This window comes from Scleropages formosus, chromosome 1 (assembly GCF_900964775.1).
Source record: "Scleropages formosus chromosome 1, fSclFor1.1, whole genome shotgun sequence".
NCBI lineage: Eukaryota > Metazoa > Chordata > Actinopteri > Osteoglossiformes > Osteoglossidae > Scleropages > Scleropages formosus.
Window position 1 is genome coordinate 38,195,851 of NC_041806.1, and position 143,528 is coordinate 38,339,378.

The 143,528-nt window shown below is 43.2% G+C and overlaps 7 protein-coding genes across 13 annotated transcripts; 3 read left to right on the forward strand and 4 right to left on the reverse strand.

Annotated features, from left to right (window-relative positions):
- Nucleotides 1-13,862: 13,862 nt before the first annotated feature.
- On the forward strand, nt 13,863-15,222 carry pou3f2a (POU class 3 homeobox 2a). Its single transcript, XM_018743634.2, has one exon. The coding sequence runs from the start codon at nt 13,931-13,933 to the stop codon at nt 15,068-15,070; it is 1,140 nt and encodes a 379-aa protein (XP_018599150.1). The 5' UTR covers nt 13,863-13,930; the 3' UTR covers nt 15,071-15,222.
- Nucleotides 15,223-33,250: 18,028 nt separating this feature from the next.
- On the reverse strand, nt 33,251-42,760 carry faxca (failed axon connections homolog, metaxin like GST domain containing a). Its single transcript, XM_018743630.2, has 6 exons — nt 42,280-42,760; nt 40,165-40,300; nt 38,196-38,392; nt 35,388-35,605; nt 34,743-34,859; nt 33,251-34,549 (listed from the first exon to the last, which is right to left on the reverse strand). The coding sequence occupies exons 1-6, from the start codon at nt 42,540-42,542 to the stop codon at nt 34,260-34,262; spliced, it is 1,221 nt and encodes a 406-aa protein (XP_018599146.1). The 5' UTR covers nt 42,543-42,760; the 3' UTR covers nt 33,251-34,259.
- A 1,875-nt stretch (nt 42,761-44,635) lies between these two features.
- Nucleotides 44,636-52,562, reverse strand: ccnc (cyclin C). The gene is made up of 12 exons (XM_018743490.1): nt 52,411-52,562; nt 51,059-51,165; nt 50,857-50,941; nt 50,681-50,750; nt 50,541-50,592; nt 50,325-50,380; nt 48,816-48,851; nt 48,142-48,233; nt 47,965-48,032; nt 47,050-47,129; nt 46,815-46,933; nt 44,636-46,319 (listed from the first exon to the last, which is right to left on the reverse strand). The coding sequence occupies exons 1-12, from the start codon at nt 52,440-52,442 to the stop codon at nt 46,265-46,267; spliced, it is 852 nt and encodes a 283-aa protein (XP_018599006.1). The 5' UTR covers nt 52,443-52,562; the 3' UTR covers nt 44,636-46,264.
- A 1,825-nt stretch (nt 52,563-54,387) lies between these two features.
- ngs (notochord granular surface) lies at nt 54,388-58,056 on the forward strand. Its single transcript, XM_018743570.2, has 11 exons — nt 54,388-54,596; nt 55,016-55,172; nt 55,426-55,575; nt 55,981-56,100; nt 56,235-56,330; nt 56,420-56,554; nt 56,719-56,829; nt 56,956-57,066; nt 57,234-57,358; nt 57,499-57,693; nt 57,867-58,056. Exons 1-11 carry the CDS (start codon nt 54,388-54,390, stop codon nt 57,955-57,957), a joined length of 1,500 nt encoding a protein of 499 aa, XP_018599086.2. The 3' UTR covers nt 57,958-58,056.
- A 2,627-nt stretch (nt 58,057-60,683) lies between these two features.
- On the reverse strand, nt 60,684-69,856 carry pgm3 (phosphoglucomutase 3). Of its 2 annotated transcripts, none has more exons than XM_018743729.2 (13): nt 69,761-69,856; nt 67,923-68,131; nt 67,355-67,539; nt 66,175-66,242; nt 65,665-65,798; nt 65,114-65,309; nt 64,621-64,778; nt 64,430-64,513; nt 64,214-64,312; nt 63,805-63,927; nt 61,984-62,106; nt 61,597-61,770; nt 60,684-61,282 (listed from the first exon to the last, which is right to left on the reverse strand). In XM_018743729.2, the coding sequence occupies exons 2-13, from the start codon at nt 68,127-68,129 to the stop codon at nt 61,193-61,195; spliced, it is 1,641 nt and encodes a 546-aa protein (XP_018599245.2). In that variant the 5' UTR covers nt 68,130-68,131; nt 69,761-69,856; the 3' UTR covers nt 60,684-61,192. The 2 variants fall into 2 exon arrangements, with proteins under 2 accessions (XP_018599245.2, XP_018599246.2); XM_018743730.2 differs by having other exon boundaries at nt 69,771-69,832.
- A 1,190-nt stretch (nt 69,857-71,046) lies between these two features.
- LOC108929314 (clathrin coat assembly protein AP180-like) lies at nt 71,047-97,083 on the forward strand. Of its 6 annotated transcripts, none has more exons than XM_029251302.1 (28): nt 71,052-71,919; nt 77,010-77,152; nt 77,600-77,675; nt 77,855-77,957; nt 78,451-78,544; nt 78,710-78,821; nt 79,070-79,176; nt 79,348-79,389; nt 82,511-82,572; nt 82,914-82,919; nt 83,177-83,189; nt 83,332-83,435; nt 83,759-83,862; nt 84,301-84,315; nt 84,556-84,753; nt 85,639-85,737; nt 86,682-86,864; nt 87,664-87,732; nt 90,112-90,195; nt 91,616-91,684; nt 91,999-92,067; nt 93,481-93,630; nt 94,041-94,065; nt 94,525-94,615; nt 95,348-95,434; nt 95,535-95,633; nt 95,739-95,830; nt 96,010-97,082. In XM_029251302.1, exons 1-27 carry the CDS (start codon nt 71,790-71,792, stop codon nt 95,823-95,825), a joined length of 2,421 nt encoding a protein of 806 aa, XP_029107135.1. In that variant the 5' UTR covers nt 71,052-71,789; the 3' UTR covers nt 95,826-95,830; nt 96,010-97,082. The 6 variants fall into 6 exon arrangements, with proteins under 6 accessions (XP_029107147.1, XP_029107135.1, XP_029107138.1 ...); XM_029251305.1 differs by having other exon boundaries at nt 71,053-71,919; nt 93,496-93,630; nt 96,010-97,081; XM_029251314.1 differs by lacking the exon at nt 84,556-84,753 and having other exon boundaries at nt 71,047-71,919; nt 96,010-97,083.
- Nucleotides 97,084-98,539: 1,456 nt separating this feature from the next.
- On the reverse strand, nt 98,540-102,728 carry LOC108929249 (inactive serine protease 35-like). Its single transcript, XM_018743626.1, has 2 exons — nt 102,516-102,728; nt 98,540-100,381 (listed from the first exon to the last, which is right to left on the reverse strand). The coding sequence occupies exon 2, from the start codon at nt 100,360-100,362 to the stop codon at nt 99,127-99,129; it is 1,236 nt and encodes a 411-aa protein (XP_018599142.1). The 5' UTR covers nt 100,363-100,381; nt 102,516-102,728; the 3' UTR covers nt 98,540-99,126.
- Between the last annotated feature and the right edge of the window lie 40,800 nt (nt 102,729-143,528).

Consider the following 143,528-nt stretch of genomic DNA (forward strand, 5'->3'; position numbering starts at 1 on the left):
ACCTGACGGCGGAAATCTCAGCTGATCTCAGCTGCCCCATTGAGATATAGTGAAAAAAGCTCACATGGCAGTCGTGCTACCATAGAAACAAAACCAACAGCATCTTACACACTAATGTCGAAACCAGAGAGACATCACAAGGAGAACCAGTGCTCATCTATCACTCTTCATCTCTCTGGTAGTCCATTTTATTCCTTTTTCCCTTTTTCTCCTTATTTCACTCCCCAATTTGTACTCCCTCCTTCCCAAGTCTCAGACAGAGAAAAGAGAAGCTGAGCTGTGAAAGCTTTTTGAACCCATCCCCTCCCAGTGCTGTAAAATGATTTAACAGCTGAGGAAATCTGAGACATAGTAAAACAGTGTGTGTAGAACATGGTGATGCACTACAAGATAATATATTAACTGCTGCATGGAAACTGTGTTCGAGGTACGATGTGTTATTTCATTTCGTGCAAAACACATTTATGTCTGGCTGCGTCATTTCATTCAACATATCCCTGTGTTTGAATCTGACCATTTTTTTGTTGATCAGATCAGAAGCTCAGATAAAGTAGTTTCGTACTAGAAGATAACCGCTCATGGTCTTCAAAGTGGCATGCTGCCCTGTCCTAGTGCATTCGGCCTCCTTCACCACTCATAATATTCATTCTAATGAAAAGAACACTCCGTTGAAGAAATATTAGACTCCAGTGTTCTGGATAGCGTTATTTGCGTGTATACAGGTTGGTATTCGTAAAAGAATAAGGAATATTGTCCGAAAGCTACATTGTTCAGAACGCTTCAGTGAGCAAACATGGTCTTTGTGAGTTTCTATGGATGAAAATGCAGTAAACTTGTTATTATGACACTGTGTGGTAAAAACACAATTTAATGTGAGGGAGACAGTTTTAAATTTGCCACACAGCTGCTGAAATTGATTGTCTTGTTAGTGACTATGTTTTAAACCTATTTTATGGTCAGGCTCTATTGAAAGCCGTATATTCTGGTGCAGATTTACCCAGCGGTAATTTGTCTTCACCTCGCTCTCTCTTTGGGCCTGAATCCATTTCATTAGGAGTTAAGGTGCTTTAATTACAAACAGAACAGGAACACAATCAGGAATGCCACCACAGAGGGGCTTTGACTGATGTCCCGCGCATTTCCATTGCATCCGCTGGACAGCTTCCAAGAAGCCCAGGTCTGGAGTAGAGCCAGGATGGAGCCTGAAACGGAGCCAGAATGGAGTCCGAAACGGAGCCAGCATGGGCCTTGAAACAGCAAACGCGAGCAAGGCGTCTGATGCTTAAACGCTGCTGTTTGAACAGGAAACTGGGATTGCTCCCTCTGCCACTGTGGAGATTACGCCCGGCCGCAGCAGAGCAGGAACAGTGGTGGGCAGGGACAGATAATAAAAACCAAACAGAGGAAGGCCTTCCAAGCATTATATTGCTTCACATTTGCACTAGCAGAGATTTCCCATTCTAGTCCGGTTCACGGCTTTCAGACTCAAAGAGGTCCGGTGTCAACGTAGCTCAATGGTTCGATGCCACAGCTGTTAAGATCGCTAGGCTCGCCACGGAATTTAAAAAAACTCAGTCGCGGGAAGTGTTTATTGTGCTCTTCTGCAATTAAAGACAACAAACATTACAGACTCACGTGGAATGTCCAGTGCCTCGATTTCTGTTTTTTATTTCATCGTTTTCACGTGCGGTTATGACGATAAAGTGTGCATTCCCATTTCTTTCACACCGTACGCGGTAAGTGCTGTATTTCCTCAGCAGCATCACTTGTGCCTTCTGGAGTTAATCAGAGACACAGAGAATTTCATTAAGCAGTTACAACTCCAATTACTTTGGGTCTCTGGACTATATGTAGTTACAGCAGAATGGGCTAATTAAAGAGTGGATTCGTGTTAAATACTCAGGGCTGTGAATGACGGAACGAAAATCCATTACCAAATGTTGCATAATGTTCATTTTCGAGAAAAGGCACGGGGTTATGCTATACCTCCTGACAGACTGCAAGGCTGTGCTCCAGTTTTATTATGCGTATTTATTTTGTCTCAGTGACGACACTCTAAACGTGCTTTATTGGCTGAAACAACTTTCACAATGGATGCGTTTGTCTTTGCATCGATAGCCATTTTCAGTTATATTTCTATACCAGCATCATGTTGGATAAATTGTTACTGTGGATAAACTAAACAGAGCCATAATGCAATTTATATAGAACAGTTGTACAATATTTAGATAAAACTGAATCTATACATCGTATCTCATATAAAACGATAAATATGGGCATTTCCTAAGCAACAACTTACATACGTATATGCTCTTTTTGCAACATGTTTCGCGTTACAGTTTTTTTTTACACTTCGTCATCATAACAAGACGGTAACAAAGCCGTAAAATGACTCGAGCTGGCTGTTTTTGTTCACCTGTTACAAGGCGCATGCATACAACCACAAGACATCACATTTTACACTAGAATCTACGATCATAATTACAGGGGAAAGTCGTAAAGAGTGAGGAGAGCTTCGTGTAAGGGACCGATCGGAGCTGTCAAGTCCCGCTGTATCCATTTCCTGGCATACTGTGCACATGATAGATCCTTGCAGCAGGATGCATCCAGTGCCGCCATAACCGCCTTTTGAGAAGCGCGGCGAAACAAGTCTACACCACGTTGGTTCATGGGATCACCAGCGGAACTCGTGGCGAAACCTTGCGGCTGGACACACTTAGCTGCCGTCACGAGCAATGCGGCGGCGGAAGATCAATCCCGCAGCGGTCTCAGGGACCCTGTGGCTCCCACTGCTCATCGCATGGCTTTCACGGATCGCTTCGCAAGCGCTCCGTCGGACCCCACGCCATTGCCCACTTAGGCAAGCACGATGTTCGCTTAAAAAGGCCTTGCAAGTTGTTCTTATCATTATCGATGTTATTAAGCTTAGTGGACCAGGGAGTAAGACCAAGCGGCGTTTATGCGTTGCAAGAGGGGGAAAGAAGCCGTGACATCCGCAGGTTTCCGAGCCACTGATCTGGTTTTGCGGGCCTCTCGGATAATTAGCGTCTGTTTTTCTGTCGGCTGCTAAAATGGCGCTGCCGTTTCTGATCATAAGCGTGTGTGTGTGTGTGTGTGTGTGTGTGTGTGTGTGTGGCAGATAAACAGGGCAGTCAGTCAGAGGGGACAGAGGAAGTGGGACACCGTGGGTCCTGCTGGGAGACAGGACGCCGATGTGGAACACAATGTTGTTACAGCAGGCACAGAGACGGACGACTGACTAAAGCTTTTCTAGCCTCTAGGCCTCGAGGGAGAGAACACCATGTTCTCAGCCCCTACTAATAAATAATTTATGCAAAGTAGCAATTTGGATGTTTTGCTTGAGGGAAAGAAATCCAAGAAATCCATAAATAAAGTTTCATTTTTTTTTTTTTTCCTTTTTATTCAAGTTGAAACAAACCCAGAACATGAAACTTGAGGAAAAGTTGCTTGGGTTACAGTTTTTCTCATATCAAAAGCAATGACCCAGTACAGACAAATATGTGGAGTTTAGTAACAGAAAATGTATGAATAAAATAACAACCACAACATACAATATTAGAGGTTTTGTGGGCAGCGCTTTAAATACATATGTTAAAAAATGTATTGAAATTACGTTTCTCATTTTCCGTGTTTGTCAGCTCTCCCATCTCTACTTCTAAACCTAAATTCATTGTAGCCCTACTCAACACGAAGTTCAGCAATAGATTAAGGTTCATTATTTATCTATACACCACCAAACCTTAAAGAGCATCAGAGCAAAGGAATGCAGTAAAGCAATCTGGTTGTAATTTTATGACCCTAAGTATTACTGTATTGTAGTATTAACTACAATCACATTTTAACTTGATTTCTGGAGTGAATAAACATATTCATTAACTTAATTCAGAAATTTATTTATTTTACTAACATTTTCATTTACCCTGAATTAACTGAGAAGAAACTAATGAACCCCAAAGTATCTGACCCTTGGACAGTGATTTTTGTCCGTAGCTTACATACCTATCTACAAAATAATTTTTAAGAGACTGTTTCGTGGTTAAGGATGAGTGAAAAAATCGTACTTGTGTTAAGATGCGATTGTCACAAATGTAATTAACAGAGAAAGAGAGCAAAATGTTAATCAAAACCAAAGCATTACAAGGACATAACAAAACAAAAAGGAAACTGTTAGTTCTGATGGGACATTTTTCAGCTGCCCGAGCTATTAACATCATTCTGGTGAGCCATGGACGTACCATATTCTGTTTAAACTGAGACAGATGTTTAGCGAGCAAAAATACATATTGACCCAAACGCATCTCGGAAACAGTGGGGTGCCTTGCGGCGGACTGGCGTCCCGTCCTGGGTGCGTCCCCTCTCCCTCCAGCCTTACGCCCTGTGTTGCCAGGTTAGGCTCTGGCTCCCCGCGACCCCGTGTGGGACAAGCGGTTCAGACAATGACATGACACATCTCAGCAGTAGCTGGCAGGAAAATATTGTATATGAACTTCTTCAGCGGTGAGTATCCTGAAATATGAAAGTCTTCTTGGCCTGGGAGAGGTAAGAAAGCTCACAGACACCCAAATGAGTGGCTGAAAAAATGTCTGCTCACAACTGACAACTGGACTCTTTGCTGCATGTTTGCTGCAGTGCCATGAGGGAGAAGAAAGAGCGCTAACTGCCAGCTAACTTTTCCATGCCAGGAATTGGATTGTAAAGTATGAAAAATTAAAATGTTCAAAAAAACGTGCTTATAAAAAAGGGATTGTCTTGATTGCAGCCCTCGACCCGACAGCCTGCCTTATCTACCGATAGGTGAATTACTGACAAATGCCGCTTTGCTGTGCATTCTTGGCGCACAAATGAATTGTTTCTGGACAATGTCCTCTTGCCGAAGAAGGCCACCCGAGTAACCTTTTCCGACTAACAGGTGCGGAAGAGGTCAAACCCCCTGTCCTCGTGTGCTCACATCTGCGGGAAATAAAACAGGCTCAGCGTGATCTCCGGGGCGAGCCACCAATCAGCTCGCGCACTGCTCCGACATTCCTTTCAGCTTAATTAGGGATTGTTGGTTCCACAGAACGTGTCACCAACCTTTCTGGTCGGGGACAGATGGTGTCCTTTTCGCGGTCCCACCAGTGCCCACTTTTTCGTCGAGGGGAGCTCCTGGGAAAATGACCTAACTCGCAGCTGCTTAGAGGAAATCTTTTCAAGTGTTTCTCTCAGGAATTAGCAGGACGTACCAATGTCAGGGGTAGGGGAGCCCGCACCCTGCTCGTGTCCTTAAAGACACTTTAAAACTGGTCTGATGCCCACGTGCAAATTGGTCCCAGCCTTGTCTGGAGAGCAGGCGTGGGATGCCAGCTCTAGACCTGTCCGGTAAGGTCCAGGAAAGTGCATTTCTTTTGGGAAGGGAGGGCTCACCGCAGCCACGAAACCAGATGGTGTGAATAGGAGTGCAGAATGAGGTCCCCAGGAGGTCATGGGGTCACCAGGGGACAAGAAGTGAAAGGGTCCTCAGATAGTTACAAGAATGGCTTCCCGAGGAGCAGGGAGGGGCTCCTGGAGGGACACGAGAGACAAGGGACAAGGGAAGGATCTGGATTCCATTGGTCAGCGGCGGATGAATGGAGGCGGAGATTCCCGGGCACGGATGCAGCATGCGGGAAGTCAGGGGCTTCAACTTTACAAGTTCCACACTTTGCTGGCAACACATCATGTGTCCGTCTTCCATGGGATCAGCCCAGTAGCTGTCCTGTATTCCGCACGGTCTTTTTTTTTCTTCTATTTTTGTGAAAATGGGTCCATTTTCAGCCGTTCTGTCCGATTTTTGGGTTTTCGATGTTCATGCCTTTATTTCACTTGGCTGATGACGTCAAAGTACAATTTATACGCAGGAAAAATTTTGTGCACAAATTTGTTTTTAGTTTCTAGAATCTCACAACGTAAACAAACAGCGTTAACACAAACAAGAACGTGAATTCAGCGCAATGTTTTTATACATCCTAAGCCTTGAGTTCATTTTGGAGGAAATCATTTGTGTTGGAAAAGGGTTGGAACATGGTCATCAGCTGCTGCTTTCCCTTTTCTGCCATTAGACCAAATTCTGCCCCAACGTCTGCCACTTATCTTTCTCATACACTGCCATATTCCGCTGCTTTCCTTTCAGGTCTTTCTGTGGATTTATGAGTGTTTTAACCCGTGGTGGTGCCTCCTGTATCGATCTGCGCCAGCTCTCACGGCTTTAATGGCCGTACTCTCCGGGTCTCTGTAAGGGATGCGAGGGGAATATATCACGGCTAACAGACAAAGGTGACAAGGTCTCGGGTCACAGAAATGTTTACAGCTTTATTACGAGGGGAACACACAGCATAACTCTGCGCTGCTGTCAGGTGTCTTGTGCGCGAAACAAATGATGCAAGTCGTGACAACAGCTGCATCATAAAAGTGTGCCACTAAAATATAATTGATCACCCTGAGGTGTGAAATATTCCATGGTTGTCCATACAGTCCGTTTTAATGTGGGCTGTAAAACTGCACACACTGGGATTTATTGGGGAGAGTTACCAGTCTGTCCCCTGAAGCAGTCATTTATGGACATGAAGCATCCAGCTCACATACCATCTCTGTCCTCATACATTGTCCCGGAAATATAAAAAACCTGGGCGCCTGGCTTCGTAAGAATAAGATGCACCAAAGAGCTGAGCTGTTTAACAGAAGTCACACCATTGTATGTAGTCACAAGATTGCTTTATTTAAGAGTGAATAATGGGGCTTGATTACAGCCTGTAAGACAGTGCAGAGCTTAAAATCAATTCTCAATGCAATTTGGCTGAGCGATTACAGGAGCGCAAACACCACCCTTTCGGCTGGACATAATAGGAAGTGATTGTGTCAGAGGACAACATCATCTCTGCAAATTGCTTGTTACCTTTTCACATAAACACTTTTGTGGTGGTGTGGCTCTTTCTTAGAGAGCTGTTTCCTAATTATCTGCAATCCTCTGGCTGGCCGGCAAACGTGGCAATAAATTCTCTCACTGGCACAAAGCGGTCAGTTCTTTTTTTTTTTTTTTTTTTTTTTTTTTGGTTCTGGTTTTGTCCTGGCAAAGAGTTCAGATTTCTCTAGGATACCCATTCAGAAAGTGCTGGCATTCCATTTCCCAGATCTGTTAAATACACACACACACACACACACACACACACGCACACACACACACGCATACCTTCAAACCCATACACTGTCAGACAAAGAGCGCTCATGGCTGGTCTCCAAGTTTGATTGAGGCACCTTTTTCTTTCAAGCAGCTGTTACTCCATAGTTTTGAACTTTGTGGGTTTAAATCTGTTGCCTTGACCATTGCTACCCACTGCTACCAGTATGAACACGCAGGCTATTTTTACTGAGGAAATCTGCACCCTGCTCACAGCCAGGAAGGCGATTATGGTTGTTCTTCAGTGCTTCCAGCTTTTCCCATCTGCTTTTGTAAAAGCTGTGAAATTCCCCTCCTTCCACAGCACTGCATAAAGCCTTATTTTCAGCATTATTAGTAGAAGTTATTTAAAGAAGTGTAAGTGCTGGGTATTTAGAAGGCAAATCCCAATATGTTTTCCATCACACCTCTCTCTAGTCAGCTGAGGCACAGTTCAACATGTTCCTCCAACAGTTGTCACCTCCTCTCCAGCTGTTAACTCATAAAGACTGAATTGGAAAATGAGCTCTTCTTCAGCTTGGGACACTTGGACCTTGTCATCGTCGGATCTAACCGAATGGTCCAAGGTTTTAAAGCATCTCTCACTGTTCGGGCCAAGGTCCCAAGCACAGCTTTCATGCAGTGTTTGGGTGTCTCGTAGCACTGAAAATGCTCTTCAATCCAATCAGCAGAGGGGCTACTAGCCTTCAGTAGGACCAGCTTGACGGTCACTTGATGGAAAAAAAAAAAATTCCTGAAAGGGTAGAGGCCATTCTTTCTCTTGTTTTTTAAATGTGTTGGTTACAATTGCCAGTCTCACGTAGAACTGATGGTTTACAGTGAAATACACTCCTGCGATAAGAATGCTGTACACAGTGTTTAACCACATCTTCAGCACCGTTAACTGGAAGCCATAAGCAAATGGGGTCGGAGATGTGCAGGGCAGCGTTAGTACCACAGCATGGGGAAGAGAGGACATGTACTTAATCTAGGCCTCAAAAGAGTTTCCTTGGGTTCTTTCACGTTTAGTAAAAATATGTCAGGGGTCAATGTGGAGGAACGGGAGACGTGTAGCCGTTTGTTTTTGTAAGTCTCCTAAAAATGGAACCTGAGCACAAAATAAAATTAATATCTTCTCTCTACGCAGTCAAGTAATCGCACACATTAGGATCAACAGCACTTGTCAAATGCGTTGTCAAGCCTCGTTTCCTCCAATGCAAAGTTGAGCTCCTGACGCCTTTTTAAAGCAAATCTCATTCACTCATGCGTCACTGATGTCTTCCACCACTCAGAAGCGATTCCACATTTTTTGTATTCTTTGGAAGACAGTACAGATGTTTCTTTACAATATCGAGCTTCACGAGACGCCAGCTTCCAGAGTCCATCTTCAGAAATACACGTTCGCTAATCAGCGTGCTGTGATGGTCATTCTGTGTCTTGATCCAACGTTTATCTGCTGCGTTGGGCTTTGTAATTAAATCCTTTAAAAAGAAGCGTGGGTTTTTTTTCACAGAGATCCTGATGAATCTGTCCTCTGTGGGAATTCCGAGCCCTTTATTGCTGTTATAAAAGGGTAGATAATACACATTTCACCACCACTGGTGTAAACAATCTAAGAAGAGCTTTCTAAGGATTACGGATTTAACAAGGCCTTTGTGCTGCCTAATTGCATTAGAATGCAGGACCCTGAGCACTGGCCCTGATGAACCCGGAGACCATGGCTGATTGTGCAGGGGGTTATCCCCACTGAATCTGAGCGGAGCCACACACAGAATGCCATCCATACACACGTAGACCCATGCGCACCCGGACATGCATGCATACATGCACACTATGCCTACCAGTGCAGTTCTAAGGTCATGGAAACAGTAACAGCACTACTGTCAATGACATTTAATTGGGGTAGAGTAGCTTCAACAGTAATTTGTTCGTTGTGCGGTTTGACTGAATCGGTAGACCCCACAGCACTTGTGAAGGACTTGCAGTCTAAACGGGACTCAGACAATTGGCTTCATGCACATTCTGTGATCCGCACAAAGGCTGGAGTGTCGCAAGGGTGGGCGCTGATTTGTCTGCTTTGGGAAGCATGCCCGACTTGGCTGTTAGAAAGGCAAAAAAAAAAAAAAAAAAAGTGTGCGCAGTTGGGCGAAGAAATGTTTACTTTTTAGTCATTCTGGCCTCATTTGAACTTATTAAAGCACAGCAGGAACGTGTTGCAGGGCTAATTCTGAAAACATCATCAAATCAATTACTATCGTTGTTTGAAAATGGCAACAATAATGCAAAACGGTAATTCTCATATCCGGTCATTCCGCACGTAACAGCCAGAAAAAAGGATATATGTTATAAACTATTTAAAATCTCTTGCTTATCAAGATTAAACAAGATCAGACTGCCATCCGTTTCAGGAGGTGTTAAGACAAGCTGAATTTTAAGGCCTCAAAGTGCTCTAAGTTTTGATTATCCATGATTTAAACCGTGTCGGGCCCTCATAATGTGCAATTAATTCTTTTTTTCATGTTTGAATACAACCATGTTTTGTATGAAAATTCACAGAGGGGAAGCAGGGGCTGATGTTTGGGGCGACAGTTACCTAATTAGACCATAAGAAATTGAATCGTTAAATCATGCGGGTCATATAATTGCTGTTAATTTAACGCTCAGATTCTCCGTCATTAATTTCTATTCTTTTAAAATGTAGTTTGGCAACGGCTCCTGAACCAGAAAGTACGTCTGACTGTATGCGGAAGGCGGCTGGCCCTCTGAATGAATTACCACAGACCTTGCTGTCCAAATAACAAGGCTCACATCATTTATGCATTATTAAGCCATGTAATTAAACGACCCAGAGTTTGCATATTACACTGTTAAGATAATGTGGTTTGCTTCTTTTCCTACACGACTGTTTAAGCCTCTGCGGCGATTTGGTAATTCTTCAAATTACAAGCTAATTGCCACAAATGTTCTTTTGATTGGGGAGATTCCACAAAGCAATGTTTGGGCCATTACTATGTCGTAACAAATCTCTTTCAACTTTTTTGTTTACTTTAATGAAGACTCACAGTTATGTTTAGCAAAAAAAGGCATATTTATAGAATAACTATATTTTTACAACAGTCGTAATTTGTTTTCTGTAAAAACTTGTTGGCTGCATCCTTAGTGATACATTCGTAATGCGCCATATATTATCATAAATAATGTGTCTGTAGTCACTGTTATGAAGCAGTTGTACTTTATGCTTTGATATTTAATGCTTGAGAGCTATGTCTCGACAATGTAAACACGTACCTCCAGTGTAGGAAATCCAGAAAAGAGCTTACTTTAACCTACCTTCTCAAGTTTCTATTAAGTCAGACTGTAGATGGACCCTGCAAAAGTTTTTTTTTTTTTTTCCCCTGTATCCCATAATGCCCTCTGCTTATGGCTTTGTCCTGTGCCTGAAGTTGTTGTAAATGGCCCTTTTAAAATAAAGAGTGGACGAAAGCTGCTGTGACATGCCCTCTGTTGTTTCCTTTTCTCTTCTCTATAGCAACCGGCAACGACCCGACAAAAATGTCCCTTCTGTGGACGATGTCGCATCCCTGAGAGCCACATGGAGACCTGCAGCTGTGGCCTCTGTGACAGACACATCCCAAAGACCGCAGCCACCCCCTCCTAGCAATAAATTTGTTAAAAAACAAATCAATGTACAGCCGAAATAAACTTATTATATATAATAAATGATTGTGTAAAGAAAACTTTTTTATTCAGAATTAACTGTTTTAATTTATTACATTTACATCAACATTTATATTTACAAATTATCCTAAACATATCTGAATTCCATAATTTGGAAAAGTTTCATAAAAATGGAATAAAAGGAAATTACTGCAATTTATTTAAAAGAATCTGTTTCATTTAAAATATTGTTGTGTATAACACTTTTTGAAGTACATTTAAACTACCCCACATTTGACTTTGTCAAAAAACTCTGTGAATGTACGCTGGGCCCGAATCCATTATGCAGTCTTTAGCTGGAGCAAACCCTTCTGGAAAAAAAATCAATAACAAATTCTAGGCTGCATTAACTTCTCTTCTATCTTGAAAACCTTCTCTGTTGTGCTCGTTTGACAAAAAAAATTAGAAGATTGCGTAGAGCCTGAATTGTATTAGAAAACCTCCATGTTTTTCCCTAAAACTGTCAAGTTTAACCGGGCTTTTTGCTATGGATTATTTAAGTTAAACAAACATCAGCTGTTTCATTTGGATTATACATTATTGGCTAATGCGGTTACCTTAAATCTGTTATCAGTGCAATTTAGATACTGTGAAAAAAATGCTATGGAAGATATAATCAACAGTATGAAACAATATGACCCATCACTTATCACCAGTGTCTCGGTAATATCATATAAATGGTGTATTTGACCTCAAAACCTGCAGGTTTAAAGTACTGTAATCTGCAAAGAATGCACAGAAAATAGTGTGAAAGAAAATATGCACGACTGCTGTTTTAAAAGAATTAGTTTTTTTAAGAACCTTGATCACAGTATAACACTGCCAAAAACATTTTACCAATTCAGTTTTAAGCCATCAGGGCAATCCTGCTAATGTAAAGTGAACACAGCTTTAGGAATGAGAACTCAAAGACTTTGCAATGGATTTACACCTCAGCTGGCAAATACCAACTCGTCAAACAAAAGCAAGAGCATCTCAAGCAGACTTCTTAACAACTGCAACACAACAGTGTCACATAGTTACTATGACCACGTTCTTTTTAGCTGGTGTAGTAAGCATTAATAGCTGGTCCATAATTTGTGCAAAGTAAGTCTAGGGTATTTAAAAACTAAGAATGTCAACGTTCATCACTGCTCAAGGCCCTCTGCCTGACAGTTCGCTTTCCTACACGAAATACTCTGAGAACAAAATATAAGAACATGCATACACATAAGTGATTTCTCAGCTGATTTTGGTATTCGTGCACACTTTGTCCATTTTATGACACAAACATGCTGCAGAGAGAAGCAAACACGTGATATTTTCCACCTGACATGTCTCAACAGCTGGATATGTAAACATTACAGCTTAGTGATCTTAACTCCGAGGCATCTGACCGCATGCATAATACAGTTACACAGCTTTACGGGAACTTGCCAAGGGTCTCACAAAGGAATTATTGAATTGTTGTAAAACACAGGGTATCTATTCAAATAAAATGAGGCAAGCTGTGTGAGTAGACTTATTACACCTACAAAGGACAGCTTTAGGAAAATGCTTGTCCTACCGAATACATTGACGCTGAGCCTCAAGGCAACATATACAAATGACATAAACTGGCTTTCTCTTTGCTTTAAGACGATGTCCCATATCAGTAAAGCCAAAGATGATTTCAGTGGAAAAAAAATCAATGCTTTTACACACAAAGCACTTGCTCACTGATAATGTGAATTTAACTTATTTTGAAGCTAGGAACATGTACAAAAGAGAGAGTGCTGTCACTTAAACCTAAAAGTATACATTCTCCGTGCAGTTCAAGATGTTTGCCTATAGCCGATAAATGTCTGTGGTAAAGTCCATCCCCTCCCCCTGGCAATGACATCATCTCTAATCTGGTCTGGGGCTGTGGAGAGCATGTTTTTACCTCCGATGACAGCAGTAGCAAGGTGTCCAGCTAACAATGCATTACATACATGAAATAATAGGGAGTCCTGGTTCAATAAATGGAAGGAATCACCATTGAAAGGTACTTCTGAACTCTGCGCAGATGAAAACACTAAAAAAACTACAGACATTAAAATTCAATATCCTATAAATTAGTAAAATCTATAAATGTATAATAATCTATGAATTCTATAAGGTATAAATTAGTAAAATCTTTGGAGGTCACATGTAGAAATGCAAGTTTAGATCAAAATACTGCATTTGAGTGTGGAAACTGCAATAAAGGAGTCTGGTATTTTCCTTCTGAAGTTCTGAGGAACCTGTCGCTGTGGTCCACTTGTTTCACCGGGTTAACGGCTGATCATGTGTTTCATTCTTTTGTGCGGCACGTCCAATTTATGCATCAGATTCCATACTTATCTGGGGAAATCAGCTCACACACTTGACGTATAAACTATTAACCCTTTACAAGCCACGGTACCTGCTCGTCAACGATTAGATTCCGTGTTTCGAAATTCATAAAAACTGGAAAATAATAATCGCGCTCTGTCATGGTATACTCGTGCATCCAAAATGCTTTCAGCCTGGTATTATATCCTTATACTGCACATAGAAATTCGTCATTAACTCTTTTTTTCCCGCCCTGCACTGCTCTCGTTCGTCGGCATATAAACTTTTCCATTACTTCGGAACGGAGGCGTTTCAGTTCACAGCGACCGCGTCTGGGGGTATTCAGTTCCCAGAGGAAGGACATCCTCAGCACGCTTCTCGGACCCCTTCTGGCCTCTCCTGTTGAAGGGGATGAAGCGCAAGTCTCTGTACTCTCGGAGAACGCTGAGGTGTCCAATCAGGGGCTTCCGTGCTATGGGTGACTGCATATATTAACCGTTTCTAGCCAATAAGAAGCGGAGCGAGGCGGAACTCAGGTGCGCGGCGCCGCGTCCTCTTGGCTGCGAGCCTGGGAAACGCCTGTGGCAAAAAAAAAAAAGAAAAAAAATTAAAAAAAAAAAAAAATAAAATAAATAAATAAATAAATAAAAAGTAACTGTCAAATGCGCGCCTCATTTAATAAGAGCAATCAGTCCGGCTCCGGGAGTCATGGCGACCACAGCGTCCAATCATTACAATATCCTCACATCCAGCTCGTCCATCGCGCACTCGGAGCCCGGGAGCATGCAGCAGGCGACCGCGTACAGGGACGCGCAGAGCCTGTTGCAGAGCGACTACGCGGTGCACGGCAACGGTCACCCGCTCAGCCACGCGCACCAGTGGATAAGCGCGCTGTCACACGGGGACGCGGCGCCGTGGTCCTCCAGCCCACTGAGCGAGCAGGACGTAAAGCCCGCGGTGCAGAGCGCCAGAGACGAGCTGCACGGCTCGAGCGGACTGCAGCATCAGTCGCGCCTGTCTCATCCCGTGCACCAGCCGCATGGGAACCATCATGACGCAAGGGCATGGAGAACGAGCACGACGGCTCACACGCCCAGCATGGCCACCACGAACGCGCAGACCCTCGTCTACTCTCAGCCCGGATTTAGCGTGAACGGCCTGATCCCGGCCAGCGGACAGGGGATGCACCATCACGCCCTCCGGGACGCCCACGAAGACCACCACAGCCCGCACCTGAGCGACCACGGCCACCAGCCCTCGCAGCAGCACCAGCAGCAGCAGCAGCAGAGCCACCACGACCACTCGGACGAGGACACGCCGACCTCGGACGACCTGGAGCAGTTCGCCAAGCAGTTCAAGCAGAGGCGCATCAAGCTGGGCTTCACGCAGGCGGACGTGGGGCTGGCCTTGGGGACCCTCTATGGGAATGTGTTCTCTCAGACCACCATCTGCAGGTTCGAGGCTCTGCAGCTCAGCTTTAAAAACATGTGCAAACTCAAGCCTTTGTTGAACAAGTGGTTGGAGGAGGCGGACTCCACCTCCGGGAGCCCCACGAGCCTGGACAAGATCGCAGCGCAGGGCAGGAAGAGGAAAAAGCGGACCTCCATAGAGGTAAGCGTGAAAGGGGCTCTGGAGAGCCATTTCCTCAAGTGCCCCAAGCCGGGGGCGTCGGAGATTACTTCGCTGGCGGACAGTCTTCAGCTGGAGAAGGAGGTTGTCAGGGTTTGGTTTTGTAACAGGCGGCAGAAGGAGAAACGCATGACGCCGCCCGGAGGAGCGCTCCCTGGAAGCGAGGATGTGTTTGGGGACACACCGCCACATGGTGGGGTCCAGACCCCGGTGCCGTGAACAAACACCCACACACACACATACACACACACACACACACACACACACACACACGCAGACACAGAGAGAAAGACCCGCAGAGAAACACAAGACGCACCACTCGGCGCTGATTGTCTCGTTTCGTCTCTGCTGCGCCAAGCGGCGGACTTCCCGGTGCCACATCAGATGTTGTGATCGTGTGTGTCCAAGAAAAAGGAGGGGGGGGGGGTGCGGGTGGGAGTGGGGGGTGCACGGGTTTTTAGCGGGAGGAGAACACGAATAACACCGGAGCCCGAAGAGGAGCACTTTGCGGGAACACCTCAGAGAAGACGTGACCTGCGCATCACTGTGACACAATGCGGGTTTCGGCGCTTTCTTTTTTTTTTTTTTTTTTTTCTTTTTTTTGGCCACTGGCTCACCAGCCCTGTGCTCCGGCCTGCCTGTCGGGGTTTTGCCTCATTTCATTTCTGCTGCATTCTCGAAGATGCTCGTGGTAGCCCGCGGTAGGCCTGCGAGTGCGGGAATGGGAGGTGTGCGCGGCGTAAAGGACGGCAGCGTCCCGCGCGTAAACGCCATCTTAACGCTTCTCAGAAATGTGCGACTGAGGTTGAGCATCCAGGGTTTGGACTGACTGCACCTGCCAGTCATCTCTTCCCGCTTTTTTATTATTATTATTATTATTATTATTATTATTATTCATCTAACCTCAAAGCTTTATCTGTAGAGTCATCTCAGTATTTTTGAAACTGTTCAGGTATGTCAAAGGTACCCTGCCTATTTTTCGAACACCCCCCTGCACCGTGCGGCCACACAAACTAAGCGTACCCACAACGAGCTCCGTGGCACGCGCCAGCACTTCCCGCGGCGGGTCGCGGCGCGCCTCGCGGCTCGTGTCTCGTGGCTCGTGGCGACGGGATCCTGGCAGCCGGTTCCCTCAGAGAAACCCAAAATCTCCCTGGCGCAGCGTGGCCCATAATTGGAAGCAGTCCTGTAAATATTGTATATTGAATATTCCCAAACAAATTTGGTGGCTTCGTTTTCTTCCCACTGGGGCACTTTTTCCTTTTAACATGTTTTTACAATACTTAAGACGTATTTTAGTCATGACTATTTTTTATCCAAAAACGTTTGGCATCATTTTTTTTGTATTACGTTTAAATTCATTATATTTTTATTTACTTTGAGCCTATATTATGCTTGCTACGTGTATCTCAATACATTTTGCCGCTGCTGTTGTGATTTAGCACATTGTTTTTTTTTTTTTTTCTTTGTTTCACCTAGACACACAAAACGGGGTCGAAATTAATGGCCTGTTGACGACATTGATATTTAATTTCTGACTGTAAAGCAAAGTCAGAAATGAAAAAAAAAAAAAAAGATTCCGAGGGAAAGTTTATGGAGGGAAACCGCAGAAAGATTGCAGAGAATGTCCCAACACAACAATGACTATAGACTCACATAGAAGGGCGTTGTAGCCTGTTCTGTTATTTGAATAATGTGTACATTTAATACAATTCCTTTAATAAAGGAAAGTGACTCTCAAATACATTTATTTGGGTTCAAATCAGTTAAACACAATTTTAACTTGTATGGAAACCTGGCGTACTATTATTATTATTAATATTATTATTATTATTATTATTGACTGTCTTTTACAAAACCAAAATATCATGAATATTTTCATGCTGTGTAACACACGTTTTTGTTGTTTTTTTTAATAATAATGTATTTTATTTAAATTAGCTTTGACAAACCAGGGGATTTTTTTTTCTTTTTTTTGCGGGAATGTACTGTCAACGGTAGGAATGTAGAGGGTTAAGGAAAGTGGTAAATCATATATGCTGTTTTCCCAGTCTTGGATTTTTATGGCAGTCTTTTTACATGTACGCAGATCAATTTTTTTTAGTTCTGTTACGGGTTGTGTAAATGCCAGGACATATGCCAGGACATAAATATAAACCCACTTTTCACTGTGGCAAGAGTTCCTCGTTGGTTTTAGTGAATTTATTCATCCATAATTTAATTACCATTAAAAAACTGTGATGTATTATTATTATTAATTATTATTATTTCATTTTCTTTATAATGCTTCTCTGTCTGGTAAATGTCTTGTATTTAGACTTTAGACACGGATGGATGATCCACAGTCGCAGAGATCGTGGTGGGTTTCTGTTAAAATATTATTACATACACAAAAGGAGAGTTGCACAATTTTTAAAAAGAATCTCTTCTCATTAAAAGGCTTTCCTTTTATTTAACCACACCGATTAAATGATTTTTTTTTTCCCTCCCGGGCTTTAGTTGAAGGTTCTGGTGAGGTGTTCTTGGTTGTGGACCATTTGAGATGAACCCTGTGCAATATGACCAAGAATTTCATCAAATGACTGAATGAATGTGACAATATTAATGCTGTGGTTTGCTAAAGTATTTGTAATAATGTAAATAGGAATAATGTAATAACAAGCTTTGCCTTCAAATTATTTTTAATAATACAGTTTTGATTTTTCTGGATGGAATTTAATGACCGTGCGACTGGGTTTGGAATGAATTTGAATTCATATTTTCCTAGATAATGTCGCTCTCACTGTTCCTTTGAAACTGGTTCACCCCCGTAGGTAAAACACGGTGCGACTGATCTGAATAGACAATAGGAAAAGGCAGTTTTAACGTTTCGCTGGTTCCGATGAAGATCGGGTTTAGACTGCAGCTTCCACTCGGGAACGGAGCCGTGGATCGACGGGCCCTTCGAGTGACCCGTTCCGCTGCCTTTCAAGGACAGGAGCCGCCAGAGCAATAAAGCGAAGCTTCTCCGAGAATAGATTTCTGAACAAATGTAAATGAATAAATGAATACATGAATAAATGAATAAATGTGAATGTAAGATCCACCCTGGGAGCGCGCTTCGTGTTTCAGTGAGAGACCTACAGAGGTCTGTCCGAAGGGAACCGCAGCAGCGCAAAAAAGCCTCTGGAGGGCAAATCTCAGCGTTTCACTGCGTTTCCCCTCTAGGGCTTGCGCGCAGAAGCACGCTGCTCACAAACGGGTGCCGTCCACGGCCACTGCACAAAACGAGTCAATATTTCCACAGTGAGCACACAGCGAGTGAGAAAGGAGCCTTGAACTATATGAGCTGTGAGGGAAACGACACTCCTTTACTGTACCGTAGGCCTGCGTACAGTGCATTTGGTGCTGGATGAAAGAGTGAACCAGAAAATGTGGCCTGTTCGGGGTGAGACAGTGCAGGCGTGAACTCGGGTAACTTTTAATAGCACTAAATTCATTTTACCAATAGGCAGATCCGCAAGAGTGATGCCCGGTTTTTGTTGGCAAATTCTCTTTACACGACGTTTGTAGACCTAAGTAAAGGGCAATTTAAGTGAATATTATAAAGGACTACAGCTGCCTGTCGGGGGGTTTTGTGATATTTACTTTTATTTTTTTTTTTCCAGTGAAGCTGACACTCAGAGCCACTGTAGGATGAAGGAGCAGCAGTTTAATGCATGTTAACAAATGTAGGCAGACAAGGAGAAACGCATAGACTCGGGTGAGAATAAAATCTATCCTAATGCACGCAGTAATAATTCATAGCGCATTCAGGCGGCACCTTGCATTTCAATACATTTGAATAACCTGAATGAAAGTGAACTCTTGGAAACACATAAAAGCACGACTGCACTCTAGTATATATTATACTTAAGGCCACTTTGCTTCGTGTTTGGAACCGAGAACGAAATACAAAACTGACACGTAAAACAGCAGTGCGACGTTGAGCGAACTGTAAAATGCGTACAGAGTCAGACCACGGTAAAAAGCTCTAAGAGTCTGAATTCTTGTTTACACTTACTTTAGCCTATGGAGAGTATTGCACCATCTTTTAGTTTTAGGAGAAATATCATCGCATAGCCCGTGGCTATAGGGCGCCTTTTTTGTACCGAAATAAACGACATTTATTTTGGTTTGACAGGACGGGAGTTCCTCATCACTGTCCGACAGAATACAGATTTACTTCTGAACTGTGCCCCTTTCTGTACCATTACCAAAATATGGCATGTTCTCTCTAGATGGTATCGATTGCCTTATTATTTCTTATGAGACTGATTACATTTAAAAAAGAGACCATTCAAAAGAGACCATTATATTCAATATCGACAGAGGCCGAATATTATAAGGGAAGTTGTTTTTGAGAAAAATAATAAATTCATTTTACAAATCCCAGTACACGAGCTTTCCACGTACTTTCTATCATGAGAGATGCAGCTTTAACTAAATATTCAGCCATATTAATAAGTATTCCGTCTTTATAATTAATCTCATTTGTGTCTCTCTGTGACTGATGTGCGCGGGACAAGTTTCTTCACTGTCAGTATGTGTTGTAGGCCGCCCTGGAGAACATTTACTTTATCAACTGTATATTGCACAAACAGTTTGCGTCATTTACAAAAGCAATACTGTTTACACTACAGATTAACACGCAGTTAACTAACTGAAATGACCGATCTTGTCTAAGGAATCAGATGCGCTACCTTTGCAAACAATTACAAAAAAAAAATTGCGAAATCAGTAGACTAAACAGGCATCTACATCACCAGAACCAACATAATAATTAAGTGTAGCTTAAATATTGTGCGCAATTATGTAAACTTACAATTTATTATTTGTCTACTTTTTAACCCTAACAAAATTACGTTTGACAGTGGAAAGTACTGAAGCTGCAGCAGAAACAGAAAACGTGAAATAGTGAATAAATATCAAATACGATAATCATAAAGTGTTGGGGTTCAATTTAGCTTCGTTTTATTTTATTTGTAGCTTTTCCTGTTCTGAAGTTGTAATTCATGGTGACAAAGACGATTTCAAACGCGCGTTCCCCCCCCTCCCCCGTAAATAGTCCCTGAAACACCACGGTGGTCACGGCTACGCGCGTTCACGCGACGCGTTAATAGCGAGCAACCGGAAGAGTTGATGAGCGCGCGCAGCGCGCGGCCGGCGCACGCCTGTCATCCGCGCAACCGCGCACCTCCCGCGAGACAAACGCTGTCTCATCAAACAGGAAAAATAGTGAGGAAAAAAAAAAAAAAAAAGGTTCCTGCGCATCATTTGTTTACACGCGGACGCAGACGATATTTTGGAAGAATAATGGCTAGTTGTTTTATTTCGGAGGGTCCCGGTTCCCCTTCAGTGTGACACTGGGCGCACCAGCCTTTGAAACGAGAGCGCTGCACTACTCTAGCGCCACCTAGCGGCCGCCCAAAACGTTACCTTAACTTGTCTATTTTTTTTTCTTCTTTCTTGAATTCTCTAATGGGTCCGTTTGCTGTGCTATGGCGTGGCGTCCCGTCCAGGGTTCACTTTGCCTCGCGCCCTATGATTGTGGGAAAGGCTCCGGACCACCGCAACCCTCACTTAGGACAAATGGTTAAAAACAATAGATGAATGCATTCCTCTTAGTCTAACTGCTCCCTGGTCATTCTTAAAGTTTAAAGTGTAACATTTCACATGGTAGCTGACAATAATTCACACACGCGTGTCATTGCAAAGGTGAAACACTGAATGAAAAGTTTAAGATATTTCTATAGCATTTTTTTTTTTTCATGAGAGGAGGAGATGTGTCTTGGTGTAACACCTGTCCAGACTTCAGTGGTTCACTATGAAAAAAGGCCGAGTTGCATGTGAGAGGTTCATGTCTGCTGTTTGAAGTGTCATCCGTGGTTGGATCAGAAGAATCGAGCTCCTTCGATCGCTCTTTCAGGTGACAGGATCTTACTGGGCTTAATGGCCTCTTTTTTCCCAGCACGCTCCAGAAACTGCAGAAGCAATGGAATAAAGCAAGCAGAGGTAAGAAATAAAAATGATTTGTCACCTTATTGCCAACACTGTAATGGTTATTGACTGACACTGAAATGATAAACATGTGAAACAGATGAGTGTATACTTACCTAATTTTCACCCAAAATACACATGGGTCTCTTCACATTTGGATTGTCTATCCATCATGTATAAACTGCAGAAGTAATTTGCAGGAAAAAAAAAAAAAAAGATTGTGCAGTACACCTAATAAATCATTAAATGTTTCTGTTTCTTGAAAAAAGCGTTTTGAAGAAAAGATGATTAAATTTACCGTATCCTACAAGGTTACCACAATCACCATTATCATTGAATTTATGCACTTTTTTTTTTTTTTAAAAAAAAAAAAAACAAGACAAAACTTTAAAATGGTTCCTGGTAAAGTTTCAAAGCAATTTCAGGCCCTTCGAATGAAGTTTCTGAAGTTCTGAGACATCTGGAGCATCAGAAACACCTAAGACATAGGTGACGATACGTTCAGTGATGGCCTTTCAGTGATTATAGGTGAGATTTTTTTCTTTTTCCTGCTCAGTGTATGTGAGCAACATTAACAGACACTGACTGTCTTTGCAAGCAGTAGGGCAGCGGAGAATGTGATTTTTACATTCATGCATTTACTTGCGCGTATTATGAATACTCGTGAATGAGTTACTCTATTTTGATACACGTAACAGATCATGTCTGTCTCAGTACTGTTTTGCATTTACATTTATTCATTTAGCTGATGCTTTTCTCCAAAGCGACATACAATGTTAAGGTACCTACAGGTTTTGACCCTTTTATACAGCTGGGTAACTATATTAGTCTTTTTTACAGTAGTCTGCAGTACTCGCTTCCAGGAACTGAGTCCATCTCAATGAAATGTGTGAACAGCACAGATGTAATTCTGCATTTTATATCATTGTTTGCAAGTCTCACTAAGGAACCAGCAGACTAATTAAACAGCGAACAACAAACAACATCAAAGTCCAGGCCTCTCCAGCTGTTAATGAGTTGTTGTTGATTATACCTTTAGCTGAATTGGTTGAAATAACACGTTGCCAGTTTTTAAATTGCGTTGTTTTATTTAATTGAGCATAATTTATTTTCAGAAACAAGATTTAACCCACAGGGATGTTGCTACTCAACAGAATTGTTATCTGTGTGTGTGTGTGTGTGTGTGTGTGTGTGTGTGTGTGTTTAGCGTGGGACAGGATGCTGTGGAGTGCACGCATGTACGCATTAATTAATGCAATGTGGTTTCAGAAGAGAGCAGTACGCTGTGTTTTTTTCAATGAAATAATTTGGTTAGATCCTCTGCTCCAGCGTGCTGTGCGGTTTTGCACCATCGTGCAAAATTAACCAATGACTTGTTCGTCAGTACAATTCAAGGGGTCACAAGTACTATTGCTGTTATTGCTGGCATCCCCAATACCTGGCAAATCGCTACACCATTGTTGACGAGTTATATTTCAAATTACTGTTCTAGCTGAACAACACTTTACAGCGTGAGACCCCCCACAATGCATTGTATTGTGGACACAAGAATACCATTGCTGGTATGAAAAAAAAACAGAACTAAGTACATATTTAAAAAGGAAAAATATAACAACAGTCAGAAATGGAACTTCGCTGCAAGCCCAGATTTTGGAGGCGGAACATGAGGTCAGTGTGTCAACTGACCGGGGAGCTGGGGGCTATGAAGTGCAGTACTTTATCTGCAAGTCAACTGGTTATTAAAGAGCAGTGTTACTGGCTGTCAGGTGTTATTGCCGCTGCCAGATTCCCAGATACCTGATATAACTGATATGTGTGAGTCGACCTTCCTCCTTAGCAAAACACTTTTGATTTTAAGTGCCTGATATAAGATTCAATAAGAGCTAAGTGCCGCGGCCTCCCTTGGTGGGTTATTAGCAATTTCAATTAAGGTTTATAGTTGCCACTTTTTTTTTTCTCTAAAACTGCTTTGCATTTAATTCACTGATAGCTTCTTAAAATTCGGTTAATGTTAAAACAAATGAGTGCAACTCACTCCGGTCTAAACCAATAACAGTTATTTAAGCATTTATTTGAACATTTATTTAATTAGGCTATAATTACTTGAAGTACTCTGGCATTAAGAGAAATGTTTATTGAAAGGATTGCGTTGATGTTAGGTTATATTACTATGACAGAACGGATACTAAGCAGCAGGGTTAGAAGGAAATAACATCAGTCTCGTGTTGCCGGTGACTAGCTGCTGAGATGCTTGGGATTTTTTATTTGTCACTGGCGCTAGCTGCTTCAACTTTAAAGACGCAGTTTAACAATATGAAGAATTCATATTTCATTTAAACAGGATAAAACCAACAAGGTAATGCAAGTATGGCAATGCTAGCAATATGTCAAGTGGGAGCCAAAGGAATTGGTTCTGCAGTTGACAAAAAAGGACATGTAAGAAACAAAGAGAAATTCCAGTGGGGAAAAAGGATGAGGAGCAGGCAGCTTAAGGCAAATCTTCTTTCACAAGACTAGACCATAAGTGTCAAAACTATAAACACACAGCATTTACTCTACTCTAATCTGCATATCAAATCTAATGAAAAATACAGTAACAGCATCACACTTACTGTCCAGTTACACAGAATGAATTCTTTTCCCAGCATGAGCATCACCCTGCATCCATTCTCTGCAATGCTACATTTTACTTTATTGTGTAATTATTTTAATTTTTGTCTTCTAAGATTCTCCTGGAGCCTGACTGCCTTTTTATGAGTGGTCAGGGAATAATTTTCATTTGTTCCCACCTTAGCAAATTAGATTTTCTATTTTTCAATTCCCACACCTATACAGCGCTTTGTAACAATGGTTTGTTTAAAAAAAAAAAAAAAAAAAATTGTTATACCGAATGAAATGGCTGATTGATGTACAACATGACCAGTACACTAATTATGAGAACTAAGACACGCTGATTAACACAAGTGAAGCTGCAGTAACGTCTATCATTACGGACTACTGCAAGACACTTAAAATGGACCTGACTAACATCATCTTAAATACATTTTAACACAAAGCATTTTATCCAGAAGCTTAGAAACCAACAATATTTAGAAGAGCGCAACTGGGATTAATTATTCAGGTTAATGGAAAGAAATTGACCGATGTCTCATCACATTTTAATGCTGATGTTTAATGAACTAATGTTGTTTAAGGTCATGCATGGCAGTTGCTCCGGAAAACAAGATGGTTAGCGGTACATTGATGCTAACGGTAATATCAACAATCTTTCAGATTCTGTGGTTAGTCTTAATTGACCAAAAATTGGTCTGGTGGCATGTAACGGGGAATGTTCAGTTTAATTCACTTTCATATAGCTCTCTGTCTAAAAAGTTAGAATATTTCTCTTAAAATAGTGTACATGCCATACATAAACAGCACATTGTGTTGTTGAGAGGGAGCATATCATTATGGTGCAGAGACTCTCTCCCAACACACTCGCGAACATGGTCACCCCATCATTTCCCCCAGAAGTGCCCCCAATGGTTGTACACCTACACTCTACATTTTTCCCATAATGCAACTATTTACACCAAACACATCTTCCTGCCTAAACACAGTAATGCAGGTCATTACATTATTATCATCATCATCATCAGATTTCAGGAAAGTCTTATTCGTTTGAAATTTTTGTATGAAAAGCTTTTCTCACTTCAGTGTAACAGTGCGAGGTAATCAAAGGCGTTCAGCAATATTTCCACATACAGTGGGTCATCGATTTCTAAACTTTCAAATAACAAAGCATTATTTATTTTTTCATCAAGGGGGCTGGCATTCTGTAAGCTTACTCCTCATTTTTAAAAGCATTTGTGGTTGTTCTAATTGGTTCCGGAGGTACTCCTGATCTGGTTTTTGAGAATTTCTCACAGTCTTTCTGTCGTGGTTGAGGTCAAGGTGCTCAGCCAGTTCATCTGTGCCCAGAGCATGTGGAGCGCAGGTGAGATGAGGAGAACGTGACATACGCTCAGGGTCACACCCTGTCTCCACATGCTCCCCTTAACAAGAGGAAGCATGTAAACCAGAGGCCCCGGCAGCTCGGCAACACAATGTGAGCACTGTGTGTCCTGAGCTGGTATCCCAACCATCCCTGCGACCACAGCGAACCACAGAAAGCCTACACCACTGCAACAGGCTGCGAGTGCCCAAAGCGCCCCGCTGAGGGGAGGCCCGGCGTAGATCACAGGGAACAGCGAAATATGCGGGAGATGAAACTTTTGACAGAGTTCTGACAGGCCTGAGCAGGAACAACTATGCGCCACAAGAGCCTCGCTGGCTCACAACAAAGCTGTCACCAGGGACGGTTCCAAGAATCCCTAATCTGACGCAGGTCCCGTCCGTGACTTGGACCGGTACGAACTGCTTATCCGACCCTCTCCGCATTTCCAGCGACAGGCTGCGAACACGAGATTAGCGTGGAACAATTAACACTGGATCTCAGAAGTTCGGCAAACAGATGGCAACAGTTGATGCGAGAAATTCAAGGGTGGCCGCAGCGTATGTCTGTCTCTCGCCGATCCGGACGATGATCGTCAGGAGCAGCGTAGTCCAGGCGGGGCCGCTGGAGGCCGGCGCTCGGGGCGAGAGCCATTCGGCGCAGTTCGGACCCGTCCGGCCTTCTCGGAGACCACCTTTGCTTGGAAGTGACGTACGAGTGACAGCCGCTCACGTGTGCGTGCGTGTGCATGTGTGCGTTGTTTATGCCTGCGCACCTACACATTGCGCCACGAGGTATCAGTTGACGGTTAATATTGCAGTGTCACAGACCACAGCCCCTCATACACACATTTAATTACACAACCTGCGTGTCAGCGGTTTTGGGGCTAATCAGACGCGTAACAGTAGAAGAGGTGCGGGCTGGGAGTCGACGGCAGCGCGTCTAACCGCACCTTCGCCCAGCTATGCGACGCTCTGCGCTCGCCTTCTGCTCCTCGCCGAGCTGTCGGTCAGGCTGCTGATGCACGTTTACATCTGTTCCTTCAGCTCGTGCCGTTTGCCAGACGGAAACTCGCCGTTTCAAGGCAGACGGGGTATGTGTGTAATAAAAAGCAGGCATGCCGGAGCACGACATGTTACGCGTATTAAGAAAACATGTGCGTTGTGGTGGATGATCGGTTGCTTTTGGTCACCTCTCCTGTAGATCGAGCTCCGGTTGTCAACGCTAAGGCCGTCCCGTCTTCATTCATCGATTCTTCATCGGCGAGAAGCCTGTCCTCCACAGTCACCTCGGAACCACCCTTTCTGTCCGATTCTAAACAACCGAGTCGTTCCGTGATTCAGTCCAGCTCAAAAACGACATCTCGACCTCAGCGATGGCCAAATAGGGCGACTTATTTGCACATTAACTATTGGTGCGACTACGTGTCCTAGAGGCCTTCAGAGGAGAACGTATTTCAGCCTGTAAAAGACCTTAAATAGTTTTAATATTGTATTCTGGTCAGTTTAAACATGTGTGATTAAATATTAATTGAAATACAAGATTCTGTCAGTGAAACAAATGACTCACTTTCTACACTATAAATTGCTGCTCAGGGAATACGGTGATTTCATAGTACACCGAGCAGTGTAACTGAGTACATCATTGGAGGTGGCTTAGTGTACGCTGCATAGCTTTCTAAACCGCTCTGGAGAAAGGTGCCAGCTAAGTGAATAAATAATGATAATATAGTAAAATCTCGTATATGAAGCAGTCTGTAATTATCGAGGGTTCAAAGACTGGTCTAACTTTTGTGTCACCATGGGTGTCAGTTGTCTCAACAGTGGAAATCGCAGTACATTCCTGTACTGGGTTATCACTTCTTGGGACGTTCTTACTTGGTAAGGATGAATCCTACCATGACGTGTTAAAGTCATTCTCAAGTACACCAGCACGTCTCGCCCGATGGACATGGACATTGGAACACCACTGAATGCACGGGTGGCGTTTAAGGATGGATTGAGGTAGCCTGTTCGGTCTTTATCCTCACCTTTATCAGTAGGTCATGTTCCCTCTGCAGCCCAACCGTCAGCCGCTGGAGATGTTTCAAACAAGAGGTGAGCATGTGAAGACCCGTTCGGTCAGGGGCCACGAGTCTGGCTCGACTCCAGTACCGCCCTGGCAGGGGTCACTGCCTCCGCAGGTGAGGAAGCGACACCTTGGATGGAATGCTGATGACACTTTGGCCTCACGTTCAGTTCTGAGGCGTGACCTTCTTGTGTCAGGCGCACCTATGAGTGACATTATTTGCGCAGCACATGGAAACATCTGGTGTTATGGCAACACAAGGAAGATCATCTGCTCGTATATTTCTTTTCCAGACACGCCCACGCACACACACACCTACACCGAAGGTGGTGAGATGGTGACTTACCAGCTCACCTCAAACACACGTCCTTGGATTGTGGGAGAAAACCCACATGAATAAGGGGAGAAGTCTGCAGAAGCTGAGCCAGATTTGATCCAAAGTTCAAATGCACAACCAGGTGCTGTGAGGCACCAGCACTACCCGCTGCTCCACCGTGGCCCCTTCAAATGAACATATATATGGAAATATACAGATACATACAATACGTGCAGGTTGCCCGGGTTATCAGACGTGTCTTGTGCAGCATGTACTGGGGTGAATCCTTCAGACGCCCTTGAGTGTATCAGTTAGCCAACACCTGAAGAACTTTGCCTGGTCTGTCTGCTTCACATTTCCATGTTCCTGCTACACAGCTGCTTCCTATTACCTCTGTTCTCTGCTGAAGAGTGCTACTGGGCAGGTCTGCATCGTGTTTGTGCTAATGAATATTAATGAGCAGACTGCTTCGCAGCACATTTTGATTTGAAATGACAGGCAGTCTTGATTGGCTCACTTCGCCCACACTGACAGGGATCAGAATCAAAAACAACCAAGTAACTTTATATCTCTATATAAATATGCATGTATCCCTGCTTCACCGCAGAGCTCTGGGTTCCACGGTGCGGAGTGCCAGGTCCTTGACGCGGTGATGTCTTTAGCTCTGCCTAAGATAACTGAGCATCGTGCAACCCTGGAAAATAAGTCGTAAGGCACACCAAGACCCCACAGTGCCGGGATGTCTTCAAAACTAGTGTTAGTACTCTTCAAAAGCACGATAAGTTTCACTGGGCTGGTCTAAGCACACAGTAATTAAGGGTAATTAAGAGTAATTAAGAGTTTAATGAGCCCTGGAACTGATAGCCTGTGTGTGGTCCTGCTGGGACTCGGCACTATGTGTCCTTAGGGCATCTGGTTTGGCCAAGGCCTGGTATTTGGTATGTGGTGTGTGTGTGCGTTTGTCTCTCCACCAAGAGCAAGGTTGACCCCTCACAAAAACAGGTCCACCATGCGACTGTTTAGTTGGCACTCAGCCTCTGGAACATTCCTTTGTCTCCCTTCAATAAGAGAGATGGGTTAAGTCATCATCCTTACTTTAATTCACATTCATTTCCACTGGAGGACAGTAGGGTTCACAACCGATAGCTGCATTCTTGGATGTGGGTTCGTATCCCTAACTGATAATCCATCCCCTCTTTTCCTGTACAAGTGTACAGACTCTATGGAAATACTTGTTTGGATTGAGGAGTGTTTTCTTGTTTATGTCTTTTAAATTACTGGATACATTAATACATAATTACTGTAACTGTAATACACAGCATTGTAAATGTACTTTGTATTAAAACTGGCCGGAAAAGGAATGTCAGAAATCACAAAATTGTGCTGTGCAACACTGCTCTCTGTTGGTCAGCAGTCTACCGTTTAAATATTCTATATGATTACTTATTTTCGCAAACCGCTTTTGTGGAAAATGAGACTTTGTGGTCCAGGGGGTAACCACATATCAGGCAGAGATGGCTCAAGTTGAGTGAAACCTTACTGTGTTGTTTAAAATAAGGGTAAATATTTTCTTAAACCACTGCAATGCAGTCTCATTACATTCATTTAGCAGACACTTTTCTCCAAAGCAACTTCCAATGAACTTTCTGCAGTGTTATCAGCTCACGCACCTTATTTACCACAGTGACTCACACTGTTAGATACACTACTTACAATGAGTCACTCATCCATACATCAGTGGAACACACTCTCTCTCTCTCTGTCACTCACACACTATGGGGAAACCTGAACAGCATGTCTTTGGACTGTGGGAGGAAACCAGAGTACCCCAAAGAAACCCACGCAGACACAGGAGAACATGCCAACTCCACACAGACTGAGCAGGGATCGAACCCACGTTCTCTCGCACCACCCAGGTGCTGTGAGACAACAGTGCTACTCGCTGTGCCATCGTACCACCCGTTCTAATTTTATAGATCCCCATTATACGAAGGTAGAGTGCAGGCTGATGCCAGGTCAGAAACACTAGTTAAAGGAATACAGATTTTCTTGGACCTTCTCCCAAGAATGGGCCCTCACGTCATAACTGACTATACTCACGAAAAGATGTAGGTATCCATGGGCCATGTAGCAGTCAAGAGTCTGTCCAGCAGGATCCATGTCCACTATAGGCTGTTGCAACACTTAACAGAGATGCCAAACCAAAATTGCAGTGACTTAAACATGATGTCAGCTGATTAGCAAATGTTTCCTGATAGTCAGCTCACTCTTTTTTTTTTTTAATTAAATTAGAGGGTCCACAAAACTGATGTTTATATGATTCTGGGGATTTTCATTATTCTTCTTGGGCCGTGCGGAAAGTGATCAGTAAATGGGATAATAGTAATAGACGGCTGCTCTTTAAGTATCGCCGGTGGACAAACACTCCCCGGCCCATGCCGTCTTTCACGGAGATGGTTGCCAGCCTTGTCGACAATTTTCCTCCGCGGTGCAAAGAGGTTACTGCTGTATTGTACGGCGCGGAATGACCCACAGAATCTCCCTTTCATCCGGAGGGGCGTCCTTCAATGCGACGCTTTCCGGCCCCCTCCCGAATCCAGCACGCAGTAGCCGTCAAAAGTTTGAGCACGCTTGCTGGAAAGCAGCTTTTCATCTGAAAGCGTTCACTTAACCGCTTTGAGCAGGAGACCAGTTGATGTGTCTTCCTAACGCTTCTGGAGCAGTTCCCAGAGATGTAGGACACCTGTGGGTCGCTTTGCTTTCGCTCCTCTGTCCGCTTCGTCCCGTACAAATATCGCCCCGGTGCACTCGCACTTTTGATTGAAGTCGCACGTGTCGGAGGGAGAAAAACAAGGGACAACAGAGGCTGATTAACATCGGATTCTGGAGGGAACAGCAGACAGGAGGGGAGATGGATGAAGGCAGACAGATGTAGCTGTGTGCTCAGCGCCCTGGCTGCGAGCGTACCATTGTTACTTGCCAGAGCAGACTCCGCGTTATGCGGCATGTGACCATCCCGTAATGAGCTTATACCCCAATGTCCCTGGCCCTGCTGGCTCCTTCCCATATCTCCTATCACTAAAGGCAACCGATTGTGACATGAAATATTTATCCTCGGTGTGACTGTGTCTTTCTGTCTGCTCCAGGCAGGGCAAAACAGGCCGGATCACGACACAGGAATTCACCGCAGCTATATTGGGTTTCGTGCCGCTTTGCCAGCATCCCATTGCCGTCCAAAAGGAAAGAAGAGAATCGCACCGAAAAGTGTTTAAGCCGTCAAGTCTTGTTGGGATCGCTAATTATTGTTGGACAGCGCAACAGTAGGGCTATTAAGGAATTAGAGAGCAGAGATAACATCCCGTAGAAATGCAGCAGAAGCGTGCCGACAGGACAGCGATACTGGGGAGAGGAGCAGGAGAACAGAGCCCCGTTCATACCAACGGGCAGGATGGAGGCATACGGACACAAACGCATATTGACTCGCTCTCGTACGCAGATACTCGCAGTCACACGCATTCATTCAACACAAAAGCGCATTCATAGAGACGGAGCGCTCTCGTCCCGAGTCCCTTCGGTTTAGCGACCGCCTCATACGTGGCCCTCTTTACCGTGATTGACAGACCCTCGCCGCACTGCACATTAAGATGTACATAAGGTGTACCTTTCGCTGATTTTGCGTCAGCCGTTGGTTTTCTCGCGCTGTTCAAAGGGGGGGCGCGGCGTCACTTTTCGTCTGGAAGGCTCACCTTTTATCAAGAGTATTTAATACCGTCTTCTTGTGCAAGAACGTCTCCTGTTGTCGATCACTTGCGAACACACACTGCATTATTTATTTTTTTAGCCGATGCCTTTGTTCATGGCAGTTTATCCATAGGAATATCACACGCACGGCCAAAAAGATTGTGAGGGCTGCTACTAATATTGTAACGACCCGCGTTACTGTGTTTAGGCGGGAAGATTTGCTTAATGTAAATAGTTGCATTGTGGGTAACTTGTAAATAACGTGTGCAACCATTGGGGGCATTTCTGGGGGAAATGATAGGGTGGCTGTGTTTGGGAGTGGGTGGGGCCTGGGGGCACTAAGCGAGCTGGGAAGGTTGGCTGGAAGTGCGGATCCTGGAAGAAGTGGGGTCCTCGGACAGAGAGCACCATTTCCCTGTGTGCCGGTGCTCAAATAAACCCCCTCGAGATGAACTCTGCCTGTGTGTCCTCCTTTGCCCCATCCAAACCCATGGCGCTGCATGCCATAATATGCTATGTTCCGATGGACCTTTCTTAAATGTGTTTAGAATAATACCTCTTTACCCAACATTGAAAAACAGCTAAATAAAATAATTAAAAAAAAAAAAAAAAAAAAGTAGTGCATATGTTCTCTTAACAGCCCTTATCTCGGTAACAGCGTCTGGACTGCATTCAGTTAAAAGTACATTAAAGTTGCACTACAACTTTGTGTTATTGTCAATGATGAAAGTGATTCTGAAATACTGCTGTGATTGTTATAAAATTGTGAGTTTTCACAGGATCTACCTGTAAATACCGTTCATACTGTTGAAAAGTGAAATATCGATGGATGGATAAATAGCGGCAGCTATAACTTCAAACATTCGCGATGACACAAAATGGTAAAGGACCGAAAACACCGGATTCTGGGTAAAATTGTCACAGCTAGATTTAATTAAATAATTCTTATGAGTACTCAGTTTCATAAAGTTACTGATCTCTGGTTATGATACATTCATAGGAAGTCATTAGTACATCATCTTTTACACGGTTTGTACATCTGTGTCCATCACACAGTATAATTCGGAGACCACAAGTGAGAGTCACTGTATACAACATTAATTCAATATGGCTTAAAAAAACAGGAGCACTGATATGTACAGAGAAATGACCCAGCTGAACTCCACTCTGACCTCTGACCCTTGATGGCTGCAGTTTGCTTTTTCAGCAAGAGGAGCCACTCCCGTGTTTTCAGTAATGGAGCAGGGCATAGAGGGAAGCATGTGATAGGAGGCGTGTCTTGATAACAGGCACTGTGTTTGAGAAAGGGCAAAAGCCAAACATCAGCTAAAACCTTCACCTCAGCGCTTTATTTCACATGAGCTACTGCTCCAGCATCGCCCCCCCCCCCCCCCCCCCCCCCCCCCCCCAACCACTGTACCCCTAACAGTAGGCCTGCCCCAAGCCCCTATAACCCATCATCAATTGACACGCCTCCTACGGCATGCAGCATCCGCAGATGCCATAGTAGTACCGAGGGTCTACTCATTCCAAATCTCTACTATGAGGTATTATTACCCAGGACCCCTCAGTCTGCCATGTGGTTCCAACCTTAAAGCGTTGTGGCGTTGTGGTTGCAGGTAGTCAATTATCCAAGAAAATAATCAGGATGGCAACAGCCACTTTATACAGCGCACACAGGAGTCTCTCGATGTCACCTACACATCGCCAGTTTAATGGCCAGGTGCCGTTGGGCTACCCGCACGGGAGGTGGCGGCGGAGACAGACGCGTCCATTTCGCACAGTAATTACCTTTTTTCCTCTCGGCTCTGCATTTCACACCTGCGCCTCACTTAGTCTCTCGCCGCCTTCAAATAAAGCCCAGCTGACACGAGAAATGTGATTTCATGTAGCTGAAAGCAGAGTCAGGCGCGCGGAGCCCCGATGAAAGGGCACGGGTCAGCCCTGGGGAGCGAGCCCGGGAGCTGCCCTTGAGCGTGCCGTCGGAAACACACCTGCGAGCTTGCTGCTTTTGTGCGCGCGTGCGTCTGCGCGTTTGCAGGCGCGGCACACCACCGCTCCAGCGAAAATCCCCCGACAGCGGACCGCGCGAGTACGAGGTGGTTAAACGCTCCCGCCCGTCCTGGAGAGATACAGTGACCCAGCAACACCTAACAGCAAGCACCCCAAACGCAAATATAAATATAAGTTCATTTGTGCAAAAATATTTAATCAGTTACGTTTTTTCCTCTCCCAGAGATCAAACAACAAATAAAAATAAGATTTAAAAAAAAAAAAAAAAAGCTACTGGCTCAGACTGTAAATAAAGACCAGGCATAAAAGCATAAGGCTGTCAGTGTGACAGATGCACGGGTGTCTAATCCAAGACAAGAACATGCACTAAACATGCAGAGTGATACCGCTCACGCGCTAACGCGTAGGAGGAGATCGAGAACCGAGGGAGGCCGAGGGAGCCGCTGCAGGGACGTGACCTCAAGACTGGACTCGACAGAACGGCGACATCGACGCGCTCCTCGGAACACCGAACGGATGACCTTCACGTGCGTTTCACATGCCAGGCTGTGCATAAGAAGAGCGTGAGGGTGTGGCCGCTCCGCGCGCGCACTGTGCTCCCCCGAATCTTCCCGCATTAGCTCACACCCACGCTGTCGATACCGAGATCCGAGATCCCTAGCAAAGCGGTCGGAGGTAAACAAACGGGGAGAACGCCTTCAGCGAGCACATTCATGACAAACGTGAAGTCCAGCCAGCATGCAGCAAAAATCATGAAACGAAAGGAAGTACGTGACACCAACGCGTGTTCTAGGGGTGTGAGCGCTTTCTGCTCCGTTTCACCTTTGCGCGATCGGGCTCCCGAACGCACGTCATGCAGAAGATCCTCTGCGATGGAGCGACTGCAGTCTCTTATTGATCGGTGCACAGTCACACAGTGGACTAAGACAGTCCCACCTACACGCTTCATACTATATCTATTGATATATTTGCCATATTTCGAGTCTGGTTCTATCTAAGGGGTATATGTACACGTCCTGTTCAGTTCCGCGCTATTGAGATGTTCCTAACTGCCAGGACACATGCAGCACCCGGGACGCGCCGTGTGGTTGCAGCTCGACCGAGAGGAGAGTTCGCGCTCGGGGCCGTAGCCTCGTCACAGGGATGAGGTCACTCGTGGGGGGAGCAAAACGATGTAATGTCATTTTCGGGAAGGAGACGCCATACGGAGGTCGTTCGCTCCTATCGGGGTCTCCTCTGAGAACTTCCACGCTTTGCGGGGACCTACGGTCGGCCGGCGGTTAGCGCTTGGGCTGATCTTGGTCGGAGGCCTCCGAGTCCAGCTCAGAGTCGAAGAGCGAACAACCGGTGGCGTCCGTGTCGGGCGTGCGCGAGCACGAAAGGCTGTTCCCGGTCACCTCCTCCTCAAAGGTCTCAGTCCGCGAGTACAAGCTGAAGTCCAGCAGTCTGGAGGGTGAGCCGCTGGACTCGCTGGAGCCGTCGTAATAGAAGTCATCGACGTCCACGTACCATTCGGGCCAGAACTTCCTGCGAATCCGCTCACAGTACATGGCTAGGTTGATAAGCTCCCCTGCGGACAAGAGATGGCGTCTTATAACATTTGTACGAGATACGCGTTACAACGAGCGTGTTCCATTATGTATCAAGCCAAACAAAAGCAGCCTTGTGCAATTCCTTATTACGAGCGTTCTTTCCATCGAGCTGTCAAACAGCGCCACCGAGTGTAGGACTTGAGTAACACAGCAACCGAAAGTGACAGAAACCTTTAATTAGCTTTTCGGGTCGAGTGCCAGGCAACGTCCACATGGCTTGGGCAAGATGACCAAAGACTGTGGCATCCAGTGTTGACAGCTTTGGTCCCATTATGTACTTCTTATCGCCTGCAAAACATGTAAAAACAGCTGGTAAGGTAGCGTTTAGAGCTGTTGCCTTTGGACCCAAAGGTGGCAGGTTCAAATCCCACCTCCAGCTGTAGTAGCCTCGAGTACTTACCCTAAAATTGCTCCAATAAAATTACCCTGCTCTGTAAATGGCTAAATAATTGTAGGTAGACTAACACTAAGTCACTTTGAAAAAAAAAAATGAATACATTTAATAACTCGATTTTCCCGGATCTCTGCACCACTTAACCTTCAAGACATTTCCAGAAGTGTGAGCAATCTATGATCAGTCTAGGTAGGTCTACCTACTGCTAGACCCACTCATTAGTGTGGTCACCACCCTGAGCTCTGCTTCCCAAAACACAGACCCATGAGGTCTGTCTGAGCACCCCCTCCAGACAAATCCAGTGGTGCGGTCAATCGGAGCCACACGCTCGTCTGTTTAGTAACACGCAGTAGCACGGTCTCTCTGAGTCTTGTCCAAAGACACACCCAGCACAGGTTTCAATCAGAGCCCCACCCCGATACCTAGCAACGTAGCCAGTGTGCGCATGTCCTTCTCCATGAGGGCGTACACCTCCTCCTTTGAGAATCGGCCAATGCCGTGGCCATACATCTCCCGCCTGACGATGCCGCCGGTCAGGTGACTCAGGATCCACTTGAGCAGGTCGCTCAGGGGCCCGCTCACTGCCAACATCTTCTGAGTCTCCTCCAGGTTGTCCACCCACTGGCAGTATGCGATGGTCCTGTCACACACACACACACACAGTTTAGTATTCATGCATTCTATACAGGCCCCACCTGAGTCCTACACCTCAGGGATCCCCTAATTCTGTTCTGGGACCTGCAGAGTGCAACAGTAAACAGATAATTCCTCTGTGTAATGGCCAAATTGGAATACAAAAACTGAGAACAAAAAGAGCAATGAGCAGAGGGGGAAATGCGTCGCACTGAAATGAAACGTTTAATTAAAGACACTATCTCCCATGAATGGGGACATAATTACGCATTCTGCTTCTATCGTCTTCCATGGAAGCGACAGACATGACTAAACCTTTAAAGGTCTCACGCAAACTCCTTCCTGACATTGTAACTTAGGGACGTCGAGATCTCCAGCCCGCATCGCGCCGCTCGTGCGGCAATTCCCGGGATCCACTTACCCCGACGCTCTCATTTAACTCGCGGCCCCGTTTACTCTCTCTCGCTCCCGCTCCCTCGCCGTGGCGGCTCAAGTATACGTCGACGCCACGCGCAGACGCTCATCGCAATCAAATTAAAGTGCTCTTGCTCAAGCTGCTCTTGGGATCCTTTTAGACAAACCATTTTCATTCCTGATCTGCTGTTTGATATGCTGGTACAGTTTATTGAATATGCTGTCACTTATTAGATTTCCCCCCATCCCATATATTACCGTTTCTCGTTCGTTATTCTTCTGTCGAGCTGAAGACCCGTTTTTCGGTACGTATACTTTTATTGAATTCTGACGAATCTTATTCCGAGTCATTGATTTCTTTAAAAAAAACTGCTGTGTGTCCATAGGTACTTTGCAGTCTTCCCCTGCTTACAGAAGGAATACAGTCCTGAAAAACCCTTTATAAGGTGAATTCTGCAGACATGGACAAAATAATGGAAAAACCACAAAAAAAAAAAAAAAGTTAAACCTGAAGTAACTCAATCACAAATCGCAACAGCCACAGCCGCAAAGGTGGTTATATTGGGCTGACTGTCAATTAGCAGCGTGTGTCTAGTATAAACAGGTCTGAGAATAAGGACTTTGATATGCGGGTTTTCAAAGCGACATGAGGCACCTTCCAAATAAGCCAATAAGTCGGCGACATCTGGTCAGGTCTACCTCTGGAGAAAGCCGAAGGGTGCCTTCATCTTGCGATATCTGTTGCCAACTGTAGGGGATCAACGATGGCGCGGGCAGCCTTCTCGTGGAGGTCATTCGATATTTAACTTTGTTTCCCCTCATCAATTACTCCAGCCATCTGCATGTCCTCTCATCTCTTTAACTACTATAAACAGAACACCCAACAAAGTGTGGATTTCCTCTAGGTGCTCCAGTTTCCTCCCACACCCTAAAGACACATGTTTTAAGTGAACTGGTGGCTCTAAACTGTCCCACGTGCAAAAGGTCCAAAAAGAAAAGCACAAGCATTCTTGGTTCTGGCTCGTATGTGGTGGAACGACCTCCCCCTCTCACTCAGAACTGCTGAATCTGTCTACATTAAAGGAGGGTCTTAAAACTCACCTCTTCTGGATTCACTTCTCTCATGAACTCTAAAATACATGTAATGTGTACATGTTCACGCTCTACAACTTTGAGATCATAACCGTCTAATAACGTATGAACTTCCACATGGCCACTTGTGCAACGTAATTGTTTAATTCAAAAAAAATGTCTAAAAATTAGGAATGTGATTAGCAATTGTCCATTATTCGGTTAAACCTTTTATGCAGCCACTCATATGATGTACATCGGTTCATGTGGTGGAAAGTAACAAATTAACTGTGTTTTAGAATCACGCGTCTGCATCTAAGTCTCTCTGTTGATGTAACAAACCCATTGCATTTCCAGCGAGATGTACGTCGCTTTGGAGGAAAACGTCTGCTAAATGAATAAGTGTAAATCGCCTATTATATGTGAATGTGAGTGAGTGAGTGCTTTATATTGCTCTCCTTCTGACACAAGCATATACAGCCAAAAACAGTATCTAACCCTGTCGCTAAATAAACCTTACAGGATATGGTACGATGAGCTTGCACTTACACAAATATTTATAAAACAAACCGTAAAAACACCAGGAACAGATTAACAAAATCCCCCCCCGTGAATAAATGTCCCGTGTGTCTCTCTGTTTGTGTGGGTTTCTGCACACAGTCAAAAAATGTGTTTTGGGTTAACCAGTCACTCTAAATGGCTCAGAATATTGGTGTGTGTGTGTGTGTGTGTGTGTGTTTTACATTACCCTCCTGTGTAAATGACTGTAGGGACTCTTCTCTCATGTACCTAGAACTGTAAGCCACTTGGACAAAGGTGTCGGGTAAATTAGCTAATAATCACTGCACGGGGCTTTTGAAAAAGCGTCGGCTCAATGGATAAAAATAAGCACCTCGAGCTCCTCAGCCACCAGGAGCGGCACAAAATCCAAACTCGGTCCCAGTAAATCCGAAGACAAGCCTCATAAGTTGTAGCTGAGGCACTGAACGAAACTCATCGCGAAGCTGAATTCTCGTAACTCAAATGGGCCTGTGGTGGGGTATGACTCTATATGACTAATCGTGCAGGAGCTGTGACTCATCGGTGCCGGCTCTGAAAGAGACGAGGCTCACCAGTAGAAGTGCTCCTCCACCATCTTGGTGATGGCCCGGGACACGGCTCTCTCCTGGGGACTAAGGCTCTTGTTGAGGTTCACGCCGAGCTTCTCCTCCAGGAAGTCGATGATGAATTCGGTGCCTGACACCTGCTCGTGGTTGTACTCAATCCAGGGCATCTGGCCTTGCGGAGACAGTTTCCCATCAAAGTAGTTCTGCGGAGAGAAGAGCAGTCTTACAAATGCAGGCACCTCAGATCGAAAGCATCTCTGTCGATCCAAGCACTTTCCAGTTCATTTATTTATTTTTAACGTTCATATTTTTCCATTATCCATTTGCTACAACTTCTGTTTGCTGCGGACAGAAAGCGACCTGCAGTTACGCAGCCGGCCAATAGATGGCAGTAAATCGCACCCAATCAGAAAGGAAATACGGGATTGAGAATATTAACATGACCATATCCCGTGCTCAACAGCATGGTGAGGAATGTTGCACCTTAATGGGAGTAAATGATCAACAATCAGATTCAAACAGGATTTTGTGAAAACGGTGTATTTTTATTTACGCTTTAATTTCAGCGTAGCTTTAAATTAATGAAACCGTAAGAACTTTTACAGAACATGTTTATTATAATTAGACCTGAAGTTTTCACCAAACCTAACCTATAAATAAATCAAGGGATGTCTTTATTATTAAGCGTTTATTGATTGTGAAGTAGAAGGGGTGCGGTGGCGCAGTGGGTTGGACCGCAGTCCTGCTCTCCGGTGGGTCTGGGGTTCAAGTCCCGCTTGGGGTGCCTTGCGGCGGACTGGCGTCCCGTCCTGGGTGTGTCCCCTTCCCCCTCCGGCCTTACGCCCTGTGTTGCCGGGTAGGCTCCGGTTCCCCGTGACCCCGTAAGGGACAAGCGGTTCTGAAAATGTGTGTGTGTGTGTGTGAGATTGTGAAGTAGAGGTGAAAGTGACTTTGGAGTTATGAACAAAATGAATTACGAACACAGTTCTAGCTCTAATTGTGTTCATAAATGGAGGAGCCGGTGTACCATTTTCAAACCTTTCACAACGGTGAATAATTTTTCTGTTGTTCAACTATCTAGCTTGACAGAGCATAAACATTAGAAAGACACCCATCGCCTATAGTGCCCTTCACACAAGAGCGATGTTACTACCCAACATACACCATCTATATTGCTGAGCCTTAGAAACACAGAAGGTGCACAATCCCCACAAGAGCTACTAGACATCTCATACATAGGATCTCCTCACACGCAACAGATACCCCCCCCAGCTCAACATTCAACAGCCGTATACACTCTGCAGGGGAACATACAACACACGGAGGCGCAGACTCATACATCCATCCTTCATAGACAGCATGTACATCGCACCTGATCCACAGCACAAACACAACATCTATACCACAGTACACACAGCACGTGTGCCACTCTACAGCACTTACACTGCTAGATACCCTACTTACACTGGGTCACTCATCCATACATCAGTGGAACACACACTCTCTGTCACTCACACACTATGGATGAACAGCATGTCTTTGGACTGTGGGAAGAAACCAGAGCACCCAGAGGAAACCCACGCAGACAAGGGGAGAACATGCAAACTCCGCACAGGCTGAGCGGGGATCAAACCCACATCCTCTCGCACCACCCAGGCACTGTGAGACGGCAGCACTACTTGCTGTGCCACCGTGCCACCCACGCACAGAGCACCCTCCTTAAACAACAGATACACAGCCTCTCTTACACAGCACGCGCACCGCTCCGAACACACCAGACGTATTCCACACCTTCCAAAAAAACACCTAGATCACACTCCGCACAGAACAAACACGCCATCCTCCAAGTGCGATGCCAGTAAGTCTCGCAAACAGACAGCTCTTACAGCAGCCTACACACACACTGAGCACACAGACTACCCTACATGTGGGGAAACAGACACCACCGCTGAGGAAGGAAGTCCAGGGAGGCCACCTGGTAAGGCAGGTCCACCATGCGCAGGTATGTCTCCATCTTGAGGCAGAAAGGTGACAGGCTAGGAGCTCCACTCTTGGGCCTTGAGAACTGGTGCAAGATGATGGCATCTTTGGAGTCCAACTCCTGCTCCTTCCTGTAGATGACGGGTAAGAGGTTAGCAAGCACGATCTCGGGTGAGCGAACGTGCATCGAGCGTGCGTGGTCGAAGGCGTCTAGCCTCTGCCGTCTTCTCTGCTTCGTGTGCAAAAAACAGCAACCTGTCTTCCGGAACCCAAGTGAAACGTTCAGAACATCCAGTAAAGATGGAGTCATGCAGGAATTTTTAAAAGGTATCATTTATGAACCTTTGTTTGGCTGAAGTCTCCGTGCAAAGTACCTGCCTCACAATGATCGACCCATTTATAGCACAGGGTATCCTAACGGCGTCTCCTTAGGGTTAGTACTGCGATCAAGGATACGAACCAACGACCTTAAGGTTACAGGGATATATCGCAGACCAGGACGGAGGCACGGAATCCGAGCGGAGCGGCACAGGATAAATACCTTGATGAAGGGCACTACGGCAGGGGTGCGATTTGGACAAACAAACCTCAGATTGAAAGACTACAGCCCCTACCTCCTCGACCACTACGCCACCTGTTGTCCGTAAGGGAAAAACTGGAAACGCAGTGATGTAATGCACTGCACTGGAGTGGCTGAAGTGACGAAACTCTGCATGTATGATTCTGACTGCCGGCATCATCTTCTCATCAACCTGTTAGAGCACCCTAGTGAGGTCCCCATCAGTGCCAAGTGTCCCTTGCTAGGCCCGCACCGCAATCCTCCCAGGCGCAGGACACCTCTTTCTTTGAGCTCATCAGTGATCGGTGGACTCCAGGACAGAGTTACATCCACATATAGGAACCTGGGTTTTGGAGACCAGTCCCTGACTAGACCCGGCGCCCACACGTCAGTCCTCCAGCAGTTTGGCGTAACTCCTCAATCCGGGAGAGAGCTGGGTTTACGCTTTCCGCCGCCCGCGACAAGACGCATGGTACAAGAGCAATTAAAGGACGTGGCCCACCACGGGACTCGGCGCTCATTTTTCCAAAACTCGGAAGAAAACGAGTGGCCGAGGGAGACGGACACACCGACCGCACCGAGACAATGCCATAAACACGATCAATAAAGCACGCTGGCCACTATATAACGGCACGGCAACAGACAACAAAACCGCACAAGTGTCCACTGGCACAGTACTGTACTCTGGTACCGTCCAGCATGGAGCAGTGCTGCTGAAGCCCCTACCTTTGAAACTCGAGCAATATGAGCGGACAAAGCCCTGACAATCATGACATTATTACTATTATTAGTATTATTATAAGGAATGTCTGCCCTGAATAACCCGATCACTCACTGTACCCGACCGCAAACCAACGACAAGACAAAACCCTTACAGCACACATATCCTGGCACCGGCCCCTCTAAGTGCCCACAGACGAGTGTAACCTTGACGGTGTGCAGGAGAGGAGTGTATGTCACACAATCAATGCAGGGCTGCGACCCGCTGCAGCCACACATGCGAGAGCGCGAGGAGAAGTTGCACGGACACGAGGAAGCGGTCAGTGGGGGGCCTCTCTTAATGGGACGAAGCCGATCCGATGACCATCTGGGGGGGGGGGGGCACAGAAACCGCAGTGCTGCGCGCGCGTGTGTGTGTTTTTGTTTGTGTGTGTACGCGTGCGCGCGACAACGGAGCCACGGGTCGGAGCCCCCCCGTGTGTCCTTGAAAAACGTATGCGTGGTAATCGCCGGTGCGCGCGCGTGCGTGCCTGATGCACGGTGCCTTTTTATCACGATGCACCTTCTTTCCCCAGCAGGCATTGTGTTGTTTTGGTCTCGCGGAACGATGCTGGGCGGGGTGCGCGGAATCACACACTGACACCCCCTCCCCCGGATCGCTGTGATGTAACTCGCCTCGCGGGGGGCCCTGTGCTGCGCGAATGATGCGCCACACAGGACTCCTGCTCCTCCCCGCCCCAGCTCTCCTTTATCATGTGTTTATGCCGATATATATACGTTATATTTCATACTTAAGTGAGTATAACATGATGCCCGGCCTCAGCCGTGTACCTGATCGCCAGCAGCTCGTGCAGGAGGTAGGCGGCCGCGGCCAGCAGCGCCCCGCCGGTCAGGTAGAGCGTCTTCTTCCACCACGAATCGGACCCGAGTCCCGACATGATCCCGCCGTGCTCGTGCAGGGGGAAGGCCACGATGCACCCGTACAGGGAGTGCCGCTCATCGGAGCCGCCCAAGCCCAGCGAGGACCAGCTCTGGTTCCGGCCCAGATCGACCACACACGAGCGGGAGGAGGCGAGACCCACGCCCCAGTGCATCGTCTTCCGCCGCGCGCTGCCACGCGCCGGCCTCTCGCGACCTCATGAAAATGGTGGGAGCGGAGCCACAGGGGTGCGGAGATGAGGGGGGAGAGGGGGTGAGAGCGGGGTCAAGGCAAGGGCAACATATCGCCCGAGAGGGTGGTCCCCGAGTCGGGGTCCCGCAGCATCCACCGCAGCCGAGCGCCGCGCGCGCGCTACTACCGCCGCCACCGCCACCGAAGCGCCTCCCTCCAGCGCTCGACGTCACCGGGGCCGTGCACGCGCCGAGAAAAACAGGGAGCGTCCGCGTGCCGGGGATGCACGAGCCCGTTGCAACTGACCCGCAGCCTTACTTATTTCCTGTGTGGAGTTCATGTCTTGTGCAGTACCGCTTGATTTTAAATATACAGATGTACTGAGTACATACCGAGGAGTGTGTGTGTGTGTAAGGCTACAATAAGCTCAACCGTTTCCAAACCATTGCTCTTATTTTAGTTAATTATGACGCTGCAGCACAGCTGAGCAGCTGGTAGTACGAAATAAAAAAAAAAAAAACACGTGAGGAAATTCCGAAAAGTGCAGCCAGCAAATTTTATTGACACTCTCTCTGCAAATACTAAGTATTGCCTAAAGATTTTTAAAATTGTTATTATTTTTAAGCTCTAGCTGAACAGCGCCCATGAAGCGTACCACTGAAAGCCCGTTGTAATCGTCACACATTTTGATGGGAATTTATTCTTTTATATTACATTTTCAGCGCTACTGAAGGCCATTCGTGCAGCGTTGAGACGCGAACACCAGGTGGCGCTGTGTAGCGCAGAGGTGCGTTTCCGCTCCTGCGGTATATTATCGTTTGCTCGTCTGCATAAACCCTCCCGACATGCCTTTCGACACGGACGTGTGGATGTGCGCTACGCGCGGCGCGGTGCGCTTTCTAAAACCGGCAAATCATCTGTTGCGCACAACTGACGTTGTAATTCATTTGTATTTATGTGATGATTCACGACTGTGTCCAAAGCAACGTACAATGGCAGATACACCTCACTAAGCTACTTACAAGTATCTAAACATCCACAGAAGAGGAATGCAACACACACACATACATACATCACTCAGTCAGGCTAATTAACCCAAGGTGTTAATGTTCATGCACCATAACTTTATGATCATACCCACCTAAGCTTTTACAGGGCCGCTATTGTACGTAAATGTTTGTATTTCTCAAAAGAAAAAAATGTAGGAAGGTGATCAGGATTCGTCTGTTCTGAGTTTTATGCAGCTACTCGTGTGAGGAACATTGCATATAGAGAAAGAAACTAAGAATCACACATCTGCAACTATGTCTCTCTCTAATGTAATGCACACATCTCAGATACAATTTATGTCGCATTGGAGAAAAGCATCTGCTAAATGAATAAATGTAAATGTAACTGAAACCCACAAGAACATGGGGGTGACCGTGCGAGCTCCATCGAGGGAACAGGAATGAAACCTCCATCCAGCTGCTCAGCCCAGGAACTGTGAGGCACCTTCATCATCATCATCTGTGTTGCCCACAAGATAATCACATTCAAAAACATTATTTAAAATTGTGCCTTTAAGGCAAGCTGGCACAGTTTGCTGGGGACACTCACAGCCACCAGTCCATGCGCCACTTGGGCAGCTGCCTTGGCGCTAGTTACTTGAATGAAACGCTAAGCTGATACCATAATGCTGGCCAGGTCTGGAGGACAAATGATGTCAAACAATTATTTGCTGCTAATAAATAAAATTTTTAATTTGCCAACTAGTATGTAATTGCCATAACCTTACTGATGGTTGCAAAGTTTACGGGCTACGCTCGACTTTTATTCAGTGCTCAGACCGCTGATGATTATACATGTAAAGCACATATGTAAACTGTCATACAGCCACCGATGAACTATCACACCTTTCATACACCTCCCTCTCAAAATTACACCTGACTTACTTCATATTTTAATCAGTCATTATGCAATTTATTTGTGCAGTTTAGTTCCAAATATACTGATGTCTTTTTATAAGGGGTTTAACATGAACAATCTGAGAACGGTATATTCTATTTGATACACAAACAAGAAGCCATGTTTATAACAATATTAATTTTATTACTGTAAATGAACAGGAAAAATATCTAATTCTGAAATTCATGTCACTGGCACTTGGAACAAGGGCACATTGCAAATTAAAGCATGGGAATGAGTGGTTAATCGTCCAAGTACATTCATCTTTAAGGAGCATAAGCCGACAAACAGATTGGCATTAAAAATGGGTTAATTTCACAATTCCAAAAAAATACTAATTTTGTGTGCCACTTCCTCTCAAGGTTCCTGCCAGTTACCACTGTGCCTGCAACTCACGTGCAGTACACAGGATCACAGGTCACCTTTTGTGTATTTTTATTCCTATTTTTGCATTTTAAAATCAGCATTTTATTTCTTTAAGGCAGTCAAGCACCATTTTCACCACAAAAAGGTAAAGAAACTGAATTCTTAACCAACTTTCACATTTATCTCACATAAAATATACAAGTGTACACAAACAAAAACAATTAATCATTTATATAGGCAGGTATAAGCAGCACTACGTGGTTGGACCCTTGCCCTTCAAGTGGTTTGTCATGAAGGACACTATGCTTTGGAATCACACCACAAAGTCCCCCTCTTACCAACACAAAGCCTTTTAGATTTGCACATCTATGAAAACAGAACACGTAATGTATTCTCACATTGCTACACAGGATCGGTTTCGATCCAGCTGCAATCCAGCAACGGGTGCTGAATGCAAGCACATTGGAAGGAAAGGGCAGAGGCAGCCCATTACAAACAGTGGGTCTCTGCCATTTCTCACCAGACTCAGTTGGAGGGATGGGCAGAGACTCAGCGGTCACATTCAGACTGCTCCATTTCTTCTCACATTATCTCCCCTTTTCCCTGACTAGCAGATGTGATTATCTATGAGTCTCATTACTGAGTTTCTGTTACAGTATTTATCATTTAAAACAAAACAAACAAAAGCTCCTGTAGAGTGCTGAAATTTGAAAGAACACAAGATTTCAGAGTGCAGCAGGTCTTTTTCCTGTTTCTTAATCTGTGTATCGACAGGTCATTCTGACAGCTTAGTACTCTGAAGACAAAAAAGGACTAACGGAATATCAGAATCTGACACTTACAGAGGGAAGCGGGAAAAAACATTTGCAACAGTAAATAAATGTTTAAAACAAATATGTACTCTAGAAATCCATGTGGACGAGAACACCAGACCACCCAAGGAAGGGGTCCAATCAGCTGACGATGATGCAAGGCCGTGGGCAAGACTGCATCTCTCCCTGAGGTGTGGCTCTGCCACACGGATGGCCTGTTGCGGTCTCTCTGATGGCAGAGTGGCTCCATCACATGCTCTCACACATGCACACATACGTACAAATGGCAGAAGTGCCCGGTGGGCTATTTAAAGGATGTGAGGATCATCCTAATCAAGTAAGTTCCCCCCAACCACCAAAGCTTGCCAGAACATTTACAATGTTTCATTTGGGTTATTCCAACGTTCATCAGTTTTCCTCTCCTTTGATGTGGGACAGCTGGAACTGGGCAACACACAACATATAGGAACCGTGCACATAAGTGAGTATCAATGAAGAACAACCCCCTGGGTCCCTCGGTCCTCTGCTGTCATGGATAAGCGTCGCTTCTGGTGTTTCAGCCGGCAGAATCCCACATTGCCTACGACTGGCTGTAAGATGAGTTCTGGCTCCCGTTGGATCCCTGGTCATTTTCACTGCGACCAAACAACAGCAAACCAGTAAAACTCAGGCTGTCATTGTAGTACTGAAATATTTCCTATAAATAGGATGCATAATTCACTTAAACCATTATTTGAAGACATATAACTTGTAAGGCAGTATATGCTTGTGTTTCAGATATAAAATCTTGGAAATAAAGTGCAGTCATGCACTTAAGAAATCAAATCTATATAATTCTGTATGTTTAGAAAGCATAATTCTGTAGAATTGTGCAAAACTAGTTAAAATTTTCAAACACATTCTTTTAAAATTGTATTTACTTCACTGAGCTATTTTTGAAAATTTCTGCAAGTTCTGCAGCAAACATGTTGGGAATTTGTTTCCAGCATTAGCCAGCAGTAAAACACACCCAAACAGAGGAGGGCAGGACTGTAGGAATGGGTAGGAAGTGCTCTTGAATAAAGCATGACCAGTCCAAAAATTATGCAGTGGTGTGAAAAAGCATCAGTCTCATATTGCATTCAGATTACCTGTTGGGTGGCGGTTTGGGCTTGGGCATTTTGTTAATGATAGCAGCCATCTCTTTTCTGTCATCAAAGTTCTTCCATTGGTCATATAGCTTTAGGATGACTCTAATGATCTCCAGGATCTGTCACAATTAGAGTCAAGGTTACATCCAACTCACTAATATCGCAACAATATAAATACACTTTAGATCAATCAACTTTCTCCCACGTGTTCCTATCAAAGAGTGAGACATCGCACCTTTTCCATGTCCACAGAGAGCTCAGCAAACCACTGCCTTGCATCTTTCTGCTGTACAACACAGGCTACATGCAGACAGGCTGGAAGTAAAATAAACACTATTACTACATAGCACTGGCAAAGAAACACTCATCATAAAGCAAAGTTGACTAGTTTATAAGAACATCACCAAGGAAAATATTTAATGTCCTTCACTTGCATAAAAATTAAATTTTCTGAAAATCTGCCCATGAAGTGAATTCTCAAAATACCTTTAATTAAAACAACTTTTCCACCAAACATGCAAAATTCTGCAAAATGCAACAGCTTTTAAACACAGAAAATTAACTTCAGAATTACTTTGGACACTTAAATCCAAGTTTAAGACACACATAATGTTCATAACACCTTCCACTGAGCCATCTTTAAAGTGTGATTTGCAATAAATGAATAGTAAATAAAATCACAGTAAGACATCACCTCAAGCATTAAACTGTCAGGTGAGGCTTTCCTTTGCCTTTTTGTCTTTTTCACTTTTCTGCACTTACTTTTTCCACTCTTTATTATTAGATAAGTTACAAGATTTTAATTGCTTACAAGAGGCATGATAGCAGAGTGCAGGAGAAGCCATGTCAATCATGGGTGTGGGAGGCTGCTCATGTTGTGTGGTGCTCGATGTGACCAAGACTCATGTTTTAAATTACACTTTTTGCTCTTTTGAGGCATTTCTCACAGGTGTGAGTTTATAATACATTATGCAAATTATAGGGTACAAATTACATTTGTGCCTAACTCTGAATTCTAGGGAAAGGATGTTTTCATACAGAAGGGAACCCTGTAAAGAGCTGAATTTGAATGAATATGAAACACTGCATGTATAAGAAAACAAATTTTAAAGACTGAGCTCAGAAAAAGTAAATTCACCATTCAACCTACCTAGTGCAATCATAAAAGGTGGATAAAGCAGACAAAGATCTGTTCTGTATGTGTCGTTCACAATTCTCCTGCACAGTGAAACAGAGGACATAACAAGTAACTGTCAAGCTTTGATGCACAAATCTCATACAGCTTTCTTGGGTTAAATTTAAGACAGAAACCCTCTCCAGACCATACCATGCCAAAGGCAAGAGCATATCCTCCTGACCCATGTCCTGCACATACTGGAGCAGCGGTCTATAGGGGTGGTATACAATCAGACAGCAGTCCTGAAAAGGATGGAAAAACTTGTCAGTTAATCTTCAGCATACAGCTGAAAAGAAGGAATGATACTACCTTCATTGCTCAACGCAAACATTTCATCTGATATTATGTGACTTAAAAGTCTGAAGTTCAGCATATTATGAACTTTCTTTGTAATATCAAGTTTCAAATAAAGAGGAAGAGTACTTTCAAAGTTTTGTTTTCTGTAATATTCAGCTAGGAATACTAATTTGAAAAGAGAGGTGTCTATCAGCATAACATCTTCACTAGCCCTCTGAACTAGATACAAAATGCATATGTGAAAGTAATTTTTATAACACTTCTATAGGCAGCTACTTAATGTGTAAAATAAAAATGGTATCCAACAAATATGTGCTTCAATAATAATGTGTCTGTCTAATTCTCTTTGTATTAAATGCACTTTGGAGAAAGGCATATGCCAAATGAGTGAATGTAGCTAGCTAAAAAATAAGCCCTTGCTTGTAAATTATCTAATTCATGTTTGTATGTGGGTGCATTACTATTTCATGTTTTAATGGTTGTTTTGTGGAAGTGCTTGTTCATGTACAGTAGTTAAATACACTCACCATGAGCTCTAAGAGATAGAATTCACACTCCAGTATCTAGAGAAGAAAAAAACATTCATTCAAAATTCAACAACAAAATGGGCCAATTCTTTTGAAATAAATGTATGATTTTTTTTTTTGGTTGGGTTTAAAAGGAATTTTGTCATTCATTACACAGTATAAAATAGTTGCAGCTGTCAAAATTTCTTTCAGAAAGACTTCACACTAAAAACATTGTTCCTTTATCTTCATGGGAACTATTAAGCATCACCAAAAACCTCTTAGCAATAGCCCCTGAACTATGCAAAGCATGGAAGTGTGAGCAAGCAAGCCACCTTAAAACTCTCTGCTGCAGAGCTGAGACTTTCTTAATGGTGTGTGAACATCCCCTGTGGAATGTGGTAACTCACTGGACATCACAGGCACTGCAATTTCTCACTTTGCCCGACAGCTGACTTTGGCACAAAGTCAAGGAACACAACTGTTTCATTTACATTTATTCATTTAGCAGACGCTTTTCTCCAAAGCGACGTACATCTCAGAGAATACAATTTGTGCATTACATTAGGTGAAAGAGACATAGTTGCAGATGTGCGATTAAGTAAAGTTAGTTTGTTTCTTTCCACTATACGCACCAACGTTCATCACACGAGTAGTTGCATAAAACTCAGACGATTCCTGATTACCTTCTGACAATTTTTTTTTTTTTTTGACATATACAAACATTTACATGCAATACAGGATTAGCAACTGGATAAAGGTTTATCTGGGCATGATCATAACGTTATGGTGAATGAACATTTACACCTTACATGAGCATAAGAGATCCTGGGCAAAGTGAGTCTGGAAGAGGTGAGTTTTCAGACTCTTTAAATGTGGACAGAGTTACAGCAGTTCTGAGTGAGGGGGGGAGGTCGTTTCACCACAACGGAGCCAGAACTGAGAACCTCTGTGCTTTACATTTCGTGCGCAGGACCACAAAGCAGGCAGAAGTAGAAGAGCGAAGCGGTCTGGTTGGGGTGTAGTGGTTTATCAAGTCTTGTACATAGCTAGGAGCAGTTCTATTCTATTTCACCAGCAACAAGCTGGTGGATGGCTCGATCAAAACTGACATATGAAGCCACTGTATTACAAACAACTAAATTACGTGATGCTTCATTAAAAACACAGCAGACTCCCAAACAAAAGGTATTAGGTCACACTGAATAATTGTACTACAAGTTATCCTAGAGCTGTTAACCCCCCATATCAAGATGTTTTAAAATCCAATGCATTTCCTAACAATTACTTTCAAAATGAAACCCAGCCTGAGTTTTTAAACACCATTTTGTATGTTACTTGCCTTAAAAAGTCCAGGATATAATTTTATTGAAAACTCGCAAAAACAATATTCACAAAAAATATCAATGCTGACATTCTGCATCATGTCCCAAATTAAGTTTTATTTTTTTTTTTAAATATCTTAAAGAAATGCATATAACTTCATAACATGAAACAGACTGAAGTTAATGCAGTCACTATTATACTTACATGGTTCATTCTGTAGGGAAACTCCTTAGGGAAGGCATAGGAAAACCTAGTTTTTACTTAAAAATAGAGCCACAAAACATTCATTTAATCATTTATTTGGACAACCTTCGGATTAAAATCTTTTCCAATAAACAATTTAACATGAAATATGATCTTTGTTGTGACAGTGTTTATCATACATCAAAGTGTCAGTCGTGTATAAGGCATGTCACTTACACACAGACGTAGCTGCCGAGATCAGCCGAGTGTTAGATACAACTCCAAATTCCTGGTGACCAACAAAAACAATTTGTCAGGTCTCAAAGGAAAAAACATAGCCATATGCAACAGCAAAAAAGCCCTTATTCTTCTCTCACCTCCACCTTTGAGGCGAGGAACACACAAGTAGGGGCCATGAGGACAGGATCGATACTCTTGAGGGAGTATCTAAAAATGATGAAGTAGTGGAGAATACTTAGTGAAGTATTTGACTGAAACACCTCGTAACGTGCTAACGTAGACTGTAGCTTAAGGTCTAAATCAGGTGCCTCACCTGGCATAAAATCTTTTGAAATAAACTGTTGCTGTTGCAATGACTTGTTGCCTGAGCTTCAGGTGTTCTCCAAGGGCCTGGATCACTGTTGAAAGATGAAAAAACCCAGATCTCACCAACTGAAGCTCAGAGAAAAGGCTGTATACCGCACATTGATAGGGCTGATCAAACGCACTATACTGGCCACAAAACTCTTTCGTACCATTAGCAAAGAAGATCTGTAGTTTCCAATACTCTTCCTCTGTTAGGAATTTCAGATCCTTCTGGCGTTCCTTCATCAAGTCCTGTTTGTCCAGGACCCACTGGAGACTGGCAAAAAAGGAAGAGTAATGCCGAGGGCATCCGCAGGAGAGATGAACACTCAATACCATAATTTAATCTATTAGAATATCTACAGCACACCTAATGCCTACAAATACACCATTGTTTTAGAAGTAAGATTTCTCATTCTCACAATGTTCCTAAATCTAGTCTACAGACCTATAAATCTCACTTTTGTCCCTGATGTGGTTGCATGCACTCCCTTGGTCCCTCAGAGCTACTGAATCCCTTACAGAATTCAATATGGGTCCCAAAACTTATCTCCTCCTCCTTCAAAATTGATCTCCCACTTCCCGCTAAGCTTCTGTCACCTTCATAAGTTAGTCTTTAACCATTTGTCACTTTCACATGTAACTTCCACAGGCAGCTACTTGAGTAATAATTGCTAGGAAAGTAGTGGCGTCAAAGAAAGAAGCTGTGTTTTAATAATGACATGCTTAGTATCTGATGTTGTTCACCTGCTGCGGGATGCATGTTTGTTTACTCCAAGTTCTAAGTCGCTTTGGGGAGAAGAATTTGCCAAATGACATAATCACCTGTCCCCAGTGTCCTTCTGCCACTTGCTCCACTAAGGCCAGTGCCCCCCAATAACATGGTACTTATTGGGGGGAGGGGTACTAAATACTTACTCATTTTCCTCAGTTCATTCTCCTGTAAGTGACAGAGCCTCACACCCACAATCTAGCTCCAAAGATCCTGCACTGTTGCTGTATACCTTTTATGAACCGGATATATAAGAGTCAAAAGGTGAATGTAGAGATATTATTAGGCTTAGCAAGCCAGGAGTGTAATAAAATATGCATGTCGACAGCTTTACTCTTGTCGATTACAGTCGCGTCGGTACGGAGCTCATTCCGCGGACTTAACTGAGGAGTTTGTCCTTTTTTTAAACGGTGACATGATATATATATATATATATATACTACTTTGAATAACAATTGTCGTATCACTTGACTGAGAGCTTAGTTTCTTACACCCCTAGGCTAGTTTTTTTTGTTTTTTTTTTTTTTTACACATTTCGAACAACTACACTTGCATCAACACGTTGTGCCTACTGCCCGGCTTGTGAGTTTAATATCTAAATTCTGTGACGTCTCGGTTTAAAAAGTCTACACTGGCGTACACAGCTCAGCTACCTAGGACCTAGGTTTTATTGAATTTAGTAGGCCCCAAAACAAAGGAATTCCTGACGAAAGCCGGCCGTTTTCAGACATGTTTGACACAATTACTTACTAATGTGAGCTCTGCCAGAAGTTCCCTGCCATTCTTCGAGAGCTGAGGTAGAAAATGTCACTTTATTTCGTGTTGCTGTCGCGCGGCGCAGCGAATTTCCAGGAGACTGAGTGGTTGTTTTCCGTGGAGTACATAGACAGGTCTGTACCAACAGGCCGTGCAGCACGTAAAAATGTCCGGCCGCAGGGCGGCAGCACTTTTCACAGAAACAAGGTTCCGGGTACGGAAAATCTGCTGGTTTCTCACCTTTTTGTCAAATTTATACCATTAAGTTTCAATTAAAAGTATAAATATGCACATTCAGTTGTATCACACACAGACAGTAGAAAACGTATGCGAAAGCAATATGCCCCACCCTGAATGAAACCTGTATTTATCATTATATTAGTTAATCTGATAGCGTAGTTCAAGCTACCGCCTTTGGACTCAAAGGTCACAAGTTTGAATCTCACCTCTGGCTGTTGTACCCTGGAGCAAGGTGCTTCCCCTAAATTGCTCCTATAAAAAATAAAAAATAAAAAATCTATCTGTAGGCCTATAACTGCACGAGGATTAACACCGTAAATTTCTTTGGAGGAAAGTGTCAGTTAAAATGAGAAAAAAAAAAGTTAAATACTCTTCTTTCACTATGCCCAACTGTCTTTGATGGTTCTCTTGGCTTTCAGTCCATATGTTAACTGTCAGATATAAATGGCTCGGGCTGTGCTGAGAGTTCCAACATTATTTAAACTTATTTACAGCTTTGCGAAGTATTAACTGAAATGTTGCCAAAGCCCACTTCTTCAGGGAATGACACTACTTATAAGGATATGTTAATTACGTGTGGAACAGCACAGACTAATAATGTATACATATCTCTTCCGATCTCCTGAGAGTTGCCAGGACAGCAATACTGCATTTCAGTGTTCAAACTCAATTAGGGTGCATTCACACCAATGGGAGACAATGACCTAGTGCACCTGCCACATGTGTGTAAGCGGTGAGGTAACTGGAAGGAATCTGGAGTGTGACGTCCAACCATATGTCTGTGATCACCTGACCTCTGGAACAATTTATTTAAATTGTCCATTTCGTATTCAGTCAACGTGAGATGATTACACTGTATCACATTATATGACTTCACATTACAATGTTTATCGCCAGTTTTGTTTATACATGTCCATTAGAAATAGTAACATTTGGCATATTGCTAAATTCTACACCATGATATTTACTTTTAATCCAGCAGAATAGAAGAACTTGTATATTTTCAGTGATATTACAGTGCCCATTGTAGTTGTCTCTGGAGATGCTTAAATAGCTATCTAGTGTGTCTATGTCTTTGGAGAGGTTTTCTTCATGACTAGTGTTACATGAGCCAAATAGTGACTGTCAAACCATGATTGCCTTAACCTACTTGGTCACCATGTTTCTCCAGTACTTTAATAATCCTTAATGCTTATACTAAGTCACACACATATGATTTGAAACCACTTGTCCCATACGGGGTCGCGGGGAACCGTAGCCTAACCCGGCAACACAGGGCGTAAGGCTGGAGGGGACACACCCAGGACGGGACGCCAGTCCATCGCAAGGCACCCCAAGCGGGACTCAAACCCCAGACCCACCAGAGAGCAGGACCCGGTCCAACCCACTGCGCCACTGTGCCACCGCACCCCTTGCTTATACTAAATGTTTTCTTGAAACATGTGCAAGAATTATTTCACTGAACACTGCTGGTCACATCCCCCTGCATGACATCAGTGGTTTCCTGCTATTTTTACTACAGTAAATGCCTCAGAGGCCTTTAACAGATATCTGAGAGGGAGAACCAGACTCTGTATTGTGCAGAGGTATAACATTCCTTATCCAGGCAGGGCTGACAAGGGTTATATAAGCTAGCTGGGAGTATCTGTCTGTGTGTAGGTCAGCGCACAGCTTGTGAAGCGAACACCTCCAAACTTAGCATCCAGGAACTGCAGCCCCCAAGCCGCCATCATGAGTCGCAGTCCAGAGAGGATCTCGTCGTACCGTCGGCACTTTGAGGACCGCAGCTCCTCCTCATACCACCTGCGTGTGTCAAGCCCATCTCCTTCTCATCGACATCGCTCTGCTAGCTACAACCGCAGTGCCACTGCAACCAGCCTGCATACCGAGAGGAAGGGGATGAGAACCTCCTCCAGCTCACGGTCACCAGGTCTGACCAGGTAGGTCCCACTAAAATTGCAAAATGCACAGGCATGCAAATGATGCTAGACTCTTCAGTAAACACTTGCATCCCACCGAATAATTAGTTTTTAACCCAGTAGCAAGTTCAAATAAAGTTTTTCTTTACATGAGCAATATCCATTTTATAAACATACCAATGAACACATGTTGATCAACATGCCATTGGTTTTCAATTTTAATAAAGTGGATTTGCACTGTTGTAACTCGGATTTGAACAAGTAATTAAGGACAGCGAGCAAGCAAGTGGATTTACATTTTTGCTGTAATACAAAATGCAGCTCACCTGGGTCATTGTCACCCCACGCGGCAAACAGTCTCAAAATGTTTCTGGTCAAGAGGGACAGGTAAGGACTTAGCCATGATGATGAATGACACATTAAATGGAACACCTCAACAGCATGAGCATGAGTGCCCTCTGCCTGAGCACCGGAATGGGTGCTGCCCTGGACCTGGACGCTGCAGTTGCAGAAAACCGTGAATTCCTCACTACGCGCACTAGCGAGCGGCAGGAGATGGTGGTGCTCAATGACAGGCTGGCGGCATACATCGAAAAGGTGAGACCTTTCCCCTTGCCACTCCTATCCCCCAATTCATCACATCTGCACTACAAAATTTTTCTTAGCATCCTAGAAGCAAATACTGTGGAAACAGAAAATTCCACCCTTTAACAGAGGAATTAAAAAAGCATTATACATAAAATGTTAATTTTTCCTTTTTATTTTTGTAGGTTAAATTTATATAGAAGTGCCAAAGCACTTGTATTGACTTAGGACAAACAGGTCATTTTTGCTCCATATCCTATGACAGGTTCGGACCCTGGAGCAGGACAATAAGCTGCTGGAGACGGAGATTGAGGAGCTGCGAAAGCGACCTGTCAAGCCATCGGGGCTGCGAGCGCTGTATGAAGAGCAGCTAAGGGAGCTGAACAGAATAGCTGAGCAGATGAGAGCCCAACGGGTACTAGAAGCTTATTCTCATCTCACTTATATCTGCACAATCAGTATTAAAGATTGCATCTGTTTTTGACTCATAACAATCAGCAATTTCCATATCGTTGTCAAGATGCCTATGCAAAACTTTTAAGCAATGCTTGTAAAGACAGATTCAGTCTAATCTTGGGATAAATTGCACTGTTAGGATGTTTTGTCCATTGAAATTCCTTTTTATCAGACGACAAGGCTGGGGGCTATACACTAGTATTTTGTGGATGTAAGCACAAGGGATTGTGTTTTTTGTATGTCCACAAATAATTTTTATCCTTTGTGCAAATACTGTTATAACTTTGTAATATTTAAGCCAAGCATTACACTCAAGTACCAAAGTTAAGAGCCATTATAAAGTCATTTTTGGATGCTTTCACAGGACCTAGCTCTTGCTGCAAAAGCAGTCATGGCATCTCAGTTGGATATGCTTAAAGTTAAATATGAGGAGGCAGCAGAGACAAGGAAGAAGGCAGAGCTTGAGATAGAAGCGTTCCGTCCAGTGAGTATCATCTCTGATGTATTACAAGCCTATACATACATCACAAGGTGGCTTAGTTGCCATTTCACTGGGTATGAGATGCTGCTTGCTTGTCAACATTAGACTAATGTCTGTGCATCATCAATGATTTCTAGGATGTTGACGCAGCTACCTCTGCACGTATCGCCCTGGAGAAGCAACTGGAGAACCTAGAAGTGCAACTTGAATTTCTCAAGAGAGTGCAAAAAGAGGTATCTTTGATTTTCATGAGAAATCACAGAAATGCTCTTTCAATATCATTTTATAATCACATGTGTAAAATTACTTTTTCCTTGTTCAGGAAATTGAGGAGCTAATGCAGCAGATATACAACTCAGTAGCCAAGGTTGAGGTGGCCTTCTCTCTTCCAGACTTAGCTGCTGCCCTAAAACAAATTCAATCAGAGTACGATGTCATCGCTGCCAAGAATCTGCAGGTAACGTATAATTTAATGGAGAAAATCTAATCCTGCATTGTTCTGATCACTATGAAGCATGCAAGGTGTATTTCACATGTTCAAAACAAAGTTTTGACTTAAGACAAGTGCTAACTTTTTTGCATGATAGCAAGATATCAAGCAGAAAGTACTTTTTTTTGCAGGAAATGGATGCTTGGTATAAAAGTAAATTTGATGACCTAAACAATGCATCCACCGAACATGCAGAAAAGGTTCGAAATATGAGAAGAGAAATCGCAAACCTCAAAAGAGATGTAAGTGGACTAACAGAGTCAAATAAATTAAACACCAATAGAACAATTTGGCAGCGCTTACTTCCTCTGTGGTACATTCTTAAATTTCAAATTCAGGCAGCTGTCAACCTGTAGTATTTTGTGCAGATTGAAAACAAACAGCATGAGCTTGAGTCACTGAAGGCCAGGCATGAGATGTTGGAGGCACAGATCCGTGATGCTCGAGAAAGACACAAGAAAGCGATAAATGAGCTGGAGGTAAACTTGAAATGGGGCCTGCATGTTACATTATGGTATATTTATAACAACTTAATTAGCTGAATTTCAGTAATATTTAATCTTTTTAAAAGCAACTGACATAGCGTACTTATGGGCTTTCAGTACTTGTTGAAGTTATCTGAAAACTTGTGCTTTTATTTGCACAGGACAACACTGAAAGACTTAGGATTGAGCTGAAATCCACCAAAGAGAAAGCTGCACTTCACCTGCACAAATATCAGGACCTGCTGAATGTGAAGATGGCCTTGGAGATAGAAATAATGACTTACAGGTAACGTTCAATGGGTATGTGCTCAAAATCATCAAAGAGTTCTTCAGTGAAAATGAGCTGGTGCTATTTGGAGGCAAAAGCATTCGCGTCAAAACATTTACCAGTAGAAATGCTCTGATGCTCTTGTCTGTATCTTGCAGGAAACTGATTGAGGGCGAGGACTCACGCTTGACCGGTATGGTGCAAGCTTTGTCGTTGACGAGTGGTGGCCTGCGTGTGAATGCCCTTGTTGGCCCTGGTGTGGGGACACTTGTGCAAGGCCCCGTTGAAACCGTCGAGAGACATTCAAAAGAACAGGCAGTGGAGACGACCGAGAGAAAAACCCTGCTCATCAGGTACAAGTAATCTGGCAGCAACCTATCCATCAGTGTTTACTGGATATTCACATTTTTATTTGTTACAAATCATTTAATTGTGGGGAATGTTTTAAGACTTCCTAAGAGCTCATAATAAATACAGATGTCCTGTAAAAAGTATGATGTTAATGACCATCCCTGCATTACCTTAGAACAGTTAAAACAGAAGATGACGTTATGCAAAGCAACAGGGAGGAGCGAACTATGATCATTTCTGGCACAGCCGACTCAGATGAAGACTAGAGAACACAGCTTCTTGTCTTATCCCTCATTGGAAGGACTTCAGATACCACAAAGGGATATCTTTACTACCTTAGCGCTTTGCACTTCTATTTTGCTAGAATTAACCCCAGTATAATTAACTACTTAAAAAAACATATGTGCTTCTGACATCTTTCCCTAAAAACAAATAAATAAAATTCTTAGCAATGTCTTCTCTGTGCTTGTGATTCCTTGTCAGAAACACAGTGCTGACTTCTTCTGACATGGTTGATTTCTATCTTGTGGGTTTCTGAACTTGGGCAGGCTGTTCAATTCTTAAATTAATTCTCCTAGAAACATATCCACCCAGTATGACTGCTATGTCAGTATTAAGAAGGCAATTTGACCTATGGACGAAGGTTTTATGACTGAGCACTGATGGTTAGTGAAATTCAAGGGGAAAAATGGAGTGCAATCTCTGTACATATAATAAACTGATACAACCTTTATTCAGCCACTAGGCTGGCATTGTACTTCCCTATTTGTGTATCTTAGAATATTTCTATTAAAAAAAAAAAAAATTGGTGGGAGGGTATCAGGATTGGTCTATCCTGTGTTTTATGCACCTACTCGAATGATAAACCTCAGTGCAGCAAGTGGTAGGTTAATAAACTAGGTTTACTTGAGACTTTCATGTCTGCAGCTATGTCTCTTTCTCTTAATACTGTATAATGCACTAATTGTACTTGTGCTGAGATGTATGTTGCTTTGGACAAAAGCATCTGCTAAATGAATAAACATAAATGTAAATATAAACTTATTTTGATATACCAGAAAACCAGTAGAATAACAGGTTTCAATCTATGTGCATTTATAACCAGAGGTCCTACAGCTTTTCTTCATTATAAATAAAAAGACAATTGATTAAATGAGTATTCATTTCCACACAATTTGAAAACTTGTACCAGTTTATGGTCCAGCAAAGAGTGGTTCAAGATGAGGTATTTACATGACTGTCTGCAATGACGTAGAAGGAATGGATCAAATTTTATATCTATAAACATAATTATATAGGGAGAGCCATGAAAATTCTAAAAGTTGGACTAAAGAATCTCTTTACCTAACACAGTTAATTGTGAAACACATCAAATCCTGGACATAAGTGCTAGCAGATGCACTGTGAAGTTATAAGACACCTGAGCGAGAGGGGAAGGCTCTGTTTAAAAATATTAAGCACACCAGCATGGTGGACCCTATTTCTGTACAATTTTATTCTGCAGAAGACTCAAGCAGTAGTAGTGTGAATATATTAATCATCAAAGATCATCTCACTAGGATGATGTATCCCTTTACATACCACAGTCAATCAGCCAAAAATTTGGCCATAGGCTGTGGAATACATATGTGTTTATGACTTTCCAGAGATAACCCACAAAGATCAAGTTGCCAGTTTTGAAAGTCAGTCTATCCAGGAAGTGCTATAAGTTGCTCAAGTGGAAAAAGTCCAGAAGAACCATCTATTATCCCATGGGAAATGGTGACAATGAATGATCGAATCATTCATTTCCAGATTGCAGGTGGACACCATGTTCTGGAGGGTGTATAGAGACAAATGTAAATCGCTGATTTCTCTCTCTACTTTCATAAGATGTATATCCAAAATCAGCTTTGCTTCATATCCAAGCCCGTTTCATTCACGAGGTGATGGAAGAGCCTTTTACAGCATTCTTTTACCATGGAAGTGTGAGAGTTGGTCAGTTCTCTTTTCTCAGGTTCCCTGGTGGATTACTAATTTTTCTCATATTTCCACCTCACCTTGTAGTACAATATTATTCATGGTGGTTTTGGATTTTTCTTTCAAGTTTGAACATTTTTTTTTAATGAAAGTCAGGGCATGGAAGGTACTCAAACTGATTTTTGACTTCCAGTTTTGTTTTTCATTCATGAAGTGTTTTCTATATCTCTACATTTTAATGATAAGTGACTTTGAAACAGAGTTGGGCTCCTAAGTAACTGCTGTGGCTCTAAGTAGTGATGAATCCACAAGAAACATGTAACTGTTCTACAACTTCCACCAAAAGCATGGTAGATATGGTACAGTGATGAAGAAACAACAGGATACAACTGCATACATTAAAACTGCCCTATACTGTTGTGAATAAAAGCTATAGGATTTCAAATTCCCTGGGTGTGACAGCCTAAGTCATCATAATGTTTGTCTTCATGACCTTCAGTCTGTCCACTTCAAATAAAAATTTCCATTAGTCATTTCAGCACAGAGCTTAAGTTCTGATAAAAAAACAATTAATTCACAGTACAAAAAACTGAACTCCGCCATGGACGGTCCCAAACCTGGCTGCGAAAGGAGGAGGGCTGGGCATGGGGCTAGCTACCCCACATCGTAAAAACCCTGGCAGCTACAGCAATGTCAACAAGGAACCCTTGCTGGCAGCCTATGCCCCAAGAGGGATGGAAGGCAAAGAAGAATACACAAATTGTGTTTTAACTCCTACCCAATCTCTAAATTAGCAGCAGGATAATATCCAATAAATGATTACTAAAGGCTACTTCAGTGGTCTCCTAGGCAAAGGTAAAATATACATTAAAAAAAAAAACCAGTTTACCATAGATCAACATCCACTTCTGCTATTTTCAGAAAACTGTCCAAATTAGACAAAAACCATTAAAAAAAATAAAAATATCATTGTTGTTACTGAAGACTTAAAAAAAAAAAAAAAAAAAAACTAAAAGTACAATATTCCATTACTGCAGTGGTTGCATACATGGCCCTGTTACCATGTACACTTACACAGCATCCCTGTTCTTCATGATGATTCTAAGTCAAATGTAAATTTAAGTAAATAATATGAAACAAACAGTAAGTGCACAGGCTGAGGAAAACTAGTGTTTGCACCTGTGATTCACATTCTTGTTTCAAAGGCAGATTTGTTAATCATGGCAAAAATACAGACAGGATAATTGAGCATACAAATCCTGCTCAGTTGCTATTTAAGGTACAGTGTTTGGAAATTCTGCAGCAGACGTTACAGGTATGAGTAATGTTAAAGAGGAATGATTGTACAAAGAGGACAACATACACATCGCCCCTAAAATTCTCAAAATTAAATTGCACAGAGGACATTTTATAACTTGTTTCTTTTGGGCTCTCTGTGTTACACACAATATTGTACGTTATGTCTATGAATGTTGCTAAAATAAGCAGTCAATAAGGTGGTACAAATGTGTAATAATTTGGGTAGAGATGGTGTGAAAGGTGTTAATGCAACGGTTTTGGCTCCTCTCCAACCCCTCCGGCGAGGCGGTACACAGCCAAGCAAACCTCCTGTGCGAGCGCATCTGTGTTTTCCTGAAAAACAGAGTGCACAGAGAAACATGGCAGTTTTCTGTAAACAGACCTCTATCAGGTTTGAATTGAATCAGAAATCGTGCATTATTTGTGTAATAAAAGGAAAAACAAGAAAACGCAAAAACCTTTGTAAGTACAAGAAATAACATTAAGATTTTTCATTTTCAGCAAAGGTTCTTTGACACGCAATTTTTGCATTATTAATTACATCTGGTAACAAGTAGTGTTTCATACACTAAACCCCATTTACTCGTGCTTGCTAGAAGCACGTTATTCACCATTACGCACCAGCTGCTGTAGCACAGCACGCTCACCTGGGTGTCTGCCTCCGCATATACACGGATTATGTCTTCTGTGCCCGAGGGACGGACAAAGGCCCGGGACTGGGGATACTTCTTCACCAGCATGTCCACAGCTTCCTGAAGGCCGGGAGGAGTGACCACACGTCTCTCAGCATCTGTGGTGGTGATCACTCTCCTGTCTGCCACCTGGTGAAAAATGGGGAAAATGATACACTGGCACAAACTGTAAAGGAATCATGCTACGCCGGTGTTGAGCATAGTATTCATTATGTCAGAATGGCACAAATCACAGTAGCTTAAGATGCACACACTGAAAGCACACTGTGAAACTGGACAAAAGTACACTACACTGCAGGATAGCAACCTGGGTGACACTCTTAGATGTGATGTGCCGCATACCTTAATTTTGCGCTGTCTGTTTGGTAGGTCACTATAAATGGCATCCCACTGCTGTACGGAGAGACCCTGAACAGCCAGCACTCCCTCCACTAGCAGCATGTCTGAGATTGCGTCACCTACAGCCTGGAGAGGAAAGGAGTGAGACTCAGTCAGCACTATGACACAGAAAGCTCGCTCTTACCAAAACAGCAACAGTAAATCCAGACAGGAAAATAGCCAAAAAAAGAAGCAGGACTACACTTGCACACAGGCCATGAAGAAATTAAGTCATCCACTCTAATCAATCAAATACTGCCTTTCCAAAAATTTCTGCCACGTAAAAAATGTATATGCATAAATGAGCAAATACAAGCTGATGCAAGTATATATAGGTGGTCCCAGACAGGATTTTGTTGCAAAGACCCTGTTGCAAGTCAACTTTGTCAGAAGTTGAAAATCCCCTTAATTATACAAACTATAAGGATATTTAAACAATTAACATGCATGAATGCTATAACAGGACATTATTGAAAACATGTAACAATTTCACACATTCGTGTTAAAATGATACTATTATAAAATAATTACATTTATTCATTTAGCTGACACTTTTCTCGAAAGTGACTCACAATGTTAATCTATATACAATTTTTGTTTTTTCTCTCCTCCCATCCATTTGTACAGCTGGGTAATTTTACTGCAGCAATTTAGGGTAAGTACCTTACTCAAGGGTACTACAGCCAGAGCTGAGATTTGAACCTGTTACCGTTGGGGTCAAAGACAGCAGCTCTAGCCACTTGGCTACCAACTGCCCCATAAAGAAACAACAGTATAATAAAATAATAGTACTATGAAATAATGCTCAGTAATATTTTCAAGCTGCAATATTATTTTCACTTTGACATTTAAATCTTTCACTTTTTATTTCCAGCACTACCACAGTATTCATTTTCACCTGCTACCTATTTTAAATTAAATGTAACCTCAGAAGCATTTTGCAAACAAAAAACAATCACTGATAGACACCAAGTCACATGTGTTGAACCCTGAGGACCCCCGGTAAAACATGCAAACAAAAACGACCTTGGGGAATATCCTATGTAGTAGGTACAATGTAAAGAGAAGTTTAAAAAATGTTTTTTAAACATGTGGCTACTTCTGTCCTAGATTCATTTCCATAAATATCAAACACTGCATCCAGAACAAAATGACAGCGCTTGAAATGAAAACTTAAATTTACTCACTATAGTGAAATTTTCATTAAAACCTGAATTTTTAAAAGTCAGTGAGCGATTTCTCAATTCAAATAGTTTCATGTATGTAAGTTTGCTGACAGGTTGAGAATAGGACAGCCATTAATAATGTCACTGCATTCTATATATTCGGACAGATAACAAGAAGTTTACAGCATATCCTTAATTCAGATATAGAAATGTAAGTACCAGACACTGGTCATAAATTTAAGAAAATATTCTACAGCTACAGAGAAACAGCCATGATCAGCATGCCTTTCCATATAGCGAGAGGTATCTTCAATGTTTAGTATATTCTTTGCCAGCAGTTACCAGCAATGAGCCCAGCTGCTTAGGAAGATTAACATTTCATTCATTCATTCATTCATTCATATCAGTAACCACTTGACCAATACAGTGTTGAAGGTCTGAAGTCCAGGAAGCACAGAATGCAAAGCAAGGTACATCTGGGATGGCACACCAATCCATCACAGGACAATATAGATTAACACAGCTACAGTTTTAGGAAATTCTTGGATTTCTACCTGACTGATGATGCTCAGCCTACTTGGGCATGGAAACTTACTGGACCAATGAATTAGGCTTTTACCTGGTTAATGACATTAATTGTGCTATGTAGCAGTTGTGCAGCAGTCCTCTTTTTCTCATTCTTGATGCTGGAATCTTGTGCCAGCTTCTCAATCTTGTGTACTGCTGCATTGCTGAAGAGAACCTGGGATGAGAACATCAGCACATAAGGAAAGGAAAAAAAGGAACAGGAATCATACTAAAAGACTGGCTTCATGAAGTGATTTGAAAAAAATGGCTTTTGTAATCCAAAGTGTATTTGTTGCATATGCTTCATTTTTAGCTGAAGTCATCTTATAAATCACTCTAAATAAGATCCTATGCAGAAAATTCCAACAAAGCAGACAACTGGCCAGATAGAGGAACCAAGTTATTCTACCTTCCCTGTGACTGCATCCTTATGCTCAATGGTGCCCTGCTTAAAATCTTACCGTGCCATGACCATTGGCCTCAAAGTAAACTCCAATGTCAAACTCCTGTGCAGCGTGGTGCAGGTGTTTCACACCCGTCTTTGTACAGCAAACAGTCACCTGGATTTCAAGGTTAAAAGAAAAGAGAAGTATTGAGTAAAAACCAAGAGGTGTGGACAAGGAATAATATTTTGTAAAAACACTGACAGCAAGTAGTATAACAGTGCACCAGCTCACCTTCAGGACGTCCTCCAAGTACCGCGTGGAGCTGCCATTGGCGTATGCTGTCTGCACTACAGCAACTTGAAGGTCTAGACCAGCCTAGAAAAGTTGAAAAAACCAGTTTCCATCAGACACCCTCACGGCTGATCAACTCATGGTGGACCCATGTACAATCAGTGTCACATGGACCTTAGTGTGTGTCTAACCTGTGTAAGCATGTCCTTCAGGAAAGTGCCAATGAGTGTAGCAATCTTATCCCCATCCTGCAGGTGGAAGCAGCCATCAGAATCCTTGTAGTAGTAAACTATCCGATCTGCATCGCCATCAAACGAGCAGCACCGCTCACCCACGCTCATTTCAACTCCTGAAGAAAGATTAATAACATCAGTAAACAGTGTAGGAGTTTTAATTTTGCACAGCTATGGGGCATTTCTTTTGTGTACCCCTCTTAGTGGTTAAAAGCTACAAATTCCTGGAAATACAGAAAATGGCTTTCTGGAAAGCAGCAGCTTCACGTTTTTTCTTCTTTAGTTCCTTTATCTTGAGCCATGAATCTCCAGGTATAAGACTGACACCTGGTCTGTCTAATGCTGGGTGTGTGCTGGTAGTTAATTATATACACCAATAACCCGACTGACGTATTTTATAAGTTTCAAAGGTCTTTTCAACTTCTGTGGAAACAGTCTATTTTGAACACACCTTGGGGTGGTTTCTGCTGAACTTTGACATAGTCTGCCCCGCACTGGAAATTGAGTTTGCCCTCTCTGCAGTCATTGAAGAGAGATATCTGCAGCTGGTTCTGCAGGAAACGCTCCATGTCTCTCAGCCTCAGCGCTCCGACTCCATTTGCTCCATCCACAAGGAGATGTTTCTGGTCATCTGTGCGGTTTGGGGCCTGCAAAGAGAGCATCTATGAAGATCTCAAGCCTCATTATATCCAAACTCTCCAAACAGCTGGAGTACTGTTTGACACAAAATCCATCATGGCTGTATAACAAAAAGGTGAGCATTTTTGCAAATAAGTGTAGATCACCCAAGTCTTTAAAGCCTTTAAATGTAAAATTACACTGAATTACAATAAAAAGTCATACTCATTCTAAACAGTTAGAACAGCTATAAATAAAGCAACAGGCAAACTGATTATCATAAATATGAATCTGGGAGTCACCTGGATTATTGTCTGAGATTTTTGCAGTAAATGCAGAGCTTGTCAGTCTATGGACCCACTGATGGAAAGTGGATTGCCTTACGTGCTTGGTAAGCTGGACAAAAGCCTGGGACAGCTTCCGGTAGTACCCCTCCATGGTTGGACTGCCATAGCAACCCTGCGTGTTCTGACACCGTACCATAAAGTGGAGTTGGGGAGTGGTCACCACACCATAGTCTTAAGAGAAAACAAAGTAATGGAAACTAAAGCAGTCAGACAATCACCAAGATTTCACAACATCTGCAAGTAAACGCTTCTTTGGTTGCCTCTATATTTAAGGCAGCATTACAGCAAGCGTACATAAGGACTATAGGGGGAAAAAAATGTTCAATGGATTCTTGACCCCGAGAGTCAGTCACACAGGTGATAATAAATGAGATGGGAGGTACATTGTTTTGGAGAAAAGTGTCTGATAAATGAATACATGTAAATGTAATAAACCCATTGGTGTTTGCATTTATCTGCCCAACACTGACTTCTATACTACACACTGCATAAACACACTAAAGAGGTAGGGTATAGAGTGTAAAGTTGGACTGCATCTTCACTGTACCATGAACGTGACCGCCAAGGGACATGACTCCATCCGACACAGCCTGAGACAGCTTCTCGCTGCTTGGCCTGAAGGAAGATAAACATGAGGACACGGCTTCAACTGAGGAACACTGCATCCAAACTGCAAAATGACAGTTACATTTTTTCTAGGTTACAGTTGGACTACTTTTGAGATGCTGTTACCTGAAAGATCCGCTAAAGTTTCTTTTAACACAATACTTTTAGATGAATTACTATCATTTCAGCTGCAGTATTACGGAACTTGTGATCACCTGGGAAGGTGATGAAGTTGAATGATATCAGAGCAAAAGGACAGAGGATATACAAAATGTAGTGGGACACACTGCTTCACTGGAAAGTTCATATGGGGTGAAACTCTGGTCAGCTTGACTAAACATACCTCTTAGAAAAAAGTCTGAGTTTTTCCAGTTAAATTAGCCTTACAGCTTGCATAACTTTATGTGCAGTGGCACCAGGATGCATGTGGGTTTAACTCCCTGGCCAGTACTAAATAACTCCTCTATGTGTCTTTGTTTGGTTTGTTACCTTATCTTTTAGTTCCTTAATGTTTTAATGTCTTGTATTGTTTTGTATCAATGTAAACAACATAAGTAATATTTCATTGGACTGTTTGGTTTTTTTTGTCCTAAACTTGATTGGATCAGGAGCCCCAAATACATGCGGCCTCTCTGGACATAAATATCCGTACGCTTTGAGGATACGTTGAAGCACTTTGCGATTTCCTATTGCTGGTGGTAGGCTGTGTAGTGCTTTGGCTGAACCTCACTTGTATTAATAAAATATTTTACCTTACTGGTTGCAAGACTTCTTGCCTTTCTTTCATGGTACAACAGATGGTAGCGTAGTGGGTACAGCTGCCGGCTTTGGACCCAAAGGTCGCAAGTTCAAATCTTACCTCCAGCTGTAGCACCCTTGAGCAAGGTACTTACCCTAAATTGCTCCACTAAAAATTACCCAGCTGCCTAAATGGCTAAATAATTGTAAGCTTATAATAAGCTTGTACTTTTGCTGAGATGTACGTTGCTTTGGACAAAAGCATCTGCTAAATGAATAAATGTAAATGTAATAACTATAACATTAACATTGTAAGTCTCTTTGGATAAAATGAATATAAATGAATAAATGTAACAGACAGGTAAAAACACTAAGCTCTATACCTGGTGTCTTTGCCGATGAAGATGTTGGCATCCTGGTCCATGCTGATGGCTTCCTTCTCAATGACATCCTTGAGTGCAGTCAGCAGGACATCCTGCTCAGCATTTGCCAGCTGCATGGAATACTCCTCCCACGATGGGGTTACCATCTCCCCCATGGGGTCCACGAGCTTCACACCATTGTCCTCCTGTAGCAGGAGAAGGACACCTTCACAGCTGGAATACTAGTCTGAGCAAAGCGAAGCAAAACAGGACAAGGTTTTATCCAATCTCTTCCACAACCCATGGTCTCATATCTCAGAGCAAGAGGGTGAGTCTCTGCTGCATCTGAGTTCACCGTTAAGATCCCCGACACCTGTCGAGGGAATAGAGGGGTGTCCAGTGTATATTTAAGCAAAGCACAGCCATTTGGTCTGAAGAATGGAGCTGATGACACCGCTACACAAGAGAAGTAATATGTGACTTAAAGATGAGTGAAGGTTATCCTGCAGAAAGTCACAACAACCCTCTACACAGCACCTAGTCCGTAACCTGAAAACACGAAACTGAAGGGTACACTGAGAAAACACACCTCAGGGTTGTGAGATGCAGTAACCATCACTCCAATGGTAGCTTTAGTCTTCTTTGACCTCAAAACAGCCAGTAAGCCCATGCGAAACATGATGTGGTCCAGCTCCTTCGCATTGGTCCGGAACCCTGCAGTGCCATACTGCAGAACCAGTCCAACTGGCTTTGGGTGCAGTGCGGAATTCCGGAATACCTTCTCAAACTGAGTCATTCCTTGAAGGGAACAAGAAACAGGTCTACCGTCACTCAACAAGGAACAACTTTAGTCTTCAGAAAGGTGCGGTGACTGCCTAATTTTCTCCAGTACACATCCTTAACTTTATCAGTTAAAACAGAGCAATAGAAAAGTACTAAAGGCTGTCATTTATTTCCAGTTTATTGACAGGTATGCCAATAAACAAATATGTTCTCTTAAATCTAAGTAATTCATTTCAGATATCTGAAGCAAAAAGACAGGGAGAGGCATGTGGAAAAGTGATCTCGATACTTTCAGTCACACTGTAATGATATTGTTGTCTCTCCTCCTCGAAAAGACTTTCTCTTCTTCACCCTCAAAGGTTAAGGGTTCTTCTGCACAGTACGGACATGTCAGTGTCCATGCCTTGTCATCACAGGGCCACGGAAAAGCATTACTATTAATAAGGAGCTGGTCGCATAGTGGTTCGAGCTGCTATCTTAATAAATAAAAAAAAAAAGAAAAGGTAGGAGGGTATCAGGATTTGTCTATCCTGTGTTTTATGCACCGACTTGAACGATGAACCTCGGTGCAGCAAGTGGTAGGTAACAATCTAAGTTTGCTTGAGACTTTCATCATGTCTGCAGCTACGTCTCCTTCTCTAATGTAATGCATAAATTGTACTTTTTGCTGAGATTTTTACGTCACTTTGGACAAAAACGTCTGCTAAATGAATAAATGTAAATGCTACCTCCTTGGTCACAGGTTCGAATCTCACCTCTGGCTCACATACTTACCCTAAATTGCTTCAGAAAAAAAAAAAAAAAATACCCAGAGGTAAAATAATTCTATATAGGTAGGTAACACACGTAAGTCGATTTGGAGATCAGCTAAATAAATAATGTAATCTTGATCCAGTGACAACTTACAACACACAGGACAAACGATCACCAGTGATCCAGCCTTTTTATACTGTAACTTACCATCAGGTAAGTGCCCCGATCAAGGCTAATACAGAGTATAATAGCAGGAGTGGCTTCTGAACCAGGAACTTTCAGAGACTGCAGAACTGAAACCCTGAACAGAGAGAGGCCTAGGCGTAGGCTGGCTAACTAACTGTGTGAACAGCTCGTGTCCAAAACGTGTGTGTCGGTCTAACGGCAGTCATTTGATTTGAGCAGTAACTTCTGAAGTTCTGAAGTTCTGACGAAGGTGGACGGCGCCGTACCGGCGGACGACAAGAGGATGTGTCTCTCGCCGGACAGCAAACACACACCGTCCGCCGCGGTGCTGCGCTAAATAACACAGCACGCCAACTCCGAACTCGCTCACCAGCATTTCCAACTATCATATACGTCAGAGTGACAGGAAACTAAGTAAGAAACAATCAGCGCAAAGAAGGGGGGAGACACGAACACCGCGCGTGACGAAATGAATGAACGACGTCGAGCAGGAGATTTTTTTTTTTTTTTAACGTATTCTCTTCTTTTCAGCGATTAACAAACTAGCTAACCCGGTAGCTGGAAAAGATACTGAAATAACACGCCTAAGTTGTACATCATGACAATTTATGAACACAAACGGAAAAGTAAATTTTTCTTGCCAATTTCCACACAATTCTGGTTGCAATAATTCTAAGAGAAATGGGGTAAGACCCCCGTACTTACTGTACCGTACTATTGGAAGTAGAAGCGCAGATTTTCAGGAAGCTCGACGACGTGGCTGTACAGTTCCGGCCACGTGATTCTAGACCCTTAAGGTGCACGCCCAACGCACGTGTATTTAAATGATCGTATTTACGATAGGGTTTGGCAACCGGTAGACGGCTCTGAATGCGTACCGTATTATTCCAAAACGAAGCGCAATTGTATTCTATTAACTACGGATATCCTGAAACTCTATGGGACCGGGAAACACTTGGGCAAAGAGCATCGTTGTAAAGACTTACTGCATACATAATATCAACTATATTCAAATTCGAAATAGCTCGAGACTTATTGTTCTTGCTGTTGGTCTTGGCGTTCACACAACAAACTTGTTAAAACACCTGTCAGATGTGTTATGATTATTGACCTGCATGTGATGTTTTGTGAAGGTGCTGTGTTGTAATCCTTAAATTAATGTTTTATGGAGATTTCCCAGTAAGACAAACAAATTATATTATTTTTATTTAAATCTGTTGACATGGAAAATGTAATTTTGAATTAATATATGGAGTTCAGACTGAAAAATAACAAAGTGACAATTAAATGTGAACGGTGATATGCTTTTAACATTTCACTTTAGTTTCTTCCGAATGTTTGTCTCGAGTATTCGTTGAAAATCATACTGTAATAATTACATTTATGAAGAGGTAGGGACACAGGAGACCGACTTAATGAAAATGTTAATTAAATTTAGGCCTACTAAAGAGTGATGTGTGCAAAATGTAAAATGTTTGTTATTTATGAAATAGGCTGTAAGGCTCAGTGTGAAAAGTGAACAGATTTTTTTGCATTTGATACGGTTCCCACACACAGCGTCCGTCGTCACGCTGCGCAACTCGTGACATCATCACAGCCATATGTAAACCTTTATTAATCCAGGATTTAATAGCCAGAAACTACACACTGATGAAAAAATAAAATATTTGACAGTCACGTGGTGATATTTTGAATAGAAAATGTGTACTGACATTACAAAACGGATTGGACGGCAGTAACCCCCCCCCCCCCAAGACCCCATCACAGGTTTGTTAATGACGTGTCATCTGACTGCTCCAAGCAGGGTAAGTAATAAATTAATGAACTAACAAGGCAACAGGAATTAATCCAATATACACATAATTTGCCGCCCCTTCAGCGTTACACACCCTGTCCGTGTGTAGACGTCAAACATACGCGGGAAGGTGCATCTGTGTGTGTGTGTGTGTGTGTGCGCGTGTGCGTGTGTGTGCGTGTGTGTGTGTTTTGGGGGAGGTGCAGCCAATGTGCGGAGCTTAGCGAATGAAGGCATCCTACCACGGAAGAGGGACTTTGAAGGAGCTTCATCCTACATTACCTCCTACATCTCCCACTTCGTTATTGACTCAGATCAATATTAAAAATTCTTCTTTAATTTATTTTTGCGCATAAATCCATGTTGGGTGTTATTATTTTGAATTTTTTGTTCGAACATTACTCAAAAAAGAGCAAGTACAGAGTGGATACACAGAATTAAACACCGAGGTCCCCTCAAATGAGAAATACGTTTGAACGCGGGGGCCCGGTTCGTTGTGCTTTTTGTTTTATTTATTAAAACGGTGTGGGCAATTTCGTGTTTTCATCCGACGGCGACGCTGCCTGTGCTCGTTACGTAAGCGGGCACTCCGCTGACCAGGGTGCTGAAGTACGCGACGTAACGGGAGCGCATCCGACACAAGACAAGAGCGCGAGCGCGAGCGTGGTCCGTGCCCGAGCGCCACTGCGCCCACAGGACTCATGGCAACCTGACATCCAAACCCCAGGTCCACGAAAAGCCCGAAATCTTTGCTGCTCCTGCCAGCATTTTCCGTGTCCTTACTGTTAAGGTCATACTAGCGGTCCCTGGCAGTGCGCTGAAGGACGGACGGGACGGACGGGACCGGGATCGAGAGGTTCTCACCGCGCGGGACGGCTTTTCTGCGCTCCTCTTGCTGAGATCGCACCCGGAGGTTTGGCTTCCACTCGAGTCTAGAAGATGTCGGGCCAGACGCTGACGGACCGCATCGCCGCTGCGCAGTACAGCTTGACGGGCTCCGAGGTGGCTCGAGCTGTGTGCAAGGCCACCACGCACGAGGTGATGGGGCCCAAGAAGAAGCACCTGGACTGTAAGTGCCCCCTGGCTCTCCGCTGTCCTCCCTGCGCACATCGTGGCCGCGGCCGCTCTCTCCGAACTGCCATGAGCACGACACACAGTCCTCCGTCTGTGAGACACATCTTTGCGCAGTATTTTCTCTGGTCTCCCCCCAAGACACACAACGTATGCATTTAGAGGATGGGGGATTTTATTTATTTAAAAAAATAATACCCCAGGTGCTATCCCATGCCTTGTCACACAGAATTATGCAGGTTGCTGATGACAGTACATGTGAGCCAGCACATGATGTAGACCCAAGGACTGTTGCCTTCTCATGGTTGCAATCCCACCTTCTGCTCTAGTACCCTTGGTCAAGGTTCTTTCCCATAACTAAAAAACTAGAAAAATCACTCAGCTGCATCAATGCTTGAGCATCATTGTTGTCTAGTTGCTTATCTGACATCGTTGATCATGTGTGAAGAAGTTGTTACTGAAATGTATCTTCACAATGAAAACATAATGCTATACGGCTGTATCCACATGCCTTGTAAGGACAATCAGTACTGACCTGTACTGGGTTACGGTCCTACTGTAACCACTGTCTGTAGTGAAACAATTCCTTTCCAGTAAAAGGCAGTAAGTGTGTGAAAATATGGAAATCTTCATTCTTAGCAGAAAACTATAGGACAGACCACAGGCGCAAAGGTTTTGTTCTGCGGTAGTTTTCTTGATGGGAAATATGTACTGTACGTAGGATGATTGAGAAGGAAAGTTGTTTTATGTTTTCACACATAAATAATACTGCTGCATGTAAGGATGATATTTGCTCCCGCTGCTTATTTGGTGCGTTCACCTAAGCAATAGTCATTATTCACTGGTTCAAGTGTGCGCGACACTTTTGCTTATTTATTACACCTCTTTACATTCACTGGATCATGCTGCAACTCTGTGCTGAACAATATGGACCAAAATGCTGTAGCTGTGGGATGAGGCTCAACCAGTCACATCCAGAGTTAGATCAGGATGGTAGCATAGCCAGTGTTAGCTTCTGTTCCCCTTCTACCTTTCCCCTTCTCAGGTTTGGCACTGATGAATAATGGATCAGCCAAAGCACAGTGTGCATAATTTACCAGGTCAAAGTTGACATTGCTGTTGTAAGAATAGGTTGGTAATTGTTCTGGATCCATAGGTTTACACTGCAAAGAAAGTGTAGCCACAGAGGGAAACTGTTAGAGTGGGCATATCCGCCTTTCTGTGTGACTGAACTCATTCAGCCAAGTTTTATATGGAAAGATAGACATGGTAATGGAAGCTGCGTCCCTTAAAGGATGTCCTTGGTATCTTTGGTATTCCCAAAATATTCCCAAATATCTTAATGTGGAAATACAGCCACTTGAAAGTGAATCATAACACCGGTCAAGGGCCACTGCCGTTAATCCCAGGAGGTAATTCTAAGTGCCATGAAGGAGAGATAATTGTGATGTTTTCATCTATGATAAGATACTTCGAAGGAACAGTGTACATTTAAAAGTAATGCAGTTTCTCACACTCTGCCTCGTTCACTTTTGGTACACCTTGGCAATATTACTGAAGAACACTGCTCTGCTTTTTCCCTGACGTGTCTCGTTTGTCAGTGCTGTTTAGTAGCAGTTATCAGTCATCAGTCATTGGCACAGAGCTGATTCTATGTCACCTATGCCTGGAGCAACATGTGTGCTGTGTCTTCGAGATCAGCCCCATTTGATTAGCGTCACTCTCTCTTTTGTGCTTTATATATCTACAGAATAATATTATGAAGTTTAAGCTATTTTGCATATTATCCCAGAATCACAGTGCAAATAGATTATAGCTTTCTCTGTGGATTTTTTATAAATCTGTGGAATTTTAAGGAAAAATGTGACCCTCTGACTGGAAACGATATCAATCTTTTTTTCCAGCTGAAGGGAAGTTTAATTTTAGGGGTATCTGTGATGTTATGGTTTTTTTGAAAAATATCCCAAATATCCTCTTTGTAGTTAGAATAAGTATTCTGTGTTGACATATCCCGTTGCGTGGAAAGATTTGCATTGGCCGAAGGTGCACACAGGAAGAGTGTGTGTCTGCGGTGTTGAGACAGTATGATTGGATTTGTGCATTAATATTATAGTAGCAGGGTATATAATAGTGGGCATCAAATTGAGCTGGTGATTGTGTTTGTTTAGTATGAGTTCCATCTGTGTTTTTCTTATGGTTTTGTCAGTGTTTGTGAATACTCTACTGTATATTGATGTGTTTAGGTCATATCTCTCTGTTTGGATTCCTGTATGTGTTGGTAGTGTGGAGGAAGCGGTGTTGTATGAGGGAAGTTTCGGGAAGAATTAATACCACGGTGGCCCGCACTATTCTTATCTCTTTGGGGATCGAGTGGCTATATTGGCCCGTAGACTCCCTGACTGTGACTTCGCCACATGAGAACACGCTCAAGATTTCTGTGTGCACCTATTCACTTTTCTTGACTCTTGCATAAAGCCTGGTTTTACACAGCCTCCTAGGAGAACGGTTAATGAAAGGGATAAATTGGAAAAGTGAAGCTTTGTCTTGCTTTGTCCTGAGGGGTGTCCTTCAGAGTTGCTGCAAGCTCGATGAGACCGATGCTCAGCTCTTTGCTACGCTCTGTGGTTTGAATTGAGCATACTCAGCATATGTGGCTGAACTGAGCTCCACAGTACAGTATATATACACTATATATATGAACTGATCTCACTTCTGCAGTGTGAGGTTAAAATTAAGCTCAGCTCAGTAGTATGGTCAGAGTGGCTAAGACCTACAGTGTGTGTGTTTAAAACTAGGATGAGGCCTGCTGCGTGTGTCGCGTGGATGAGTGCTGCAGGATGTAGTTTTAGCTTCACAGAGCTCTGTAGAATGTGAATGAGTGCTGCATGCAGTTGATAGCGTTCACAGTTAAAGTGTGCAGTTTTTTTTAAAATATGACTCATCATGGAATGTGACGTTTGCAAACTGTGTGTGACAGTTATGCAACAATGGCACAGCTTGCTGGTGTAATAGCCACACACAGATGGTGCCGACGCTGTGCCCAGCTCAACGCCCAGACAACAGGAGCAGGATCCACCTTGAGCCTTTGCTGGGGAATTTAGAGTTCACATGGTCTCAGAATCTCACTGGACTGCAGCTGGGCACCATGCACATATGCACATGAGAGGAGGGATGAGAAGGTGGAGGGAGGTGGAGGACACTCTGGGGTGGCGGTGTACAAGCTCCACCTCTCTCTATTTGTCTCCACCTCTCTCCATTTGTCTTTGTGGAAATCCTTGCAGTGAACCTGCATGCTCTGGCCACTGCCATCTCTCTGAAGAATATTGGGGTGGACTAGGGGAGGGGTTCGGGGTGGAGCTAATGTAAATACTGTGAAATGCTGACATTGCAGCCACTCAGCATTTTCTGTTGTTCTAGGGGTACATGCTGTTCTGCAAATGGTGAAAAAAGCCAATAATCAACCATTAGAGAAATGTGATCTGATGTGTGTTGTAAATATATGTTGTCATAAGGAAATTTCATAGGTAAAGATACCTTTCAATATGTTGTGAATTGTACACCCCGCACTCGGTGTGTAGAAGGCAGGGGGCAGAATGTGTAAATGGTAAATACGTATTGGTGTTTGAACTCTGTTACATGCCTTGTGCTAATTCAGGTGGAGTGAAGCAGTGTTGCTGCCAGCTGGAGGTTATTTTTGCACAGCTAATCTGAGCTACTCTCAGTGCTTTATCCCTAATGAAGCCTGGCCGATGGCAGCATCGTGGTCTGCCCTCCCCCGTTCAGCAACATACAGCTCATTCTTGGAGACCTCCTGCCTCCTCTGGATTAGGACCTTTATTTAGAAGATGCAGATCCTGATTAAGAGTTGGTACAATGGAGGCCTGCTGTCACTGTGTGTAGAGGCAGGGATTACAAAGGAAAGGCACACAAGTGAACAAGGCAGAGGGATGTGATGAGTTATACACTATAGCATGGAGTAAAGGGATGAGGAAGTCTGAGGGTCTAGAGGAGATGTCAGTGCAGGGAAGCGAAATTATTTCACACTGCTTGTACTTTTCACAGTTGTATCCTAACAGCAAGACTTATAAATGTGAGTAAAAAAACTGGGAAAATTAAGCATTTCATGATTTATAGTACTGTATAAATCAGTGCGACTGTTGCAGAGGTGACCTACCACATGCCATGAATCACTGTCCTATGATACTTAAAATACATTGACATTCCTAAAGTCCCATAATTCCAATGGACAAACTGAAAATGAGATCTCTTTTCCCACTAAATGCTAAGATTGTGTGTCCACATCCAACCGCTGAAGTAAAGTACCAGCCTGCCAGACATAATTGTTGTGTATCAGTTCTGTCACAGTATAAACATATCTATGTCCTTCTATCAGGAGTGATAGATGCAGTCTAGATGCTAGCCTAAGGGTCCCATAACCCTAATAATCATCACACTTTTCAAATTATGAGTGTTGAGTCAAATTACGTCAAATCACACTGTAGTGCAACAAACAGGTGCAGTGGGCAGCATAGCGTTTAGAGCCATGGCCTTGTAATTGAAAGCCTTGGGCTTGAATCCCACTCTTGCTGTGGTACCCTTGAGCAAGGTGTTTAGCCTGTATTGGTGCAATAAAAATTACTCAGGTATATACAAATTTGTACATAGCTTGATGTAGTATACCTGACATTATACATTGCCTTTGACAGTGGTGTCTGCTAAATGAATAAGTGCAAATATAATAGATGTTTGGTGCTCTGTGTTTTGGACAAGAGAACTCGTTGACAACAGCATGAATTAAATATGTGCTTTGCTGTAGTTGTCTCTCTAGCTGCTCTTTTGTTTGCTGTGGTTCACCCCATCACTGCTCCGTCCTTCATTGTACCACTGACAGGAAGTAGAAGGTGACCCTCAGCTTTGTGTTCTTAGCTGTCCAGCTCAAAGATGGATAGTGACACCGTTGGTTATTTCCTCCAGTAATTTTTTTTAAAAATCATAACATCACTGGTTTCTATTGATATCTTTCCATTTTTAATATTGTTAGTCTTTGATGATGTTGTCATTGATGGTATGCACTGTTCTCTCTTTCAGATCTGATCCACGCAACCAACGAGACCAATGTGAACATTCCGCAGATGGCTGAGACACTCTTTGAAAGGGCCTGCAATGCCAGCTGGGTGGTGGTCTTCAAAGCACTGGTCACAACCCATCATATAATGGTACATGGCAATGAGGTATGTGACAGTATTCAGAATGTTAATGTTATATTAATATTATTCTCTGACAATGAATGGGAAATTGTTAGGGTAACTGTATGTGGCCCAGAGTTATCTTAGCGGCATAATAAAGTTAATATTAAATATTGTAATCATGAGTGTGATGACATGGTAACTTAACAAAGGGACATTATAGTAAGTATCTATATACTGTTTGGTTAGTTGTAATGAATGAACTGTGGGTAACAGTACAGAGCAAAAGCACACAAAAAACATGCTTGTCCAGTTATTTCAGGTCATTTAGTTATGTGGGAATGCATTTTGTAATGGGACTCAAAAGCAGTTAAATCTTCACAGCTGTTCACTTGGTCTTGCTAAAAGTTTTCCCTGAAAAAGGAGAACTCAGCCATTTCTTGCACATGGTTTTAATCTTTATAAAGCACGCCCACATATTTCTTTCCGCAGAGGTTCATTCAGTACCTGGCTTCCAGAGGGAGTCTGTTCAACCTCAGTAACTTTGTGGACAAAACAGGCTCTCATGGTGAGAAGACCAGGCTTCAGAATTATATGTCTCAGTAATTTTTCTTTTATTAGACAGTGTTGAATTTTCATATGTAACCAAGCCAGAACTTTGAAAAACATTCGGCATTTAAAGCAGAACGATTTCAGTAATGTTATGAATAAGACCAACATTTCTGCATTTTTGGGTGTTCTTTGCAGGCTATGACATGTCCACGTTCATCAGACGCTATGGCAGATACCTGAATGAAAAAGCATTTGCATACCGACAGATGGCCTTTGACTTTGCCAGAGTGAAGAAGGGGTATAATAACACTTCTTTTCCTTACACCGAAGTTGGGCAACACCTACTAATTAATAATTATTAGTGTCTTATAGCTTACTCCTTATCTGACATGATCAGATGGGAAGCACCAAAGCACATCAATGGCCATCACTTGTGTATAGTGTTTTGGAGTGACAAATTAGAAAATTCATATATGATTTCATCTGATATGCATCAGAATAATCATATTTTTGATTAGCTGTGCAAGCTGAATCGCTAATGCTGATATTGTTACATAGAATTTACACCACTTGTTTATGAAATGGGCAGGACTGACTATACACACAGTAAACACAAGATAAATACAGGTGTATGTACAGGTGTGTACAGGTATGGATACTCAGGCACACCAAAGCTATGAGCCAGATTCCAGAAAAAGTCCTAACACACCACTCTATGTTAGTCCACCCAAGCTTCTCCCTTTACTTTATGTTTCCCTGTCATTTATCTCATTCTCTTATCATTTATTTAGCGCTGATGGAGTCATGAGGATGATGGCTTCTGACAAGCTATTAAAAGCAATGCCGACACTACAGGGTCAGGTTGATGCCCTGCTCGAATTTGACGTGAGTAGGACCAGGGAACTCCATATGTACCAGAATCAGATTATAATGTCTAGGAAACTGACTTCATGCTTAGATTCCCTGTATTGGTTGTGCTCTGATTTTCTTTTTTTTCTAACATATTTAAGCAGAACCTCACCAGCCCCCCTCTTTCTGTCTTTTTTGCAGGTCCATCCTAAAGAGCTAACTAATGGGGTTATTAATGCAGCCTTCCTCCTTCTGTTCAAGGATCTGATTAAGCTGTTTGCTTGCTACAACGATGGGATCATTAATTTATTGGGTAAGTATTGTTATTTGCTAAGGTCAAAAGTGTATGGGTCAGTAAGAGAAAACAACTTTCTCATTTATTCACTAAAGTACTCAGTTTGACATGTCTACCTATTAGCGTCAATGTTTTTTTTTACAGACAATTGCTTCTGATCGCTTGTCAGGACATTTTTAGGCTCACAAATCAAAGTGCAGATTTTCCCATGCTTGAGGCCCACTTAATTTTTTTTTTATCTATTTGTCTGATCTGTGCTTTTACAGAGAAATATTTCAAAATGAAGAAAGCAGAATGCAAGGATGCACTAGAAATGTACAAGAGGTTCTTAACACGTATGACCCGGATTGCAGAGTTCTTCAAGATGGCTGAGGTAGTCATCCTTCAGGCTCCTCTGCGTTGATGTGCACCAAGCCAAACTGAGTCTGCTTTCAGCATACATTGCTCTCTGTTCTTCAGCATATATTCTTTACAGATGATTCTAACTGTATTCTACCTGTGTTATTTAAAAAAAAAAATCTTTGTTCTGTTTTTCTTTCCACAGCAAGTAGGAGTTGATAAAAATGACATTCCTGACCTCAGTTATGTAAGTTATATTTTTCATTTTGCTTTCTTCTAATTGTACTGTTTTTTCCATCCCAAAAAAGACAAAAAAATCCAAATAATTCCTTAGCAGTCTTAACCAATAACACATGATTGTTTAGGTTTGGCAGGTCTTGTTCAATTTAAACCACTGGTATCTTCTCATACTCCTCCACACACCCATGTTTTACTGGTGACTAATTTTTTCCAACCTTCCAGAGGTGCAGCTTGATCTTGCTGACTGAGAGTGTGAGTAGTGAACTGTGCATATGGGACAGAAAACCAAATGTCCACTTATATAAGTGAATTGTGCATTGACAGCTCTTCCATAGCGGAATGGAACATCACAAAAGTATCCGAGCATCTAAAAACCATTACACAAGAATTATTTCAATTATTTTGTTTCACCAGCTTTGATGTAGTACAAGGAGATACTGATGTAGATTTTCCACATTGATGACAGAACCAAATGGGAATTGTTTCCCATTACTCAAAACTGACCTACAAACATGCTGATGATTTTTTTAATTTAGAATCCCGTTTTGTAAAGGGGTAAATTTTTTTACTGTTACTGGACAAATAGAAAGATCTAGAGATTGGTTTTTTGAGACTTGCAGATGCTGGATGACATGGAGTACCAGCAAATGAAAGGACATGTCTTCAATGGGATGAAGGATTACTAACAGATGTTGGTTAAAAGATGCTTAAGCTTGCTCCTATTTTGTATTAAATAACTTCTGTATTTTACCTCCGGTCTTTAAAGTAATGCTTCCTTGTTAAAGTGAAATCTGTGGTACAGTCAGTATGTTCTAAGAATGGCCACCATGTGATGCTGCTGTGATTGCAAGCTAAAGTTATTTAGCTGTTTAGCAACATCACATGATTGCCAGTGTTAGGACTTACTGACCGTACCACATATGGGTCTGAAAAAAAAACACTGCTTTGCAAGCTTTGTAAGAAAAGTATCCAACTATGCAAAAAACATGTTTCCAAATCATCTTTGGTACTTTAGTTTTATGTGAAGATGACAGGTGTGGTCCTGTGTCCGAATTCTAAAACTAAGCAAATCAGACAGAGAAGGAAAAAAATATAGACACTTTTTTCCACATGTTCAGATGTCACCAGATTTTGGACCTCATCGTACAAAGCTTAGGTCACTCAATTTCATCTCGAGACTCTGGTTCTCATCTGGGGTGTTACGACCCCAGGCATCTAGAGGTAACTTTGGGTAACATCAAGGTGAGTCGTGATGAGTGATACAAGGGGCCAAGAAAAGCACACATACAAGAATGAATTGCTAAGTGCAAGTTCTTTTTACTGTGCTAATTGCAGATATTCCAGTGACTATTTACAATGTTTACAGAAAACAAAGAGATTTTCGTGTGAAAAAGGAAGCAAGGCCAACGCAAAGAACTTAGGAAAAGCAAAATAAACTGTCTCAAGTTGGTAGATTACCCTGACTATAAAACAAGACAAAAAAAAGTGTCTTCAGCATCCAAGATGCTCTAACTAACCTACTATCTACAAAAAACCAAAAATGCAGGGGATGGTACCCGACTTTTTCCTAATGCATTTAAAAAGGCTGCCAAAACCTAGGTGTTAAATATGTAGGTCATGTGATGTGCTTACCTGTCCGCTTTTTTCCTCAGGATAACACAAAGTCAATAAACAACTACTCATAACAATAAACCAAAGAAAGAATGACAGAGCCAAACGCGAGCCAAACGTGAGCCAAACGCGAGCCACAAGTAGCATGAGACAAAAGTCTGTGTTTCTCAGCAAGTGGTTTGGTTTTTAAGACGGTGGAGCCCTGAGGTGATTAATCCAAATGGAAGAACTCGCAACAGGGCTGACGATGACGGACAGGGATGACAGCCAATGATAGACAATGAACCTATACAGGAACCAAAAAATACACAAAAGCAGAATGGAATAACAAAACATAACAAAGGCCTGTACAAGGATGTAACAGAGGTTTTACTCGTGTTTACCCTTTGGAGTTCCTCCTGGCACCCTCCTTTTCTTTCTTGGACTGTGGAGTATTGTTGCTCAACTCTGGTGGCCCAGGACACTTCTGTAGGGTATTTCCAGGAGAGAGTGGCTCTCCTGAAGGCAGTGTCCAAGAAGCACCTGCTCTGTCTCATGTGTATTACCCTTCGTCTTTCCTGGGTCCCTGTCACACCCCCCTCAGTGCCTGCACCCAGGAGTGGTAGTGGACCTGCAGGACCCAGACAGTGAGGACTGTCCCTTTAAGCGACACACGCCGGAGGAGCCGGTAACCCTGAGTCCAGGGTGCCCCACTTGGGGATGTGGTGTGTGGATTTCCTGCTCTGCAGTAACACTGACCTGCTCCTTTGAAACAAGTTTTTCTCGATGAAGATCCATCTTCTCCCAGGGCTGAGATGTCCTGAATATCTCTTGTTGACATTTCTGTAGCTCGCAAGTTTTTATGGGGATGGGTTGCTAGCCCCTTTGCGCAGCCCTCCTTCTTTCTCATCCAGGCTTGGGACTAACCATGGGGGAGTTCCTTTGAAACAAGGGCATTCATGAACTTCAGCACTAACTACCATTCGGGGTTGGCATGTGCAACGGTGATTGTGCACTTCCAACCCTTTATTCTCTAGATTCGAAGTGTTTCTCTGGGTTCCACTAAAACAGTTTCTCCTGTAGAATGCTCTTTTCATCTTTCTAAGGTAAATAAAATAGCCTGTTTCTTGTGTCTAAAAAAACAGATTTTTCTCTGAAAGTGGTTTGCGTTCTTCACCATTCAAGGTGCTTGCCATGCTATGATGAGCCCGGGGAGCATGCTGCAGTGCCTTGTGGGTTTTCAGAGCCTCAGAGTTCATAATTTCAACAAATGTTGGTCATCATGGGCATGTGCTATTTAATTGCTCCTTTACAACCTGGGTGCCAAATGCTGGACTAGAGCTGAGAGCCTCTATGCTGATTTTCAGTAATTTGACCTTGATTAATTCTATCCATCTTGGAATTTCTGTCTAACTGACCATTATGACTGATGTATCTGATTTAGTCCAGTATCTCTCTGACTGCCTCTTTGTTTTGTAGCATATGTGTGGTTCTGTTCAAGTATGACTCATGCTTTTGGCCCCGTTTCTGATTCACAGGCTCCCAGCAGCCTCCTGGAGTCCTTGGAGGCCCACCTGAATACTCTTGAGAGCAAGAAGGGGTACGTAGCCCTGGTACTATACCGTCCTGTTGGAGGTGCAATAACACGTTTTCCTATTCTCTTTTGCTTAAAATGAACTATTTATAAAAAAAAAAACTGAAAAAAACAGCTGCACATTGTTCAGATTAGATGTGGTTCAATGGAAAAGAATAGATATGTGGATATCTTGGGTCACAGTGGTACATTCTGAATTGTTTGAAAACTATACTCATGAAAACCAGTATCCTTCATTTTTGCCAATTATATTTAAGGCAATGGTATTTTAGTGTGTGGAACTATATATTTTCTTCAAGTCCTTATTTTGTTTTTTTCCTCTGTGTCTGTTTGCATGGGTTCTGCAGTGAAGGGTGAGTATAAACTATACTGTGGGTATTGCAGTTATCTGCTGGAAGATCTAATGCTATATTTGTGCTCACAGTACTACATGTTCACGTGGATAATTGCATATTTTCAGAAAATATGCTATGTTGTACATGCCTGATGTTTCTTTCTTTCCGTATATCTTAAGAAAGACTGGAAAACAGTCAGGCTCTGCTATTTTGAGTATGCAGCTGTTTTTTTCCAGATTTATTTGCCTAACTTTATTCAATTACCTTTCCTCTAGGTCACCAACAAAGGTCAGTACAATTTTTTTATTTTCCAAAGTCTTACCTCTGTTTCCTCTGTTTCCTGTTGTATGTAAGTCACACTCTCACACACTCATTTTTTGTCTGCCTGTATTGCTCACTGTAACACACACTTGAGGATTGTGTGTTTCAGGGGTCTCCTACAAATGGATCTCCCACCTCTACTCCAGCCAAGGCAGCAGATGGTGCCCCTGCTGCCGACACCATTATCGCCCCACCTGCCAAGAGCACCACTAGGTGAGGCCTAATTCCTCTCGTCACTGAACCCTGAATTCCATTGTGGTTTGGTGGTCCATGGGACTCTTATAAGTCTTAGGAGCAGCTGGTTGAAGTTACCTGCAACCTTCTTGTTGCAGATCTGTGTTCTTAATGATTGCCCAATGTGTCTTGCATATATGTATTTAGACTCATACTCAAATAATGTGAAATATTTATTATTATAAGTGAACTGGTCAGTATAACTTTGTTTTTATTCTTGGTGAACATTACTGTTTTCGGAAAAATGCCTTGGTTTATTTCTGATGTCCTTGGTTTCTCTCTCTGTCCTATTCCTTGTTCAGTGCCGTGTCCAACGACCTACTAGATCTGGACCTTCTCGCTGCCCCCTCACAGCCAACAGAGGGAGCTTCTGCAGCCGCCGCTGCACCCACTTCGTCCTGGGGAGGTAAATGCTGCTGTTTGTGAATGTTGTGAGCGCTATGAACCACGGAGACCACAGCTTCCTCTGAATGGCACACACTGTACAAAATCACAGTTCCACAGTGCAGCCTGGAGCTCTGCCTGGTCTGAGCCTTCAGCCATCTTGTCTCCTTCTGTTGGGTTCATTCTTACTTCTTTATCCTTCAGAGGATTTATTATACACTATTTATATTGATTTTTCTGCACTCTAGAGGACAAAACTTGAAGGAAGCTTGAAGTCTTATGTGACAACTGTAACTCATGCTTATGAAGCCATGGCTGTAAATATGTATGGTTTTCACATACACCTCTGTTAGACATTCTGTAATGTTTTTCTGCTTTGCCGTGTTCTCAATCTCTTTTTCTCTGCATCAACTCCAAATTCCACCCACCATCTGGGGCCTTGTGTGGATCCCCGATTCAGATCTTCTTGCTGCGGGTGAGTGATGCCTGCAAACTACGGCTCCCTTTGGGCAATTCTGCTAGCTGCCTAAGTGACCATCTGTCGCTCACACCTGTTAACTTTCTACTCCTGTGGTATCTCTTTCCTGTCTAATTCACTCTCTAGTTTCTTCAGTTTCTTTTCTCTTTCCTCTCCTTCTTGCCCTTCTCTCTCCTGGGTTTGATTCTGGTTCTTTTTGGGCGTGGTCTGCTCAACGTGGTGCTTGACTTCATGTAGAGTGCCTAGTGGCCCCAGCCGTTCCCGTTAGCTCTCCTGAGACCGTGTCGTCCGAGCCCGCTGCTGCTGTAGACACCTGCTGCCTCGCTGCCACTGCTGCTGATTCCACACCCGTGCCAGCAGAGGCGGCCGTTGCTTTAGCCCCACCCCCTGCTGCACTTGCTGCCTCCAGCTCCACTGATGAGAATCTCTTTGGAGGTCAGTGGGTTTCTCCATGAGATACACTGGGTGATGGTGGGGGGCAGAACAGCTTTGGAATCCAGCTCTGAGGACTAGCTATACCATGACCTCAATGATAAAAAGGAAAGGATGAACGAATCTCTGAAGTTGAAAATATTCTTCTATGTTGGAGATGAAGACAGGCAAGACTCTCAAGCTTTATTATATATCTTCAAATACCTCCTCTCGAGATGAGGTCTGAGATCACTAATCAGCTCATGCTGCTTGCTGCATCGTATACTGCTTCCACTCTTTCCAGGCATGCTTTTCCTTATTTAGATTCTCCTGTACTGATCCATCTTCTTATGTGATCTTGCACTGCTTTAAACAAAAAGCTTCTCTGCTGTTATGCCCATACATGATGTGATGGTCTTTCTTGTTAACTTGCAGCCGAAAGATTACTTCACCATTGTCTTAATGATTATCAGTGAACATATTTAAATGTTTTTAAAGGCTGTATAATCCAATATTTGTAAATATTGGACTGTAGCCTGCATAGAAAATATCTAAGAATGCTTGTGAGATGAAAATGGGATAGAGTGTGTTCACACTGATGTAATTTACTAAGAAAACCTGAATGCCTGTGCTAGGAAACGTTTATTATCACTCTGGAAAAAAGTAACTGGCACGATATATTACTGCAGTTTTTATGATATGATATGTTACCAAAAGCAGCTATTCATATACTATTTTTTAAATTTTATTACTGTCTGTTTCTCTATATAGCTGGTCAATGTTACTGTCATTCCACTGATTCACTGTCTTCTTTTCTTCCTTCTGTTTTCATTCCATTCTGGACTTTTTTTCCAAATTTCTTCTATGGAACATTTCCCACTGGGATATTTTGATTTTCTGACACCTCAGACTCATTTGCACCCCCCTCTGCTGACAATGGGGCTGCCTCAGAGGGTGGGGCACCAGCATCCACACCCACTCCTGCTGCTGATACAGCTGCTGGATCTGGTGGGTGATGAAATGGTTCTTGGGCTTTGAATGTATGTGTGTGTGTGTGTGTGTGTGTGTGTGTCTGTGTGTGTGTGTGTGTATGTTGATTGAGGATCCCACTGCCATATGTGGCTGTAGCATATTAGAAGTCAGATGTACTGTATTGTAGTTACTGTGGTAGTCAAGGGATCAGATTTAATTCACTTCCTGACAGACCACACTGTGAGACCTGCTGTCCTTCTGCAATTTCTTCACTAAATGCTTCAGTTTTCTTTCTCTTTTCACTCAGTTTACTTTCACCATAATTCCCTCCATCATCCTCTCATGATGTTCACGGTGAATGAAGTAAGAATCTTTAGTCGAAAGACATCAGTCCTATGGTGATATCATTTTGACTTTTGAGAACTCGGTGGAACTCTGGTTTGTATAAAGGCATAGAATTGTTGTTGATCATAATGTATTTTTTCTTTTTGGTTACTTTAAATTGGTATATTTAATTATGCACCATTAGAGGCTTTGGAGCTTAATACAAATGTAATCAGCATTCCACAGAAAGCTGCTGTCTTCATACCAATAAACTGAATGTGGGACAGTTGTTGCCTTTGGACTCAAAGGTTGCAGGTTCGATCCCCACCTCTGGCTATAGTACCCCTGAGCAAGGTCCTTACCCTAAAATTGCTCCAGTAATATTACCCAGCTCTATAAATGGGTAAATAATTGTAAGTTGCCTTGCAGAAAATTCAGCTACATGAATAAATGTAAATACGAAAACCTAGTGAAGCGATATTTTATATCATGGCTCCAATATTAACATTATAACCAACTGACTTCTAGTTTTATTTACATGTTTTTAATTTTGGTTTTGTTGTTTTCCTTTTTCTTTCTCCTTGGAGTTTCATGACGTTGTTTCCTGTCAGTTTTGTCCCAGTGTTTGTTACGTAACGCCCTCCTCTCCCTTCAAGACCCGTTCGCACCATCTGAGGGTCATGCAGAGGTGACTCCAGAGCAGGATCTCTTTACTGTGAAGCTCAGTGAATCCAGCGCTGCTGTTCTAACCACCATTGCTGGTGCTGCACAGACCCCTACGGCAGCTCCCCCTTTCGGCTCTGCTGCCACTGCTGCCCCTGGGCTAGACCTCTTTGGTGGTAAATTTTGTACCTTGCCATACATCTATCTCCTAATTGCTCCAAGGCCTCAGCTGTGTTTCTTGCTCATTCTCCTTCCTCCAACATTTTGCACCCATGAAGGCCTGGTTAGATAAAGTCAGCTTGGCCTTTGAATTGCTCAGATTGAGAAAACCCTTATCGAAGTCATCCAGGGCCTTGTGGAGTTCACTGTTCCGACTGGCGTTTGGATGAGGCTAGGGGAATTGCAGCTGCGTTGAATTTGGCCTCCAGCTGACTATAGAAGAGCGAGTGGGCTATAGGGTATTGACGTGCGCTTTTGTGTGATTGTCACTATTCACAAGAAGCTTCATGTGAGCGTTCCCCTTTGCTCCAGTAATTCTCCAGTAATTATTTGACAGTTTTTGCTCAAAGTACAGCAATCTTAGATTTCAGGGTTCTTCTTTTCTCCCATCTTTTAGTGTCTGCGTGTATTTGTCTCCATCTTCTGTGTTGGTTTAATTGCTTCTATGCCAAAACACAGCCTTACCCCAGCTTCCATGGCTGATCATCCACCTTACTCTTTACAACATACCAGCTTACAGTACATTGACTTGTTTTTCTCCCCTTCGTGAATTATTTTCAGCCATCAATTTCCATACCAATTTCTTTCTTTTTTTTTTTTTGTCTGGGTTTGTCCCTATGGTGTTCTGTGCCATGGACAGTATGTGCCCAGCTGGCACCAGGCCATCGAATTAGTGCGGCAGCTGGTGGAGTTCTTTCACTGCTCCTGCTTTTATATGCCTGTTTACCTTCACTGTCCCCTTCCCTGTCTTGGAAGATGTCCCCGCCACATCGTGTGGGGCCTCTCCTCTTCCTGAGAGCGGGATGGCTTCTGACCTTCTGTCAAGTGAGTGGCCTGGCCTGTCTTTTTCCTCATCCTCTTGCTGTAGCAGATTGCCCAGTTTGATTCCTGCCTTCTTTTGTTTTACAGTAATATTAGGAACGGCAGCAACACTCACTCATTACAACATATAAAGTGAGACAGTCACCTGTTATGTTCAACGAGATACCAGGAGAAAAACGACTATTTTTTGAAAGTGTGATTACATTACGTTGTCCAATAAGTTCAGTATCCAGCATTCATATGAATTATGATACAGGTTGTGTGTTCTTTTAGCAAAAGAAAATTCATCCTTTGGGTCACCTACACACAGTTTTTTGCTGAGGAAACATTCAGTTCCAGACCACAACAAACAAATATTACTATAGAATTAATAAAGGTAAGTGAAATAAAGACAATACAGGACCTAAAAAGTTTAAAATGCATCAATGAGCAGATCAAACCCAACTGAGTCTAAGAGCACTTCAACATATTAAATTGTTTTATGTAAATATTGCAGTTAGTAATGTTAAATGAAAATGTAAATAGTTTCACTGTAAAACAGGACTGTGACTCCAGTAAGACAGACTGTCATATTAATTAGAACTAGAACGTGTTATCCAGTGTAAAATATGTAAAAAGCAGAGGGGATATGTGTGTGTGTATATATATATATATATATATATATCTGCAGAGAGAGAGAGATCAAAGTCCCCCACCCTCCCTCAGAGACCCTGCCAGAATGAAAATTTTCTCAACGTGATTTCATCTGGTAGATTGACACTGAATCACAGACGGGATTCTTAAAAGATGTTGAGTTTCCTCGTTGAGATTTTGATGTTTTCTTTATCAGAGAGTCGCAGAAATCTAACCATAATGTCCCTTATATGGGCATTTGGGTCTGGAGGGTGGGCGCGGAGTCAATAGGTGAAATCTATTTCAATAGGAGGAGAATTAGCTGGCACTCCCACCCTGGATCCTAGGTCATCCTGCAGATGTTGTTAAACAGAGGTGTTTCCTCCAAGGGGGTGCAGTGGTGCAGTGGGCTTGGCCAGGTCCCGCTCTCTGGCAGGTCTGGGGTTCAAGCCCTGCTTAGGGTGCCTTGCAATGGACTGGCATCCCATCCTAGGTGTGTCCCCTCCCTCTACAGCACTGTACCCTGCATTCCTGGGTTAGGCTCTGGTTTGCTGCAACCCCATTTCAGACAGTATGTTTCCTTCAGCATTCTCTGATAATCCCACAGTTTTCAGATTTTTCTAGCATTGTTTTATATTGTTTCATATTTCACTCCAGAGCAGTTATTGATTTGGCTTGTAATTCTTGCAAATCCTCCAAAGTAGGGATTGAGTCTACTGTCTGATGGTGTGAGTTTTAAAGCTACTCATGCCATTTGTAAAATCAATGAGTTTTATTTCCATTGCCTATATACAGGAGGAAAGCTTCTTTAGTTCGCTAGTGACATCATCAGCCTTTGCAAGTTGAGCTTTCATAACACTCATTTGGTCAGATAAATCTTTAATAGAACTCTCATGGCTCAGTTGACCAGATATCATTTAGCTAGATATTTTTCTTGTCTTATAACATTCAGTCTTTCATCTCTTTCAGTCAACCATTCAAATCTACTTCTGAAGGTGAACTGGTATTGCTAGCAATGGAATGGTGGCCAGAGCCCCAATCCATTGCTATTCATCACAGGGTTCAAATGCATCCAACACCACCTTTTTGTCTGTATTGATCTTTTCTCAGCAGGCTATCCTTTAATTCTTTCTCATTCCTGAGAGTCTTGAGAAAATATATCAGATAATTTTTGCCATCCGTGGAACAAGACATATTGAGTTCCGTCAGTTTTAAAAAACTCACAATCAATATGAAGAGAAAATATGAAAGATGTGGTTTTGGAGCAAAGGGAAAAATTGAAATAGCCATCTTAGAAAACAGCCATGTGACCAACTTGAGTCCTGTTTTCTTTTCATATTTTGGGCAGTCAAAGGGCCAGTTGAAGATATACGCATATTCACACTACCTGTCCCCTCACATTAACTTGTGGACTGGGCTTCGAAATTAACTTTTATACCTTACAACTTTTTGCTAAATCTTCTACTAGACTTCTTTTCAAAATTTTTCCATTCAAAGAACTTAATTTTGTCCTCCACTCCCATTTAGCGCCTATCTCAGTAATGCTTTTCCAGGAGCGTGAATTGTGATAATGCACTGCTAATTCTGTTTTGATGGTTAGAGTTGGGTGCCATTTGTTGCTAGCAAAATTACTGGAATTTTTGCAACTTCACAGATGTGAGTGCCACACTTGGTTGAAAATCTCATTGAGGCTCTGAATTGTACAGCTTTATTAAAGCTGGTTTTCACTGTGTGTATGTGTGTACTTTCTTGACTTTGTGTCTCTCACAGATGCATTCACCGCCCCAGCTCCTGCGGCTGCGGCAGTCTCTCCATCCAAATCCAATGCTGATGCCATGCTAGATTTGTTGGGGGGTACGTATCTAGTGCCTTCTCCCTTGGACTGCTCACCAGGTGCAGACAAGGAGTGTTTTCATCACTGTAAACAACTATATACAGTTACTGTGCATAATTCTCCTTAGCTGCAACCCAATGTCACATTATAATTCTTTGCAAACCAGTTAATGACACAAAGTCCAGCAGTCTGAATGTATGCAGTTTGAAGAATGAAGCTTTTACATCGAGTGGAAGGCAGTAGAGTAGACAACAGTGTTTTTACCTTGTGGTTCTGTCACATTAAACATCCAAAGAGAAAGTGCAATAATCTAAGACATCAAGTTTTTCAACTTCCACACATGGGCACATGGGTAAATTACAGTGTGCCCTATGGCTGGAAAATAATAGGTTTGAATTACTCCTCTGCTGTGCAAGCCATCAGTGGTGAGTAGGCCGGGTAAGTTCATGTTGGGCTGCGCTTCTTTGGGTGGGTCAGATGGTTGGGATTCTGTCCCCACATTGGTCACAGAGATATCAGCTTTCACCTGGATGCTTGTGGAGCTCGGGTTGGAACTGAACAAAGAGCACTGCCCACTGAGTGGGTTTGGCAGCCTGGTAAAGAATATGGAGTGGAAAGAAGCAGGTGGCTCTAAGCATGCACATGAGTGCAGGTTTGTGCCTACATTCACCCTTCCAGAGATTTCGGTGTTGTCATGCTGCAAAGGGGAAAAATGCTAAATATATAATTATTTAAAATCACATCAATTTCATAGTTTGTTGATAGAGTACAAGTATAACTGTGAAACTGTGTTCCTGATTGAAGCAGCACTTTCTTATACATTCTTGTGCCAACTTGAATTGAGGAGCTGGTGTCGAGCTGAGGCTTGGCACTGAGAATCATTGATGGCCTCAGATTTCATGGCCAATGGGATGGGCGTTCAGGATATATTTTTTTTATGCTCATTGACATCCACTCTTTCCCCCTGACTGGGTCTTCATGTGTTAGTAGATGGCTCTTTCAAAACACTCTTCGATTTCAGGTTATTTCGAAAGCGCATGTGTATTCCGATAAGTGACTCCATCTTATTTGGTTTTCTTACATTTCCTGTAAGTACTTTTGTACATTTAAAACAGCCTCCTTCATGTCGTTGTCTCCAGTTCCTGTAGTTTCCTTGAACTCTACAAACCCTCCACAGCAGCCATTAGACTTAGTGTAAACCTCCGCAAGTAGTCTATGTGTGTGATTAGATAGAGGTGTAGAAAGCCACAACGCATGGGAATCAAGGGGATTTCTGCTTGAGTGGTGCTCGTGTGCATCTGTGTGTGACAGAGAGTGAGAGGAAGAGAGGAAGAAAGATGATGTCTCAAAGGTGTTTTGATGATGTCTTCCTCAGCAACAGCAAACTAATGTTTCTCTGCCCCCATGTTGCACCCGTGGACCGCACTATTTGGCCCCCAGACTTTGGTGGCTCGTCCGGGGAATCCCAGCCCGCTTCAGCTCCGGCTCCTGGTGGAAACCTGCTGGGCGGTAATGCCTCTCTGGGGCCACAACCCCTTGCACAGACCACTCCCACACTGTGTCTAACACCACATCCACTTATGTCATGCCCGTGTTGATTGTCATACCCACTCTATCCACATTATCTCCTTCCATATTCACAATCATGGTGGCTACAGCTCTTCTTACTATGGCAGTTATGAATGAGGTTCTAAAGTAAAGTACATTAATGTCCCAGGTACCATGGTATTCTTCACACACACCTTTCAAAGCCATAGGTATGCAATTAATTACTGACTTGGTGTAAGCAAAGCAGTTAAAGACTGTTATATTGCATCATGTAGGCTTCATGACCCCTGCAGCAGCTGCCCCAGTGCCAACAGCAGCGCCCTCTGGTGGTCTGGATGCCTCAGGTAGGGCATTCTTTTAGATGGAGGTCTTTGGTAGAACCTCATAATGAAAGAACTTTTGTAGCACCAGCTGATGAAAGTATTTTTTTATAGGTGATGGATACCTCTGATGGCTGACAGCATAACTTTGACACATTGTAACTGATAAAGTAATTGCACCACGTTTTTGCCTTTCGAAGAGCATTGTGAATATAAATTTAGTTCAATCTCAGAGCAGAAAATCTAGAGCACATTTGAAAACTACCTTCACACTAATGTATCTGCCATAGCTTTGATGGAAGCTGATTCTCCTTCTTGCACAATACTGCTGCGGTTTCAGACCGACTCAGGACGCCTTTGCGGTAAAATTAACATAATTAGTATGGTCGATCAGCGGGTAAATAGGGTAATAAATCTGTTGTTGGTGAACGTTCAGGGAGTATGTGTCAAGGCTGCAATTAATGTTTGGGATAATTTGGTGAGATTGAATTCTACAGTTTTGTCAGGTGTCACTGCAGATTTCTGAAAGATATTAAATTCATCCTTTTTAACTTGGTCCTTACATAAGGCTAACCTACAATCCCCACCATGGCTGGCTTCTGTATTTTTTAAAATCGCAACCAAGTGTTAAAAACCAAATTCTTTAACTGGGTTGTTTCTAGTCTGATCATATAATCCGAGCTCTGGAAGTCTCTCCCGCTGTCATGAAGCCATCTGCACTTGCACGTTACCTCCTTTCATGTTCATTACTGCTCATGTTATATAACTGAAGGTTTTAAACTGCTGTGGCTAAAGGCTTAACTCTTCTCCATGGCTTTCTCTCTCTTCCGTTCTGTCATGTGCTTTGGTGCCTCTGTCTGTCTGTCCAATCCTTCTGCCTCTGGCCCCTTCCCTCCTACTGTTCCCTCTGCCCCATGTCTCCCCCTCTCTCTGCTGGGTCAATGCTTGCTTCCTCTGCATGACTGGTGAGTTCTAGGCTCTTCGATGGACTGTTTTGCCCTCCTGACCAATTCTCAGTGAACCTTTTTATATCACTGTTATAAAACACGAATGTAACTGTATGTGTGACATACATATGTACAATTGTTTATTCTGAATAACATATAATCATAAATGGTGGTGTTCATGAATATGATAATCTGCTTGAAAGAACCATATTGAATGAATTTCAGCTCATTTTTACAGCTTTGCAGTCAAATTAAATGAATTATTTTACCATGCAGGGTTATAATATCGATGCTCCGCTTTTATAGCGGCAGCTTTATTGTTGTGTTGTTTCCTGTAGTCACTTGATTGCGCATTTCGTCCACTTGTGCTGTTGTTTGCTGTCGTTGTCGATGCAGTCCTTCTCAGTCACCAAACTTATCCATAGCGTAGTTCGGCAGGATTGTTTGTTCTGTGTTTAATCCTCTCTGTTTCTCACAATTCTTCCCAAAGTCTTTGATGGATTAGGAGACCTGCTTGCACCCACCATGGCACCCCAGAGCTCATCAGCACCCCCTATGGGTGGGGTTGGGATGGCAGGTTCCCCTGCTGGTAAACCCGTTAGTGGCGATTTGGACTCATCCCTGGCAAACCTGGTGGGAAGTATGTATCAATTTCGTGTCTGTAGTATATTTTAGATAATTTTATAATTTTGAGAAGACTTGCTATTAGACACATTTGTCTGTTTTGTTATTTTAAATGCGGTACCCATCATTATATGCCATGGCATGATATTGTATGGTATGTCCATAAGCTAGTGTCACATATCCGACACCATTTTCCCCACAGTTTTTAACTCATTACATTCCTCTTACATAAATTTACATTGTCCACCCAACAACTGGCAGCTGCCTGGAAAAGAGATCACCCTCGGAATGGTCAAAACTCTTATGTGGGCCCTCACATTCTGTATATTACCATGTATGCAGTAATGATGCAGTACTCTGCAGTAATGATGAGGAAGTACACTTGAAGTGACAGAATGATAAACGGTCCTCCTTCTCCTCTTACAGATTTGGGGATGGGGAATCAGCAGAAGTAAGAACATCAGCTGTGTTGTTTACGCTCTTCAAATATGCTTCATTTTTTTTTTTTTTTTCTCACAACATATACTGAAAGTAAAGGGTGTAATTGTATGCAAAGTCATTGCGTGGACTAACTTTAAAATAAATAATTAATGTTTTTGTTTCCATGGCTTGATATAGGGAATACATGCAATAATAATGCACAAATTCTCATTAGTGGCTCTTCTCAGTTTAAAAAAAAACCATCTTTAAATCTTTCCTGCCAACTATCTGTAGGAATTTTAGGCCCTTTAGAACCAGAAACTCTCATATGTGATAAATTATCTGGATGATGCAGTAAAGCTATCAAATTAATTTAAGTTATACAGGCCTCTATGTGTACATCAGTGTGTTAGATTCAAGTAAGTCCATGTCAGAAAGTGAAGAGTTTTGGCTTGGAGTTGATGACAGCTGATTGCTCTGCACTCTGCAGCATGCAGTGGAATGAGAAGAAGATGACGGGCGGCGCCAGCTGGCAACCTCAGGTAGCTCCCACAAGCTGGGCTGCTCCTGGCTCTCAGATGGTAAATGTTGTGTGCACGGTGCAGTGCAGGTGTGTGGCAGCAGGTGTGGAGGAGCAGGTGGGCAGGTGACATTGCACAACACCTTACAACCTCTCCAGGGCTTTGAGAGACCGCATGGACTAGAGCAGAGATTCTTAACCAGAGACCCAGAATCTATGAAGCACAGCTTTGCTTTGAAAAGTACCTAAGCTGAATAAAAGTTAAAAGAAAAATATTACAATCTATAACATAATTCTGTGAGAATGTAAACAGTTTTCAGTGCAATAAGCTGAGTATTGTATTTTGTCCAAATGTATTTAAGGACATTTTTCAAAGAGGGGTCCTTAACTTTCCTCGGAATCTTAGGAGTCCACGGTCTAGAAAAGGTTAAGGACCTCTGGACTCTGCTCAGGTGAATTCTGGGGTTCAGTGGATTTTGACATTATTTACAGATGATATTAAGCCCTGAGGAGGTGTATGGAACAGCAAGAACAGTTGTCGCTTTTGTCTGTGTCAACAACCGTCAACTGATGGAATATCACTACACCTCGAGTGTGCTAGTAAATCATAATGCATGTCATTCCTCATCCACAATTCCCTTATTCCCGGAGCCCTAGAGAGCTCCAAAACAGGAAGTATATCTCAGCCTTTGTCGTGTGCAGTGATGTGTTTGTAGCCGTGTTGTTGCAGTATGGTGCTCTTGTAGATGTAGGGTAGTAACGTCCCTGTGCTCTCCATCCACCCCCATCCCAGCCGGGCTCTGCCCCCGGGGCTCATGGGGCCACAGCCCCAATTGGAGTAATGTCCCCGCCAATGGGGGTGCAGCCTGGATTCGGCATGGTAAGAGTACAGCTGTCCTGGCCCCCGGCGGCTTTGGCGTGGCACATCATACATGCGCAGCGAGTCACTCTGCAATTTCTTTGTCCCTGCTATTGGCTAGACACCTCCTGCTGGCGCTGGGGCTCCCATGATGCCTCAGATGATACCACAGCCCATGATGAGGCCGCAGTTCCCGGGGTCAACCTCGCCCAGAGCTCCGGTAAATCCCTCACACACATATCACGCAAGACTCATACAGTGCTCTTTATACATTTTTCCTGAAAACGTCTCATGTTTTCTCGCATTTTGTGTCTCCGGCACGCAGATGTCGCCGGGTATGCCTCAGAGCCCCAGAAAGCCCCCGCCTCCCAAAGATCCCCTGGCAGACCTGAACATTAAAGATTTCTTGTAGGCCAGGTACATACAGGGGGAGTGGCGTACATAGCTCACAACGCACTGTGTCGATGAATCTGCAGTTGAGACTTATTTGCTCCTGCATAGAGTATCTTGTTGTGTTGTGTTATGTTGCTGCACACTGGTACAGAGGTGTATTTCACTGGTGCAACATTTACCTTGATGCCTCGGTCTCCCTCCAGCTCATCCCTTGATGATCAAGCCCACGGAGGCGTCCACACGGTGTTTGCTACAGTTCTGGGGCGCTGCACTCCACCCAGATTCAGGACTCCCACTTTGACATATTCCTCCCCGCCCGGTGTTGTAGTAGAAACTTACCGTCTATATTAGGGAGAAAAAAGTGTGCTTATCTCGATGTTGTTCTGTACCCAAATGATACAAAAAACGCTGCATATTTTTTAGTGTTTGCCGCATTCGACGGTGGCTGTCTTGATGGATGTGTGTTGATATGTTCCCGTGCAACCCCACTTTTGCAGGCGGGGGGACATGTGGCTTTCCTGTTGTAAACAATATGAAGATGTGTGTAACTGTGTTGCTCATTACAGGTATTGGATGTACATAGATCTCATATGCAAATACCAACGTCATTCCTGTATTTGTTCAAACGAGTATCCATTGTTTGAAGGAATATACATTATAATGTAAGACTGAGCTTAAATATTGTCATGGACTGAAAAAGTAATGTGGACTAAATGTTACACATACATGCGTTCTGAGCGCTGGAACTCCCTGTGTTGATCTTTTGGTTCGTTCCATACTGTGTTGTGTGCTCCATATTAGATGTAACTCACAATTATATGTAATGCTTTGTTTGATATGATAAAATACGGTATGCAGATCAGGATATTTTGTTGACACGTTATATACTTGTCAGTAGAGTATAAAGGAGAACATGTACTATATATGTACTGAAAATGCACCATATTTTAGTGATTTCTAAATTAAATTATAAAATGCTTGGAATTAATATTTTGGCCAGGTATTTGGCAGTCTAGTTTAAAATTTATGACAAGCAGCCAGCGGGCAGAAAAGAAGCCTATTCCGCAAAGATGGTTCAGTCTATGATGTGCTTACATGGGAATAAACTCCGTTTACATGCATCCATTGTTGTTTTTCATTCTCACAGAAATTGCAAAGGCTTTTATCTCCACCCACCGCTTCGCCCGAACCCAGTCCTGTTCTTTTGCGCACCGGCTACTCATCTGGGACCGGAAATCTTGTCCTAACTCATTTTGTTTGTTTGTCTGGTACTTTGACCCCCAAAGTCACATTCAGTAAAAACTTAATAATACAGATGTCCCTTGATTTACTCTTCAGGGTTGTATTTTCTCAAATATAGCTAGAGTAAATGAAAATAGGCTGTACATTTTTTTATTAGAATATTTTAGAATTTAATGTAGTTTGATGGGGGGCACGGTGGCACAGTGGTGCTGTGGGTTGGACCGGGTGCTGCTCTCCGGTGGGTCTGGGGTTCGAGTCCTGCTTGGGGTGCCTTGCAATGGACTGGCGTCCCGTCCTGGGTGTGTCCCCTCCAGCCTTACGCCCTGAGTTGCCGGGTCAGGCTCTGGTTCCCTGCGACCCTGTATGGGACAAGCAGTTCAGAAAGTGTGTGTGTGTGTGTGTGTGTGTGTGTGTGTGTGTGTGTAGTTTGACTTTGGACTATGTTAAAGGAATCAGAAAGAAATGACTGAAAAATGCAAACTCCTGTGCAGTACCATATTCATGGGTAACGTTTGACGTCTTGCTATTGACTATCAGCTCCAGGAACATCAGCCACTTAACAGGATCAGATGAACTGGTAGCCTCAACACAAAGACATGTGTGAAATAACGTGTTCATTCGACTTGAACGTAAAAAGCATTTGTGTAATTATGTGCTTCAGAATGTATGTCATCCTCCAGGAAGGACTTGCTGCTATACTCAAAGAATTGGATGTCAGGTTCTCAAAGCTCTTCCTTGTCCTACATACCAGTGGTGGCAGAGAGTATGTTAAGAGGAGCTTTGACTCTGAATTCAAGACATTGCCCATAAAGCACCAGTCAGGCACCTCTCCTTGTACCTGTCCAGCTCCGTCCCTTCCATCAGCTTTATCGATAATCCGATTTCTGGGTTTGGTTCCACCAAAGAAGGGATGCGAGCCTGAACACGTTTATCCGTATACCAAGTGCACAGTTACAGACAACTGAGGAAAAGAAACAAAAAGCTCAGATGAAACAACTGAAGAGACCCCATTACACCTGTTTTGTTTATTTCAAATATGCTGTAAATATTTCATGACAAAAACTTCATCCTGTTCAATATGTTTCTCCTTGTTTGGGTTTAAGCCAACATCATCTAATATCTTTCCATAAAATTTTTAACAAACTTTTTAAACCAAAGAACATTTCGTATCTGTTTTAACAGCATGTTTAATATTACAAATCTTATTATTTGTACAATTTAAAAATGGTCTCTTTTAAGTTTTTCAAAAATCTAACCAATCCCTGTCACATTAAATACAAAGATACAGTACAAAGCATCCAAAATTACATTAAAATAAATTTAGCACCAAACATATTACTTAATACAGCTAGTTGAACACACAGATGGTGTAATATCAGTTTTTTATAGTTTGCAAAAAAAGAAGGAAACATAAGCCAAACAAATGAGCCAAAAAATGTCAACATTTGGATGAAATTCCTTTTTATATAAAAAATGGACTAAAGAAACTTTGTGAGGGAAAAATCCATTCAGTCCTGGAATGAATACAGATGTTTTTAATACAGTTATTAACAGCTGCTTTGGATCTATAAAAATAAAAAAAAGGTTCACTACTCAAAATAGTTGAGTTGTTTCTCAAAGCAAATAACTACTTTAGGCCAAGTAAAAGACTTTCTGGCGTGAGAAATATGAAATAAGAGTTGTCCTTTACAAAGTAACGCCGCAGAAACAGACATGTTTCGTTCCTTGTGAAGTAAAAATCTGAAATGATGACGCTACTCTGGCTAATCGAAGAAATATATCACCTAAAAATATTTTGATTTAGCTGTTTTACTTTTAATACTATTTCTTGCCCTGGAGATTTTCTACGTCTATAAATTTGCATTCAATAATTAAATAAATTAAAAAAAGCTGACGAGACACAATTCTTGCTCGTGTCCATCGACATAGTCTGTACACTTTGTTATAAGCAGAAAGTCTTCTAAGGCACTTGTGTGCAGCAGGTGCTGTGGGAGAGCAACACTGATAGCGACATTTCCAAAAGCAAGCACAGGAGGTAATGCACAGAATAGCAGGACTCAATCAGGCCCAAGTGTTCTTCACTGGTTTTGGCACATGCTTGAGTCCCCATGTATCCAGTGACATATCTGGGCGTACTTTAGGGGCGTGATCCTCACGGCCACGTTGTAATCCTGCTGCTCCCCGTTCACATCCACCCACTGGTGGCCCGAAAACACGCCCACGATCTTCCGCCTCCACTTCTTCTTGCCCGGCTCCTTCAGACGGATGTAGACCCCGGAGCCGCTGGACCCGGGTTGGGCGTCACAGTGCTGGTACAGCAGGTCGTTGGACTCGTCCGACACGGAGCAGAATCGGTACACCAGCTGGTTCGGGCGATCGTCGTCGAAGCCAGAGAAATGAATGCGCCCCGCAGGCAGGCTCTTGATGGACGGCACGACGCCGAGATCCATGAACTTCTGCTTCTGCGGACGCTTGAGCTCCAGCAGGGAATAGTCGTAGTCCACAGCCACCTCCTGCGACACGTTCCTCAACCAGCCTTTGGGGATCTGCATCCGCTTGACACGCGTCCACCTGAACGAGGGCTGTTTCTCCGCGGTGCTGCGCCGGCTCCGGTTCTTCCTCCCTCTGCGCCTCTCCCCTTTGCCCTCGGCGGCGTCTTCTCCCTCCTTCCTCCTCCTGCCTTTCCCTCGGCCTCCCCGTCTGCCGCTCCCTCGCCGCGTTCGCAGCTTCAGGATCCCCACACGAAGCTTCTCTGCACCCTTCACGTAGTCCTGGCCATCATGGATGCAATGAGCAGCCGTCAGTACGTGTTTGGGGGTCAGCAGGATGCCAGAACAACCGGTGGAGACTTTGACCGTGGTGGAGAAGGGGTAGTTGGTGGTGTACTGCTTGTCAGCAATGACAAAGCGGCTGTCAGTGCCGTACACCTGTCGCTTCTGCCGTCGGTGCGTGGCCGCTGGGGGCGAGGAAGAGAAGTACGACACGGAGGTGTTTCCGAGACTCTGCAGGGAGACTTCGGTGAATGTGCGTGTACCGTCTGCACGCACGGTCTCATACGACAGCCATCTCTCCAGGTCAGCCAGGCTGGGCTCGGGCAATGCTTGCTGGCACTCGATCCCGCACACACCGCTGGGCTCCCTCGCCGGCTCTGCGGCGAATGCTGGCCGACTCAGCTCCACTGTGCGCTTGTCCCTCAGTAGGGGCAGCGGACCGCGTGGCCAGGTGTATCCGTCGGCCTCCTCGTGCCTGCTCGCACCCGAAGCCAAGCCCAGCTGTGCCACTGACAGCAGGAGAAACAGGGGAACCAAGCCCATCGTGCAGCTGGTCCTGGGTCTGAGAGGGACAGAGGAGGAGTTCAGTCAGATGGAGAGTGCACAGGGGAACGAACTGCAGCCTGAGACAAATGATGTACATTGCAAAATACATATTTCTAACTCCTGGGAACAACATGCTTCAGTCACAGAGCATCGTATCAAAATGAAACCTCTGTCTTCTGCACATTATTTGATTCAGATGAGAATGAAAAACAAAGAGACCAGTGGCTGTGTGTGATTTTTAATGGGAATAAATCACAGAACAGGTGCTGCACATGAATGACACTCAGATTCTGGGCTGTTTAACCACAGGAAAAGAAGGGGGACCTCAGAAGGTTTTCTTGCTGTCCTTACACCAGTAAGAGGTCAAAAATGTCACATGGATTTGATCAAGAAAGTGAGCTGAAGCAAACACTGCTTTCTATTGCCCTTTTCTGATAAAACTGCAGGGGGGGGGATGGCGTGCTGGCACAACGGGCTTGGCCCTGGCCCGCTCCGTGGAGGTGGGGTGCCCTGCAGCGTACCGGCATCCCGTCTGGGCTTATAAAGTTAAAAGAAAAAATGGACAAAAGTTTTATAATAAGGAATAGATTCTGCAAGCAACCTTTCATTGTGAAACTCGAGCATGAACAGGATTTGCCCGTTTTCCCTGTGCCTGTGTGCGTTTCCTCCAGGCGCTCTGGTTTCCTCTCACAGTCCAAACGCATGCGTTTCAGGTGCAAAGCGACTCGTTTCAGGTGAGCTCTGAGATTCAGGTAGTTTTGGAGAAAAGCATCAGCTCAATGAAGAAATATACAGTACAAGCGGGGGAGTTTAACAGGTGAGTCTTCCCCTAATTAATAAATGCAAGTTTTTGCGACCCCTACTGGACACTCACAGTATTAGCAGCTCAGTGAACTCGAGTATCAAGACAGGCCATTTGTACTGTAACATGACTTCACTGTCTTCTGAACTCACCTCTAGCCACACAATCCATTTCCATTACGCAATTTTTGACAGCAAAAAAGCATTTCCGTAAGAAAAGAAGTGAAAAGGTACGATTTTATCCTGTTTTCTAATCACATCCCTTTTCCACCAAGCCAAGGGATGTAAATAAAATGCAAAAAAAAGTTACATGCAGAAACCGTTTTAAAATTCTAAGCACAAGCTTAGAATTACCGCCAGAGCGCAGCTTGCTGGGAATAATTTCTTTAACTAGGAAATATGTTCCACTGCTGCGTATTATTTCCAGACATTTCCGTTTTTCTAGTTGCGCGTCGGGTCGGAAGTTCTCGGCTTGCGCTCGTCAGTAGAGGGCGCCAGAGCACCGGCGTCAATTCTAATTAAAACAAGAAATGAATCAATTGTGCGTTCGAGTTTTCTCCTTTAATAACCTTTGAAGGTACTTTTGGATCTGCCTCAGCAAACCTTTGTGACATGTGCAATGATTACAAAGCACAATATTTAACAAATCTATAAATGGCACATATCAAATAAGTATGGGTTTTTCAGACATAGTTGAAATAAAAAAACACACAGATCACTCAATTCAGAGTAGCTTCCATGCTGATTTGTATTCACCTACAGTTTCACGATTGAAAGATATATTTTATTGGATAAAATGGGAAAATCCTTTAATAAAGATTGAGTAAGGCTGAATAATTTTAATAATGAGAAACAACATAACTGGAAAATAAACGAAACGAATTAAGCCACAAGTCAAGAGTAGAGTGTAGTTTCCAAACTCGTCTATTATTATAGAAAAGTACAAATGAAAGTACTCTGCAAATCAAATGCACTCACTCATTGAGTCAGCAAGCTTAATACACGCTCAGCATGTTAAATAATAATAATAAAAAACGGCGCTCTGGACTGAGGTTAAACTGAAATGAATCAAATGCGGTATTAATAATATTTTCACATTTACCATGGTAACTAGTGAGTAGTGTCACTAGAACAGAATGAATTGTACAGTTTTAATAATGGAAATTGATTCGGGTTATTCCTTCAGTACAATTAAAGCTATTATAATAGAGCATAGGCTATAGGTAAAATAATTATTATGTAAAATTATATGTGTAAAATCGATTTTTTTTTTTTTTTCCCCGCAGGACACGACCGGTACCAAAAGAAAACCAAAATTTGAAGGTGTTTTTGAAGGAAAGCGGTCATACCTGTATGTATCATTCGATTAGAAGCCAGGACAGGTGGGCACGATGGCGCTGAGTGCAGTGGTGTCCCGCTCGAAGGAACGCGCTCCTGTGCACCGGGGACGCGCCTCCGTCCGTACGCGCATAGCCTCGCGGCGCAAGGGAAGAGCGCAGCGCAGCGCGGCGCAGCGGAGCGGCTCCGAATGGACGGGAAGAAAAAAAACAGCCGGGAAGAAAAGTGGCTTCATTTTCGACACCGTAAGGGAGGGACCTGCAGTCAATCGGAGCATTGAGCTGAGAGAGCATGAAGGGGGGGGTTGGGCTGGGCTGGGTTGGGTTGGGGGTGGGGGAGTCCGCGGCTTCGCACATTAAAGTGGCATTTTGCGGAAGAAGGTGTGTTTTGGCCAGGGGCTTGAGAGGCTCTAAACACACCTGCCGCTCAGCTTCAACCTCTAATAGGACAGAACAGGACAGTATGTGAGAGGATACATTAGGACAGGATGGGATCGAGAAAGGACAGGAGAAGACAGACAGGCACTTTATTCATCCATGCAGGGAGATTTACAGACAGAGCAGCGGAGCACGTGGCATCCGACACCAAAGTGCACAGTTATACCAAGCAAACGTAAATACACACACACACACACACACACACACACACACACATCATCTGAAACCGCTTGTCCCATACGGGGTCGCAGGGAGCCGGAGCCTACCCGGCAACACAGGGCGAAGGGCCGGAGGGGGAGGGGACACACCCAGGACAGGACTCCAGTCCGTCGCAAGGCACCCCAAGCGGGACTCGAACCCCAGACCCACTGGAGAGCAGGACCCGGTTCAAACCACTGTGCCACCGCACCCCCCCCAAACAAAAACACACACACACACACATTTTCGGAACCGCTTGTCCCATATGGGGAACCGCAGCCTGACAGGCCCTCGAGTGTGATGGGGTCCGATGGCTGTTGGTTAAAAAAAAAAAACACCAGCCAAAATCACTTATTTGTACAGTGTAGTTGAATAATCTGGGGGCTAAAGGAACTCACGGCAACCACTTCATGGAAGGCATGTGAGCCACAGTCCATAAGGGATACCAGCTTCCTCCACATACTGGTCTCCACACAGGTGCCGTTGAGCTGGGAGTCAAACCCATGACAGAACATGCTTTCTTCAGAAGCCTCTTTCATCTGCACCTCTCAGCAAAGGAGTTGCTCCTTCTCCAGCACACAGCAGCATAAAAGACGACACTGACACTCCAGGTGCCAGCTGGAATTGTATCATCTATGTAGTTATCCATCCCTTATTAATAATAGCTTGTCCAGTGCAGGGTTGTGCTGGTCTGGAGCCTGTTCAAAAACACTTAAGGCAGGAGGGTACACTCTAGATAGGATGTCAGTGTATCACAAGGCAATCACAAACACTTGTTCACTCACACACACACACAACAAGAGAGAATCAGAGTCACCAATTCACCTGAAACACATGTCGTTGGACTGTGGGAGTAAACCAGAGCGCCTAGAGGAAACCCGTACGAACATGGGGAGGAAATGCAAACTGCACACAGACTGAGCTGGGTTTGAACCTATGTCCAAAAACACAGCTCAGGAGCTGTGCAGCACCAGTGCCACATGCCTGCACAGTTTGACAACACTCAGCAACTGTGCTGGGGTAGGACCGTGAGGTCAAGAAGCAAAGGCAATCTAGTTGTTTGGGATGCAGACCAACCCTGCTGTACTGGTCGGACGAAGAGGCTGTTGAGAATTACAGGATATTACATGATGAAAGTAACACTGCTGCTAAAGTGAGATTGAGTGCATTGTTATGTCCTGTACTTGAGGCATTATGTTTTGCATACTTTTGCCGTGCGATGACTGTGACATTATTGATATTGTAATCCCTGACCAGCTCACATTCAGCGTACCATTTCTTTGATTACTTAATGCTCATTTTTAAACCATAAGGTGTAGGTTCGCCTACAGTCCTCATTTTCCCAGACAATGTGATGCTCAGAACTTTTTACAGAATTTTACGTCTGCTGCCATACTTTACAATATTGCACTGCTGCCCGTGTTTTAATTTTGGAGTCATGTGTGCATTTCTCATTGATCACTTGGCATTGATCCCAGCATTCTGAGAATTGCAGGTCTTGAAGCAGACCAGCCCAGCTCCTGCCGGCGAAGCCCGGTTAGCGGTGCTTCACACTTAACACCGGGATGCATTGATCCGTGCTGCGTTCACGCATACCTTACGGACACACAGATGCAAAGTTTGCTGCTTTGAAAGGCCCTGTGTGGCTTTTCACGCTCAAATCCACCTCTCCACTGTAAATATTTACACACTTCGCATGTGATAGGGTGGGAGACTTAACTTCAGATGAAACGACAGGGATGGCAAAGAGCCAAAGCCAATATATATGCACCCTGCTTGAGACACACTCAGACCTGATTACCTACTAATGCATCTGTGCTGGTGTTCGGCTTCCAAACCGGTGCAGAACACAGGCGCGCTGATGCGGAGACCTGAGCAAGAGCATGAAGGTTGCAAGCAGAACACAAATTCAGACTACAGGTGTAATGGCACGAAACATGTTTATAACCACAGAAGGGTCCAGACAAATGCGAATGGCATCAGTTAGTAACACGGACACACCAGCGGTGAAAAAATGCTCTTTTTAAGAGAAAGTCAAAACACTATGTCTGTTGTGATTGCATCTCTCCATCTGATGGCTGGTCATCCTCGTTCTCTTTTGACCATTACTCGTCCAAACATTTTCGCTTTTTCATAAAAATCTTCACATGATGAGTCCAAAGCATGATAACCTCAGTGTCAGCATGCATAATTCTAGTGAGACTTCTGGTTTGTGATACTTCATAATCTATTTAACATTTCCCTTATAGTCCTAAACTGAACATGTGATTTTACCTTTGCTCATCTTATTACTAAGGATTTTCGTGGCAAAAGATGATGTAACTTTCTGTCATATTTTGATATCTTTACTGTGAATTTGTTTTTTTCCATGTTATATAACCCTGAAATAGTCCGCTTCACATGCTTTTAATGATAAGATAGAACAGATGTAAACATACTGTTGAAAAGCTTAAAAAAATACACTGATGAGAATACTGCATCAGCTTCAACTTAGCAGTTTGGTGGGCAACTTGTGCCCAAACATGGTTCAAGTGCAAGTTAAAAAAAAAGTAAGCAAAGAAAGGGTAATACAGTCAAATGTTATGATCATGGATAATGAGGTGTGAATTGAGGAGTGTAGATCATGGTCTGCAGGACCAGGGAATGCTGCTGTGGAAAGCAATGACTGTTTTTTTAATTTTTTTTAAATCTAGGCAACTACCTATAAAGGTTGTTGACAATATAGTGGACACAAGGACACAGACCTGTAGCCATAAGGTTACTCAATAAAATCCCTAGAGAAACCTTGCTTTAGAACTCTTGTACAAGCATCTTAAAATCATCCATCCATCCATCCATCCATCCATCCATCCATCCATTTTCTTGCCCGCTTGTCCTTCTAAGGTCATAAGGTCATGGTGGCAACAGGGGGAGCAGAGAGGCCCAGCCGCCCCCGTCCCCTGCAGCTTCCTCCAGCTCAGCCTGGGGGATCCCCAGCTGTTCCCAGGCCAACTGTGAGATATAATCCCTCCAGCGGGCTAGGGTCGACCTCGGGGCCTTGTCTCAGTTGGCCATGTCTGGTATACCTCGAAAGGGAGGTGCCCAGGGGACACCCTTATCAGATGCCCAAAGCACCTCAACTGGCTCCTCTCAATACGGAGGAGTAGCGGCTCTACTCTGAGTGCCTCCCGGATGTCCGAACTCCTCACCCTGTCACGGAGAGTGAGTCCCAACACCGTGCGGAGAAAACTCAGTTCAGCCGCTTGTATCCGCAATCTTATTCTTTTGGTCATTACCCAGAATTCATGACCATAGGTGAGGGTAGGGATGTATATCGACTGGTAAATAGAGAGCTTTACCTTATGGCTCAGCTCCCCCTTCACCACTACAATACAGTACAGCGACCGCATTACTGCTGCTGCTGTTCCCAGTCTATGGCCGATCTCATGCTCCCTTCTCCCCTCAGTCATGAACAAGACCCCAAGATACTTAAACTCCTCCACTTGGGTCAAATTCTCTCCCCTTACCTGGAGGGGGGCATGCCATCCTTTTCCATGAGAGAACCATGGACTCGAAGGTGCTGATCCTCATCCCAACCGCTTCACACTCGGCTGCAAACCGCTCCAGTGTGTGTTGAAGGCAACCATGTGATGGTGCCAAAAGGACAACATCATCCGCAAAAAGCAGAGACATCACTTACCAACTCCCACACAGAATGGAGTGGAGACAAGGCAAAACCTTGGTGCACTCCAACACTCACAGTGAACGGGCGTCACTTAATGTCGAATATGCGGACACAGCTCTTGCTCCATGTGTACAGAGATCAAATGGCCTGCAGTATTGGCCCCGGCACCCCATACTCTCTAAGCACCTCCCACAGAATTTCTCGGGGAACACGATCATAAGCCTTTTCCAAGTCCACAAAACACATGTAGGCTGGACTAGCGAACTCCCATGTCCCCTCAATTATTTGTGAGAGGATAAAAAGCTGGTCCACTGCTCCACGGCGAGGACGGAATCCACATTGTTCCTCTTCAATCCGGCTGGAACCTCCTTTCCAGCACCCTGGCATAGACTTTCCCAGGGAGGGTGAGAAGTGTGATACCCCGTTAGTCGGCACACACTCTTCAGTCCTCTTCTTAAAGATAGGGACTACCACCCCAGTTTGCCAGTCCAAAAGCAATGTCCCCGAGGTCCATGCAACATTGCAGAGACGTGTCAGCCATGACAGCCCTACAACATCCAGGGCCTTAAGCAGTTCTGGGCGAATCTCATCCACCCCCGGTGCTTTGCCACTGTGGAGCTTTCCAGTTACCTCAGTGACTTCAACCAGGGAAATGGACTCTGATACCCCGAAAGCCTCTGGCCCTGACTCCTGTAAGGGAGGCATATCTCTCGGGTTTAAGAGTTCCTGAAAGTGCTCCTTCCACCTTCTGACAATGTCCTCATTAAAAGTCAGAGTTTCTCCACTCTTGCTGAGCACAGCTTGAGTGAAGCTCCTCTAACCCCTCAAGAGCTGCCGGATAGTTCTCCAGAACCTCTTTGAGGCTGACCGATAGTCATTTTCCATAGCCTCGCCAAACTCCTCCCAATCTCTGGATTTTGCTTCTGCAACCACAGTCACTGCTGCCTTTTTTTCCTGCCGGTACCTGTCTGCTGAGTCAGGAGTCCCCAGAGCCAACCAGGCCCTGAAGGCCTCCTTCTTCAGCTTGACGGCTTCCCTCACCACTGGTGTCCACCAGCGGGTTCTTGGGTTGCCGCCATGACTGGCACCAATAAGCTTTTGGTCACAGCTATGCCTGGCTGCTTCCACAATGGAGGTTTTGAACAGGGTCCATTCAGACTCCATATCCCCTACCTCCTCCAGGACATGGGAGAAGCTATCCTGGAGGTGTGAGTTAAAATCATTCTGGACAGGGTCCTCTGACAGTCATTCCCAGCACATCCTCACTAAACGCTTGGGTCTACTGTGTCTGTCCATCAGTTTTCCTCGCCATCTGATCCAACTCACCACCAGATGGTGATCGGTTGACAGCTCAGTACCTCTCTTCACCTCAGTGTCCAGAACATGTGGCCTCAAGTCAGATGAAACGACTACAAAGTCGATCATTGACCTTTGGCCCAAGGAGCTCTGGTACGAAGTACACTTATGAGCCCCCTTGTGTTCGAACATGGTGTTTGTTATGGACAAACCATGACTAGTACAGAATTCCAATAACATTTCACCATTCAGGTTTAGATCGGTCAAGCCGTTCTTCCCAGTCACCCCCTCCAGATTTCCCAGTCATTGCTAAAATGAGCATTGAAGTCCCCCAGCAGGGCTATGGAGTCTGTAGGTGGGGCCCTGTCCAGAACCCCACCCACCCTCTCCAAGAAGGTCAAATACTCTGAACTGCTGTTTGGTGCATTAGCACATAGAACAGTCAAAGTTTTCCTCTCTGCAACCTTAAGTTGCATTGAGGCGACCCTCTCATCCACTGGGATAAACTCCAGCTGTATGGCAGCCAGCCGGGGGCTTGTGAGTATCCCCGTACCCACCCAGTGCCTCTCACCCTGTGCAACTCCTGAGTAGACAGAGAGACTACCGCCTATCAAGGAGTTTGGTTCCAGAGCCAACTCTGTGAGTGGAGGTCAGCCCAACTATATCTAGCTGGTATCTTTCAACCTCCTGCATCAGTTCCGGCTCCTTCCCCCCAGTGAGGTTACATTCCATGTGCCAAGAGCCAGTTTCTGTTGCAATGGGCAGCGACACCACACGCCACCCTGCCCGCTCTTGCTGCTTGAAAAGCATCGCACCCAGCACCCATGTTGGACTTTGCTGGTGGTGGGCCCGGCCAGGTTACGTGGGCTGCCCGGTCACCAGGCGCTTGCCTAGTAACACTACCCCCTGGCCTGGCTCCAGGGGTATCTCCCGGTGACCCTATTCCGGGCAGGGTAAACATTCTCCTGTTCACTTTTTTCATGGGGGGGTTTTGGATTGTGTTAGTCTGGATCTTCACTCCAGATCTGTTCACTTTGGGAGACCCTACCAGGTGCATACTGCTCCCAACGATATAGCTCTGGAGATCCCTAGATCATGCAAGCCCTTCTGCCATGCTAAGGCCCTGATCCAGGAAGGGAGCTTAAAATTTTTTGCTCCAAATACATATCCAAATGCATAAATGGAAAAAAACCAGAGTAATCTGGTCAATCCGTGAAATAAAAATGAAGGCCTTGGCCACGGCCTGCTTCGCGGTAGGTCCGGGGTTCGAAACCTGCTTGGGGTGTCTTGCGGTGGATTGGCGTCCCGTCCGGGGTGTGCCCCTCCCCCTCCAGCCTTGCGCTATGTGTTGCCAGGTTAGGCTCTGGCTCCCCACGACCCCAAATGGGACAAACGGTTCAGAAAGTGTGTGTGTGTGTGTGTGTGTGTGTGTGTGTGTGTGTGTGTAGTTATAGTATGTTAACAGTAGTTTGTAATTATATTATTATTTATTATATTAGCAGAGTTAAATATGGTCTACAGGATTTTAGCACTTTCCATAGGATCCCAGGAGCTAATACATTAATTCTCACGGATATCTGAGAAATGAGTCATTCTCAGGAAGTGCTTAGCTTGATAAATTATGTTTACATGTGTTCATATTTCTGCATAAGAAACACTACCAAGTTATTGTTAATGGGAAAATGTCAATCAAGAGGTCAAATTTGTGGTAAACAAGGTCTTCGCCTTGCAAAAATGTCTTCAGAGATATTCACTTTGGTCATCACGTATGACCTTATCATAATGAACCGGGTAACACTGGAGCAGTCCGATGCATAACCTTTCTTCTTGGTAACAGTCAACACACATACTTTTTGATGCAATCAAATCATCAAAAATTAACTCAGAATATTTCCTTGTGAGTTCTTCCAGAAACACAGAGCTCTTTGTTTGTGTCTCATTGCCATACATACTGTATGTGGTTTCCATGTGTTTTCTGGCCAAACTGCTCTCTGTGAGACAGGGACTTTTTCATTTTGATTATCCAAACACATGGGTCGCTGCCATTTGTGTTGCTTGTTTAATGCTATGGGATACTTTTCAACCAACAGGCGTCTTTATGTGGTGGAAACTGTGTAAGAGAGGAACTCTGTTTTCCCACGCCCAGTTTTTTACTTTTCAAGGTGTCCAATAAAGTAGCAGGACAAAGGCGCATGGTATTTAAGGCCTTCTTTACGCTAACAATATTTATTTTTCATATTTCTGCGTGGTGAAACTTCCACCTGCATACATGGAGTAATCGGGTCCTTGGTTTGTAAAAAAGACCCCATTGTGGGCGGAGCTCCACTGGGTCAGAGTGCGGCAGTGGAGGTCACCATGGAGAACATTGAAGGGCTTGTGTTTTGAGGGCCAGTGTTTGTCTGGTGAACTGACAGGAGCTGTTCATTATGGTGTCTATGAAACATGCACACACACATTTTCTGAACCACTTGTCCCATACGGGGTCACAGGGAACCGGAGCCTACCCGGCAACACAGGGTGTAAGGCCGGAGGGGGAGGGGACACACCCATCGCAAGGCACCCCAAGGGGGACTCGAACCCCAGACCCACCGGAAAGCAGGACTGTGGTTCAACCCACTGCGCCACCGCACCCCCAATTGAAACATGCATCTTATATCAATTTCTAGTGCAGAAAGTGCAAACAGGTTAAAAGTCAGAAAGTGATACCAATACATTATGTGGTGGCAACAGACAAGTAAGATTATGCCTGAAATTGCAGAATATTTACACATTCATTTAGCGCACAGAACAAGATATGGAAGCTCTTCAGTATGATGGCGTTTTTTATTATTAATTTGTATTTAACAAATGCTTTTTTCTAAGGTGTCTTACAATGCTGGATACACTTCACTAACTTACTTACAATTATCTATCTATTCACACAAGAGAATAATTTAGCACATTCTCACACACATAAACACACTATGGGCAATTTAACCTCACCAGTTCACCTGAAACACATGTTCTGAGACTGTGTGAGGAAACCTGAGCGCTCTAAGGAAAATGTGGGGAGATCATACAAACTCCACACAGACTGAGCCGGATTCAAAGCCACATTCAGGAACATAACCCAGAAGCCATGAGACACTCGTGTGTCCCGCTGTGCCACTGTTATAGTATAGGTTAGTAATAACTGGCTGGAATGGACAATTGAAGAAATGGTTGGTGTTAAAATAGAGTTTCCTCATCCTCAGAGGTGGACTGACTCTACAAGAGACGCTGCCTTCACACGTTTGCTCCAAGCCCATGTGCATCAAAGGCTATTGTTTCTGAAACCCTCAACACAATCGCACCATTGTCTATGTAAACCTAAGTTTCTGTAACAGCCATAGCATAAACAAAATGTGGTCTGGAAGAAAATCTGCACCTCACTTCATATAGCAGACTGCATGAAACATTCAGTGTTTCAGTGCTTCATAATTTCCAGCAGGTTATCTGAGAAAAATCCCCAACCAGGTGGCTCGGTAGTGGTGCAGCGTGCCATCAGTTGTAGGTTTGGTCCCCGTTCACATGATGTGGTGTTTTATGTTCCAACCAAGTTTACGTGGGCTCCCTCTGGGGGTTTCAGTTTCCAAAGTATCTGAAAACTCAAAGATGTGTTTCGGGTGGATTGGTGACTCTAAATTGTCGGCAATGTGTGACTGTGTGCAGCTACGTGCGATGGAGTGACATCTAGTCTAGGGTGTACACTGCCTAGTCTAGCACCCTAAGCTTCTAGGATAGGCTCTATCACCTTGCATAAGGACAAGTGGAAATAAATAGTGAGTGAGTGAGTGAGTGAGTGAGTGAGTGAGTGAGTGACCATACAGCAAGCACCAAGTTTGTGAAATTTACATGCTTTCATGGAGCAGTGGTAAATGAGAGCCAGGGCTCTTTCCTGCGAGTTCATTACTGAGGTCTGGCTGGGTTGCTCACAGGTGCTTTTTGGGTCCGTATGCCCGCAAGGATGGAGAGCTCCTTCCGCACTCTAATCCCCTAAATGCACTCTAACCGTTGAAGGAATTCTCCATAATTACAGGCCATGAAAATGGCAGATTCCAGTTGTAGCCAACCTGCTCTTTAGAACAAGCAATATTGCCTTGCAGAGTTACAGTGACAGTGTGTGTGTGTGTGTGTGTGTGTGTGTAGGTGTATCTGTTTGTGTCTTTGAGTTGATGTTTATGGACAACACTGGCAACACTAGGGTTACTGCCGTGAAGATCCTCCACCTAATGTGGTTGTGAGCAATTGAGATCTGTGATTAATCTCCACCTGATCCTGGGACCAGACTTCTATGAGGTGAGACAAATCAGAGGAATGTACTGTTATTAAGTCCCAGACGATGCCTGGCATAACACAAAGAGTCATATCATTGTAGAAGGAGAGAAGTAGTCATTAAGTTTCTATGCTCACCTTAAAAAAGACTAAACATGACTGCCGACATGAATGTACAGGTAGCTGGACTGCTTTATGAGGAACTCGTACGGTGTCAGAATCCTACTTGGATTTTTTCATTCCAAAGCTCCTTCAGAAAATCCCTCTTGGTAGCGCTGGGTCTTGACATATAAGGCAAGGCAAATTTTTTGAGTTTTTCTTCATACAAATGAGGCTGATCATTTAGATGCCTGGTAATCACAGGGTCACGGAAAGCAGTTGCCAGTACAATGAAAACAAATATTGCCTGTGTATTGCATATCCATGTCCTTAATGCTTGTTTTACTTTCTCACTCTGGAAAACTCAGGCAGATTGAAACCCAGTGGGCAAGACAGTACGGACCTGAAATACATTTTTCACGTCATGCAAAGCCATGGAGACATGCCCGTGCCCAGGTGTGTAACATGAAATGAAACATACTTTTGCGTAAACATTGCTCCGACATTTGCTCCTACGCAATCCGATATACACATGTCCATATGGTTCAGGTATTATTTGTTTAGCCAAACAATTTTTGCACCTCCCATTTACTGGGTGGTTATCTGCTACTAGAAATAAAAATTTCCTACTACAAATAAAAAGTAACAGCACATAGATACTCTGTATAAATTAGACATTTGGAGAATGGTAATTCTTCAAGAAAACTGGTGTTTATTTGAATAAGATGATATAATTGTGTTTCCCTTGTAGCCTTACCTTGGTGTGTCTGGTGTATGGGGGGGGAGGGTCGTTTGGAGCTGTAATATTTGGGAGCTACTTTCCTCTGCAAGCATGAGCAGAAGCAGAGTAAACTCTTTAGCTTTAGTCAAGTTTGTCGTCTTCATAGATCCTGTGATGAAATTTTGACTCCTGCCTGTCTGGAATAACAAGCTCAAATAAATGTTTTATTTTGTCTGTGAAAAGGCTGGGATTTTAATAGGAGGAATTAACTGAAACAGCATTGCAGTTGTGGAGCACCGGTGCTGCAGAGTTTGTGCCGAATCAAAAAATAATTCGCTTTGCTGAGAGGCAAGCTTAAGTCTTTCTGAAGGCAACACCTGATCAGAGCTTTCCCTCAATGACAAGGGCACTAAGTTGGAAAGCAGAGGAATTTCATTGCTCATTCCAGCGCCCCGTCGTTGTGAGCTTCGTTTAAGCATCGTGTGGTTTAAATCGCACAATACGCTGAACCGCTGACCTTATTCTCAAGTGTCTAGCAGTCTTTCCCAGTGTTTCACAATCTGAACAATATGGCTTTTTACCCTAGGTGCAGAAGGGAATTTGTGTAAAAGGTTTCTTTAAAAAATAAACATGTCATTATACCAGATATGCTACAAGTGAGTAGCTCAGAGCAGCAAACGGGACACATTGCAGCCTCTGTGGATGCAGGTAAAGGGCGTAGCAGTGCCCTGCGAGAGACCGCAGAGGGTGGTGGGGTTGCACGGCCAGGTGCTTTGATGAAGGTGCACCACGGTAGGTTACCTCCATTCATCTCTCTCTCAGAAGCCCCAGCATCCCCACGGCTGGTAGCTGCAGCGGACAGGATATGATTGGTGTGTTTTCCGAGCATCCGGAAGATAGAGCGCTGCCGCCGAACGGAGAAAGAGACCACTGTGGTGGCGAGAAGAGGAGAAGCGGAGGAGGAAGAGGAGGAGATCCGGCTTCACAGGCCTCCTCTGTCCCCGGGCCCCTGCCGATCGTTAATGAACCGCCTGTACAAGTTACACCAACACCGGCCCGTTTGCGCTGGGGGAGCCCCATTGAAGAAGGGCCCAAGATTTATTTCACCAAATAAGCGGTTAAGTGCGGATGCTTCAGACAGGACTGTATTCAGTTTGGAGTGTGGGAGACGGGGGGGGAAGGGGGCGCCATGCGGCTTGTGGGAGAGCTGCGGTGGCACTGCAGTAAACCATCACATAAAGTTGTGGGAAGAAGTGGAGCTGCACAGTTTCTCAACACCACACCCCAGGGACGTGGATCGTTGCTGACAGTGTAACACGGGGGAAACTCCTGATTACGGTAATAGGAAGTGAAATAGAATGAATAAAGGTGATGCCCTACTTGGGCTGGTAAGAGTACAGTGGAGCAGTTTTACCGGTGACTCGATAAACGTTGAATACAGATAGGCTTCCTTTTGCCAAGGGATGGTCAAGTCCAGTTATACTTCCGAGAAATGGGAAGTGTTGGCGTCCTCAGGCATGAAACCAACACGAGTTTCTAGCAGATGTTGCCTTGTAATTCATGCCCAGCATTTTGTTTTTCCATCAAGCTGACATTTTATTTCATCTTCTTACTCCTTTGTTCATGGAGCCAAATTTTAATCATTCAAAAACAATTTAGAAAATTACATGCAGTGGTATGGAAGCTGCGTAGGTAACTTTAGAAACCCACTTTATTCGTCGTCTTGTGCTTCCTAATTTTATTCATGCTGCAGCTGGACTCCACTGTAGGCTTCAGGGTGTGGAATAACAATATGCCTGAGTAGGAGAAAATTTTCCCTCCTCAGTAAAAAGCCAGCCTTTAACAAATGCTATTTAGAGGACAGGCATACTTTCATGGAAAGCACCGTTTATTTGTCTTGGCCGAAATAGCAGCCTTGTGAAACACTTTGTAATAATGAGGGTATTTTTACTGGACCGATACAGGTAAGTACCCTGATCCAGGGTACTACAGTGGGAGTGGGATTTGAATCAGGGACCTTCAGACAAGGAAAGACAGGCAAGGCCATACCTCTAACCAGTGATTGCTGTTACATGCTGCCCCATATGCTACTCGATGCTTTTTTTTAGAGATTTTGCAATAATACCGATTTTCAGTTCTTTTAAACTTGGGACAATATTGATTGGTTTGGGCTGGCACACTTAGCTATGGTTAGTTAGTGTTTGGGTTAAGAGGGGTTATCACTCAAGAAAGTGATGAGAAGTCATTTTAAAGAAAAGGAATCGTTCATTTGACATTATTTACCTTGGATTAATGGGGCTGTGCTCTCTGAACTGGTGGCATGTAAATATTTATCATTTGGGAAATATTTATTGTGGGGAGGTTTGGTCTCCTTCCCAGTATTTTCTTTGTGTGCGGTGGCCCTGTGGACTAAGTCATGTGACACATGTTTTAGTTTTTCCATTTCTTCATGACATTTTTCTGTCCCATGCCAAATGGCTGTATTGATTAATATTTTTTCTGAAATTTGGTCCTCCGCCTGGTTTGACTCCACTTCCTGATGACCTGCTAGTTAGGTTACAGAGAATGTCTGAAGATTGTCTTTTTTTCGTGCTCATTTCTGATGTATTAAATGCTGGCATATTTACAAAAATATTGCTTTGCTTTTTTCTTCAGGGCTTATGTTCCACAAAATGGCACATGCTTCGATATTGTTAGTATTTACTTGATTAAAGTGTGTGCTAAAAAGTATCTGAGCAATCCCTTTTGAGAAAAAAAAAAAGCTTTATAAGGCATTTGTCCATTTTAATGGAATTAGTCCTTTTTAAGAACACCTGGGAGAGTTTTATAACTTAGGAAAAGGAGATGGTAGGTGATCAGTTACTCGATCTCACTGGTTAATTTGCTTACCGCACCTGAAATTTAACTGGCCTACCTTGACGCAATGAAGAAAACATAGAATTGTGTTCTTTTGGCACTTTAAATGATTTTTGCTTAATTATTCTACATTTATCTAAAGTAGAATATTTAATAAAAAAAAATTAAAAATGAGATTTACAGATTTAATCTACAATGTAAGGGAGCTGCAGAGAACTTTGATGCTTGCTTAATGGTAAGGATCACTGCCACTGAGTCTAAAGTGGGGTGTCTTGAACACCTACAAAACCTACAAGCAGGAAAAAAACAACATCTTTAAAGAAATCTCCCAGATTAGGAATTATACCTCCAGTAATGCACCTAATGTATGGTTGTGCAAGATATTTTTGCTTGTTGTCATTTAACTTCCAGGATTTTTGCAAACTCAGTATGGAAATCAGATGACTTGTTAAAAGTGAAATATCATTTTCCAAGGCTGGTTATAGCTCTCGTCATGAAATGATTCATTTTTAAACGTAAAACACAAGTTTTATGAAATGTTGGCCTAGGGTGAGAGCTGGCCTAGGGTGCTGTCGTGGTACATCAAACACATTGCTGATGTTGTATACTTTCCTTCCAAGTGTAGGCAAAGCCAGTAATTCCTAAGTCTAACTTTACATTATGTCTTCCATAATTAATGGGATACTGAAATGGCTCAGATACTTGACTTTTCTTTCACCAAAAAACTGTATATTTCAGGAGCATAGTCAATTTTGTAGAGGAGTAAACCTGTTGTGTTTGTCTTTACTGAACTTACCCTTAACATTTTTATGATTAATGTATTTTTTGTATGCTGTGCTTGCAAAAGACAATAACTCCAACTTCCCGTGATGAAATAAAGAAGATTTTTGCTGGCCATATTCCCATTGGTCTGCACAAAGGCCTTATTCAGCTTGTGTGAATAAAATTCACAGCAAAACTTGACTGACCTGACATGCAGCCTTTCAGCATCTGCATTCCTCGTTCATTAAATGTTACATTACAACTTGGATTTTTCCTAAAGCCCAAAGATTGTTTCTCAATCAGACGCCAGATGACAAATAACCTTTTGCAGAACATTTTGCAGAAAGAATCAACAAATAAATAAATGAACAGGAAACTCAGCTTTCCCATCAGTATTAATACTGTGGTAATTCATCTTTGAAGTTAATTCACAGTAAAAAGAAGAGTAGACTTTGATCTTTATGATGTTAGCAAGCAGGTGTTCTCATAAGTTCACACAAAAATTGTTAAAACGCAGAATATATTCAAGCATAATCACATTTCATGCTTCATTTGCCTTTAGTCCAACTTTTCAGTGACCTCTACTTTACATAAACTATTTGAAAATCTCTGAAGATAAACCTGGCCCTAGATCATTGGTTCATGGACCAAGATTATTGGTCTGATATCTTCATATTCTTTCTCTCATTCATTTGAAGTTACTGAGATCACAGATTATCTATACGGACAGAATATTCCACAAAACATTATGCAAATTTAACAGGTACTACAGACAAATATATAAATGTGACCGGTCATCTTTTTTATTTCCAGGGATTCATCCCTGTAGTATAGAGGTGTCTACAGACTGATCTCAGACTATCCTCTGCAGAAGCCCACTATGGTCTGCTGGCTGTACAGCAGAAGACCTCAGAGCTATGCTCTGACAACCAAGCCTCCAAAGAGCTGAGGCATAAACTGGCTGATCATTTCTGTCTGTAGCAGTATGTGAGTGGCTGGAGACATCTTCTTCTGAAGGCTTTTCCCTCTTTCGTTCCATGGGTGCAGTGTACAGGCCTTGCAAGCTCATGATGTTTTCTTTGACTGCAGTTACAGATGCGTCAGTCGATAAGGCAAAGGACTGGTTTGTCTGCCAGACAACAAGGAATTAATTGAACACACAGGACTCGTCATGGGAAACATTGGTGCCTCCAAGTGCTACGGAGTTTGATGCTTGTGAGGTTCTGTGTGTGTGTGTGTGTGTGTGTGTGTATGCACGTGCACGTATGAGGGGCTATGAGTCACTCTCTCCAACAGCTGTTAGTATGGTAAACTTAGCCAGGCTCTTTTTTGGCCAAATAAGAATCAATAAAATGTACAAAATCACATACGAGGGTAATCAGTTTAATGTTTTTTTTTTTTTTAACCAGACCACTTTGTTACAGTCAAGAGTTAGTGCGTGTCTGTTTTGAATATTTAAGATGCTGTGTTTAATTTTGCAATACATTTTTGGTAGTTTATATGGGAGCTGACATATCTGCTATTCTGAGGTGAAAGCAATAGGATGCATGATATTCCTAAAACCTGGAAACACTGAGGTCACCCAGAACCACAGTTCAGTTATGCATAAAAATTAGAGGTCCAGGGTCTGAGCTTTCTAGGAACATTCAAAGCTTTCGACTTTACTTTCAGCCCTGAGTGGCCCTGGATTGCAGTTGGCCAAATACCAGGAACAAGTCTGAGAAGGCACCTTGACTGGAGGTCCTCGAACAGCATGGTGGGAGACAGAACAGTAGAGAAGTCCCTACATCGAGAAGAACATCCTAGATCCCAATAGCTATCATCCTTATTCTTTAGAGAACTCCCAGTTCCACCAAAGAAAGGTGGTCATAAAAGTTTGATTCTGTCACTGGAGTGGAAATGTAGAATGAGTTTGAATGATCACAGAGAGCCACATTTGCAGAAGCTAAAACTATGGTGCTCTTCCAGTCACATTAGAAATGTTGCATTAGCAATGCTATGTTAGCTCTGTCACGCCAGCTATGTGCAGGCTTTCCTGTGGTAGCCGTCGCATTCTTTTTCACCCTGTGGACATGTATTGTGCTCTTTAGGGGACACAATCCTATTTTTTATGTCTTAATGATAAGCGAACTCTTCAGTGCTCCATTCCATTCCTTTTGTTTGATGGGCCAAAAATATATGTATATTGTTTCATACACCAGGGCGTCCGTAGGCGCCTGCCAGCTCTGTAAATTATATGCTGAGCCGTGCTGGCGCGAGCCGTCGTGGACGACGAACTCGTGGGCATCGAAAATAAATGCCTTCAGATGTGGTTAGAAGCACGTGGAAGTCCTCCTGCAAATACTGCCACTGCTCAACAGCGGCGGTCGCCTTGCAAACAAACGAAATGACAGAAAGAGAGCTGTGTCACATTCCATGCTGCATGAGTGTGTGTATGTGTGTGTGTGTGAAACCACTCTCACGACCCCTGAATGCCAGATTCAAGTGTCTTTTATGCTTGTTATTGTTTTTCCCCAGAAGACCCTTAGATACTATTTGTAAACAGACGAGAATTGTAGCAACCGTGGTTTCTTATGCTTCGCATATGAGAAGTTTATATTCCTCTCAAGGGAAAACTCTGTATACAAGTCAGCTGCTAACTGCGGAGGTTTATTAATGCAGTGCAGGCCTCATAAATTCACATCTCTTCCCATTGCCTCTGCATCTTTCTCTACAAAGAACAGAAGTCAGAGTGACAGATTTTATTAAATCATCTTATAATTTTCTCTGATGGACTGGCATCCCATGTAGGGTGTACCCCTCCTAGCTTTGTGCTTAGTCTTTCTGGGTTAAGCTCGAGACCACCATGATCCTGACAAGAAGAAGTGGTGATGGAAAGGGAATCAGTGTTACATTTTTTTACAGCTTAATTAAAATACAGAGATGGGGGTTTCTGGAAGCATTATGCACCGTAAAACCATTGACACGTTTCACTTCCAGATCACCTGCATGCTCCTGACTTCCCCTTGTTATAGAAACTAAAAGGGAGGCATCCATTTCTGTAAACTATCAGAGTTCTCCTGAATGTCGTGTTGTAGGTATTGCAAGATATTGTGCAATTTTGCTGCATTACAATCATGACTATTAAGCAAAACTGGACTGTGGCTGAAGGTAAAGCATGTTGCCTTTACAACAATTTGCCATAGAACGTTATTAGCATTTTGCCAAGGAAAGGGGGTTTTTTAATAGGTATTTACAGTATAATTACAGAGTCACTGGCTATCTGAGCATCTGAAAATACATATTTTATGCTTTTTTATATTTATAGAAAAAGTCATTTCAATTAAGTATTAGTTTGAGACTCGACATATTTAGTAAAGCGGGTGGATGGAGTCAAAGAACCTCATCTAACCCCTGGGCTCCACTGACAGTGTGCTCATTCTGAGGAGGGTTATAATTTAAGTTTGGCTCAAGCTTCTGCCCGTCTGAAGCTTCTACCAGGGTTGCGTATTCCTTAAAACGGGACTGTGAGATGCATTCCGAACAGAGCACATCCGAAAATGATAGCTTACACACTGTATAAAAAAGAACCACAAACAAGAAAACAAGCAAACAAAATATCAAACAAAATAGAATTTTGGGATTTTTTTCTAAATAGCAACAAACTTGTTTGAAAGAAATCTTTTGACAAGATCCGTTTGAACGACAAAATCTCTTCCACAAACTGTAATCCAGTCTTTTGCTGTGGTGTTGCATCTGCAAATTGGACCACAAAAATGGTTTCGTTTTCACTAAAAACCTTCTGACTGTATCTTGAAATCATGCAGTCTGTCTTCTAGCTATAGCACATCCAGTAAAAGGCCCGTGCAGTTTGACCCAAGGGCTTTTCAGACTTTTATACTTTGTGCCTATCAGTCCCACACAGAACACAGCACATACAGTGTTTTACCATGACCACCTTTCACTTTGCGCTATTTCTTTACAGAGGAAACAGCAAATACAAATATTTTAAGTACAAACTAGATTGAAAACCTGCAAAATTCAACTGAAGACTTTTAAAATGCAAAGAAGATGGTAAAAAGATGCAGTAAAAATTGTTGTAACTGCGTGTTCACTGCTTTGCTTCTACCAAGATTTGGTGGAAACCCCATGGCAGCTATCAAATCCACAGTTTTCTATTGGTTCCATCCGAGTGTACATAGAGATGATGCCATTTTTTACTTCATCCATTTCCCCCACAGCACTGACAAACTTCCCAATTCTTGTTGATGAAAAGCAGACTGACAAAATGAAGCTGCCACCGCTGTACATGACAGTAGGGGTAGGGTTGCCTGGGACTAAGAGTGGACACACTGTGATTGGTTTGCTCAAGACATAAACCTGCTAAACCAAAAAGTCCCATTTAGTCCCTTTGACCACAAAATGGTTTTCCACATGTCTGCAGTGCCACCTAAATACTTTTGCTGCAGACTCCAGTAATGGAACATGCTATTCTATCGTACATACCAGTTTTGTGGACTGGTTGGGCTATTTCTGACACGTGGAGCATCTTAACTTTTTAATGCCTTAGCTGCAATTCTTTGTCCTTCTCATACTTTTCTTGCTTCATCTTGGCTCAATAACCTCACACTTCTTAATGTACAGCTTGTCATTCAGCATCACACAGGGCAGCAAGACACAGTGTAAGATGTAATCGCTGTAGTTTATATAGTATGTGTTACTGAATTAAAAATAGAGTGCTGGATAATAACTTAGAACCCAAAATCTTTATTAAGTCAGCACACATTCGATGTGTTGTAATATTTATTATTATTTGGACAAGAGTATCATTTGATAAAGTGAAGCCAGCATAATTAATCCCAGCATTTAAGGATTTCTTTCAAAAGTTTAGGTCATCTTTTGTGTTCACTGTTGGGAGAGAGGAACAGGCATAAATATGGTCCCAGCAAAAGGCAGTGGTTTTGCTTTGAGTCTTCCTTGTCCTTTATAAACACCTGCTTTGCCGTGATTTCAACAACTTTAATCTACTGAAAAGGCAGAATTGTAAACATATTGTTGTCTTTTGACATTTTCTGCTCTATAAAAATCAGTACTTTATTCTCTGATTTCAAAATTTGTGCTCATAAGACGTTAAACTTAACAGGGCAGGGGTCAGACTCCCCTAGTCGAGGGCTGTAAACTGACCAAAGACTGCAAACAGAATGGCGTGACATATATGTGTGTCAGAAATTCCTCATGTCTGGTCGGGACTCAAACTGAGTAGATTATTTATGGCAGGCTTGTATGACAAAGATGATCTGTAAATATAAGAGGGAGTTGGGGGGAAGATAAATGTGTGTGAAGAATCTGGGGGCATCTTGTGTGTAGGAATATTGTGAGGAGAGAAAGAATGATATTTGCAATCCTCTTTCTTTAATCGTATATCTGTAATGGTGATACCACCATTCTATCAGCTATGACTTATTATCTTCATAGTGTATGGGACACTTTTGCAGCATGCTTTAATACTGACTGTAAATGAACGATACATATCTACAAAAATTTAGGCTGTTTCATGAAAGGTGATGATATGGATGTTTGAATTGGAAGGGGAGGGTGTGTAAGAAAATAGATTAAATTCTTTTTATTCCTCCTGCCTCACTTTGTTTTTACTTTTCTTTCCCAATTTATTTAATGGATTCAACTGACTGATTTTTCAGTTAAGTTCAGTTCACGTTGCTTTATTTACATTTACATTTACATTTATTCATTTAGTAGAGGCTTTTCTCAAAAGCGACTTAAATCTTATGGAAAATATTATGTGTGCATTACATTAAAAGAAAGAGACATAGCTGTATATGTGTGATTCTTAAGTACAGTTAGTTTGTTTCTTTCCACCATATGAACCAGTGTTCATCACACAAGTGTGCTGTTACTGGCCTGACAAAGTTCCCTTGCATTGCCAGAACATGCATAGTGAACAATACAGAACACTGAACTGAAAAGAAATAAAACAGAGGATGGTATGGTAACATAAACATAACAGGAGCCAAAGTAACACATATGTTGATGGTTATTAAATGCTTTTGTCACTCTCTGACCCTGTGCCTGCAGCTGACAGGAATATGTTTTGCAGCTTGTGTGCAATATGCATTGTCTTCTAAAAGGATACTCGCTTCAATAGAAAGATTGCTGAGCTCTGATTGATGGATTTTTTTATTTTTTGGGATAGATTGCAATGCCAATTTTATCATATTTTCCACTTTCAGAGACAAAGTTCAGCTTTGTCTCTACTGCTCCTTCAGTCTCTCATTTGAGAGGCTAGTCAGTTTCAGTCCAAGGTGTGTTATGGGCTATCCTGTGTTCACTGAGTCTACACATGGTCAAGGTGACCCTTGATTTCTTCTTGTTTACTGTGGACAGATATTCTATAGACTATTTCTAGGGGCAATATAGCTGCATAGATTTTTTTTTGTTTTTCGGTGAGTGATATGACTTCATTTTTTTTTTCACTGAGACCTTTAAAAGGCTAGATAATGTCCTGCTGTCTGAAAATTCTAGACACTTTGTCTTGCTGGAGTCTGCATTCCCTTGGGAAGAACATATGGAAGTGGCTTACGAGAGAAAGATGGCAAAGTGTGAGGAACCAGTGGAGCAGTGCTGTTCTAAAGGCTGGACTGCTCAACTCATGCCCAGTATAATAGGCTATAGAGGCTTTACAGAAATTGCTGTGTAGTTACTGTCCAAGGCCATTTGACTGCCTGTTATAGAGGCCGTGAAGAGGGTTTCTAGATGGCTATGCATCACAAAGGTGAAGTGTGGATTCAAGATTTTGCCACCTGGATGTAGGCATGGGTGTGATTAACCCTCGTCAGGTCACCTGGTTAAGAGAGTCTGATGCTGTCATTGAGGTCAGGTTACACCACATTGTAACGTGTGCAGTAAATGCTGTAATGAGGACCTGGCCCACCTTTGCTTTTCTAAATGAAAACAGTACACATGATCCTTCAAGAGCTTATTCAAATTATTCAAAAAGTAAAATATCATTCAACTCAAGGAGTATGTGCTAACAAAAACTGGAGTGCTATTTCTTTGTAACAGTAGAGAGATTTGTGCTAAACACATTTCGCACTGTATTTCAAAGTAATGCATTCTAAAGCAAGTGCTTGTCCCTAAAATACACATGACTCTAGGAAACATGGCTCATTTATCCCAGCAATAGCCATCATCCTAAAACGTCTCTCTGTAGAGCCAGGTTTCTAAAACCATTCCTTTCAGGACAGATTGTCATGTTTGGGTGGTCCATGGAGAACACCCACATGGTTACAGGTACATCTTTCCTGTCTCTCCAGGATCCTCCTGGAATTTTCGTTCTGGATAAAGGGTGGAGAAGGACTTTCCGGCCCACGCCCACGATGGCAGTTGATGGCAATGTAGGGTAAGCGCTTTCCAGTCTATTGCGGCTGTGCCAGGAGTGTTCAACAATTTCCAGAGAGAAACCGGATCGTGGGCGCATGGCTCTGCTGATGGCATTTTCACTCCCTGTGAAGAGCTGTTGCTACATCGGTGCTCCAAAACAGCAACTGGACCTGACAGATACATTGCGCCTACTTGTCCTCCAGCACGCCTGCTGAAGCATCTGGGACTTTTTTGAAGAGTGATGCCTATGCCACCGTACCTAGATTTTGTAAGGTGTCACACAGAATGGCTTGGTTTATTTGGCTTAGTCTGAGAATAATTCATACTCAAGTTTATAGCATTTTAAGGAAGTCTCCAGACATTTTTTATACTCATGACAATTAAAGAAAATGTTTCCTCTGCAGTCACTCAAGAGTGTAAGGCAATTTTCATTCGAATCGGATACCTCCATCTACCCTGAAACAAAAAACTAAACTCCTTCATAGCTGTAGAAAAACTTTTCTAACAGAGTTCAAGATAACGCATCCTCAGTCATTAAAAGTCATATCATCACCCTGCTTTATCTGGCTCCTGTATTTACCACATCCAATGCAGTGTGAGACTTAAATTAATCACATGTATTTCTATTGGTATGTAGTTTGTGTATGTTTGCAACACTAAGCAATTTCCCTACTCATCCTCTTTTTTACTTTCTAGGTCTCAAGATGGATTTGGTAAATGCTTTGCAGTCTGTACAATCTTAGGCCTTCTAAAAGTGTGCAGAAAAAAATGCCTCTAGGAACCCTCTTCATGGATATCCTAACATTAATGCAGTATGCAGGAAATAATAGGTGGGTTCTCTGTGATCTCCAGCTTGAAAAAAATACACACACACACACACACACACACACACACACACACACACGGTCTGTAACTACTTGTCCCAAGCACAGTCGCAGCAAACCGGAGCCTAACCCAGCAACAAAGGGCGCAAGGCTGGAGGGGGAGGGGACACACCCAAGACGGAACGTCAGTCCATCGCAAGGCACCAAGCAGGACTCAAACCCCAGACCCACCATAGAGTGGGACCCGGCTAAACCCGCCGTACAGCTGTGCCCCCCTTGAAAAAAGAGTCTCATTGCTTGGCAAAGGTGTCAATGGTTACCCAGATGCCAAGGTGTTAACTGTTGTCATGCTGCTGAGATTCTGATATTGCTACACAATGCAGGGCTGGCAGTGTTTCATAGGCTCATCAGTTCATCCAGAGCAAAACATTTTGGCTTTTTCCCTTCACCTTTGGCAGGATATGTGGGTTACAGTCTCTGTCAGAACCCAACGGCAGCTGTTTATCATTAGTGCCTGGTAACTGTCGTCACCACAGCAGGCCTGCAGCAGTCTGTCATTGGGGCCCAGGCCACAGTTGTCATAGGAGTCTAAGTAGTCCAACCTCTCCTAGAGACACACATCAGATCAGATGCTCTCATATGATAGACAGAAGACTGTACTCTGTAAATAGAAAATTGGGGGGCTGTTAAACTCCATCCATAACTGCTCATCCAGGAAGGGTCATGTTGATCTGTACCTTGGCCCAGGAATCAGGTCAAAAAGCAAAATAGAAAATGGATGGGACACAAGGGCAATAATTTGTAAGTTCACCATCCCAGAAAGGAAAGTTAAGAAGCATCAATTCACATGAATAACATGTCTGCCAGAAGTAAGTAGAAGAAGAGGAACCCCACACAAACACAAGGAGAACAGGCAATTTCCGCTTAGGCAGCGCTAGATTTGAGCCACAAACCATAGACTTGCAAGGTGACTGTTTCTTTCCGAGCTACCATGTCACATTTACAAACCTCATCAAGGCCTTAAAAATAAGAATGTAGAGCTTCAACCAGGACTGCTTAACAGTAATCACAGGGCTAATCTTACCTTGATATGAAGCTACTTGGAGAAATGCTTTCCCTGAGTGAGTTAACAATATGCAAAGGCCACAGATTCATATACTCAGCCTCCCCACATTGCAGGAAACTCCCAGCTAAAAAAACATCAGGTTAGTCACTGAGGTAACAAAGACCGTTTACACTACACTTCATATTACTTTTAGCGGGGGGTAACAGGCATAACAGGCAGCATTTCTGCTGCAGTTTAAAGAATAATGTAACGGCGCTGACCGGGGCTAATGTAGATTAATGTAAATAGTTGGAGTTTTTTTTTCTTTTTTTTTTTTAATTAGTTGTTGTGGTTAATCTGTTTGAGCAATCTCTGGCACAAGAATTTCCTTCGGGATGAATAAAGTTCTATCTTATCTTATTTTAGTGTCTGTTCCTGTACATAATCCTGTGTTCCTTTCTGATTGGCTGTTATGTTGCTTATGCTTAGTTGGGAATTTTGGGGGGTTCAAGGGGTGATCTCCTAACCATTGTGTGGAGAATGGTGGCTTAGAGTGACCTGAGGGGGTTTGCTGATGTTCAGGGACTGCTTTTTGGTGCCTTTGTCAAGTGTCATGTGGTTTTTATATTAGTTGATCTTTGTTGTTTTACTTTAGATTTTATTATTGGCGTGGTAGTTTTTAGGATTAATTTATTTATTGAATAAAGATTTTAATTATTGGAAATGATTAATTAAAAAAAAAATGTTGTCAATAAAGCGTGAGGTTACCGGGTAAGTTCCTTTTAATTATTTATGGTTTTTAGCCTTTGGGTATGTTTTTCAGTGTTTTAAAGGTTCTGTCATGCAGTCTTTTTATTAGTTGGTCTTATTGATTTTTATTGATTTATTTTAGATTTTATTAGTGGCATGACAGCTTTTAGGATCTATTTATTTGTTGAGTAAAGATTTAAATCATCAGAAATGATCAATGGAGAAATTTTTACCTGTCGAGTTGGATTGTGTGTGGAACCAGACACCTTTGGTGTGCAGGTAATCCATTCTGATCCGTGAAAAAAAAAAAAAATGTAGTCAATAAAGAGCATTTTCCTGAAACCCTCACTCCTGAGCCTGTCTCCAGTAGCGCCATGGGGCAATGCTTCAATAACATCCTCGATAATGCTGAAAAACAGATCGAATGCTTTGCAGAGCAAAAGAGAGGCATAGTCTGAAAATATTCATAGTGGTCTTCCCCATGTTTGAGCTGCCAAAGCTTCATCTCTCTGTGTTCAATCACTGCTCTAACTTCTGTTCTGCATACAATTTGTGGATGGAAGTGTCTACAGCAAGTGATTGATATTTCTACATGAGTATGAATAAAATTATAATGTAGATGAAATGATGCAATACTGCAAAAGGAGGGGTGGCCTTGCAATTTATACAAAAAACCTTTGCCAGTATTTTGAAAAAAGAAATCCTTGGTTAAAGCACATGACTTCTAAATGCTTCTTGTCCTGCACAACCAATTCTCTCTGTATTTTTTCATTAGACTGTGGGAAAATGTAATTTGTGCAAAATTATTTAGATTCAGTGGGCAGTGTGGTGATGCAGTGGGTGGTGCTGTGCATTTGGGTTTGGGTTTGATGTTAATTCAGTCTGGGTGCAGTTTGCATGTTCTTTGTATGGGTTTCATATACATGTTCTGGTTTCCTTCCACAGTCCAAATACTTGTGTTACAGGTGACTGAATGGAATTTCATTCCAGAACTTTTCATAATTTCTGCTATGTTTCAGGCCACTGTAACTGAAATTCGGGTTCAGGAGCTATTTGAGATTCAGACTGTTTTCATTCTTAACAGAACCCTCATACTAAGCTGAGCACCATAGGTCTCCCTGCTATTACTCCCACAGTGACCCACCAGACCTCCCTCACTGCTCACCATGTCCTTCCACAATTAAACTGATCAACATGCCAGGAGAGCCTGAGATGAAAGAGCCATAATGAGTCCCCGCTGTGTTCCTTTGACCACTTGCGTGGAATAAGGCTATTTAATGGGCTTGGTCTGTACCTCTCCAGGATAGGAGCACAGTGTTAGAAGAAAGACCTCCTTGCTCTCCTTGGATTTAGCATCCATCATCTACACCTCAAAGTCTAATCACAACCCTGGAACATCCTGATCCAAGGTCGAGGTTTAAACAAGTTTGTCTCTGCAAAATTGGTGAACATCTGTCACGCATATCCATCAGAACTGAAAATAGTTTTCTAACTGTAAGAAGAAACAAGAACAGTTGATTTGAATGGAATTTGTGGTGAGATGCAATTAGACATGGCCTTTGAGCTTTAATTTTTTAAAAGTCCTTATACTTTCCTAATGGATTCCATATTGGGTGGTTAATACTGGGTATTACCTGCTGTGGATCTCATAAAAAAGTTTAATGTAAGTAATGATTTAAGCACAAGCTTCTGGCCCACATGCAGAGTAAGATGTTAGGAAAATAAAAGAAGAACATGGAAAGAAAACAATTTAACACCTGGAATTCCTTCCCATTCACTAAGAAAACTATCAATGTGTCAGTCATCCAGCAACAGGCACTGTAACTGTATAAGGAAATGTCACACAGCACATTTTTCAAAAATTAGAAAAATCTTGCATCTTGGAGGTCTTCCCTTTGTAATTACAGGCAGTGACTAAATAATCAGGCAAAAATATTAACGTGGAACAGATAGGAGGGTGAGGTTAGTCATTGTTAAGAGTCCCGGAGTCGATCGCCAGGATTTGTTGCATAGCTTTAATCTGTATAAACCTGGGGTAAATTGGATCGAGGAAATACTTAATAAAGGTTCTGAAACTGAAAGTTGGTAGCTTCTCAGATTTGGCTCCAACAGAGTGGAATTGCCCCGAACAGCTGAATCCTTCAAATCATTCTAGAAGGATCTAAAAACCTTGAGAAAAATATCTTTTGGACTCACTTTTCTCTTGATCACTTAACTACACATGTACAATTTCTTGTCATGATCATATTTGTCTGCTTATCTGACTCTCAGTTCTATAGGAAGCTACTGTGTATCAGTAACATACACCAGCAATAAGGGAAACTGAACTTTAAGAATCATGTATCTCTGTGGAAAGCTTTTGTCTGTTGAGTAATGCACTTCTGTATTCTGTAAGTTGTAGGCCACTTTGGAGAACGGCATCTGCTAAATGAAAAATGTAAATAAATAATATAAGGGAGTTAACATGTCTGTGATGAAAGTTAATGAAATTATGTTGATTGCTTATTATTTTAAAGTTTTGAGTTTTTGCCCATAGCATTCCTACACGTTTGCCCACACGTGTTAGGCAAATGCTGTAGTTTCATCAAGTCTGGTAGGAAGACTTTTTTTTTTTTTTTTTTTTTATCTTATTCATTCTGCAGCTGTGTATAGGAGCCTGCATAAACACATACAGCAAACTCATTATCAATTTGTATTTCACCTGTTTCTGGTGTTCCACTACATTTTTTTAACAATTTCTCTGAGTGTGCATGATAAATGAATTGTGAGTGGAATCTTAGGGACTCAGAGGTAAAAAAAAAAAACCTTTTCCTTTGCAGATTCTGACAAATCTGGCAGCATTCCTGAATGCCTTTGAAGACTGCTTGAAGATCTGGATTTCTATGCATTTCTGACCTTTGTATTTAGATTAGGCTGACCTCAAGTTTGAGCCAAGAGCGCCAAATACCAGTACTCTGCATAATAATACTGCTGGAAACGTAAGCAGTTTACTCTCAATTTTCTGAACCACAGCAGCTGAAAATATAAACTATTTAATCTTATTTAGAGTATATTTCTAAGTGTGTTAGGGATAATGATGTGTAATCACGGCAAGGTTTTTCTGCTACTTGGTTCAAGGTATATGGTTTTATGATGTTATTTTTACATTATTGTTTTATGGAGAGGGATGAGGTAATGCTTGAAAGCGGAAGAATTGGAGGAAATGCCTCTTCGTCCTCTCAAGGACACCTGTGTGTCTCTCGGATGCCAGAGCAGATGTTGAGGTCTTTGAAGTGCTATGTTGAGCAAAATCCCAGCATCATATCGCTCACCTCATTGCTACGTTGGATCTGTGAACCACGGTTGAAGATCTGTGCAAGTGTTTGATAGAATCTCAGTGCCTGTATGCATTGAGATGATGGTCGGCAGAGGTACCAAATGCCAAGAACTGGTGTCAGCAGCTGATGGAACCTGCAGCTGTCTGGTGAAATCAACTGTATGTTGACTGGCCGATATGATCTACTGTATGTGCTGTTCTACAAAACGTAAACCTAAGGCTTAATCTGTTATTTGAAGTGTTAGAATACATTGTAGTGAACATTACATTGCTTTGTTGTGTAGGAGTTTACTTAAGCGAGATTACTGCCTTTACAAAAATGCATGCAATAATTTGTAAAAGTAAATTTTTTTGCTGAAAGTTCTACATTCCCCAAAGCACAGCTCTAATCAGCCTTAATCTATACTTGTCACTGCATACATCTTGCTCTGCCCCTTGACACAGTTTTCACAATTTCCAATAGCTTTTGTTGTAGTTTCTCTGCTTTGTTCTGTTTGTTTTGGATTCAGGAATGAATCTAGGCTGCACTCCATGGATTCTCTCCAGATTTGAAATGTAGGCGATGGGGAGAAAGCACATAAGGTGCTCCAAAGACTCAGACAGAATAGAGAGCACAAAAGTGAGCAGCCAGGAGTGTACAATGGTGACAAGTTCAGTGGTCAAATGGCCAAGTCACTGTATCTGGCAATGGACCCTTCTGATTTTACTAGCACTCAGTCACTTTTAAGCAGTTCGCCTCTCAGGAGCTCAGTAAGTCTTTGGTTTTGGGCAGTGTGCAATCGTTTTTCCTTCTTCTGCATCCACCTTTACTGGCTACTTTTCTGTTGGTTCCTGGGTTTCATGGTTTGTTTTGTTCTTTGACAGCTGGTATTTATGCACTTGATTTGCTCACTAACCTGACGGTACCACCTTCCATGGAACCTGTAACCCTTTACCTTCTAGAAAAACACTGAGCTCTTTTTACTTCACTTGGTCAACCGAGAACATAAACAAGAGGGGAAATAGTTCATCTGAAGTTTTGTTGGTTTGATTCAGAATTAAATATGACCTGAAACCGCCCTCAGATGTCAAATCCTGTCGATTATAAACTTCATGACAGTAAAGAAAAAAGAAAAGCAGTTATGCTGAAAATAAAAGAAATTCTCCCATTGACAGCTGAATGGCGCTATTAAGGAATAGTTAGAGGGAAAAATGCATACCTTTACACAAATAAAAAACAGAATTCTTTTTGATTAACTAGGTGGAATTTGAAATTGTACCTTTACACATCGGCACACTCACTTTAGAAGTCTAGAGGATGTTCCTCCAGGATCTGTCATAATCCTTAGGGGCAGATCATTTCTTTAAATAACTGAGAGATGTTTCTCCAGGAGCGGTCATCGTCGTTTGGGAGACATTTCTCTTTTTTGAGGGAACGTGTGGTTTGTTTAGACCAGCACAGTAGGGCGGATTTGGAACAGAACAGCTTTGCAGTAGGAACCTGACGACTACTCTGAAGATTGTTCCTTTAGCTATTCATTTGCAGGCTCACTTGCCGACCATGGACTGTGTTGATTATAGTGGGCCTACAAGCAGCAGTATTTTTCTACCATGGTGTGGCGCAATGACATGCAGTGTAGCTGTGCTGTTATAAATTGTTTGCAGATGTTGTGTTTTTGGGGCTTCTGCTCCTGCCTTTAACTCTCTTTGCGATTCCTCTCGTTCTGCTGGCTCAAGCGTGTGGTCTGGATTGGTGGGAATGGTGGTGGTGTGGGGGAGATGTCGTTCTGCTACTGGAGTCCAGGAGGCTTACACAGACCCAAACCCTATAATCATTGGAGACTGTGGGCTCCGGAGCAGATAAGAGTAGTGTCCTTCAGACGCGCTGGCAAACGCACCGTGTTGAAATTGCGTTTGAGATGTAACCTTGACATTATTTAACATTTAGTTGGCCGCGGTCAGGTCAAGAATCGTTTCCATATTTACACATACAGTACAGACACCGTATCCTTCACAAATTCAGTCATGGGAAGTAGCTGTCCTCACCTCATAGAATGAAGACTTTAGACACAGGCAGAGAAAAGTGCAGTAAAGAGGGAGATAAAAACAGACTGGAAGAGTGACAGAGACAGAGGGAGTGAGATGGCGAAGCGAAAGAAAAGATAAGACAGATGTGTTTATTATTTTTGCGGCGGTCTTCAAATTGTGAAAATTTTGTTTAACTGAGTTTAACCCTGTAACTCCATCCTCTGACAACTTTAGCGCTGTGCATAGCTCTGGAAATCATTTCCCCAATCACCTCGGCAGCCAGCAGAAGGAAACTGATACACATAGAGGGGATTTCACATCTGGACGACCTGAAAAGAAGAATTCAGCTCGCAAGCACTTGCACACACAGAAAAAAATCCTCCGTAGTCTCACATATAGAGAAGCGAGAGGTGTGTGTGTTTAAAGACTACTCCCATGCTGCGGTTGTTCTTTCAGTTGTGTACACCCTTCAGCAGATGTTCTTGCAATTTACTCTATTTTTTCTGTCCAAGGTGTCAAAACTTTACTCAGATTAAAGCTATATCAAAGATAGTGTCAAATTAGTGACATGGTTCCGTGTTCCATGTGATTGCCAGTATGGGTTTTGCACTTCTCATTTGCTTTCGTACGCGTATGTCACACAATGAACACACTTGGCAAATCTCAGGAGTCTCATAACTTTTAAAATATTTACAATTCTGTCATTTTGCTTTTTCTGTCTCCATCTTAGTGAAGCACTTTGAGAAGATAAGATACTGGCAACTGTCCATCGGAAATTCTCCAGAGGAAATAGAATTGTGCTGAGTAACAGGCATTATTGTTGACAATTTCACTGCCTTGGTTATTAGTTGGCTTACTACTTCATTCCCATGACCCACGAACCTGTGGACCAATGAGTTTTTTTCTTTTTTTCTTTTTTTTTTTTTTTTTTTAATAAAACATAATTGTAATCTTTTTTATTAAACTTTTTCTTTCCATTCACTTGGATACTTTTAACTGCTGGTGTTGGACAGCTGACACACTTCTGAAGCCCATAATTAAGTACATTTTTAAATTCTACGTCTTTTCATTTAAACAGATTTATGGAGCCAATTTATGATTCTATATTTTATTGCACACAGTCTCAAAATGACTGGGAATCAGTTTTGCTCCATGTTTCTATGTGGAATGTAACAATGCCCGAAAAGGAGTGTATTTAAGTGAAGATTGTTAGATTGAGTGTATGAGAACGAGAAAACCAGAGACAGAGAGAAAGAGAGCATGTTTGTTTTACATTATTGTAATTGTAATGAGCAGCTATGGTCAAGGTTCCACCGAAACAAATTAATTTTAAAAAACACAGATTTTGCACAGCATGGTCCGGATATGTGAATCGCCCATAATAGCAGCGCTCCAACTTTTCTTCGTAATTATGCCCTTTGTTTTACACCCTTATAGTATTTTTGTGAACGTGTGGGTCAGTAAAATGCAAAGTGCACAGTTTGGTTTTACATCGTCAGCAACAGTCTCATTGGGCCTCGTGTGGTATCTTCAAGTCATTCATTAAAATGGAAAAATCAAGGGTTTAAATGTTTTGGTACATTTTGACTAGATTTTGCTGCTGAATTAGAGCAACAGAAGGATTAAATTCAAGGAACTACATTCGCAAAACAAAGGCGTGACAGACCAAGCCTCTTAAAACGGTCATTCCCTCTTGAGGAACAAAATTAATCGTGGTTAAGATATAATTTACGCAAGTGATCAGGCTACAGCAAAAGAAGATCGGGTATAACATTGCAACATTGAACCTCAGCCTAATGTAACAGTAAATACACCTGTCTGGAATGAAATCTCTGTAAGGGAAGGTAAATTCAACGTTTCTCCTGTTTCAGTAAATGACAAAAAACACGGCTGTGAATAATCAGATTGGACCCAAGCCAGTCTGTCTGTCGCTTGTCTGAATGTGTGTATTTGACAATAGCAGTGTTTTCTTAGACTGTTGCTTGCCTCTGGAGGACTGCAGAAGGATATAAAAACAAGGTGAAATGAACGCATGTTATTACTTTTTTAAATCTTTGGAGCATGCTCAGTGGCCTGTGCCATCAGCGGAATTATTGTTGAACTGTACATGAGACATCTCCTGTAAGAGTTGTGCAATATGGCCTTGAACCCCTGAAACCGTCAAATGACACACACAACTCTTTTCTTATTTAAGGCGTTACGAGGGCCAAAGGAAAACAACGTGAGAGGAAGTCTGGGAAAAATCTGAGAAAAATGGAAAGCAGATTAAAACAGTCTTGGGACTGTAGAAAAGATCTACAGAATATTTCCGAAATGTGAAAATGTTTATAAACCTGTTCTTTTCATATATAGTAGAGGGAACAGGAGACGAAGGAATCTCAATCCGCAGTCTGTATGGGAAAAGGGGCGCTGACTGTCTGTTGCTGAAAACCTCACCAAAGAATGAGAAGGATTAAAAGAGTATTCTTGCCGTGAGGGGAACTTTCACAGAAGAGAGAATACACTGTGCCTCTCCGCCAAGGGGGCAGTGGAATGGGGGCCATATTTACCCAGCTCGCGCCGTATTCCACCCTCTCATCCAAACCGTTCCGTCTCATTCCATGTGAGTGTATCTCTTCCCAGAGCGCCGATCCACTGTGGAGTGTTTCTTGCCAGCTGGTGCAGTGGAATGAGCTCTTATTAATTGGCTTGCTGGAACACGCCTCTGCACGTTCCGGCACTGTTGATGGAGATGTGGGGCTGGCGCTGGATGCGGACCCTGCCCTCAATCCGGGCTCTCACACACTCATCCTTCTGGTAGGGGGCTTTCGAGACCAGCGTCCCACACTCACGTTTCCCAAAAATTGATCGCTGTGCCATTCAGTTTCATCACATCGACCACGGCCCAGCACCAACCACTGCGTCGCACTAATCGTTTCCACGCAATAACCACTGCATGCCATTGACCACTCTACTGTACAATCATTTGCTACCTCTGAGCTCTGTGCAGGGCTGACCACTACTCAACCGTTTACCACTGCTCACTACACCATACTGCCTCTGATCAGGAGGGGTTAATGCCAAGGGCTCAGACAGCATTTTTCTCTTTTCAGTCTGCTTGATCACAGCTGTGCCTGGGCCATTCCTCCAAAACCACTCCTCTCACTGCAGTTCAACAGCCCGCTTTCCACATTGGGCCAGAACCAAAGTCTGAGCTCAGTTATAAAGACTTCTTTTTTCAGTTTCAGCTTGCAGCTCATGCACCACAAGTCGGCTTCACAAAAACCCAGCAAGCTCAAAAATAAGCTCCAGAGCCCTTAGAGTCTGAAATAATGTACTGTCAGTGCTTTTCCGTGCCAGACTGTGGTGAGAGAATCACCCGCACGCCAGAAGTTTATCTATCACGTTCTCATCCCTCTCTCTTCTTCTTGGTTGACTCATCGTTAGACTGATGAGTATTAGCGTCTGTAATTGTCTGCAAAGATTTGCTCCGAAATAGGTCATTATTTCCAAGGGAAAATTAGTTGTACGTTAACCAGAGTAGCAGAGTATGGCAAATGGGTGCCTGGACAGGTAACTACTCAGGAGTTGGACGAGTCAGTGTAGTAACTTCCACTGAACCCTGTGCCCATGCACATTCTTTTCCTTTCACTGGTTTGTGTGTGTGTGTGTGTGTGTGTGTGTGTGTGTGTGTGTGTGTGTGTGTGTGTGTCTGTGCCCAACCTGCTTATATCCTCCAAAGCCCCTCAAGAAACAGGCAGAGCTCAAAATATATCATAGGTTGGAGAAAAAGACTTGATGCTCTTCTTCTGTGCACCAGCAAGCGTAGTCTCACTTAATACATGGTCATGGATGTGACAGACATCGCTCCTTTTCTTTTTGTTTCCCTTTGGCTATTTGCTTAAGATGGAGAAATATTTGACTTTCGAGGCCTGGAATTAATTTCTTAAATTATTTCCTTTCGCTCTGACACTGAATTTCATAATGCTATAATGTTCCTTTCTATTTTCTACTGACAGTAGAGGAGGTTGTGAGGGCTGATGTTGCTACTTGATTATGAATTACAAATTTGGCAGCTGCTGGTATCTTCATCTGTTTACTGCTTCTAGAACATCAGGATCACCCAGATGGTTTGGTCGAAGATCTAAAACGCTCACCTCTCTTAATGAGCAGCTCAGCCGAGAAAGCGTTTGTTGCTGAAAGTGACCGAGGGAACTCTGTCTGCTACCCACTGCCATGAGTCTCAATTCATCACCCGCCCACAGGAAGGTCAGAGGATGAACTCTGCTCCAGCAGGCCCTTGCATATGATTCGCTTGTGCGCCCGGTTCCACTGACCGAAGACACAAATCACCACCGCTGCCCTCACAAATAGGGCCGTCTGTGCAGCTGCTCAAATACTGCATGCAAAGCTGTGCAAGCTCTGTGCGAACGGTCATGTGTGAACTTGGAGCAACCTGCGTTCCTTTTCTCACGAACACTTGATTTCTGATGCCAAATAAAACTGAGCAAACTCTGATTCACGATAACACAAAGCTCCCTTTGTGCACGTTAGCCTGAGATACCCGAAAGCAACCTAAAATCGTAATATGTGTAATCAAAAGTCCAAATAAATGAAATTACTTTTAAACATAGATTAGTTTAGCTTCTTCCTGTATTTGCACACAGATAATTTGCTACAAGTTTTACTTTCTTCAATATGTTTGATGATAATATTGCACTGCAGTGAGTGAGTATTTTGTAAATAGTTCAGCAATAGCTCATCATATAGTAAGTCCATCCTCAGACTAAATTGCTTTTACAATAAGGATCACACTGAAAATCATTTTCAATCTGAAAAACTCTTACTCCCTCCTTCCCTTTCTTCAGCCATTTGTCCCGATCAGTGTCACCTGGAGGAAGCCCACACAGACATGGGGAAATACGCCCGTGAAGTGGCAGCCCTACCCGCTGTGCCACTGTGCCGTCTGTCTGAAAAAACCCATTGTCTGAAAAACAAGCCTCACATGTAATTTTGTTTCACTCAGCAAAAACAGTGATTAAAAGACATGTGTAACTCAAAATTAGTCCAATGTTCAATTGTCACGTTTCCAAAAAAAAATAAGAAACACACAAGAGTCTATTAAAAAGCCGCTGGAAAGATGAAAAATTTGCTCATAAAGTGCTTAAAAGTGATTGAACGCATTAAATCATCCCTGGCGGTAGATCTGGAAGGTTGAGGAGAGTGAAGATGTGTGCTAAGAAAGAGTGTAAACTCGCTCGCCAACACCACACACATCATGTAATGTCTTGATGTGAAGTTATTCTTGTTTCACACACATCCTGTACACATGGAAGCTGTCAGGACTGAGAGATGACAAATTGCACATTTAATGACTTGTATATTTTGTTTGTTCACACTTGGAAAGGTTAATGGGTGGGAGAAAGGCAGGATGTTATGGGATTTAAGCGGAGTTAAATGCGAGGAAGAGAAATGGACGCTACGTGTGACACCGGTCGGGCTCTGCGGTGCCTTCTTTTCCCGTCCTGCTCCAGACAGCCTCTGGCCTTTTAATCACCGCTGGCGATGGCGACGGAGCTGTGGGGGAATGAGCTCTCTCTCTTATTTGAGCCGGGCGGTGGCACACACACTTGCGGCCGCCTCCGTGTTGGCTCGCTGCAGCGGGAGCGCTGTCCCATTTCCCCGTCTTCAAAGAAACAGGCCCATTTTTGTCCCAATAAAGGTTCTATTTTTCTTTGGGGCCAGACCGGAAAACAGCGTGCAGGACCACAATCGCCACACGCCGGAACATACAAAACTAGGACGTTCTGCGGAGGGGACGTTCTGGGAAGCGCACAACACACGCTGCTTCCAGCTATGCTTCCATGCTCCGTACTGCTGTAGAAAGAAGTATGATGCGACGTTTCAAAAGAAGCAAATGACGGATTCTAATACACTTCATAGGCATCAATATACAAGTTCACAGTGCTGCTGCAGCCTTTGAGCTCGGTGGTGCCTTTAGCAACACCTGGGGGAGATGTGAGCAGCTCTGTAGTGCCATAGCAACAGCCAGGCGGGATACAACTGCTGCCTTAGTCTCATACCAACAGCATGGAGATGTGTTTCCCTGTACGGCCGGAGGAGCGTGAACCAATGGCTGCGTGAGAACTCTATTAACAGCTTCCAGATGTTGGGTTGAGGAGATCTGCGGCCAACATGACGGCTCTTACAAGAGCCGTCGGCGAGCACAATGGAAATATACTTCTCATTGCGCTTCCCTAAACATAAACTATCAGTCAAGCCAGCGCCGACACAAATACACACACACACACACACACACACATAATGGAAATATTTCCGCCTAGTTCACATAAACAGCCTATCTCTCTTTGAAGCACACGCAATACACATACATACAAACAATGCAAATATGATTTTTCTTCTGTTACTAGCGCTCTGCTCTTCCGCTCTTGCAGACACACACAGTGCCAGAACACTAGTTATACGATCATGCCAACGAAAAAGTGCGTACATGAGAAACGGGTGTGCGTTTCCTCAGAGCAGGAGAAACCACTGCAATAAATCTCTCAACACACAGCCTTCAACCTGTGATCTTAAGGCCTCTGGATCCGGCGACACTTGCACATGGTGCAAATACCCATCAATGTGTCTCCCCAGAACGAAACTTTACGGCCCTTTTCCATTCGCTTTTGAGTCCCGTGGCTAGAAATCCACTCCAGAGTCTGTGCTGTCATACTTTCTTCTCTGAGCCGATTGGGGGATTTTGACCGGAGATGCTATGTTTCACTGTCACTGTGTTTCCCATTTTTTGACAGTATTTATATTTATAGGAAATACATAGCAAAAAAGTCTGAAGGAAGAAAATAAGACAAATGCAGTATGCTAAACAGGCCTGATGGAATGAATGCTTGTGGCTGATTTGTTTATGCTTCACTTGGATGCAGGAGGACATGTTCCAGACTGTTCCAGACTCAGCTGTTTGTTGGTTCCGATATGATTGGTTGTGCATGGGTTAGGTGGTTACTGTGCAGAGAAAAAGGAGCTGTTTTAAAGGACCAGATGACGTTGCGCAGAAGGAAATTGAATTCAGAATTTTTGCATATTAAAATATTTGATGACCTGCATATTGGGGATGCAAAGAGGGCTCAGTGGCACAGCTGTCACATATACATCATGCAGACTTTGCAGATTTCTGAGCACACTGTGACACGTCTGTTTATTCCCAGCATAACACCTGACATCATGGATTCCGCACACATGTACACAAACACACCAGAGAAATATAAACACACCCAGGCCTGTTTCTTTTTTTTTTTTTTTTTTTTGTTTTCCTTTTGACTCTAAACTTTAAATTCAATGCATTTGTGCTTTTGATCCATTTGGTTACAGCAAGCTGCTCTGGGGTGTGTTTGCTCATGCCTTCATCTGTCCTACAGAACCCAGGGGCGGAAAGGGAGGCTGGGGCATTCGACCTGATAGCGTGCTGGGAAGATGAAGCACTGGTTTTTGGGTGCAAGTGGCAAAGGCTGGAGCTTCCTGGTCTTTTCGGAGTGTGTGCAGCATGCAGTTGACTGCAGGCTACTGCCTCACGACACCATCTCGAGAGAGCACTAATTTGGTGGTATTTTCCAGTTACAGAACATGTTTGCAGGGTTACGGTGAACGAAGCCGAGCGGAGCGGCGCAAAGGCCACGCGAAAGTGCACTGGAAGTGGACACCTACCAGTTAATCTGCCACCTGTGGGACATAATATCTGAGTGAGCAGAGTGACATACAGTGCCAGTCAAAGGCTGGAGTACACGTGCACGTGTGGGTTAGTTTTTTTCACAGTACATTTGGATACCTAGTTTGAGCAGGAAATCAGGTGACATGTCTTCCCAGCTGCCTCCAGAGATGTAGGACACTTGTGGGTTGCTTTGCTTTCACTCTTCTGTCCAGTTTGATCCATACATCTATCATCCAGCTTACTTGGGTGTATGGAGGCTCTTGACTAGCCCTGCACTGTGAACATAAAGCATCTTCTGCTTTTTCTTTGTTCTGTTTGCAGGTACTTTCTTTGAAAGAAGGAACAGAATGAAAAAAATGAGAAAACAAAACCCTATTTCAACACTTACCTCAGCACTGAGTAGGAGTATTTGCTGAAACAGATCCTGGGTTGGGTGGACTGAACGACTCAGATCCCTGAACAGAGCCACTGTCTCTTTTTGTTTGTCTCTCCCATTTCTCATCTTCCAATCTAATCCGCATCTTTGTCTTATTGTTGAAATCTGGCGTCAAGGCAAAGACCTGCTCTCTGTGTGTATCCCTGAATGAATGGACAGTTTTTCATATGGTGAGACTGGGTATTTGTGCACATCTAAATGGTACAGTTAGACAAACTGAGAAACCTACAGTAGTTTCCCGCCTCAACGGGGCTTTTATGGCCGTTGTGCTTCACAGAGACTTGGCAAAAGTCCACTGAGATCAAATGACAAACTATAAAAACAAGTCCATTGAGAGCGAGGTAGAGCAAGTCATTGATGAAATGCCTGAGAAGATCTTCATCTTAGAAACGAAACAAACTGCAAACCATAACAATACTTTGGCTGGATAAGGGATGAAAATAAGCTGAATTAGAGGAACTGTAGAGGAACAGTTTTTCTATAGGATGATTTGGCCAGAGTTGTAGGGTGAACTCTCCAAAACCCATGAAACTTGGTCCAAATACAAGGTAAGTTCAGGATATAACTGAAATATTCTCCAGCGCATAACAAAGAACAGATCGTGTATGTCCCATTTACTAATTGTCAGGGAGTAAGGAGAGACGTATATACAGTACTCAGATTTGGAGTTAAAGAGCTAATCAGCTGACTGAATGATCTGTTCACTGGGTTTAGTTTGAAGTAGCTCCTGTTTAGAAAGGTTAATGACTGTTCCTAACTCAACTGAATTTCTCTAAATACACACACACCATTTGTTGTTGCAACTCTGGCCGAACAAAAGATCCAGTATGAGGTTTTTTCCTGCCTATCGACACATTCATTCCTTTTTACTCGTTCAAAAAGGGTCCGTTCGAAAGCCTGGCTTCATGGTTATGTTGGTATGGGTTTGAAAGGACTGAAGGACTGAAGCATTATTTAAGCAACAAAGTTGCCGAAGGTGACTTTCACCATTAGGATTTTGTATAAGTTACTTCTTTATTAATTGTGTTGATGCTTCGCAACAAAACAACTTAACAATAGTCATTTTGAACACTAAGCTACCAACCAACGTCAACAGCTGCTTGCCCTAAGCAGGGTCGCAGAGCGCCAGAACCTACCCGGCAACATAGGGTGCAAGGCCGAGGGGACACACCCTAGACGGGATGCCAGTCCGTCACTAGGCACCCCAAGCAGGGGTCGAACCCCAGACCCGCCACCAACCAAACCCACTGCACCACCACAAACACTAAGCTATGTGCTATGATTTTTAACTTTTTTTTTTTTTTTACAGATGGGTGATTTATACTGAAACAACTGTAGGTGAGTTTCTTGATCAATGTACTACAGCGGGAGCAGAGATTCAAACCCAGATCCACTGAGTAAGAAGACATGACACTAACCACCACACACTGACCGACTGTAGAAAGCATATGCAAAAAATTATTATGGCTCTTCATTTGCTCTTGTTACCTGTGGTCCAGCAGCTGATGGGGGGGTGGGGGTGGATGATCCTGAACATCTTGACCATGTCTGATTGTGACCGGTAATTTTCTGCCGTGGTCAATCTAGACAATTGAAGCAAAGCGCAAGCACTGAGTGTGTGCCATGGAAAACGTGACGTCTCCCTTCACATCCAAGTGGTCACGGTGTTGTGAGAGTGGGAGCAAGGCTGGATGAGGTTCCGCAGGGCCCTGCTCACATGCAAGGGGAACGGTGCCAGATGGCAGATTGAAAAAACAGCCCCAGGTATTAAATCTTTACTGCTAAGGAAATAAACACATTTCTGCCTCTTTTGTTTCAGGAGCTCTCAAGAAACCAGCTGGACATCAATGTTTTTCTTTTAAAGTCAGATATTTTGAAACCTGACATGCTTTAGTTTAGCCGCCAGCACAGAGACTTGATTCTTTTTTCCAGTGGGTGGAGCATTTTATAGAAAATTATGAGAAGATTTGGCTTTATTTCTGATTTATTATAAAACTGTTTGACTTGATTAAATTAAGGCAGTCGTGAGCTTGGAAGTCGGTGCCTAAAGTCGAGATTTTAGAGACCATTAACAGTGGGCTGTGAGTGTGGAGAGTCCAGGAAGGGTCGTTATTGAATATGGGCAGCGGGTAATGAGTGTACAGTGTGTAGGAGGGATCATCAGGGGACACTGGCAGTGGGCTGAGACAGTGCAGTGTGTAGGAGGGGTCATTATGGAATATGGGCAGACAGAAATGAGTGTGGAGTGTGAAGGAAAGGTGATTAGGAAATGCAAGCCATGTGCTGTGAGTGTGGAGTGTGTACAAGGGGTAAGAATGTGTGAAGGGTCATTAGGGAATGCGAGCGGTGGGTGGGGTGTAGTGGGTTTTCCAAGTGGTGAGAGTGCAGAGGGGTCATGAGTGGTCAGGAGGAAACATGGATGATGGTTTAGATGTTTTACACCGTGGGTGAGGAGGCGGCAATGTTGAGGTTGGAGTGTGACTAACCATCAGCTGGAACTCACTGGTAGGTGGGTTTTACAGAAAAAAAGCAAATAAAGACAACTTCTGCTCTGCTGGGACCTCCAGAACGAAAGAGCAGAATTATGGTAATCATCATAATAACTCAACCAGCTGTGACAACTGTGCAAGCCTTTGGGGATCAGTTGGAAATCGTCACACAGGATCAGCTTGTGCTGAACTGCCTCGCAGGAACACGCTGTACGTGCGAGCAGCACGGCTGCCGCAGTCTAGGAGCCTCAAGGAGGTTAGAGGTACCCCGACGGTGTTGGACAGAAAGGTGGAAGGAAATCCATCTGCAGTTCTGCTTGACTCCTGCAACCAAACACCGTGATCGTGGCCAAAACCTTGAAGTGAAGTCAAGGCCACTACCGGACACAGCAATCGCAGTTGTGGTCTCGCTTTCATCCACGCTGGGAAAGGAGCGTGTTTGATAAGTGACTACAAGTGTGGTCATTTGTGGGATTTGTGGTCCTTCACTGAGCGCTGACCATAGCGCAACCAGGAGTCTGACCACCGTTCCTCTGTTCCACTGTCCCCAAATCAGTGCTGCAGTGATGTAATGTGGATCATCTGATTCCCAAAGCATTTGGTGACATCACGTTCTGTAATGAGTCAGTGGCGGTCACTGCACTGCGGATACGGTCGCCACCTCGCTGTGCAAACAAATAAAAACCTGCTGTGGCCTGTTCTATTTTAATATGTTGATAAATAATATGAACGAACACTTCATGTCAGTG

Excerpts from the sequence above, each read along its gene's own strand:
- pou3f2a (XM_018743634.2), top strand. The coding sequence starts at position 13,931 with ATGGCGACCACAGCGTCCAATCATTACAATATCCTCACATCCAGCTCG.
- faxca (XM_018743630.2), bottom strand. The coding sequence starts at position 42,542 with ATGCACTGGGGCGTGGGTCTCGCCTCCTCCCGCTCGTGTGTGGTCGAT. Across the intron at positions 34,860-35,387 it reads CACACTGGCTACGTTGCTAG|GCGATAAGAAGTACATAATG; the intron begins GTATCGGGGTGG and ends CATGTTTTGCAG. Across the intron at positions 34,550-34,742 it reads ACCCGAAAAGCTAATTAAAG|GGGAGCTTATCAACCTAGCC; the intron begins GTTTCTGTCACT and ends TCTTGTCCGCAG.
- ccnc (XM_018743490.1), bottom strand. The coding sequence starts at position 52,442 with ATGGCAGGGAACTTCTGGCAGAGCTCACATTA. Across the intron at positions 50,381-50,540 it reads CTCGGCAGCTACGTCTGTGT|TAAAAACTAGGTTTTCCTAT; the intron begins GTAAGTGACATG and ends TCTATTTTTAAG. Across the intron at positions 46,934-47,049 it reads TCTCTGTGGACATGGAAAAG|ATCCTGGAGATCATTAGAGT; the intron begins GTGCGATGTCTC and ends TAATTGTGACAG.
- ngs (XM_018743570.2), top strand. The coding sequence starts at position 54,388 with ATGAGTCGCAGTCCAGAGAGGATCTCGTCGTACCGTCGGCACTTTGAG. Across the intron at positions 54,597-55,015 it reads CGGTCACCAGGTCTGACCAG|CATGAGCATGAGTGCCCTCT; the intron begins GTAGGTCCCACT and ends ACACCTCAACAG. Across the intron at positions 56,101-56,234 it reads AGATAGAAGCGTTCCGTCCA|GATGTTGACGCAGCTACCTC; the intron begins GTGAGTATCATC and ends AATGATTTCTAG.
- pgm3 (XM_018743729.2), bottom strand. The coding sequence starts at position 68,129 with ATGACTCAGTTTGAGAAGGTATTCCGGAATTCCGCACTGCACCCAAAG. Across the intron at positions 65,799-66,174 it reads CCTTGGCGGTCACGTTCATG|ACTATGGTGTGGTGACCACT; the intron begins GTACAGTGAAGA and ends TTTTCTCTTAAG. Across the intron at positions 64,514-64,620 it reads TGAAGGACATGCTTACACAG|GCTGGTCTAGACCTTCAAGT; the intron begins GTTAGACACACA and ends CAACTTTTCTAG.
- LOC108929314 (XM_029251302.1), top strand. The coding sequence starts at position 71,790 with ATGTCGGGCCAGACGCTGACGGACCGCATCGCCGCTGCGCAGTACAGC. Across the intron at positions 77,153-77,599 it reads TAATGGTACATGGCAATGAG|AGGTTCATTCAGTACCTGGC; the intron begins GTATGTGACAGT and ends TTCTTTCCGCAG. Across the intron at positions 94,616-95,347 it reads CTGCTCCTGGCTCTCAGATG|CCGGGCTCTGCCCCCGGGGC; the intron begins GTAAATGTTGTG and ends CCCCCATCCCAG.
- LOC108929249 (XM_018743626.1), bottom strand. The coding sequence starts at position 100,362 with ATGGGCTTGGTTCCCCTGTTTCTCCTGCTGTCAGTGGCACAGCTGGGC.